Source organism: Rattus rattus, chromosome 13, assembly GCF_011064425.1.
Source record: "Rattus rattus isolate New Zealand chromosome 13, Rrattus_CSIRO_v1, whole genome shotgun sequence".
Classification (NCBI taxonomy): Eukaryota; Metazoa; Chordata; class Mammalia; order Rodentia; family Muridae; genus Rattus; species Rattus rattus.
This window is the reverse complement of record NC_046166.1, coordinates 59,219,895-59,335,662: the sequence shown is the minus strand read 5'-3', so window position 1 is coordinate 59,335,662 and position 115,768 is coordinate 59,219,895. Positions and strand designations below refer to the sequence as shown.

The 115,768-nt window shown below is 47.3% G+C and overlaps 4 protein-coding genes and 1 pseudogene across 5 annotated transcripts; 2 read left to right on the top strand and 3 right to left on the bottom strand.

Moving 5' to 3' along the window:
- Positions 1-9,375: 9,375 nt before the first annotated feature.
- Positions 9,376-14,398, bottom strand: Got1l1 (glutamic-oxaloacetic transaminase 1 like 1). Its single transcript, XM_032919461.1, has 9 exons — positions 14,284-14,398; positions 12,556-12,737; positions 12,069-12,180; positions 11,705-11,814; positions 11,353-11,457; positions 11,107-11,257; positions 10,215-10,380; positions 9,755-9,897; positions 9,376-9,518 (listed from the first exon to the last, which is right to left on the bottom strand). Exons 1-9 carry the CDS (start codon positions 14,396-14,398, stop codon positions 9,376-9,378), a joined length of 1,227 nt encoding a protein of 408 aa, XP_032775352.1.
- A 15,803-nt stretch (positions 14,399-30,201) lies between these two features.
- Adrb3 (adrenoceptor beta 3) lies at positions 30,202-32,941 on the bottom strand. Its single transcript, XM_032919211.1, has 3 exons — positions 31,559-32,941; positions 31,122-31,189; positions 30,202-30,917 (listed from the first exon to the last, which is right to left on the bottom strand). The coding sequence occupies exons 1-2, from the start codon at positions 32,782-32,784 to the stop codon at positions 31,150-31,152; spliced, it is 1,266 nt and encodes a 421-aa protein (XP_032775102.1). The 5' UTR covers positions 32,785-32,941; the 3' UTR covers positions 30,202-30,917; positions 31,122-31,149.
- A 30,534-nt stretch (positions 32,942-63,475) lies between these two features.
- Eif4ebp1 (eukaryotic translation initiation factor 4E binding protein 1) lies at positions 63,476-78,054 on the top strand. Its single transcript, XM_032918783.1, has 3 exons — positions 63,476-63,704; positions 76,012-76,191; positions 77,583-78,054. Exons 1-3 carry the CDS (start codon positions 63,563-63,565, stop codon positions 77,612-77,614), a joined length of 354 nt encoding a protein of 117 aa, XP_032774674.1. The 5' UTR covers positions 63,476-63,562; the 3' UTR covers positions 77,615-78,054.
- A 15,032-nt stretch (positions 78,055-93,086) lies between these two features.
- On the top strand, positions 93,087-97,003 carry LOC116914349 (protein Tex24-like). The gene is made up of 3 exons (XM_032918563.1): positions 93,087-93,304; positions 95,858-96,584; positions 96,722-97,003. The coding sequence occupies exons 1-3, from the start codon at positions 93,087-93,089 to the stop codon at positions 97,001-97,003; spliced, it is 1,227 nt and encodes a 408-aa protein (XP_032774454.1).
- A 7,836-nt stretch (positions 97,004-104,839) lies between these two features.
- Positions 104,840-105,488, bottom strand: LOC116914468 (annotated as a pseudogene). The gene has a single exon (XR_004389749.1). The product of XR_004389749.1 is annotated as a 60S ribosomal protein L13a-like (transcript).
- Positions 105,489-115,768: the final 10,280 nt, after the last annotated feature.

The window sequence follows — 115,768 nt, the reverse complement described above, 5'->3', positions numbered from 1 at the left end:
TAACTCCACATCCAGGAGATCTGATGTATTACTCTGAAACACACACACACACACACACACACACACACACACACACACACACACACCCCCCCCAAGAAATAAAAATGCTTTAAAAAGTGAGAAATATTTTTTTTCCTTTTTCTTTTTTTCGGAGTTGGGGACCGAACCCAGGGCCTTGCGCTCGCTAGGCAAGCGCTCTTCTGCTGAGCTAAATCCCCAACCCCGAGAAATATTTTTAACAAATATAAAACTAAGATATGTTTTACTGCAGAGTTCCAGCTCCCTCTGTTTTTGTTTTTGTTTTTGGCAGTTTTGAGGACCCAAACTAGGTCTTCCTCTGTGTAGCCTTGACTGTCCCAGAACTCTCTCTGTGGACCAGGCTGGCCTTGAACTCAGAGATCCAGCTGCCTCTGCCTCCTGAGTGCTAGGATAAAGATGAATGCCATCATCCCCCATCCCAAACTCAGCCATGAGGAGCTGGTGGGGCTACAGAAGGTGCTGTGTGCTGAGCAGAACAAGCATGGAGACGCCTCTGAATTTCTTCACCTCTCCAGAAGGACTTCAGGTGGCCTCCACCCAGGACTTTAGCAGAACTGCATTCCAGAGGCGTTTGAAACTGGAACACATACACAAACTCTCTCTCTCTCTCTCTCTCTCTCTCTCTCTCTCTCGATCTCAGATTCCAGCCACATTCCATCCTGTGATCCACTGAGGATCCTATCTATGTCCAGCCCCATATTTGGCTGTAGTCATAAAAGAAGGTGGTTAGTAGGCTATAGGTGACCAGTTCTCCAGTTTCAAGTTCAGGTTTCTTGCTAGTGTCCAAGTTTACTGAACATCGCCACCTGCTGTCTCAAAACTTGAGGACCAGAAAAAAACCTCTAAGACTCAAAAAGGGGAGGGGAGAGGGGCTCACACAGGGGAAAGGAAGACAGGACAAACCTGTGAGCCATTGTAACCCCCTCCAACAAAGCCCACCGATTTTCTATTGCTCTGTTGTTCCAGCAGCTGGACCACAGTGGACTCGCACCATCAGCTTCCTACCATGGTCAGCTCACAGACCAAAATGCTGCCACTGACTCCTGTAGTGATGGACCCTAAAAGATCTGGAGGAGCTACTGCCTAGAACCCCCTTCTTCCCCCATGTTCTCTTTGAGACCTGGCCTTCCGTAGCCTAGGCTGGCCTCAAACTTTCTGTGTAGCTAAGGGACTTTTTGATAACTTAAACTTCTGAGTGCTGGAATTATAAGGGATGGGTCCCTATGCCTGTGGTTTTTGTTGTTGCTGCTGTTTTTTTTTTTTTTTTTTTTTTGTTTTTTGGGGTAGGGATGGAACCCAGGGCTTTGTACCTGCTAGGCAAGCACTGTGCCAACTACATCCCTCTGTCCTCTGTCCTCTGAATATCCACCATAATGGGAATGTACACATAGACATCAGGAAGGAAGGAAGGAAAGGAGGGAGGGGGAGGGAGGGAGGGAGGGAGGGAGGGAGGGTATTTTTGAGACAGGGTCTCACCATGTTACCAAAGTTATGGTAAAACACAAGGCCACTCAAGGTAGCACATGACTGCTTTACAAGTCCCCTGGAGGTGCCAGCAGTAGGATCTTGAGTTTGAGGTCAGCCTGGACACAGTGACCTCCAACACACAGTAAGGCACTGTCTCAAAGGAAGTGTTTTATGTTAAGTCTCAAGCTCTGGGACATACCTATGGAGCATATCAAAGTGGACCTGACTCCCCGCTTCTCCCAGCATCCTTCAGTCCCAACCTGTTACACTGATATGGCTGGCATTCCCCGCCCTCTAACCCTGAACTCTGCAGTGCTCCTCTTCCCCCAGATGCTCTTCCCTAAATAATGCCATTTTGTCACCCCCTCCCTACCCCTCACTCCCCACCCCTCCCAGCAACCTTTTTTACCTTTTGCTCTCTTGGCTGTTGCACCTGGTTCCCCTCCCTCCTCTCTCTTCCCCTCTCCCCTCTCCTCAAATGGCTCAGGGCACGTCTACTATGGACTCTCCCAGATGTCCCTGCCTCTGGCCGTGCTCTCCTTTCTATCTACAATAAACACTCTCGTCCACTAGGAGCAGTCAGACCCTTTTCTTTTATTTCTTACTTTCCATTCATCTTGGTGATATGCACATAAAACTGTACAGCCATTCTTTGGAGTGCTTTTCCTGATAATACTAGAAATACTTCAGGGCTACCTTCCCACTGCCAGATTCCTCAGCCAGGCCCACGTTGCTGCTGGTGCTTCCTAATGGGAAGTTACTGAAACTGTGAAGCTTCTGGAAGCTCAGAACTTCCTGCTCCCCCAGCTTCTCCACTGCCTGAGGGGCTGGGTTTAAGCTGTGGCCGATTGCCTGCTGACTTTCTTCATGCAGTGGTTATTTCCTTGGTATTGGTGCTTCCTGCTCAAATGAAGGCAGAGGGGAAGGGAGTAAAGGGTTGTCCCCCTGCTGCTGTGACTCTGGGGTGACTGTTTGGGAAGGCACTGAAGACGGTATCTGTCCTGCCAGGGTCCCTCAGACTCTGAAGAAATACCAGATGGAGCTCATGGGGTCTGAGAGCTCCTGACATTGCATAGACATTTTATGTGTGTGTCAGAATATGTTTTTCTAGAGTCATAGGCTCTTACTTTAGGTCCTGGACCGGCTGGTTTCCTGTCAATTTGACAGAAGCCAGTGTCATGAGAGAAAGGAGCCTCACTTGAGGAGATGCCTCTCTGAGATCCAGCTGTAAGGCATTTTCTCAATTAGCAATCAATGGGGAAGGGCCCAGGCCATTGTGGGTGGGGCCATCCCTGAGCTGGGGTCCTGAGTTCTATAAGAAAGCAGGCTGAGCAAGCCATAGGAAGCCAGTCAGTAAGCAGCACCCCTCCATGGCCTCTGCATCAGCTCCTGTCTCCAGGTTCCTGACCTCAGGTCCTTCAATGTTGTGATGATGTTCCTTCAGTGTTATGGAAGTGTAAGCCAATTAAACCTTTTCTTTTCTAACTTGTTTTTTTGTTTTGGGAAGTGCAGGGCCATGGCGTTTTGTCTCAGCGATGGTACCCTAGCTAAGGCAGGCCAGACAGACTAAGAGCCATCAGCCCTCCTTGGAGATCTGGGGTTTTTCTTTCTCTCACGTATCTTTCTGGACAAATCCAGGGCTTTGAGTGACATGGTGTCCCATAGAAACACTGCTTTGTGTGTATCATGGCTGTGACCTGAATGAGGAAACCCAAGAGTATGAAGGACATCACAAAGATGAGACTTGACCCAAGAGTTAGGAAGAAGGAAATGGTTTTAAAAAAGAACTAAAATCTGCAACCATCCCAAGAAGAATGGTGGCCCAAACCCAGAGTTTTAGCACCTGGCGGGCTGAGGGAGGAAGATTGTGAGTTCAAAGCTAGCCTGACTTATGTAGCAAGGCCCTATTTCACAAAACAAAGACAAAAACAAAAATTGCAGACATTCGTTGGAAGTTGGAGAAATGAGAAGGCTACTCAGATGTCTTCTAGAATTCATCCTGGCCCCAGTGGCTTCTTAACATTCCTTCCTGGAGACTAACGATGTTGGAACTTTCTAGAAGACTCCTGCTAACTCATCAAGTACTTAGTACGAATCAGACTCTCTATGTAAGTGGATCTAGTGAGTTTACCCACCCCACCCAAACATATAAAAGAGTATTTTGTCCTAATTTTACAAAGGAAAAATCAGTCATGTAGTAGAGGCAACGTCTCTAGTGTCCCATAGAACGAGACAGAACCGGATTTGAACCGAGGCGTCTCACTCCTAAGCACACTTTCCAAATCACTAGGCTTCCCTTTTAAAAAAAAAATTGTAAGGAACTGTAGTAAGGCTAATTTAATTATATAATCCTCTAGCTAGAACACTCATTTTCACTGGAGGAAAACAAGCTGTTGCTGGGTCCAGATGCCTTACAACCATTGTGGCAACACGCACACAGGCATGCATGTAGGCATGCACCCAGGCTTACACAGGCTGTCTTATCTCTGACTAGCCTCCAACCTTTCCCGCATGCAGCTACTGCATCCTTACGCTGCTCTACCAGCTGAATTATATCTCCCACCTTTTCAAACTGCCTCCTAGAAGGATTGTATTGAGTGAAGAGCAGGAACTTAAGAGTCTGACCACACTGCCTGCATTAGTCAAGGTTCTCTGGAGGAAAAGAACGAATAGAATGAATATATGTTTCAAAGGGGATTTATTAGAATTTTTAACATGATGTTGGCTACGGAATCTATCACTGTGCCTACTGTGCTTAAGCCCCTTGCCCCAGGACTTCCTGAGATGCTAGAGGCTATTGTTCATGGGAGATAAGAAGCCACAAGCTTTTCCTCCCCTAAATAAGTTTGTTTGACCTGACCGTACTATGCCTGGTCAGGTGTAGGCAGAAGGTATGTAGGTAGAAACTACATCAGGATGTACACTTGGCCTGATCGGATGTAGGTGGGAGGTACACAGGTAGGAAGGACATCAGGATATTTGCTTTGCCCTGATGGAAAATACAGTGGCCTTATGGTTTTACCCTTTTAAGACTCTGAAACATGACATTTGTCTTCATTTCTTAGGAATATTCTTTGGACTATTAGTTAGGATTTTACTGCTGTGAACAGATACCATGACCAAGACAACTCTTATAAAGACAGCATCTAATTGGGCCTGGCTTACAGGTTCAGGGGTTCAGACCATTATCATCAAGGCAAGAACATGGCAACATCCAGGCAGGCATGGTTCAGGAGGAGCTGAGAGTTCTACATCTTCATCTGAAGGCTGCTGGCAGAATACTGGCTTCCAGGCAGCTAGGTCTTAAATCCTACACTCACAGTGACACACCTATTCCAACCAGGCCACACCTACTCCAACAAGGCCACACCTTCAAATAGTGCTACTCCCTAGGCCAAGCATATTCAAACTATCAGATTCCACTGGTCCTCATAGGCTTGTTCAAACACACAAGTCTATGGAAGCCATACCCAGCCATATCAAAGTCTATAACAGTCTCGGCAACATTAAAAATCCAAAGTTCCAAGTCTCTTCTGAGATTCATTTAATCACTTAACTATAATCATCAAAACAAGACAGGAAACCAGCTGGGCAAACTTCAAAGTCTGCATCTCCATGGTTGATATCAAAGCGGCCTTCAGATCTCCACTCCTTTTTCATCTTTGTTGACTGCAACAGACTTCTTGCCCTTGGGCTGGTTCCACTCCCTGTCAGTGACTATCCTCAGCAGATAGACCACAGCTCTGGCATCTCAAACTTCCATGTTATAGGTTATTGTTTCAATGTCTGGATCCATACAAGATTTTCTGGGCTCCTCCAAAGGGCTGGAGTATCTTCTTCAGCTCTGCCCTCTGTAGTTCTCTAAGCTCAGGTTGATCCACTCCATTGTCGCTGCTGCTCCTGGTGATCGTCCCCTGGTACTGGCATCTCCAATATGATGGGGTCTTCTGCTGCAACTGGGCTTCACCAATAGCCTCTCATAGGCTCTCTTCACGGTGCCAAGCTTCAAATCCTTTGCATGACCCCTTCAGTTCTGGGCGGTCAACTACAACTGAGGCTGCACCTTCACCAATGGCCTTCCATGGCCTCTCACAGTGCCCAGCCTCAGCTGCTCTCCATGACCCCTTCATGCCTTCAAAACCAGTACCATCTGGGTGACCCTTACACATTACCAAGTCCAGCTGCAGCAGAGGTACGACCTTGGCTATCTCTGGAACACAGCTTCTTTGTGCTCTCGGAAAATACTTCCCAGAAGATTTCACCTCAGTGATGCTGGTCTCTTCTTTATCACTGCTAATTTCTTAGCTCCAGTTAACCAGCATCAATTGTCCCAGTAGCCTCTTCTATTTTTCTCTCTAAATCCAGAGCTACATGGCCAAAGCTGCCGAGTTCTGCTGCTTGCAGGAGCTGGAACATAGTCCCCTTGTTCAATTACATTATCACCAGCTTTCTGGTTTCCAACACCTTCATTGCCTAAGTTTGGCTGTCTTGGAATTTGCTCTGTAGACTGACTTTGAACGCAGAGATCTGCAGGTTTGTCTCCTAAGCACTGGGTCTACCAAGCCTGGATTTAAACTTTTCTTCACCTAGAACTTGCTCTCTGAGACAAAGTCCGGAAGTATGTAGTCTCATGGGTTTTGTTGCCTTTATAAGCCTCTGCCTAATGTAATTTGATGACATTCTCTGGGAATCCTGGGTATGAACCTGGCCGGGACCCATCAATCTGGCCATTATTTAAAAAGCTGCCTTACACATGGCTCAAAAATTGTGGCAGTCACCCCGTGGGATTAGCAGTAGCTCACTTAGGATTTGAAGGGACTGGTGAGAGACTGTAGACTGGACAAAGGCAGCCTAGGAGTTCTGAGGAAGGTTCACCTGCAAGATGACAGGCTCTGCAGGTCACCTAGATGCCCATCCCCACCCATCTCAGCATGACCCTAGGGTGACAGCCTCAGGACAGCTAGGTCCTTTCAGATGAAGACCTACATCTAGCTGGCCATGGTGGCAACACACACCTGCAGTCCGAGGGCTTTAGAGGCTGAGGTGAGATGATCAGGATGCCAGCCTGGGTTACAAGATGAGACGGTGGAATGAGGAGGAGGGGGAGGGGAAAGGGAGGGGAAGAGGGAGGAGAGAAGGAGGGGGAGGGAAAGGGGGAGGGGACAAGGAGGAGGGAGGGGGGAGGGGAGGGGGAGAAGGGGAGGAGGAGGAAGAAGGGGGAGGGGGAGGGGCTGGCATAGAGGCATCACTGCATCTTTGACTACTTTCTCAGTGGCCCACTTACCCTTACCCTAAGGCCATCCTGGAGAACATAGGCATCCCCCAACACCCCCTGGGAATATGGTTGTCACCAGTAAAGCCAAATTGAAACCACCTCCTGCGCGGGCCATCGATTTGACATTCCTGTAACCACTGGGTATGACTGTTCCTTAAGTTCAGGTGGCCGGCCAGTTGTTCTGCACAGTTTCTTGGTTCTGTGGAATGTCGTGGAGTCCATTCCCATTCCACCATGTTCAAATTCTGTAAGCCTGATGGGTAGGATGCAGCTCATCGCCAGTTGGGTGTCCCTGCGGCAGCAGGTATAGTTGGCTTAGAGCATGGAACCCCTGAGAGCCCTGGAGTGCCTGCCTGGACCCCGCAAGAACCCAGAGGTTGAATATGTGGGATAACGATGTGGTGATGATGTGGGAAGTAACTGAGTAAGGTTCTCTAAAGGAATGGGGAAAGATATATATCATGTATTTAATATATTAAATAATACATATATTTTATATCAATATATTATATTATATATAATATATTAAATATTAGTTAAATAGAAATTATATGTAATTTATAATATATACATATATAATATAAATAACAATGAATGTATAATAAATAATAAATATGTAATAATACATAATAGAAATAATAATAGAAATAAAATAAAAATATATACTATATAAATAAAAAATATATATAATTTCTGTTCCTTAGACTGAGTGGCTCTGGTGCAGCAGGATGTTAAAATGACAATAACAACAGTAAGAATTCATCTCAGTGAGTTATTAGAGCATTAAGTGAAATGGGCCTCTTAGAACACTACCTTCTACGGCACGGTCACTGCTAGTGACTGCTATTTCCTTCTGGGATTTATTCGCAATCTCCGGAACTTTAGGCTGCCTATCTCTAGTTCCTTGTGCTGGGCTGCTACACAGACTGACAATTATTCTCAGAAGTGAAAACTGTTTCCTTTCCCATTTTATCTCCACTCACAGTGCAGCAACGGAAAGAACAGCATGGCTCTCCCCCAGTCATTTCTAACACATCGCTTGCTTTCAGTCCTTTCGTGTTATCTGGGGCTTACCTCCGTGCATACTTACATCACAGTTATTCTTTATAATTTTTGAGACAGGGCATGGTGGTTAATCTCAAATGTCAACTTGGCGAGATCTACAATTACTTGGGAAACAGGCCTCTGAGGATGCCTATGAGAGAGATTATCTTGATTAGGTCACCTGAATTAGGAAGATTCACAGACTCTGGGAGGTTCCAATTCCAGGGGCTGGGATTCTGTACAACAAAAGGAGAAAATGATCTAAGAGTTGCTACTACTGTTTATTCCTTGGCTGGGTAAATAATGTGTCCAGCAGAAAATCGCTTTCTTCTAAAACATGCAGCTACAGCAGGACCCGTGATTAAGGAGTGAACCAATAGCCCCACCTTAGCGAATTGGGTTGGGGATTTAGCTCAGTGGTAGAGCGCTTGCCAAGGAAGCGCAAGGCCCTGGGTTCGGCCCCCAGCACCGAAAAAAAAAACCAAAAAAAAAAAAAGAAGAAAAAAAAAAAGTCGATTATCCATAAGTAGACATGATTATTTGGGGACATTGTCCTGTTTCGTTGGTCTACATGTTTTTAGGCCAGAAGATCTTGATTATTGTAACTTACAGCGCTTGAAATTAGGGAGGATTAGCCATTGGGATTTGAATCGTGAATCTGAACCTGAATGAGAATGGCCCCCATAAGCTAATAATTTGAATGCTTAGTTCTCACTCGGTGGAACGTTTAGGAACATTAGGTGGATCAGGACCTATGGTCTTGTCGGAGGTGTCAGTGGGAGTGGATTTTGAGGTTTCAAAAGTCCATGCCAGCCCGTTTCTCTCTGTCTTTTTCTCCTGTGTGTGGATCAGAGTGTGAGCTCTCAGCGACTGCTCCAGCCCCATGCCTGCCTGCTGCCGTGCTCCCTGCCGTGATTGTCAGGAGCTCACCCTCTAAAACTGTAAGCAAGCCCCCCAATTAAATGCTTTCTTTTATACGTCGTTGCCTTGGTCCTGGTGTCTCTGCACAGCACTGGCAGTAACCAAGACAACCATTTAACTTTGACCTCTTCCAAATTTATGCTGGCAAAGTAACTTTAGGTGTTTACACATGAATTTTAGGCCAGCCTTTTGATTTCTCAAGCATGATTGACATATTAGGGAACGACTTGAGCACAACTTTGCTTGCATTTCTGGAAGAAACAGCAGATGAATGTTTCAACAGCACACACACACACACACACACACACACACACACACACACACACACACACACCCCACTAAATATCTACTGACTTCTGTTTGCTCAGTTACTAGCCACATGGCTAACCATGTCCTATGAGAGTAGTTGTTCTTGCGCTCCCCCTGCCCTACCCCGATCTCCTAGGGTTGGAATCTAGGGCTCCATAAATGCTCAGCATGTGTTGTACTGAAGTCCCCCCACGTACTGAGGCCAGCGCATTACACAGAAAAGGAGAGCATAGCAACGGACAGTTCCCTCAGGACTTTTATTCTCAAAGACGACGCAAAGCTTTCATTCCAATCAGGGCCAGTTTTGAGAAGACACCCTCTCAGCCCTCGGTGAGCACCACGGCCTCATGGATGCTTTGAGTGATGTAGTCTATATTGCTGCTGTTAATGCAGGTGAAGTTGATCCGGCTGGTCTTGGGCAAGTAGATATGCTTCTTCTTGACCAGGAACTCCACCTGTTGATCTGTGACAGTCACAGAACTCAGAATTCCTCTCAAACCCAGGGGGAAGAGGTACATAGGATAAGAAGTGTCAGCATCTGTGGGGGTCCTATATAGGTCTCTAAAGCAGCTGCCCTTCTCCAAGGACGTGAGGGAAACCTGACACAGAGCTGGGGACTGCTCAACTAGTCCATGCAGCTCAGTGTTAAAACACAGATCTGAGGTCGGGAATGGGTAGTCTCTGTGTCCTGGAACTTACAGTTGAGTCCCAGATAACCATGGGTCCCGCTCTGTCGGGTGATGTGATTCCACGACCCAGGGGTCCCCAGGAGTCGGAGTTTCTCCTTCACCTTCTCCTTGATCAGCATGATGTTCTCCACAACACTTTTTAGACTCTGCTTCCTGCCAAGGAAAGGGCGAGACATTGGACTGCAAAGGCCTACGTGCCTTCCAGCTCGTCTTCTCTCTTCCCACCTTTCTACAGCAGGACCCATGTCCGGAAGCACAGGTGTGGAGCCTGGCTTCTGCGGTACCTATGGTGGGAAGGAGGTTTGATTCTGCTGTCCTTTGGGTCTTAGACATCTCTCAAAGGCCTGTGTGGTAAAGGCTGCATCACTATTGATTGTCTGAGAGAGTTAGGTCATCGGGGACTATGAGGAGTCTTGTTCCTAATAATTACATGGCCTAGCCACCCACTCCTGCCCTCCTCCCACCTTTACCATTCTCCAAACAGAGCAGGGTTACAGAGGATGGAGGTGATTATTCGAGCACCCGTGGCAGGAGGGTTTCCCCACAGGGCCTGGACATAATCCATCAGCTGGGAGATGACACACAGCAGGTGCTGGTTGCTGAGGGCTGCCACGACTAGGATCCCTACTCCTTCATCTGCAGCATCAAGAAGACAGCCTCACCCTCAGGATCCTTCAGTTCAGAATCTCACTTACGCACTCCCCTCCAACCTCGCAGGAGACAGGGTTAAGATGTGGAGCCTCCAGCTCAGTCCAGACAAGGTGGTATTTGGCCCCCGAAGTTGACCGAGGCTCCTCTTGTAGAAAGAGTATCCATAGGCAAGGGTATGCAAGAAGGAGAGAGCTTTAAAGATTGTCAAGTACCTCCTCCCCATCTTCCAGCCACGTGGGCTGGAGAGGGTGACATTTTAACTAGGACGGACGTGGCTAACTAGCCGGGTTACCAACTAGCTAGACCAAGTCCTAGCTCACTGTTGTTCTTTACTGCCGCCACTGTGATTTCTCTGGAGTACTAGGATCCTTACAGGGGATAAGTGATGTCAAAAATATTTATCCTTTGGAGGAGGGATATGGGAAGGCATTGGGGGAAAATATGAGGAAGTACAGTGTGTGGGGGAGGGGGGGAGGAGGGGAGGGGGAGAGGGAAGAAGAGAGGAGGGGGAGGAAAAGGGGAGAAGGAGAGGGAGGGGGAGAAACAGAGGAGGAGGGGGAGGGGAGGGGGAAAGGGGGAGAGGGAGAGAACATTATGAGAAACCCATTATTTTGTAAGCTTAAAACTAAAACCAAACCAAACCTTGCTCGTCTGATGGGCATGGCATTGATTCTGTTTCCCATTTCTCTTATCCTTCTGCCCACGACATACCATAAATGCCAAAATTCTTGGACAGAGATTGGCTGCAAAAGAATTCGAAGCCTAGAGACACAAAGTGCTGTAAGAATTTCCTATCTTCTTCAAGGTCCCCAGTGGATAAACCTTGGCAGGGAATGTCAAAGAATGGGAATATCTGCTTGCTCTGCAAGAGAAGGAAGGGTGGAAAAGCGTGAGGCCCATGGGGCGGGGCGAAGCAGACTGGGACAGCGGGGACCTGTGGCAGGCAGCCGCGTTCACCTTAATGATGGACATCAACTTTGTCCACTGATTCTTTGTGAACCGGCAGTCAGAGATGTTCCCAATCACAAGGATGCTGCCAGCGGGATATGCTGCAGGAAGACACTTGTCTTAGCAAAAGGTACCACGTCTACGTGCAGAGGCGGACGCCAGGCATTTGGAGAGAGAGACAACCTCTTGGGTTTGTTCTCACCAAAAAAAAAAAAAAAAAAAAAAAAAAAAAAAAAAAAAGGCCTGGCAAATCTAAACCCAGCAGGGGTCCTGAGGGGCGTGGAGAGAAGGCCATAAATCATCTGGGAGGAGATTCTGAGTGTATGTGGGGGGCGGGGGTGGGGGGGGTGGGAGGCTCTACCTGTAGAACTTCGACAAACATGCTGGGGTCTGAGCACAGATCAGTGGAGTTCCAGACCGAGTACTCATAAACTGTAAAGCCCATGTCCCGGAAGATGAGTCCACACTGTTCTGTGGGAACACAGACCCCCCCATCAGCTGGGGTCGGTGAAAATGGAGAAACGGAGGCAGGGATACCGGAGAGTGGGGATGAGGATTAATGACTGACAGCAGGACAATAACAAGAAAGGGTTGGACCTAGCTTGGCATAGCCGCCATTTTTCTCCTGATAGAAAATGAGGATTAAGAGCAGAGATTACACGTAGGGCAGGAATTAGGAACAGGGTGTAGGGTCTTGTGCTGGTCTTGACCCGGGTAACACTCACCGTTTTGACATGACACGATACAAACGGTTTTCAAGTTCTTTCGCCATGCCTTGAGGAACTGAGCCCCAAGCTGGAAGGCTCCACTCTCACCAACGATGTGAACGCCCCCTACCTGTCAGCAGGCAGTACGGCAGAGAGAACGTTTGAAAGAAGCAGTGGTTAGGCCAGCACACCCCAGACCAGAATTTTGTCTTATTTTTGGTGCTGGGGTTGAACTGAGGACCTTATACATTTGGAACATTCCAGCCCTCTTCCTTTCTTTTTTCCTTCATATTGAAATGATCTATTTTTAGTTTCCAAATCAGCATCGTCAGTGGGTGCCACTCAGTGACTGAACGAGGACTTGGGTTTGGATCCCAGCTCTGCCCCTCGGCACAAACGCCTATGGACTTTCAGAGTCTTGGGAATTGCCTCGGTCAAGGTGGAGGCCTGCATGGTCCCTTGTGGGCTTTAAGGTCACGAAATCCTGTATCTCTCCGTGTCTCACCCTTTTCTCCACAATGGCTTGGCTGTGCTTTCCAAAGAGAAGTTCCAGAGAGGCTTGGATGAAGGATTTCAGGCCCGCGAGGGGCAAGTACTCATAGTTCAGAGAGGGATCTTCTGCAATCTGCAGGCGGGTCTTGCGCACCACAAGAGAAACCCAGGGATGGCCTCCTTCGGTCATGCAGACTGTGGAGAAACTTCAAAGGAAGCTCTGGATACTCCGCCTTGGGGCAGCCCACAATCCACAAGTCTGGCCTGTGTTTTTTGGTGCTTTTCTAAAGTAGCCCTTGAAAGCTTACTCTTTTTTTCTCCCTTTCCCCTCTTTCTTGATTCATTCTTTTCAGAAAACAGTGAGCTGTTAGTGACTTGTGTTTCAAAACAAAACAACATAACCACCAACAAAATCCATGGCTAAGTCCAGGCCCTTGCTTGTCACACAGCACTGAAGAGGGGAAGGCAGGAGGATCATTTTTGGGCAAGCTTGGTACACAGTGAGTTTTCAGGCTAGCCTGAGATGTAAGCAAGATAATACCTCAAAACAAAACAAAACAAAACAAACAAACAACCTCCCCCATAACCCCAAAACAACAACAAAGCCAGCTAAAACTGTTTTGTGTTTTAAAGGTTAAAACTTACAACATGAATTAGGCATTTCATAATGGCAAGGTCTGATTCCATATTAGAAGGTCTCTCTGTCTCTCTGTCTCTCTCCGCATGTCTCTGTCTTTGTCATCTTCTCTTGCCCTCTAGTATCAAGCAGCCCAGGCTGGCCTTGAACTTGCTATGTTGCTCCAAGTGCCCTTGAACATCTGACCACTTACCTCAGGGGCTGAGATTACAGGCTTGTGCCATGCGCCTGGTTTGTTTGTTTGATAGGGGAGAATATCAATTGAAGGCAGGGGCTTCAGGAATGCTATGCAAGCCCTCTACCAAGTCAGCCACGTACCCTCAGAAAGCTTACTTTCTTGATTTTAGAATGAGAGCAACTTCAGGGGATACGGTCCAATGGTTAAGGGCACCCACTTGCTCTTGGAGAGAATTCAAATTCAGTTCCCAGCACTTTCGTCAGGCAGCTCGTGTAACCACGTGTAAATTCAGCTGGCGCCTGGGTGGGTTTGGGGGGGGATCACTGCCTCTTGGCTACCTCCTCAAACACTTGCATGGATGTATACACACATACTCTCTCTCAAACATGCACATACAATTTTTTAAAAATCTCAACAAAACAAACACACAGAAAACAATGAAAGAACGAGAGAGAGAGAGAGAGAGAGAGAGAGAGAGAGAGAGAGAATGAGAATGAGAGAGGTAAGGTGTGGTGGTGCCTCCAGTCCTTGGGTGGTGGCGGCAGGACCAGAATCTGCTCAAGATCATTTTCAGCTAGATCGTGAGTTCAAGGCCAGCCTGCTTTATATGGGACTGTAAACGAAACAAGATTACAGACAACTGGGAGGAGCAAGAGAGGTTGCAGTAGCAGATAAAAGAAAATTTAAAAAAAGAAAAAAGGAGGGGGTGAGAGGAGGAAGAAAACGTGGCTCCTCCCAAACTCCCAGAAGTCCCCAGGAAGGGGCACAGGGTATGGGTAATGTGGGATCTCACTGCTCTGCTCTGGGCAGTTCCGTGAATAAACTAAAGCCTTTCCAACAGCAGAGGCACTCTGCTGGGGACAGTGCCCATGCAGTCAGTTGAAACATGTAGAAAAATCTTAAACCCTGAAATGACCGGCTCCTACCTTTGTAGGCCAGGAACAGCTTGGCAGAAGAGTCGTCTTGCCTATAGATCTTTAGTAAGCTGCCTTCTAGCTTCTGGGCTATGGGTACATCCCTGAACACAGAAAGGCTGGTCATAGTTGAGCATATATAATACCAATAACTTCAGGCCTCTTTCTTCCAGAACTGTGGTAGCTCTGATGCAAGAGGCTATGGGCAATGAATTGTTAGAGCAACAGAACCTCAGGACTTCCAGTCTCCAGGGTAGCAATGTTTAGGGGGTCACAGGAACATTCCATGGCCCTGGAGGAGAGCCCCCTCCCCCGACAGTAGGCAGCAGGGAAGAGTGAAAAAGGATGTGGGATTCCACTGCTGTTTATAGCTCCAAGCCATTCCATTCAAGGAACAAGTCGTCTCTGGAAAGCAAGACCAAGCCATCAGCTTGTGAGCTAGGTAGGGGGTCCCCCAACCGAAGCAGACACACGGCAGTGTCAATCCAAGATTATTTTCTGCTTCCGTTTTGCAAGGGGGTTAGGCAAGAGCTCAAGTCACACTCTGATGCGAGTGCTCTCTCTTCTTCCACACAATTTCATCCTTTCCTTTTTAATTTTTTTAAGGAAGCAAACTCAGAGTTTATCAGGAAACGATTTTTATATACATTTAAGGTGGGTAGGAAGGGAGGGCAGCCGTCAGGGACTGCAGAGATGTGATTAGTCAATGTATTGGGATGGGGGTGACTGTTGGCTATTCAGATATAAATGGGACCTTTGTGTCATTCACTTTGTATCAGGGAACATCATAGAAATTAGGGAAAGAATATAAGAGCTGGAGGAAGGGACAGGGAAGGTTGAGATGACCTACCCCAGGCACGACCTGCCCACTGCACTCTTAAACTCCCAACAACCGTAATGATCTGCACAGGGTAGGACAGGTTAGTTTTTTTTTGTCAAGTTGATACAAATCCTCCAGGAAGAGGGAAATGCTTGAGAAAATGCCTTCATGAGGTTGGTCGGTAATTAGGGGAGTAAGCAGGTCTGTGTGGCATTTTCTTGATAATGATTGATGTGGGAGGGGCCAACCCACGTTTGGAGGTGCCATTACTCCAAATCCAGAAGTGCTCCTGGATTGTACAAGAAAGCAGAATTCCTCTGTGGCTTTATTTCCCCCCTTCAGTTCCTGCCTTCAAAGTTTCTGCCTTGCTTGAGCTTCAGTGATGGATTGTGATCAGGGTATGTGAGTCAAAAACAAAACAAAACAAAACAAACAAACAAAAAAAAACCCCTTTTCCTCCCTAGGTTGCTTTTTTTTTTAATTATTTTTATTTATCTAATGTATATTACAGATGGTTGTGAGCCACCATGTGGTTGCTGGGATTTGAACTCAGAACCTCTGGAAGAGCAATCAGTGCTCTTAACCACTGAGCCATCTCTCCAGCCCCCCTAGGTTGCTTTTGTTCATGGTCTTTGTCACAACAATAGGAACTAAACTACCAGCCATGTGGTGGCAGCGTCCGCCTTGTATCCCAGCACACATGTGAATCGCACAATGTTTTCTTCACTTACCATTTTAGCTGTGAGACCCTGAAAAGGCTCGACAATAAAATATGCAAGTAACAGGGACTAGAGAGATGGTTTAGCAGCGTTAAGCACTTGTTGCTCTTCCAGAGGACCCAGGTTCGATTCCCCAGCCCCCATGGTGTGGTCTACAATCATCCATAACTCCAGGTCCAGATGATTTAACACCTTTATTCTTACTTCCATGCATGCATGTAAGTGCATAAACATAGGAGCAGGCAAAACATGACAGACATAAAACTAGATTTTTTTTTTTTTAAATCTTGCATGAACTTGAGGGGATGACTGAGAGGGAAAGGAAACAGAACTGTTCCCCAACAGGCAGGCCAGGGTGTGTCTAACTGTACCTGCTGTTTTTACTGGGTCCCTGCTTTATTTTCTGTGGTTCTCTCTGGTGTGCAATCCTGGGAGAATGAGCGCCTCCCAGCTAGTGCCGGGAATGAGAGCAGAACCAAGCACAGAGAGTATGTGTCCAAAGATACACGCTTTTGGGATCTACTCTGCAGCTTCATTTGCAACACCAAGATAAAACTAAATGCCAGGGACAGCAACACGCTTATAGGACTAGCAAGTAGCTATACAATGGAATTCTATGCCAGCCGATATGGAGCAGACCTAAATGTACTGAGGTGGGAAAACCCCATGACATATTAAGTAAAAGCCAGGGAAATCCTGATTGCAGAGAAAAGTAAGGGGACCTTTTGGGACGGGAGAGGGAAGATATATCTGCATACATGTGTACGTGTGGATTTGCTTGAAGGATACGCGAGGAGCATAGAGAGTAGAAGTGGATGTTTGGTGGGAAGAGCACGAAGGCTGACTTCCTTTTAACTATGTTCTTGTTTGCTCTTCTCCTCACAGTCCTGGGTCACAGCCCTTGATGGCTGAGCTACATCTCCTGCACTTTTTATTCTGAGGAGGCCAGGCTGGTCTCATGACAGGCTTCAAATTGGCAGTTTAGGTGACAAGGCCTAAGAACTGGGCAAGTCCAGGCAAGCCCAGGCAAGTCAGTTACTAGAAAAAAATAAAATAAAATAAAAGTAAAGCAATCCAAAACAAAACAAGGGGTTGGGGATTTAGCTCAGTGGAAGAGCGTTTGCCTAGCAAGCGAAAGGCCCTGGGTTCGGCCCCCAGCTCCGAAAAAAAAAAAGAAAAAAGAAAAAAAAAAAAAAAAGCAAAACAAAACAAAACCCAGGCTTCAGGTAGGTAGTCAGAGACTGCCCTGCCACCAAAAGCTGCCCCGCTACCTGGCTGAGGCAAGGACAAGGGGCCAGCAGCAGTTTCCAGACCTCCCCAGCAACAGTTTCCAGCCCCCATGCCCTGGTAATGAAATGTCCTTAGAGGGAGTTTGATAAAGGTCACCTACCCCAAGTCCCCTAATGTGCTTTAAATCAGGCCTTCGAGCTCGCTTGGTTGTCTCTCTATCTTGGTAGTGGGAGACCCCAGCATGCTGGACTTACTCTTTGCGTTTACATACTGTTTGAGTCCAGGCTATCATTCTTCGGTGAATCATGGATCCTTTCGATTCTCTTTTGAGACAGGGGTCTTGCTAAGTTACCCAAGCTGATCTCAAACTTTCATCCTCCTGCCTCAGTTTTTGGATAGGTGGGGTTACAGACGTTTACCACCATGGCCAGCTCCACCTTCATCTTAAATTTCTTTTTAAAAATTGTATGTATGTTGGTGTTTCACTTGTATGTATGTCTTGCACTCTACATGTGTGTATTGTTCATGGAGACCAGAAGAGGGCATTGTGTCCCCTGGAACTGGAGTTATAGAAGGTTGTAGGGCTGCCATGTGAGTGTTGGGATTCAAACCAGGGTCCTCTGGAGAAACAGCCAGTGTTCTTAACCAGGGAAACATATCTGGGTCTCCAGCTCCACCTTTTAAATATTAAATTATGCATGTAGATTTTGCATCCAAAGATCTTATCTAAATGTTGAAGAAGGTTGAGTCGTGAGAATTGTAAAGAAAAACAAGTGAATTTTTGGCAGAGGAGCTCACAACATTTGAGCATTGACCATGAAGTGCTGACTTACCTGTTCAAGATATAGGAAGGTACCTGCACAGGACCTAGGATCCTCCAAAGTCATGTGAGAAATTCTGTTCTATTACATTTGGGTTTCCTCTGGGAAGACACACAGGTGGAGTAGTGTGGCCTGACTGTTGAAATAAACCATGAACAAACTCTTCCAGACCCTGACCTGTGAGTTTTCCACTCCCCTAAGGTTTGCTGAAATCCTCTGTCCCTATGTTGAAACTCCAGCCCCTACCCTTCACTGCCATTGCCAGACGCAGGTACCCTCTATCACCTGCATCCTGATATTGGGCAGGACAGTTTCTAAAGATAAAACAGCTTTGTTTGGACAAATACCTGCAGAGGGAGAAACTGAAGGTAGGCACATAGCCCGAGCAATTTGCAGTTAACTCTCCTCGCCTCCCATATGAGCTCCAAGTATCTCCTTCCTGCAGAAGGGTGCCTGTCCCTTGCTATTTTGAAATAAACAGTCCTACCTGCTCAGGTCAGACTGGTCTCCTTTGAATAAATGCTAGAGTGAAGCCTTCTTCCCATGACCTTGGCAGGTCTACCTGGCCCAGTAAATACCAATTCTGGAACACCACTGTTACAATTATCTTAATTGGTCATCTTAACCTTTGAAATATTTACAAGAATTCAGGAAACAAAGCCTTGCTTTCTCAGTGGTAAGGACAAAGGGTAAGCTTCAAAAAAAAAAAAATTCTTTCCCATTCTTCCTTTCTTTTTGCACTTTAAGGCCAGATATTGCCATGTGCTTCGCAATTGCCATGTGTAACTGTCAGTTCTGCCTTCACCTCTCCAGTGCTGGTATGTATCGCCACGTCTGCTCTGGAGGGGAATTTTTTTCCTAAATCAGAGCTTTTTAAAAGATAATTTTTTATTAATGCTCAAATGGCCTCTTATTTACCACATTGTGTATTTGGAACCCGTGTGACTATTAAAGGATAAAAAGAGGATTCTGGTGCCATAACCATAGTACAGCAAAACAAAACGAAAAGCCTGTGTCGTTTCATATCAGAAGTCTGAGCATGCTAATACCAATATATTAAAACTGTGGGTTGGGTGTGGTGACATCAGCCTGTGACTGGGTTGGAAGAGAATTTGTCTCAAGAGAAACAAACTAGAAATATAGGCCTGGTAAGTAGCTTAGTGATGGAGTGCTTACTTAGCCCTCATGGAGTCCAGATCCTGAGTACTGCAGAAACCAGGCAGGATGGCAAATGCCTGTTATTCTTGCTCTCTGGAGGTGGAGGTGGAAGAATTTTTAAAGATTCCGGTCGTTCTCTGATACATAGACCTAGACGCTATTTTAATAATACAAGCAACAGCTCTTGTTCCTTGAAATGCAAAAACAAAACAAAACAAACCCCCAAAACCAAAACCAACCAAACAAAACACAACAATAACGAGAATTTCATATATTACAATGTGAAGAAAAGACATCGAGACCCCTTCGGTGAGGTGCAAGAGGCTGCATATCCAAAAAGTCCTTCGTGCTCCGACTTAACTTTTTTCTTTTTTTACTCCCTCCCTCGTTCCTTCCTAAACCAGGGTCTCAGTAGGTGGCTGGGCTGGCTTGGAACTTGATCTGCAGACCAGGCTGGCCTCAAACTCACAGAACTACTGTCTCTGCCTCCCCAGTGCTTTGTGGGGTCCTTCCCCTTCTCTCCCTCCCCTCCCCTCTTTTCTCTTGTCTTCTTCCTCCCTCCCTCCCTGTTCTTGGACGTTTTTTAACTGTATTTATTTGTGAACCTCATGCCTAGAGCCCGGGGCAGCCAGAAAAGGAGGTGAATAGTTGGGAGTTGCCAGGGGAATTCTGGAAATCTGGAACCCAGGACCTCTGGAAGAGGAGCTTCACTCATCTCTCGACCCCCCACTACTCCCTACCCCTTCCCCTTGATCCTTTCCCCGTCACCCCCTTTCCGCCATAACCTTTTATATACTGTACACAAAGACCAAAGGGAGATCCACTGAGTAGGGGGCTGGCCGTTCACTCCCTCTACAAATGTCCGCTGAAGCCAGGGCAAGCTCAGGTCCTTGTTGGTGAGGAGGGGAACCCATGGTTACCCAAAGCTCCGGTACCCAGCCACAGGCACTTGCCGGCTCGCAGCCTGGGGCGGCTGTGAGCTTAGCAGCCCTTAGCGGGCTAGAGGCTTCTGAGGGAGCTGGGAACACAGGTGACCTTGGTGGACCCGAGCAGAGGCGGCGCGGGGCTGCCACTCTTGGAAGCAACTGGCGGCGGAGGTCGTAGGGATGCTAGGGAGAGCCCACCTTCCTCAATCCACTACACTGTCCTTTCTGCGCCGCCCCTTCCTCCCTCTTGAGTTTGAATTTAGGGAGGGGAAGGGGTGGAAGAAAGGGAAACTTGTGGATGGCAGCGTCTTGCAAATAGTGCAATGTTGTAGGTGGGGGACCGATTCCAGGCTTGGAGTGGCCGTGCATATCCTCTGCAAAATCTGTTTTAAACTTTTAAAAACGCATTCAGAAGATCAGACTGTATCTTGGTGGCTATTTAGGCACAAGACACAAGAGGGCGCCAGAGAGCCGACAAGAAGATGCGTCAGCTCTAGGGGGGCGTTGGGTAGTTTCTAATAGGGCGTTTCCGGAGCTGGAGCTGCGGCAGCGACAGTTAGCAATTTCTTTTAATTCATCCTCACGACCCCAGCAGTCACTCCGAGGACTTTGCACATTTCTCCAACACTTTTACACCCTGAGACCCCCTTAAGACCACGTGACCCTTGGAACCCGCAAAGAGCATAGATGGAGAAACCAGAAAAGTTACTTCTTCAGATAGCTTCAGAGTTTGGTTCCAGTGCCTGGGAGGAGTGGACATCAGAATTCTGGGTGAGACTCAGGCGGCCACATTTATGATGGGAGAGTAATCGGAACATCCAAGGAGCCCCGGAGTGGGGACAAGGGCTGCACTGAGAGAACTCTTGCCTTACCAGACAGCTACTAGCACCTCGCTTCTCTCTGTGCCCCAAATGTTAAAATTAAAGGATGAGGAAATTTGTTTTTACAGTCGGATCGGGTGGGTGATTCCGGCAGAGATCGCGGGAGACCTTGCCTCGAAAGACCCCCAAACAGTAGAATACACACAACAAACCTTACTATCGTAACATGTTATTAGCATATAGTTGTCCAAAGTAATGAGTTACATGTGACTTTTCATACACGTACCACGGGTCATATCTACTCTGTTAAATTTCATGTCCTCCCTACCAAAGGCCACCTTCCTTTTTCCCCATTGTCCCTTTCTCTTTTAATGTCTGAATTAAAATTTAATTGTTTATGGGTATGGGTGTTTTGCCTGCATGTATGGCTGTGCACCTGCACGCATGCCTGGTGCAGAAAAAGGCTAGAAGAGGGACTTGGATCCCCAAAACTGGAGTTAAAGAGAGCTGTGAGCTGCTATGTGGGTGCTGGAAATCAAACCAGGGTCCCCTGGAAGAGCAGCCAGTGCTCTTAACCACCGAGCCATCTCTCCAGCCTGTCTTTAAAATTTTAACCTAGAACCTAGATTCCAAATATGGAAGAGAGTATGCAAGTTTTGTGTTTCCGTGTTTAGAATGGACTCTCCACTTCTACCTACTTCTCTACTCCTTTATGGCTGAATAGAACTCCATTGTGTGTATTTAAAAAACCGCGTATGCGGGGTTGGGGATTTAGCTCAGTGGTAGAGCGCTTGCCTAGGAAGCGCAAGGCCCTGGGTTCGGTTCCCAGCTCCGGAAAAAAAAAAAAAAAAAAAGAACCAAAAAACCGCGTATGCATATATCTATGGGGTGGGCATGGTATTGCTCTGTAGTCCAAAATAGCCTGAAACTCACCGTGTAGCTCAGGCTTAAACTTCTGGGAACCCTTCCTCTGCCTACCAAATAGAGCCAGCACATCTGGCTTATATTCATGATACGCACACACGCACGCATACACGGACGTATGCACGCACGCACGTACGCACGCACGCATGCACGCATGCGCATCCTAACTGGTGAAAACCATTCTGTCCATGTGCTGGAGACAGAACCCGGGGATCCGCACATGCTAAGTATGTGTTCTACCACTGGGTCATGTCAACAAAAACTATTTGTACTGGTTGATTATGTGTGTCAACGTGATACAAGCTAGAATTATCAGAGAGAAAGGCACTTCAGTTGAGGGAATGCCTCCTTCAGGGCCAGCCTTAAGGCATTTTCTCAATCAGTGATCAGTCGGGGAGGGCCCAGCCCATGGTGGGTGGGGCCATCCCTGGGCTGGTGGTCCTGTCCTGGGTTCTATAAGAAAGCAGGCTGAGCAAGCAATACGAAGCAAGCCAGCAAGCAGCAGCCCTCCATGGCTTCTACATCAGCTCCTGCCTCCAGGTTCCAGCCCTGTTTGAGTTCCTGTCCTGACTCACTCCAGCGAGACTATGATCTAGAAGCCCGAGCTAAATAAATTCTTTCCTCTCCAACTGGCTTTCTGACCATGGTGTATCTCGTTGAAGCAATTAGAAATCCTAACAGCTGTTGTTGTGATTTTGTAGTGATGCTTTTGCCTTGTACATCAAGCAGCAATAGAAAGCAGGGGTTTCTCTGGACTACCTCAGGCTACAGAGCGTCCAGGAGGTGGCTGGGGAGTGGTACTGAGGACACACACACACACACACACACACACATACACACACACACACACACACACACACACACACACACACACACACGGGGGGAGGGAGCGCGGACAAAACAAACAAAAACCACATCTCTTTACTTCAAAGGAATAAGAAATAATTTATTTTGGAGCCAAATGTGACTGACCGACCACTGGGAACCGTGAGGCTAGATTATTAGCCCAGGTTCCATGGTCCCACGTGGAAATAGTTCATGAAGTTTTATAGGAACAGAACAAATGATGCCATCATCCAAGCAACTAAAAAGGTGCCTTTTGGGGCACATAGAGACACGGTTATTGACGGGTGGGGGAGTTCTCTGGGCCACAGAGGCTATCTGATATTTTTAGCCTTTGGAAGCTAATGGCAGGCTGAGTTAATAGATTCTAAAACATCTTCATCTATTAGTCACAGAATGTTAGTTCCAGTCCAGAGGTAGGCAAAGAGCGACTAATTAGGGGCTAAAACTAGTCCAAGGAAAGGTAATTAAGCTTTGGACCTGCAACATTCCAACCTCTTTACACAGCTGCAGTGTTACTCAGTAGGCCAATCTTGCAGACAAAGATGTTCCCCAGGAGTTCTCATCCACAGAGGGGAAGCCGGTTTGTGTCAGAGACTGTAGTTGGTACTCAGTTGACCGGTTATCATGTCCGGTGCGCTTGGAACTGTCTTTTCTTTCTGTTGGCTGTGACAAAAACACCATGACCAAGGCAACTTACTTCCGGTGGATCAGCGGCAAAGCCCAATACTGAGGAAGGCAGTGATAGGGCAAAAGTTGCTTACTTTCGGTAATATTTACTATTTACCTTTCTTAACTCTTGGCTACGTTGTAGCCCAAAAGTCACAGACTTCTGGTGATTAACACCTGCCGTTAGCAGCAGGGGATTAAGAAAAGGAGTTAATTACTCCGGGGCGTCTCACTGTGCTGATCAGTTAAAAAGGCGCAGAGCTTGTTAACCCTTTGTGAGCCAGAGGAAAAAGGAAAAGGCAGTCAGGCAGGCAGGAAAAAAAACTCACTCTGGATGAAGTAGAAAATAAGGCTTGACCCCACCTTTATTTCTGTTCTCAGTATTTACACTTTCTCTAAAAAATTACCTCATACAACTCTCAGGTAGAACTGTTACAACAGGATAATTGGTTACATGATTTTCCAAATACTTTTACATTCCCAAATGTTCATAGTAAGCTTAAGGCAATAATTCCTGTCATAGATTGATAAGGTTTAAAGAGTTACAACAGAATTGTTTACATGTCTTTCCATTAAGACCAGTGTCTCACTAAACATTATCTGTTGCCAGCCCTCATAAGTTTATTATAAGTTTAAAGCAGTATTTTTATTTCACAAGTTAGCATGGCTTTGTCAAGACACAATCATTTGCCTTGTGTCTTATTATTTTAAAGTTTTGTATAGATAAAGTAGTCAATATTTTATTTTCTGTCATTGCACCTACAATAAATTGTACACTCCCAGTTCTTTAGTTACCAGATAATGGGTTCACATCTAACCTAAGAGGGATGTTTTCCTTGATGGTAAATTTGTTCCAAGCCTGCTTTCTTTTTCTAGTTTAACTAGCCCGGGACACATGAAGGTTTGCAGAACTCTATTGTGGTCATTATTGTATAAAGGGCTGGAAATTATTTGTAGAAGCTTAGGAATTCTAAAAAATCATTATGAGGAATTGTGAAATCCTCAGTTTGTCTCCACAGCATTACTACATGAGTACATCTTCCTGTTGATCTGCAGAAAATCATTAGGATAAGTAACAGTGACAGGAAAGGCATGGCAGCAGCAAGCAGGCATCCTGGGATGAAGCCTCCTGGGACTTCGCCTCTTAGAACTCATCCATTGCAGTTATGCAAAATGGTGAGCCATCTCTAGGAAACTCATTTGAATGCCTTAGTCTTCCCTGGATGGCTTCTGACAATGGTAAAGAAGACATGTTGGCAGGAACGGTCGAGAGCTCACATCTTGATCCACGAGCCCAAGACAGAGAGAGAGAGAGCTAACAGAGAATGTCAGGGGCTTTTGAAACCTCAAAGGCTACCTTCAGTGACACATTTACTCCAACAATGCCGCACCTCTTAATTCTTCCCAAACCATTCCACCAATTAGGAATGGCATTCAAACTTATGAGCTTATGGGAGACCATTCCCATTCAAACCTTGACAGAGCCCTAAGTTCCATCTCTGGCAAACAGAATACAAATGTGGCTAATTATGGAGAATAATCTGTTTTTAATAGTTCAGGGCTGTTGGTTCCTGTTAGTCTTCTACAGCTGTGTATTGGTCATGGTTCTCTGGAGTCACAGAACTAAAGAATGAATGGATTCCCCCCTCTCTCGTCTCTCTCTCTCTGTCTCTCTCTCTGTGTCTCTGTGTCTCTCTGTGTCTCTCTCATACATATGTATATCCTCTCTCTCATATATATATATATATATATATGTGTGTGTGTGTGTGTGTGTGTGTGTGTGTGTGTGTGTGTACCATACCCCAGAGAGGTGTGGTCCAGATTAAAGGTGTGTCTTCCTGTCTTAATATTTGGATTAAAGAGGTTACCTTCCCTTCCTCAAGATCAAGATCAGAAGCCTGTGTCTTCCTGCTTCAGTCTTCCTACCTCAAAAGGTCCAGACTAGATGTAGATTTACCCACTTTCAAACCAAGGCAAATATCTCTCACATGCGTGCCCTCCCTGCCTGGACTGTAGTGCACTCCAGATATAGTCTAATTGACAGGCAAGAACAGCCATCATGGATTGTGTGGGGGCTTTCTCCATGCATTGTCCTAGCATGGCCTTGGGAATGACACTGCCATCCCTTCCTGTCCCTCTCATTGATGTTTCTCAGAAAGTCATCTGAGTTCAGTATTTTTCTCGCTGTTGCATGTACTGCCAGTTAGGTTGGTAACTGTGTGATTCTCGTGGCTGACAAGAGTCCATTTCCTGAAGCCCCCAGAAGCGCCACGTTTGTCTATGAGCTGCCAGCACATGCTTTCCTTCTGCTGCTTCTGGGCCGTGTGGTGGAAGAGCTGGAGGGGAGCCAGAGTCCGGCGAGCAGGGTGAGTGGAGCCTGGGTTAATTCAGTTAAGAAGTGAGGAAAGCCTGAGTTAAGGCTGTGGCTGATGGATAGAATTGCCAGATGCCCTCCATAAAAATACCAGGCTCCAGGCCAAGCTGGGGGAAGGGTGTTAGTAGGAAATAGGGGTATTGAAAATATTTCCTTAACTCAAACAATATCTTATATGCCAATGTAATCTATTCATTATGTTCAACAGTGATACTTCTTTTTTTACATTTTTTCCTTTTTATTGAAAATAGATCATTTTCCTCATACAAGTATATCCCCATTACACACAATCACATATACACATATGCACATACACACATACACATATGCACATATGCACATATGCACATACACACATGCACATACACACACATATACACACATACACACATATACACATATACACATATGCACATATGCACATGTATACATATGCACATGTGCACATACATATACACATACACACATATACACATATACATACACATATGCACATAGGTATGCAGTAACAATGAAAAAAGAGGCCACCAATTTGAAGGAGAGTTGGGAGGAGTAGATGGAAGGATTTGGAGGGAGGAAAGGGAAGGAAAAATGTTGTAAATAAATTATATCAAAATTGACCACAAATGAAAAGGATCGAATCATGGCAGGAGGAGGGGCCCACGAGGTTCTACCCTCTCTGAAGAATGATTGGCAGTTAATGTTCCAGGGGGAGTGATATAGCTGCTGCTGATTGCCCATGTAAATATCCTCCTGCCCATGATCATTCAAGGAACTCATTTAAATTCAGTGAGTCACAAATCACCCCACATCCAGCAAAGACACAAATAACAAAAGAACTGAAAGTAAAGGGGAGAATGGCTGGATGAGAGAGGGCACTGAGAGGTGAAAGGGGACAAAGTGCATCAGATACATGGACGGCATTTTCAAAGAGTGAGCAAACATTCTAACCTCCAGACACATAACAAGAAGAATGGCTGATTTAATGGGGGACGGGGGAGCGGACTCAATGTAGGATCAGTCCCAACCACTATTTGATTCCTGTGGGGCTGTATTTTTGTTTTTAATTTTCTGTCACTCGATAGAATAGCATGGGAAGTGTATCTTTACGACGTTTTTTTCTGGCTCTGAAACTTTTGTGTGACTGAAGAAAATTGGCTACCCAACTCATTCTTCTAGAATATATATGATAGTTATAATATATAAAATGTCATATGTACTGTATACTGTACACTATATAATATATAAATAAATAGATTCTATTATATAATAATATTATACTATTTGTAACAAATATAATATATATAGTGGGGTATGGTATATAGTATACTACTATATGATATATAATGTATTTAATTATATATTATATAACAGTATATAGTATATGCTATATAACTGTACTATAAATTATATAATATGTAATATGTGTGTGTGTGTGTGTGTGTGTGTGTGTGTGTGTGTGTGTGTGTCTCCAAAGATCACTTTGAACTTCTGATCTTTCCCCAGTGCTAGAATAGAACTCGGGTTCTTTATGTATTTTTATCAAAGGATTGAACTAAACTATTTCTCTTCTTTTTTTTTTCAGGTGATTTCTGGCTTCAACAAACGCTGGGCTGGAACTTGAACCCTTCGAGGTGCTGAGATTACAGGACACTACATCTAGTTGGACTGTTATTTATTCAGAATGGAGTCTCTCAGCTACTGAAACCATTAACTGGACAGCTCAGCATTCCACTCCTGTTGTATCTCATATTGCCACCAGGAGGCGCCGAACACTTCTAAGGTCCTTCAACAAGACTAAGGCTTGGAATATGGTCCTAACACAGGGCACGGTGGAGCACAGCCGTAGGCCCTGGGATAAGGTGACTAGGACGGGGAAGATGAGTTCCAGAGCAGCCTGGTGGGCTACAGAGCTAGGCCTTCAAAAAAAAAAGGGGGGGGATTCTAGACAGCACCACTTCCCCTCAAAGGTGTTTACTTTCTTAGGCTGGGGTGGATGGTTGGTGGCTTGGGAAATGTCTTAGGGTTTCCATCGCTGTGAAAAGATACCATGATCAAGGCAACTCATACTGAGAAGGCTATGCTGATTCCATCACAGGCTTCAAACTGGCAGTTCAGGAGACAAGGCCTAAATCTCTGTTTCTAAGAACTGGGCAAGTCCAGGCAAGTCAGACCTCAGAAGCTGCCCCACCACCTGGCCTGAGGCAAGGACAATGGGTCAGGAGCTGTTTCTAGACTTCCTCAGTTACTTCCTCAGTAATAGTTTCCAGACCTCTCCAGGAAGTTTCCAACCCCCACACCCCAGTCACAGAATGTCTGCAGAGATGGACCGGACAGACTAACATAGAGGTCACCGATCCTGGGATTCCCTAATGCGCTTTAAATCAGGCCTGCAGGCTCACTTGGTTGTCTCTCTGTCTTGGTAATGAGAGACCCCAGCGTGCTGGACTTATGCAGAATAAAAACACTCTTTGCATTTACATACTATTTGAGACCAGGGTATCATTCTTCAGTGAATCACGAATCCTTACGTTATAAAAGACAACAGTTAATTGGGGCTGGCTTGCAGGCTCAGAGTTTCGGTCCATTCTCATCAAGGGAAGCATGGCAGTGTCTAGGCAGTCATGGGGCTGGAAAAGGAACTGAGAGTTCCACATCTTGATTCGAAGGGAACTAAATGACGGGCATCCTCAGGCAGCTAGGAGTAAGCTCTCAGAGCCCACCCCCAAAGTGATGCACTTCCTCCAACAAGGCCACACCTCCTAATAGTGCCACTCTCTGGACCAAGCATCTTCAAACCAACACAGGGGAGTTGTCTGTTTAACAGGTTTGAGGAATGAAGTCAGTATGGAATTAGTGCCTACGAGGCCCGTAGCCTACTCTTAACCCATCACAGCTTGAAGAGTCTATCGTGGGATGAGCTCGAGAAGAGCTTGTTCCCAACATCCTCTTTTCTCTAATTCAGCTTGTTCCTTTGTAGTCTCACCCACAAGGTCACCTGTCCAACTCAACCCTGCCTTCCCCGTCATTTCTGCCCCACATTCTCTCTTACTCCCAGACTCTTGAGAGACAGGGCTTCTAGAACACCCCTGTCCTCGCTGGCCTGTCAGTCTTCACATTTTTAGTTTCGTAGCATGGCTGTTCAGTCTTCCCCCATCCCAGGGTTCAGGCTTCACGCTGGCAAAAGCAGTTTGCCTCGCATTCGAGGATGTAAATCTCCTTCAGTTTGACACCCAGCTGGAGAAAGGACTAGAAAGGCTGTCTCTTCCGCTGTCAGGTTCACGGGTGACAATCTGCAGATGGAATCCACAGCCCTGTTCAAGTCTAAACACTTCAAAGGAGGTTGACAGTCGGCACATGGGTATGTGTACTGCAAAACCCGGGCAGTATGAGTGCCTGGACACTCTTCAAGGACAATTCTATAAACCAAAAGCCCCTCCCCCTCAAACCATCCTCTCCTCTCTCTGGGCAACTCCCCTCAGAGAGGCTAGGAAAATATCCAGAGGTGGTGAGAGGATGCCCTCTTATCCCCAGGCTCAACCAAAACTTCCTTCTTTACCGAGGCCCATAGTTCGAAAGCAGTCTCTCTGCCAAGAAACCGTCTACAATTGGACACCAGAGATCGCACGCTGCATTGGGTTGGAAAGGAGAAAGTCATCTTTGGTATGCAAACATCCTGAGAAATAAAACCTGAGCTCCAGGAGCAGAGGGAGCTTCGTAAGCTAAGTCCAGTGCACAGGGAACGCCCATATGTGGAAATTCCTGTAGCTTGTCCTGTGGGCAATGTGAGGTTTTGTATCTCTTGGGCCCCCGAGCCCAGTCAATGCACTGCATGCTAAGTCACAGGCATGCTGAACTTTCGATGGTTAACTGGTGGTGCTGGAAATCAGCCTGATGATGGTCTCTGCTCTTGGAGTTAAAAAAAGAGCCGGCGTAATACTCTAGTCACTTCCATAGAACTCTCCCCCTCCGTCCCCCAAGAGAAACATGTCAGACAAGAATGGTTAAAAACTGAAGTGAGGAACAAAGTAACATCAAGAGACAGTTGTGACTCCAGTTTTGCTTCCAGAGGCAAATGAAGATTTCTGCAACCCAGGGAGGAAATGGGAAGATAGGGGGTTATAGAAACACATATGTGCGTATTGTATGCACACATCTATCAGTGTAACACAAGACATCTTGCCCCTTCCCAAACCAGTGCCCTGCACCTTTAGAAACACAGGCACATGAAGCGGAGAAGCAAAGCATTTGCTGATGTCAACGAGACCTTATTAAGTCATGCTAGTTTGTGGTATGAGAGATTGCTGGTCCAGGACACAGCAAGCCCCATCCTCCTGTAAGACACATAAGTAATGAAGGAGTGTGCTCCTTGCAACTAGATCCCAGAAGATTCTGGAAGGGCAGGGAGGAGGGAGAAGCAAAGACTTGACTTTTTTTCTTTTCTTTTCTTTTCTTTTTTTTTACACAGCCAAGCCTTTTGGTTTTGTCTGATGAGGATTAGGAAGAGAGAGGCAAGGATTATTCCTAATTTACTGCCCCTGTCAAAACACAGCTCCAGGCAAGGAAGCCAGCAAGTGGATCATGAAAGGCAAACAAACCCAGAGAAAAGAGAGCAGGGGACAAACCACATTCAATAATATTTATTAATTTGATTTTAAGTGGAAAAGGGACCCATCCCAATGGTTTGACTTCTTCCCGGGAACCCTGGAATTTCTCCCAAACCTTGAAGTCCTAAGAGTGAGGTAGATTAGAGCTGTTTGGTGCCTATTGTGAGAGATGGTCCAAGATGATGTTTAGAGAGCCCTAATGAGGAGCCAGGGACAAAACCTCAAACTTGGTCGTTCCCCCCCTCCCCCGCCTCCCCCGCCGGGTTTCCTGCTTTCCAACTAACCAGAGACGCAGAGACTGGGAACACAGAACCTGGAGACAGAGGGATTTGTGGAGACAAAAGTCATTCATGGGGTCAGGAAAGCAGTAGGAAGGGAGGTAGGTAAGGGTGCTTTCTTAGCCCTAAGCATCCAGCACAAACATAATAAGCAGGGTGGTGGTGGGAACGCAGCTCCTCCCAGGGCAGTCAAGCACGGGTGGCCTGATATCCCGGCTGCTGAGGTAGTAGCGAAGTTCAACGTGGATCCTAGACAACGTCTCTCAGAAAGAGAGAGAAGATGGCAAAACCCATTTGGTCAGATTTCCCCTTTACATTCTGTGGTCTAGTCATTGGTTCTGGAGAGTTGTGGTTCCTGGGAACTCACTCTGAGCAGAAATCAAGGGCTGTATAAAAAGTTTGCATCCATGGACGTTGCTTGTCTTTCTGTCTTAAAAAAAAAATTCTCCAGAAGTTCTGCAAAACGGAAACAATATTTCTTGGGGTAACCAGTCAAGGAGGTGTGGATCAAGCACTGGAGGTAAGAGGGGAGTGACTCAGGAACCCTGAACAGCATATTTACTTTTCAAAGATATAGGGATCATCCTGCACCCTCCCCCATCCCACCCTACACCTCTAATCCAGTCCCTGAGGGAGAAAAGCAGCTCAAATTCAACTCACAGGCTCCTTGCTAGATCTCCATGGTCCTTCACGTGGGAAATGGACGCTCACCTTCATAGCCATCAAACCTTTGAAAGAAACATGTCCATTGCTGTCTATGGATGTCCCAGACAAGTTGGTGACGCCTGGGCGCCTGGAGAATGGAACTAAAAAGATCCAAACTAGAGGCAACCAGAGAGGTCAGAAACCTGCTGGCAGAAACCTGTGGGGCTCACCTGGTCCCAAGGTGAACAATTTTCCCTTTCCTCCTTTGCCTCAGACCCAGGGATTGGATCCAATAAAAGGAAGGGCCCTAGATCCCGATTCTGTTCTTACTCCTTTTCTGTCCTCTCAGACAAAAGCCCTGTCTACACCTTCCCCTCCCCCAACCCTCAAACTCAAAACTAGAGACAGAGGCGTCCCCACCCAGACTCCGGTCCTCTGCCTGCGTCGCCTACCTGTTGAGCGGTGAGTTCTGCCTGGACGCAACAGGGCTAGCTGGGAAGGTGACCACGCGTGGCTCTTCCGGTCCACGGCCACCGTAGCTGCACAGAAGACGACGGAAGGCGTCGCGAAAGTCCGGGCTGCGGCAGTAGATGAGCGGGTTGAAGGCAGAGTTGGCATAGCCCAGCCAGTTCAGGGCGATGAAAACTCCGCCGGGAACTAGGGAGGGCCCCACGAGTGCGCGCAGCACGTTGGCCAGAAAGAAGGGCAGCCAGCACAGAGAGAAGATGCCCATAATGAGACCCAAGGTGCGCAGGGCGCGGTGTTCCCGGAGCGGTAGGAGGCGCGCAGGCCGCCGGCCGCAGGAGGGCCCTCCATCCGATGCCGTGGGTGTCCCGACTGTGGCAGGGGACGGAGAGCGCGACGGAGACCGCGGAGACTCCTCGGGCGGAAAGCGGCCCAGCTCCCGGCGCAGCAAACGCCGCTGGCGCTTAGCTACGACGAACACTCGAGCGTAGACGAAGAGCATCACAAGGAGGGGAAGGTAGAAGGAGACGGAGGAGGAGAGCAGCGCGTAGGGCATATTGGAGGCAAAGGAACAGCAGCGCGGATTGGAGTGACACTCCTGCGCCTCAGCGTCTGCCCCTACACGCCACCACTGGCTCATGATGGGCGCAAAGGACACGGTGGCGGACACGATCCACACCAGGACTACTGCCGCCCGGGCGCGGCGCTTGGTAACCAGCGTGCCGTAACGCAGAGGGTTGGTGACGGCTAGGTAGCGGTCTACAGCCAGGGCGCACAGGGTCTCGATGCTGGCAGTTACACAGAGCACGTCCACTGACGTCCACAGCTCGCAGCCCGTTGCGCCCAAGGGCCAGTGGCCAGTCAGCGCCAATGTGGCCCCTGGTGGCATTACGAGGAGTCCCACTACCAAGTCAGCTGTGGCCAGCGAAGTCACGAACACGTTGGTTATGGTCTGTAGTCTCGGCGTGCGGGCGATAGCTGTGATTACCAGCAGGTTGCCTCCCACCGTGGCCAGCGCCAGCAATGCTCCAGCCAATGCCGCTGCCCATGGCACCCCTGGCAACCCACTGGTGTTGGCTGCACTGGGGTCCAAGGTGGGGGCGTCTGACCAGAAAGCCAGAGAGCCGTTTTTGTGAGGCCACGGAGCCATCTCGTGTCGCATCTGGGATGGGAAGTTTTCCCCCCAGACCCGCTGGCTTAGGGAAGGGGACATTAGGGCTTGGGAGCGACTTTTCCAGCCTGGTCCATCTTCCCTAATTGTTGAGGTAAGTCTGTCAGCTTCCCTCCATCTCAGCCCCCACCCCCACACCCTAGAAGCCGGGAGGAGTGGCTGCTTTTAAAGGAGCAGCGTCCAATAGTCACCAGAGAGGCCTCTGGTGGGAATTGGAGGGTGGAGAGGGACGTCCTGCCTTGACACTCCCTTAGCACCGGTTTCCTGGAGCGCAGCAGCTCCTTCCTGGCAGAACCTGAGGCAACCCTGCAAAGAAGAGAAAACCTCCCACCCTACCCTTTACCCAACAAGGAAGGTGACCCTCCTGAAACAAACAAAAACATAAACGAGCAACCCAAAACATCCAAGACAGACCCTCTTCTGCTGGGATGCTCTCCCTAAAGTATCTTATTGTTCGAGATGGTCTTTCTATATGTTGCTCAGAATGGTCCGGACCTCCAGATCCTTCTGCTTCAGCCCCCTTAGAGCTGGGATTACAGGTCTGTGTGCCACCACAGGTGTTCGCTCACCCTCCGTTCCTGTCTACCGTTCTCGTTCTTTTTCTTCTTTTCAGATCCTGGAGACACCAGCTTGTTTCAGGAGTCACTCTAGTTCGTCCAACATGGCATCGCGTAGCTTGGGAGGGCTTCCTCCTGCACTGCCCCATCCTCACACATTTCTCCTGGGGAAAATTTCCTAGAAAAGTCCCTTCACATTCTGAAGTAATAAAGACGCATTAAAAAGGAAGAATGGAGCCTGGGAGGGGGGTGGTTATCTCGGTGGTAGAGTGCACGCTTAGCAGGCCTGGGGTCCAGCATTGAGATCAAGTTAGGAAGGAAGGAAGGAAGGAAGGAAGGAAGGAAGGAAGGATAGAAAGATGGGTGGATGGATTTGAGGGTAAAGTTTGCCTAGCACAGTGGTTCTTAACCTGAGGCTTGCAATCCCCTGTGGGCACATATCAGATATCCTGTGTATCAGATATTTACATCACAATTAGAAATAATAGCAACATTATAATTATGGAGCATCAACCAAAATAATGTTGGGGTTGGGGTCACCACAACACGAGGAGCTGTATTAAAGGGTCGGGCGCAGCATTAATAAGGTTGAGGACCACAGATCTATCGCCACCCTCAACTCTCCAAAAATAATGTTTGTCACCTTCTCCATGGTAAAGGGATCTCATCCACTTCTTTCAGATTTGTTCCTAAGAAACTAGAGTTGAGGGACTCATTTGTGTGCGTGTGAATGCGTGTGTGCGTCAGGTGTCTCTCTCTGCCATTTTTTCCAGTCTATTGCCTTGAGACAGCATCTCCCGCATGGCCAGAAAGCTCTTGCTTTGGCTAGGATGGGGGATCCTGGGCTTTTGAGATTCACCTGCCTATGCTTCCCAAGGCTGGGGTCATGGGCATGTGCGGCCACACCCAACTCTTCACTTGGGTGCTGGGGACTTGAACTCAGTTTGGCATGCTTGCAGAACAAACACTCTTACCTACTGAGGCATCTCCCAGGGCCCTGACATTGCATTTCTGAAGTGTGGAGAAGGATAAGCCTGGTATTGTAATGCCTCTGAAGTTTTTTTATACAGTAAGACCAGTGCCTCTGAGCTCCCTCCCCTTACCCAGACTTAGAGGGCCTAACCCTGCCATCTAGTCTCCCAGTAAACGGTTTTTTCCAAGTTGGGGGTGGGGATGAAAGGCTTCGAAATGAGCCTCTGGGGGTTAGGGAGATGGCTAAACCAGTGAAGTGCTTGCCTGGCAAGCAGAAGGACCCAAGTTCGATGATCCCCGGGATGTGAATAAAGAAGCCGGGAGTGAAGACCTGCAAATGTAAATCCCAGGGTTGGGGATTGTCTGTCAAGATTGACCCTTGAGCTGTCTCATTACCTCCCCTGAAACACTGGGGCAAAAGAAAAAACAGTGTAGTGGAAAATGGCTCCAGGGCAACCCCTTGGCATGTTCTTTTGAATAGTTCTATATTTCAAAAAGTGCACTATACAGTCGCTAGACTAGGCAATCCCTGTGGGAGGTTGAACCAGGGGTTGGGAGTCAGAAAGGCTGGAGGGGGAAGAGAGAACCTAAAATTATCCCTGAGGAGAAAGGGCCAGCTGGGCTCCCAGGGACTCGGCAACTCACTCACCCATGAGCAGGACTGTCAGGGGCTCTCAAGCAAATGCTTTCCCTGTCGCATGGATTCAGCCTTCAGAGCTCCCTTCTGCTGCCCCTGCCCCTGTCCCAGGCATGCCAGGGTGGCGCAGGCTGCATTTGGCTGTTGTTTCTTGCTGGTCATCAGGGCGATTGCACCCAAGTCTTGTTTTGCAACACGCCAGAGCGCTGCCAGTTATCGCAAAGGGGTGTCATAAGATCCTCAACAATCTCTAAAGCAAATACACGCCACTTGGCACTTTTTCCCCTTACCAGGACAGCTGAGTTGGTTGGGGAAAGATATTTTTCTCCAAGACATACTCGAGGGCTGTCACTGCTTGAGTCGATGACTGACCTTGTTTCTTTGAAGAAAATGTGCAGAAGTGTTTATGTTTTTGGAAAAGGCCAAGAGTCCCCAGTTGTAAGAACATACCCATGTGTGGCAAACAGTGAGTCCTGTAACCAAATATTGTGAGAATGAGTGTGCCGGACCCTTGTTCCCTTAGGCCTGCGAGGCAGCAGAGGCATGCCCAAGTACTGTGCCTCCTTCCTCGCCAGCGTTTTCTCCCCACCTTGTGCTGCTCCCATTATTTTGCTGTTTTGGTTTTTGAGATTATTCTCCCCCCCTTTTTTTTTGTAATTTTATTGTAAGTTTTTAACGGACAGGGCGTTCACATTGTTCAACCATCACCTCATAGGAAAGGTAAACAGAAAGTGGCTTCCACCTCATGCTTCAACTCCTGGACAAGTAGCTACTATTAGATCGTACTAATCTTTCCGATAACATTTTATGTAGAGATAACTCAGGATGTAAAAACATACTCTTTTTTTCCCATTGTTTTCCACACAAATATGTCTCAGCTTGTACTTTTGAATTTTAACAAAACCATATGGAACTAACTTATGACCCTTCTAGATGAACACACAAAAAGATGCCCATCTGTAGTATGAACGGACATAAGACTAGTTGCCTACTAGTGGACACCTGACTTAGCTCCTGTCTTTATCAACGGATGATGTTGCAATGTATAATTAATGCCCTAGTCCTTGCATACCTGTGGAAACGTATTTGTTTCTACGAACAGAAGTGTTATAAATAAATCGTATACTTGTAAGTCATTGCTACATTTTTCTCCCCAGACAATGTGTCTGTTTCCAACCTCACTGTCACTTTTGGTGGCCAGCTGGGGGTTGCAGGCCAGTGGCCTGATGCTCTGGGAAGCCATCCTAATGGCTGGGCCTCTGGGAATTAGCATTGCCTATTCTGTAAAGGTCGTCCAACTCTGGATAGACACATACATTGCCCAGAGAGAGCATTGCTCGGGCCCAATCCCCCATGACCTTTGTTTTATGCCCTTGGAAGCATTCAGTGAGAGTGGGCCCCTAAGATGCTGATGGTGGCCTCCCAGGCTATGTGTTAGAAGCTCCAAGGATGTATGGAAGAATGGCATTTGTGGTGAGTACAGCCTCCAGAGGCAGCGGTCACTTGATGGACAGTTCTAATAGTAGGAAGTTTTGTCCTGGAGAGTAAGCAGAAGCTGCATGGACATTGACACAGGGTGCTCAAACATGTGTTTAAATGACACGGCAGCAAGAAACCCAGGAGGGCTTATGGCCTGGTACTTTGTCTGAGACCACACGTGTTAGAGGTATGTGTATATAGTACATACATGTGTGTTTTCTGTCTCTGGTGCTTGGGATCGAACCTAAGATCTCTCTCCACTAAGCATACCCTTTAAGATATGTTTCCAGCCACACAGAAGTGGCTACACCCTACCAGTCACGACCCACCCTTTGGCTTTAAGGTTCTTGGGAAGTAGATGGCTATGGGTTTGTAATTCTTGCACTTGGGAGGCAAAATCAAGGGGAACCTAAGGTGTAGGCTAGCCTTGGCTACATGGTGATACCCTGAAAGTTCCTGGAATGGAGCAAGATGGAGAGGACGTTGCCTCCTCCTTTTTAGACCCCTCTGTCTTCTCCATCGGGCCGCGGCTTCTCACCCACAGTGTTTTGATGAATATCCAGGTGGCTTCCCAACAGTGGGTTTCACGTTTGCGTTTTTCCCTTCTGTAACAGGGAGTCAAGGGCTTAGGACTGAAGTGGCTTCTTATGAACAGCAGCTACCGTGCTTGTCCCAAGGCTCTGGGTTTCATTGAGCATTACATAAGCCCGACAGGGTAGCACATGCCTGAGGTCCCAGCAACCGAGAGCTAAAGGTAGCAGGTCTGAAGCTTAGGATATTCTTGACAAGACACCATGTTTGATGCTGGTCTGGGATACTTGAGGCTCAGTATTTAAAAGGGAGGGGGCAGGAGGGATTCTCTAAACAGGTCTCCCTTCTCTCTCTCTCTCTCTTTTTTTTTTTTAACAGTCCTGGGGACTTACACATGTTAGACAAGGCTTCTACCTCTAGGTTATCCCCAGCTCTTGTTTTGCTCTTCTGTTTTACACAGGTCTCACTAAGTGACAAAGCTTTGTCCTTGAAATCACTTTGTAGTCTAGGCAGGGCTTGAGTTTATAATCTTACTGATGAGATCTCATTAGTAGCTGAGATTACTTGCCTCTAAAACGGGCATTAAAGATCAAATCCAATATCAACACCTTATGGAGTTATTTACTGACGCCCAGAGAAGAAAGCCAGGTATATTCATAAGCACATGCAAAAGCTAATTCCTAACAGGTACACAGGCAGAGAAGGCATGGGCTCTTTTGCCAGCATAACTCGTCCTCAATCCCAGCCGGACTGGGCCAATACCTCTGTTCTGTTCTGTATGGGACAACAATGGACCACCGTCTCCCTGGAGTCGGGGAGGTCAACCAAAGCCCTAATGGAAGACATTTTGTTTCCTTTAACCCATGGCAAAGCTGACTCTACACACACCTGCATGAAGGAGAGGCAGAGAAAAATGGTTCCAATCCCAGGGAACATAAGATTCACGCCTAAGGCATGGGCTGAGACAAGGGCTTTCTACTACAGATGGGTTGGCAGAGTATGCTCCCAGGGCCTCAGGTTTTACTTTTAAGTTGACTTAATTTTGCACGCTGGAGTTGGAACCCAGGGACCTGTGAGCACGCTAAGTAGGAGGACGATTACCCAGCTACACCTCAGCCCTGGTTCTTCCTTTTCAGTTCTTGTTTATCGGGAAGAAGGGACCAAGACTTGGTCTTCTAGGGCTGGAGAGAGAGCTCAGGGGTTCCAAGGGACATGAGTTCAGGTCCCAGCACCTATACTTAGCTCACAGCTGCAAATAATCTCATTGTCAGGGGACCCAACACTCTCATATGGCCTCCATGCACACACACACCTACACATACGTATAGGTATATGTATATACACATATGTGTAGGTAATATACACATGTATGTATATGTAATATATATATATATATATGAATAATCAAATAAAAATGAGCTCAGCCTTCAATTCCCGAGTGGGGAGACAAATCCTCGTCTCTAAAGAATCACTAATCCTATGGCTGTCAGAGAAACTCCCTCTAAGGCCAGGGCGAAGGTCACAACCATAGCTAAAGCCCAGACAGGAGTCTTCAGGTCTCTGTCCAATAAGCAACCTCTCCTCAAAGGCAGGAGGGAAGCAAGCCAGTGTGGAAAAGAGTGCATAGAGGGGTTTCTGTTTTCAACAGAGAAATGTTTGATCACCTTCCAGCTGTGCCTTGGCTTGTGAGAAGGGGAGACAGCAGGGGACAGGGCACATCAGTCATGCTGTTTGGGTTTGTCCAGTCTCTCCCTCTTCTTTAGGAGGGAAAACTCAAGCAAGGCCAGAACCTCTCTGGGAAAACAAGGCTGGAATCGCAGAAGGAAGCAGCTTGACTATACTGCTCCGATTAGACTGCATTTCTCTCCTTGCCCATGGAGCCTGTGTTAGGGAAGGTGGTGTGCTGAGGTCGGAGGGGCAGAGGGCAAAATAATGAGGAAGGTCTGTCCTCCAGAGTAGGTGAACCTTCCTGGGTAACAAAGCTCATGAGGAAAGATGCTTGACATCCAGAGTGCCAAAGAGAGAGAGAGAGAGAGAGAGAGAGAGAGAGAGAGAGAGAGAGAGAGAGACAGAGAGAGAGAGAGAGAGAGAGAGAGAGAGAGACAGAGACAGACAGAGAGAGAGACAGAGACACGGAGACAGAGAGAGACAGAGACAGAGACAGAGAGACAGAGGCAGAGAGGCAGAGAGATAGAGACAGAGAGACAGAGACAGACAGAGGCAGACAGAGAGAGAGTGAGAGAGAGAGAGAGAGAGAGAGAGAGAGAGAGACAGAGAGACAGACAGAGAGAGAGAGAGAGAGAGAGAGAGAGAGAGAGAGAGAGAGAGAGAGAGATGTTTCCTGGTTTCAAAGAAGCCGTAGATAGGGAGAAAAAGAAGACACCTTTTTTCCCTCAAGAGGAGACAAGCCAACCTGCTTTCTAGTTGGGAGGGAACACACGTCTCTTCTGGAAATAAACAGAAAATGGAAGGAAGAGGGATTTCCTTGACATCTAGTATAAATCATTATAAAAAGGCCGTGTGTGTATGTGTGTGTGTGTGTGTGTGTGTGTGTGTGTGTGTGTGTGTGTGTGTGTGTGTATGTGCATCCATCTGGATTTCCGGCTTCCTGTCACCATTCACACATGTTCCCACACGCCTGCCTGTCTTGTGTGGTCTTGTTATGCATCCTGATAAAGAAGTAACTGGGATCTAGCCCCTGCCCTGGGTAGGGAGACTCTGCAGCCACACGGAGGAGTTGGGGCTTTCTTTGTTCTGCCAAAGGAGTCCCACTCATCTTGGTAGGCTTCTTTGGGGAGGTTGGCTTTGTCTTGTGATGGAGAAGGGAAAGGAAATATTCACAGGAGTCACCAAGCAGACAGGTTTGAAGAGGTCTGCTATACCTCAACACAGCTTTCCACGAACAAAATAGGCTTTCCCACTTCTAGAATGACGGTCCATTTAACCTCTGTCTTCCCAGCTGTGAGCATCAAGCAGAAAAGAGACGGCACTAACAAGGGTCACATATCCTGCCTCTCTTCCACTCAAGCCTTTCCCCACTGTCTCTATGAAACATTGCTTCATGGCCGTGCTGCAAACTATTGGCAGAAGGGATGTGTGTGTGTGTGTGTGTGTGTGTGTGTGTGTGTGTGTGTTCCTTGTATAAACAATGCAGTTCACATTTACTGAGGGGACTTGTGTGGTGTCAGAGAGAAGAATGGGGTGACAACTGGGAAGAAAAGCCAATTCTCCCAGGTCTGAACTGAGAAGATCTCTCTTCTTACTCTATGGACAGGGGCTTGGGAATGTGTAGAGAATTAGGTGGATAGAGGCAGAAGGCAGGATACACAGAGGAAGTCATCAACCTTAGCCTGGGCTTCCTGGGGTTTGGTTGCTTTCTGGTTCTCTGAAGGAGAGAAACGGGCAGATCCAGTAGTGAACCAGGGCTGTAGCACAGGGGTAGGGCTTTAGCCCACGGTTTACAAAGTCCAGACTCAAGCCTCCAGCACCCCAAGACAAAAGAAAACAGTAGAACCAAACCAAACACAAAGACTGGGAGAACGAAGAATAACATTCTGAGTTGTGGCGAATCAGAGACTGGGCTTCCCCAGAGCGTCAAGTGTGGTCTTACTTATACCGGCAGTCTATCTGCTAGACCGAATGGGTGGTCCTGGAAGGGGTAGGGAGCAGGGAGACAAAGAGGAAGAGAATGTAAACCATTCTGGGAATGTCAATTCTGTACTGAGACATGGGGCAGTGAGAGGGAACTCCAGCTTTTTGCTAGCTAGACCTTATAATAGTTTCCAAATGATGTCATTGGCACAGAAGACCAAGGTCTCCTGTGGCTCCCGGGAGCCTGATTGATACAACAGAGTATCAAGATGAAATGGTATCAAGGAGGAGAAAAGTCCTGGCTAGGGCTAGGGGGATCACTCCATTCTCTCAACCTCTCACAGGAAGAAGGAAGAGATAACAAGCCATTGGAATCTGTTTCAGGTGGTGGCAAAGCTAGGGTTTGGGGACAAGACGAAGCCATTGTTCTAAGGCACCAAAAAGGGCTGATGATATTCTTTGGATGGCCTTACCTTTAGCAGAGGAAGGTACCCAGTGAAGCAGAAGCATCCATGAGAATGCTCCCCCATTCAAGCACACACAGCGCACAACTCATGTGCCTAGAGCACAAACACGGCCCATATAGGTATCCTACCAGGGGCACACACACTCAAGGACATATGTGCACACTCTTGGAAACTTAGATGTGTGTTCTTACAGACTCACTGTTACCATAGTCACAATTACAGCCACATACACCCGAAACAATCACAGGTGTGAGCCCACACCCCATCGCAAAAGGCCAGAGACTGCGCCCTACATGGGCATGCCTTATCCACTGAGCTGGGAACAAAATACCAAAGCTGAGAGCTGCAAAAATCTCCAACCCTGTATAGAAGCAGGAGGAGGTCAGGGGCCGGCACACTTGGCTGCGTCTCTCACCGCTCATCTCTCGGTAACTGTGCTGACTACACAGGACTTTAGGTCTTGAGTCTGTCATGGGAAAGTCCTTTTAAAGCATAAAAAGCAGAGCCTAAATTAAACCCAGGACAGGCACTGCTTGCTCAAAGGGAACAAGTCACTGCCTGGCTCTACTGTGTTGCCATTCATCCCAGGGAAACTCTGCAAGCAAATTTCTTTTTTCTCTTTTCTCTTTTCTCTTTTCTCTTCTCTCTTTTCTCTTTTCTCCTTTCCTTTCCTCTCCTCTCCTCTCCTCTCCTCCCCTCTCCTCTCCTACTCTCTCCTCTCCTTTCTTTTTCTTTTGCTCCTCTCTTCTTCTCCTCCTCTTCCCCCCCACCGCCACCTCCCACCCCAAGTATGACCGAGAGCTGGACAGTGGGCAGTGGGTGCATGCCTTTAGTCCCAGCACTCAGGAGACAGAGGCAGGCAGATCTCCGAGTCTGAGGCCAGCCTGGTCTGCAGAGCAAGTTCCAGGACAGCCAGGACTACAGAAAAACCATGTCTATAACTACCCCTATGGAAGGCAACCATGGGCTGGGCATCCGGGTGGATGCTTGAGATGCTGAGAGGTACCAAACTGCAGAAGATGAAGGAAGCTAGTTCCTATGTAGCCAGGGCAGAGAAGAGAGTGAGGACCCATCGACCGATTTCCAGTGAAGGAGAAATCACTGACTCAACAAATGTCACAAAGAAGAGACTGGCCGATGAAGGTTAGTAAGTGATACGAGTTGAAAGGGCACAGGAAAGAGAAATGGCGTTCAAGATGAGAGTGGCACAAGCAGACGTGTGTAAGGTCACAGGTTGCTGAGGATTCTGTAAGCTGCCCCATGCACTACTGGCATCTGGGGCAGGACGCTCACTGATACTGAGCACTCCCAGTGATGCAGGCCTTGCCTCCCCTCGCTTAGTCTTCTTTATGTTCAAAGGCAGATGTAAGGCTCCTGTTTTGGTACGTCTCCTGTTGCATCTAACAAAAGTGATGGCTTGAGGGCTGGGGATGGTCCAGATGGATAAGGTGCTTGTCATGAAAGAACGAAGACCAGAATTTGAATCCTTAGCACCCATGCAAACACAAGGGTGGCAGCTCTCTTGTCATCCCAGTGCTGGGAGATGGGGACAGGGGATTCGAAGAGCAAGATGGCTGACTAGATTAGTGAAATTTTTGAGCTCTGAATTCAAGTGAGAGACCCTGCCTGGATAATACATATACAACACACAAAGCCATTCTGGAAGACATCTGACATCAATCTCTGGTCTCCACATTCATGTATACCTATGTGTAGCTACATAGATTGAACATATATACAGCTCTACATGCCATGCATGCACACAAACATGGAAAAGTGATGTCTTTCCTCAGATTTTTCTTTCCCTCTGTCTTTATGTCTGTCTGTCTCTCTCTCCAAATGTTCTTTGGTCTGGCCTGGAAGTTTGATGTGATCCTCCTTCTTTCTTCTGAGTGCTGGAGTCATCATTGGATTATATTCCTTCCTTCTTGAAGAGTAGTGCAAGACCATGCCACCCTTCCTTTGCTTCTTGGTCATGAGGCAGGCATGATGTGTTACCTCACTAAGTAATTAATAAATTATAGGTTGAAATCTCCTATAGTAAGCCTAAACAAACCTTTTCTATTTATAAGTAGATTGTCTTGGGTATCTACTACACTACAGAAACTGAACACAGTAGGTGTCTTAGTTAGGGTTTTACTGCTGTGAAGAGACACCATGACTAAGGCAACTCTTCAAGAGAAAAACATTTAATTGGGGCTGGCTTATAGTTTCAGAGGTTCAGTCCATTATCATCATGGCAGGAAGTATGGTGGCATTCAGGCCAACATGGTGCTAGAGGAGTTGAGAGTTCTATATCTTGGTCTAAAGGTAGCAGTAGGAGACTGTTTTCCACAGGCAGTCAGGAGGAGGCTCTGATTCCACACTGGGCAAAGCCTGAGCATAGGAGGCTCAAAGCCCGCCCACACAACGACACACTTCCTCTAAGAAGGCTACACTTCCTCCAAGAAGGCCACACCTCCTAATGGTGCCACTTCCCATGGGCCACGCATATTCAAATCACCACCATAGGTTACATTTTTGGATAAAAGATTTATTTTTCCAGATGGATTTTCTCTATGCAAACCTGGCTGTTTTAGAACTCACTTTGTAGACCAGGAGGCTTCATACTCAGAGAGTTGCCTGTTTTTCTGCCTCCCAAGTGCTGGGATTAAAAATGTATGTCACCACTGCCCAGCTAGAGAAAAGATTTTACAAAATCCCTTCCTGAGAAGTGCTTTCCTAGGAGAATAACTCATGAGGATCTTGGATACTTGGAAAGGACAGTAGGGGGAAAGTTTTTATACAGCCAAGTATGTGATGTATCCGGAGCAGTAGTCCCCTGATAAAGGAAGCCTGTCTGAGTTGATGTACTGTGTGGTAAGCATAAGTGAGGTATAATTCATTTGCCCAGGTCCCTGCATGAAACTTTGAAACAAGGACTATTTTTGGTAAATGGAGGGAATGCACTTAAAGCCGAGAGTCCTGAAAGCTAGCTGATCAGTTACAGGTGTGATTTCAGTTTAGGTTGAAATGATAGACTTCTGAAGAGTGGTATGGAGTTCAAGTAGGGGTGTGTGTGTGTGTGTGTGTGTGTGTGTGTGTGTGTGTGTGTGTGTAAAGAGAGAGGGAGAGGGAGGGGGAGGAGGAGAAGAGAAGGAGAGGGAGGGGGAGGAGGAGGGAGAGGAGGAAGGGGGGGAGGAAGAGAGAGATATTCTTTGTGTGGCCCTAGATGTCCTAGAACCCCCTTTGTAGACCAAGCTGGCCATGAACTCGGAGATCCACCTGCTTCTGCCTCCCAGGTGCTGGCATTAAAGGCATGTACCACCACATCTGATTATAGTAGACATATTAGTAAGGGTTCTTCAGACAAATCGAAACAGTAGAACTCATAGTAATATATTGATAATATGGTAACAAAAAGAATGTATAAACTATGATATATAGAGAGCTTGGTGGATATATGAAGGAAGGGAGAGAGACACATACATAGAAATTCCTAATAAGAATTAGTTGATATAATTATGGAGGCCAAAAAGTCTCATCACCTCCTGTCTTAAAGCTGGTATGGTATAGTTTAGACTGATTCTGAAGAACCTCAGAACCAGGAGCTCCAATATTTGAGGTCAGAAGAAAGTGATGTCCCTGCTTAGAAGAGATAAAATTTGATTCTTCTGTGTCTTTTTGGTTTATTGTGGTTCTCAGTAGATTGGATGATGCCCCTTCCACTACATTGATGAGGGAAGATTTTCCTCACTTAATCTACTTATCCGATGCTAATAATACCTTTCAGAAACTGCTTCCCTATTCAGATAAAACGTTTTACCAGATATCTTGGGCCCTTGTTACTTTTCTATTTCTGTGACAAAACACGTCCGAGACAATTTGTGGGCTCATGGTTTCAGTGCATGAGCATTATGGTGGGGAACATGGCATCTGGAAGGCAGACCTGGCAGGCACGGTACTGGATCAGTAGCTGAGAGCTTACATCTGATTTACATGGAGAGGAGGAGGAGGAGGAGGAGGAGGAGGAGGAGGAGGAGGAGGAGGAGGAGGAGGAGGAGGAAGAGAGAGAGGAGAGAGAGAAAGAGAGGGAGGGAGGGGAGAGAGAGAGAGAGAGAGAGAGAGAGAGAGAGAGAACAGTAACCTCTAAGTTCACTCTCAAATGACACACCTCTTTCAACAAGGCCACACCTCCTAATCCTTCCTAAATAGCACCACCAAGTAGGGACCAAGTATTTAAATATATGAGCCTATGGGAGCCATTCTCATTCAAAGTACCACATTTGGGCATCCCTTAGCCAAGTTACGTAATAGTGACACATTAAATTAGTCATCACAATAAGCAGTCTTTTATAGCACCTGCTTTTGTGTGTTGAGGTTTAGAGGGGCTACTGACCAGTCATAAACCTTATGGCACATACTGACCTCCCAGTCTTGGCTTTTAGTTGGGTTTCTTCCCACTGCACTGAGCTTTAGAACCAGAAAAGTAGACTTTAAAATTGCATCATGGAAAACACTTGTAATCGGTGGAATCTTTTTAAAATCACCAGTATCCTTCCTTTAAATAATGGACTAGGGAATGATCGTCGGGGACAAGGACTTGAATAGGAGCCTATCCAAAAATGTATAAATGACCAACACTGGTGTGAAGAATGCTCAGTATCACGGGTTATCAGGGAAAGGGAAATCAAACACAGACTGAGGTGTGATTTTACGCTTACTGGGATGATTAAAATTAAAAATGGATAGGACAAATATTGGAAAAGGCCATCGAGGGAAGGGGACCCTCCTGCAATTACTGGCAGGGCTGTAACTGAAAGATGCTTTGTTTCACAAGAAGTTAAGGACTGACCTCACGATACCACTTCAAGCTGTCAACCATGAGAAGTAGAAAGAGGGACCCAAGCAGAAACCTATACAAGGTGTTGATTGCAGTCAAAATAGCACAAACCTTGGTGGATGTGTACAAAGGGGTTTTCAGCCCTAAAATGGATGGGCCTCTGATACATCACCATGACACGAACGGTGAATTAAGCTAGGCAAAATAAGTCAGACATGAGTAGACAAATACTGGGTGAGTACACTTACATGAAGTATTTAGAGTAGGCAAACTCACAGAGACAGAAAGTAGGTAAGAGTTAACCAGGGGCTGACGGGAGGGAGGGGAGGGAAGTATTGCTTAACCCTAATGGGAGCAGAATTTCTATTTGGGGTCATGAAAAACATTTAAAAATAAATAGTAACAATGATTACACAATATTGTGTTTGTAATTAATGCCCCTGAGTTGTGCATTTAAAAATTGTTGAAACAGCCACTGTGGCAGCCGATGCCTGCAATTCTGTCTAGGGAGGTTGAGGTGGAAGGTCCATGAGTTTCTGATTAGCCTGGGGTACATAGTAAAACTCTGTCTCAAAAGTTATTTAAAATAAAAATGTAAACACATAAGAAATGCATAGAAAAACTGGCTAAGATGAATTTATGTTTGCCACAATTAAAGAATCTTTAATGCAAGTGGGATAAAAGGAAAAGGAGAATTAATGGGATGAGAAGGGTTAAGTGTGGAGAGAAATGGGAGGGCAGGGTAGAGGAGTGAATGTGGGGGAGTACAGGGAGCAGTGTGGGGGAGAACTGTGGGGAGGAGTGTGGGGGAAAACTGTGGGGAGGAGTGTGGGAGGAGTGTGGGGGGAGGGGAGGGGGGAGAACTGTGGGGGGGGGTGTGGGGGAGGGGGGTGTGGGGAGGGGTGGGGAGGAGTGTGGGGAGGGTGTGAGGGGGAGAACTGTGGGGAGGAGTGTGGGGAGGGTGGGGGGGGGGAACTGGGGGGGAGAACTTTGGGGAGGAGGGGGGGGGGGGGGTGGGGAGGAGGGGGGGGGAGAACTGTGGGGAGGAGTGTGGGGAGGAGGGTGTGGGAGGGTGTGGGGAGGTGTGGGGAGAACTGTGGGGAGGGTGTGGGGAGGGGTGTGGGGAGGGGTGTGGGAGGGTGTGGGGGGAGAACTGTGGGGAGGGGTGGGGGAGGGGGTGGGGAGGGGTGGGGGGGGGTGGGGAGGGTGTGGGGGGAGAACTGTGGGGAGGGGTGGGGGGTGTGAGGGAGGTGGGGGAGAACTGTGGGGGGAGGTGTGGGGGAGGGTGTGGGGAGGTGTGGGGAGGGGTGTGGGGGAGGTGTGGGGAGGGTGTGGGGAGGTGTGGGAGGTGGGGAGGGTGTGGGGGGGGGAACTGTGGGGAGGGGTGGGGAGGGTGGGGAGGGGTGGGGAGGGTGGGGGAGCGTGGGAGGGTGTGGGAGGGTGTGGGGGGAGAACTGTGGGGGGGGTGTGGGGGGGGGTGTGGGAGGGGTGGGAGGGTGTGGGAGGGTGGGGGAGGGCGTGGGGGGAGAACTGTGGGAGGGTGTGGGGAGGGTGTGGGGAGGAGTGTGGGGAGGGGTGTGGGGGAGGGTGGGGGGGAGGTGGGGAGGGTGTGGGGAGGTGTGGGGGGGTGGGGAGGTGTGGGGAGGGTGTGGGGGAGAACTGGGGGGAGGGTGTGGGGAGGGTGTGGGGAGGAGGCATGGGAGGTGTGGGAGGGCGTGGGAGGGTGTGGGGAGGGTGTGGGGGAGAACTGTGGGGGAGGGTGTGGGGGGGTGTGGGAGGGGTGGGAGGGGGGGGAGGGTGTGGGAGGGTGTGGGGGAGCGTGGGGGGAGAACTGTGGGAGGGGTGGGGGGGAGGGTGTGGGGAGGGTGTGGGGGGGAGAACTGTGGGGGGGTGTGGGGGGGGGTGGGAGGGGGGGGAGGGTGTGGGGAGAACTGTGGGGAGGGGTGGGGAGGGTGTGGGGAGGGTGTGGGAGGGGTGTGGGGAGGGGTGGGAGGGTGGGGAGGGTGGGGGGAGGGTGTGGGGGAGAACTGTGGGAAGGGGTGGGGGGAGGGTGTGGGGGAGAACTGTGGGGAAGAACTTTGGGGAGGGGTGGGGAGGGTGTGGGGAGGGTGTGGGGGAGAACTGTGGGGAGGGTGTGGGGAGGGTGTGGGGGGAGGAGGTGGGGAGGTGTGGGGAGGGGTGGGGGAGGGGTGGGGGGGTGGGGGAGGGTGTGGGGGAGGGTGTGGGGGAGAACTGTGGGGGGGGGGGGGAGGTGTGGGAGGGGTGGGGAGGTGGGGGGAGGGGTGTGGGGGAGAACTGTGGGGAAGGGTGTGGGGGAGAACTGTGGGAAGGGTGTGGGGGAGAACTGTGGGGGAAGAACTTTGGGGAGGAGTGTGGGGAGGGTGTGGGAGGAGTGTGGGGAGGAGTGTGGGGGAGAACTGTGGGGGAGTGTGGGGAGGAGTGTGGGGGAGAACTGTGGGGAGAACTTTGTGGGAGGAGTGTGGGAGGAGTGTGGGGAGGAGTGTGGGGGAGAACTGTGGGGGAGGAGTGTGGGGGAGAACTGTGGGGAGGAGTGTGGGGAAGAGTGTGGGGGAAAAGCATTGGGGAGGATTGTGGGAGGAGCATGGGGAGGACTGTAGGGAAGTAAAGCTAACTGACATGGAGGCCATGGCACCTCTTATAAAAGAAAACATTTCATTGGGATTGACTTACAGTTCAGATGTTTAGATCACCGTCATCATGGTAGGAAACACGATGGCATGCAGGCAGATGTGCTGCCGGAGGGGTAGCTGAGGGTTCGACATCTGGATTGGCAGGCAGCCGGAAGAGAGAGTGACACTGGGGCGAGCTTGGGCATTTGAAAACTTAGAGCCCACCCCAAGAGACACACTTCCTCCAGCAAAGCCACACCTACTCCAACAGGCCATTCTTCCTAGTAGTACCACTCTCTGTGAGCCCGTGGGGAGCTATTTTCATTCAAACCACTCCCAGAATCCTTCAGGAACACAATAGATTAGCTTGCCAGTGATGGTGACTGTAAGCAGGCCTAAACCAGTTTCCTTTTTCCACAATGTTTTACGTGGGCTGTCAATAGAAGGTGTGGCCCACGTTTAGAAAGGGTCTTCCTGTTTGTGGTGTTTGTGTGAGAATGGCCCCTCTAGGCACGTATATTGGGTGCTGAGTCACCAGAGAGTGGAATTGTTTGAGAAAAATGAAGGATTAGGAGGTATAGCCTTGATGTAGGAAGTGGGTTACTGGGCCTGGGTTCTGAGGTTCAAAAGCCCATGACAGACCCAGTGTCTCTTTCTCTGCCTGCTTCCTGGGGATCAGGATACAAAGCTTTAAGCTACTGCTCCACCATCATGCCTGTCTGCTTTCTACCAAGATGATCATGGGTTAGCCCTCTAAGACGGTAAGCAAGCCCTCAATTAAATGCTTCCTTCTACAAGTTTCCTTGGACATGGTGTCTACTTGGCAATGGAACAGTCACTAAGACATTGTTTTGGTTTTGTTGTTTTTTGTTTCATTTTGTTTTCCCGAGACAGGGTTTCTCTGTGTCGCCTTGACTGTCCTGGAAATAACTCATTCTGTAGACAAGACTGACCTTGAACTCACAGAGATCCACCTACCTCTGCCTCCCAAGGGCTAACTTTAAAGGCATGAGCCACCACGGTCGGGCTAATACTGCTTAAAGCAATCTCTTCAGGGACGTTCCTCTCCAGGGGCTGATGTTTTCATAGACTCCAGATGGTCAAACTGACCGCCAAGATTAACTACCACAAATCCCACACTTTCTGCTTGAATTTAAGGCCTGCTCTGCAAGGTGGAACTCAAGTCTGGCTCTGCTACGAGGAAGGAAACCCTGTGCATCATAGGGGTCATGGGCCCTTGGAAGGAACTGATTGCTATAATTTTACTTGACAGATATGGTATTAAACCAACTTCTAATGGTTTATCCTCATAGATTAGTACAGCTCTCAGCCCTCATCAGAGAAGTTTCTTTTGCCGTAGATGGTGATTACCATAGACCCACAATGAGCCTAGGTGCAGAGAATAAAAGGCTATGGAAATCTCAGCTCTAAATGGGACATCCGCATTAAATGGCCTTCTCTCCAAACTCAGGGATCAGTACAGAAGCGGGGACAACCATATTATATGAGCCAGAGGTGATGGACGACTACTAGGGAACAGTGTTTCCTGGACAGTCCCATATATGCACTCCCAGTACGCACAAGATCTACATAATACCGCCTGACAAAAATCCCAGCAGGGGGTGGGAAGGGATTCATGAGGCCTCACCCCTAGCCAAGGAAAATAATTGGCAATGGTGAGACTAGAGAAACACCCTACAAAGCTATTACAAGGCAAGCCAGGAGCACTGATTTACATTGAGATGGTTTAAAGAGGTAGCAGTGGGCTAGAGTGGTCTCAATGGTTAGGAATACTAGCTGCACTTTCAAAGGTTCATTTCCCAGCATCCTTATGGTAGCTTACAGGGGAGCTAATGCTCTCCTCTGAGCTGTAGCTGCACTAGGGACACTATGATATACAGAAGTAGACAAAAGTAAAATACCCGAACAAAAATAAAATAAAATTACATTTCTTTTTTCTTTTTTTTTTTTTTTTGGTATTGGACACTCAACCCAAGCTCTTTCATACAGTAAGCATGCAGCACCACTGAGACAAATCTCTGCCCTGGACCGATTTATCAGGAGTGATGTTATTGAGTTTGTGTTTCTAATGATCAACTTTAAATTTTTTTATGTTTTTTATTGGATTTTTTATTTGTTTACATTTTAAATGTTATCCCCTTTCCCAGTTTCCCATCCACAGAGAGACAGAGATGCAGAGAGAGACACAGAGATATATATAGAGAGAAGGAGACAGAGAGACAGAGGAGACAGAGAGATAGAGACAGAGAGACAGAGACAGAGAGACAGACACATACACACAGAGAGAAGCAGACGACAGAGAGAGACAGACAGAGAGACAGAGACAGAAAGACAGAGAAAGACAGACAGACAGGTAAAGACAGACAGATAAAGACAGACAGACAGACAGACAGACAGACAAAGAATCTTCCCCCACTGCCTGTCCCACCCTTTCCCCATATTTCACACTAGCAGACTACTGTGTCCGTTCCTCTACTGGAAGAGATATTCCCCAGGGGCCACTGTCTTCTGCTCTCAGCCCTGGGCATGGAAAGGTTGTGGTTAACCAGAGCCTGGCATGTGGGCGAGGTCAGCCGGAGGATGCAAACGTTAGATGTTAGTGTTAGCAACTGCTTCAGTGTTTGTCAGGAGCCTTTTCCAGTCTGTCCAAGAAGGGGGGGTGTATATAGGTTCTGTAGAGTGATAGCTTGGGGATCTTGCAGAGCAATGGGGAGTATTCACAAAACACACGAACAAAGGAAAGACCCGTGATGACCCGTGCTGTGCTGGGTCAAGGCAGCCACTATTTCTGTGGGAGTTTTCATGACCAATCACTGATCGTTTAGGGCTGTTTGGCTTGGTTTGGTTTGCTTCCCTTTCTGCTAGTAAACATTAACCTCTAGATTGGAAACCAGTGCCAGTGCAGTGACGCCTCTGCAGACCAGGGTAGCGTCTTGTAGTGTGCAGCTTGGTTACTCTGCTTTATGCTCCGGGTGGGTTGTGTTCCTCCAGCCACCCGCCCAGCAGCATACTGGATCTGCAAATGAAATACACACGCACACACTCACACAGACACACACAGAGACACACACACAGACACACACACACACAGACACACACAGACACAGACACACACAGACACAGACACACACTCACACAGACACACACACACAGAGACACACAGAGAGACACTCACAGATACACACACAGAGACACACAGAGAGACACACAGAGAGACACACACAGAGACACACACACAGAGACACACAGAGAGACACACAGACACAGACACATACACAGAGACACAGACACACACACACAGACACACATATAGACACACAGACACAGACACATACACAGAGACACACACAGACACGCACACACAGACACACACACAGACACACAGACACACACACACAGACACACACAGAGACACACACACACACACACACACACAGACACACACACAGACACACACACAGACACACACACACACACACACACACACACACACACAAGTTTATTTTTAACATGCTGTCTAGCTCAATGACCGGGCAGTTCTAATCCTCTGCCTGTTACCCCAGGCCCAGTTGGGGAGGTGGCCAGTGGACACTTACCCAAATTCTTGCATGGCTTGTTGGCTTTTTCTTCTGCAGCTCTAAATCTGATGTCCTGTCTCTTTTTTTCCAGTTCCTAGCCTGCTCAAATCTAAAGGTCCCACCCCATCTCCCTTTGCCCAGCCATTGGCCACTGGCGTCTTTACTGATTGATCAAACACCAAGTGGGGGCAAGGACCTTCAGCATTTGGACCTGCAGATTCTTGATTAAATCAAAGCATTAGAATCAATCCCCAAACACCTCGCCTTCTCTGTCCAAATAAAAAAACCGTTCTTCTCTCAGGCATACATTGAGCATAACCATAACGATTATGTAAATTGCAGAGTATGACATTAACATTCAGTCCATAATATTTATCAATAAGATAAAGTACTCTACCTGCATATCCTAACTGAAGAGCTTAAAATTCTATACCCGAGTTATGCTTTGATTTTAGCCCATATCACCACCTGAAAACCATGCTTTCAACTCTGTATCATTTCTCTCAATGCTAGACAACTGACGTTTGCTTATGAGACTATAAACTAGTCCTCAACCCAATCAGAAATCCAATAATGAGTTACATATTACCCAAATATATAGGAAGCATAAAAACATAGCTATCAAAACTGAAACAAATTGTAGAGACAGCTGACTGCCTAGACAGTCCCCTAATTTCTTATAACATTGGAGCATCTGTCTTCAGCCTTTTGGCCCAGAACCATCTGGCAGACCCAGAAATGAAGTAGTCAAAATTTCTAATAATAGTGAAATGATTAAACATCAGATTCTGTGGACTGCGTAGAGGGGTAAGCTTTTATAGGGTCTTTGGAGCATGTGCAGTGAGCTACTGGAAGAATACAGAATGGTGGTTAACAATGACTCATGGGGGTAGGGATTTCCAAGTCTTGGGTTCTGGAGCAGACCAAGAACAGGGTGATTTTATATTAACTTGTTACCTTACATTGACAATGAAATACTTGTCTGCAAACCAGGAACACTCACCAGTTCATGGAAGTGATGTGGTATAGTGTGCTGCGCTTCAAGTGGGCATGTAGGAGGTGGGCAAAAGACAGACACTAATCCCAGAAAACTTTGGGGTGGTAGCTTTGAATTTTGAATGGTTTCTTGATGGGTAAGTGGGGGAGTGGAGGTGCACAGACATGAAGTTTATGTCTAGACTAGGTCACATCCCTGAAGACAGAAAGCCCATTAGCCAGCATCTATCTCTAAGAAAAAAATGCCCGTGATAGCCTACTTAGAAAGAGAGAAGTCTTGTTTTAGTGTGGGGAGTGTTAGGCCATGATCAATCATGGCAGGCACTGTGGCAGTGGATGCTGTTTGTGCCGTGGTGTGATGGGATAATCTTATTTTGTGCACCGTGTCAAGGTTGTCTTGTATTATTCAAATGCTGATTTCCGTATTGGCTACGAGTTGAATACAAGCTGGATCTTGGTATTGTTATTTTGTATTGCCTAAGTATTTTGCAAACATCTTCTCTATCGCCCTCTGATTGGTTACATAAAGAGCTGATGACGTGTTGCAGGACAGGAGAGGAAAGGCAGGGCATCTGGGCAGAGATATGAATTATGGGAAGAAACGAGAGGTGGGAATTTGACAGCCAGACATACAGGGGACTGATTGAGAGGTAATGGACCATGTGGCAAAGGTGGACTAGTATAAATGGGTTATTAAGTTATATGAGCTAGTTGGGAACAAGCCTAAGCTTTCATAAATACCAAAAGGTCTCTGTGCCATTACTGGGAGGTGGTGGGTCAAGACAGTCTGACGATAATGATGGAGACAGACTGGTGCAGAAGAGTGCTGGCTATTTAATTAATTAATTAATTAATTAATTTTTGTCAACTTGACATAATCTAGACCAGTGTTTCTCAACCCATGGGTCTTGACCACTGGAAAATACATATTTCCTATGGTCTTAGGAAATAAGCCATTGCTCAATAGCAAAATAACAGTTATGAATTAGCAATGAAAATAAATTTATGGTTGGGGTGTTTCCAAGATCATCAGAAATAATTATTTTCCAATGGTCGCTGCCCACAGGTTGGGAACTGCTGATGTAGGCTCTGCGGGAAGAGGGAACTTCAACTGAAGCCTTGCCTCCATCAGACTGGCCTGTGGGCGTGTCTGTGAGGGGGACTTTCCTGATTGGTGATTAATATGGGAAGTTTCAAGGAATTGTGGGTGGTACACCCCTGGACACGGGGTCTTAGGATGTATATGGAAGGTAGCTGAACGTGATCTGGAGAGCAAGCCAGAAAGCATTCTATAGCCTCTGCTTCGGTTCCTGCTGTCAGGGTTCCAAGTGGAGCTCCTTCTCTGTCTTCCTTTATGATGAACTCTTAACTTGTAAGAGATGAAGAACCCTTTCTTCCCCAAGTTGCTTTTTTGTCAGAGTGTTTAGTCACAGCAACAGAATCTGAGACAGGGAGTAAAGAAGAGAAGGAGGAAAAGGCTAGACTCTAGTGTCCCTTTCAAGGGCACGTGCCATTAGACCCCACCTCTTTAAGGTTTCACAACTTCCCAATAATGCCACAGGCTGGGCACCAAGTCTTTAACATGTAGGCCTTTGGGGACCCGCTAGGATCCAGACTACAGCCAGATGATATCTGAGGAAGAAGAAAAATGCGAGTGAAAATGTTTCTACCATTTGCAATAGTCCCACTACCCCCGCAAGCTTGAAGCAATGGCGACGAATCACAGTCAGCGTGTCATTGCGAGAGAACGTTTTAGTTGTTAAAAGCCCACTTCTGCCACAGTGAGTGTTTAAAAATTCTCATTCCGATAAATGAGTTCTGCAATGTTTACCCCAGGACATATTATAAGTATCTTGAACATTATATGAGATAAATTCCTTAGACTAGAGGAGGTTCCTACCCATGTGGTGTTGGCTGTTGGGAACAGGTTCCCTGACCCTACAAATACATGGAAACATGGGCTAATGCTCAACATAATCTGACCCTTATTTCTGTTTCTTGGTTTTGATGTGTGTGTGTGTGTGTGTGTGTGTGTGTTTCATGCACAAATCCAAGGGTGGGGGCTGCTACTGTGATCCGCCCAGAGCTCAAGTAGTGTAGTAGTAACTAATTACACACTACAACCTATTCAGTTAAGTCTTTCTCTGATTTGTCACTTCACCTGCCACTCAATTAGATGTCACTTTTTAAACACGGGTGCTTCCTTCTACAAACTAACTTTGCCTTCATTGTTTGGGATTAAAGGTACATGTTAAGGGCATGTCTGGATTCCAGCCACACTGGATTAAAGATGTGTGCTAAAGGCTGAACCACACCACAACTAGAAACAGTGTTTTGCTTTTTTCCCCCAGTAAACAACACAACCTCAGGGGGTCACAGTGTGATCAAATATCCTACAGTAGGAACTTGTTTCCATAGCAGTAAGTTTGGGACGAAGAAAACTTTTCAAGATGGCACTTGTTACCGAGCCAGGCATTAACTCAGGATTCCCCAGAGTGTCCTCAGACCAGCTAAGCTCTGTCTGCCTTTTTGCTCTGTGGGTTTTCTCCACTGAGTCTCTGCTTTTGTGTTCTGTGGCTCCTCCCCTCTGCTATGCCGCAGGGGCTCAGTGCCGGGTTTCTCCAGATCTCAGGGCAATGCCTCAGTCTCCCTCCTCGCCAAGGAGCAGTTTCCTAGTTGCTTTGATTCCTAGCCAAAGTGAAGCTTTGTTCTAAGTGAAGTGAAGCTTGTTTTAAAGATGGCACCGGGCTTCTCCTCAAGGGGGGACTTCTAATTTGTGGATATTTAATTGGGTGTTTTACATGTGAGTTCAAGAGAGCTATTAGCTGATAGTTTTACTTCTAGTGCCCTCTCAGTCTTGTTTGGTATGACAATGATAGCTTGGTAGAATGAACTGGAAGATATTCCTGGGCTCTGGAGTAGCTGTACAGCATTGATGTCGGTATTGATAGAGTTCTCCAGGGCAAAGCCAGGTCTGGTGGCTCACGCCTGTAATCCCAGTACTTGGGAACAGAGCGAGGGGAAGAAGGAGGAGGAAGAGGAGGAAGAAGAGGAAGGGGAGAAGAAGGAGGAGGGAGGAAGAGGAGGAGGGGGAGGATGAGGAGGAAAAGGAGGATTATTGCAAGTGTGAGCTCAGCTTGGTCCACATAGTGGGTTTCAGGCCAGCCAGGCATACAGAGTGAGACCCTGTCCTGTTTCAAAACGGAACAAACAGAATTTTCCAGTGGAATCATCAGGGCCCCATCTTTTCTTTTGGGGACAGGGAGAGTATCTATTTTATAACAGCCACCTTGCCCACCAACTCTCACAAAGGGCAGTGGCTGAGTCACCGGCTTTGCACTTCGATAGACCCAGGATAGATAGATTCCATATCGCTCTCCATATGTGCAATCTTGAGGCCTGTGCTTGGGGTCTGAGGTCACAGGCTCTTTAGCTGGCGAGATGGGAGGAGCCTATCACCAGGGATGCTTCTCTAGTGGTTTAGGGGAAGTGGTTTCAGCTTGTCAGACATTTATCCTTGAACCCCACTCCCCCATCAGAAATAAGATGCTTGCCCTTGTACAACGCCTACCCAGGAAGAGTTCTTGAAGTCTTTTCTAGCCCAAGGTGAGAAGCAGAAAGGGCAAAGGCAGAGCCGCTCACCCTGAACCATGAGGCAGGAGGGCACAGCTTTGGTGATCAGATCTGCCAAGGAAGAGGTAGCCTTGAAGCTGATTAGCTGAACCACTTCCCTCGGTTGGGCTGCTGGGAGCTGGGATGAGAAACTAGGTGAAAGGAAAGCAGAGAAATTAGGTGCCTTTCCTACTGGTCAATTTATGAAATGGCTCTATTTTATTATTAACTGTTCCACTTTTACGTGTATGTGTGCTTTGCCTGCATATATGCCTGGTGTGCCTGGTGCCCTTGGAGGCCAGAAAAGAGTGTTGGATTCCCTGGAACTGGAGATGAGGATGGTTGTGAACCACCATGTGGATCCTGGGAACAAAACCCAGATCCTCTATTGAGAATATCAAATGATGCTAGACACCAACAGAGCCGTCTTCCAGCCCTTGAATTGATTTTATTAAAAAAGGAAATTTCTTTTGGCTTAGAGTGGTGGTGCATGCTTGCAATCCCAACTCTTAAGGGAAGATCAGGAGTCCCAGGTTTAATGCCAGCCTAGGCAGAGGTTAAACAAAGCAAATGTTAACAAAGCAAATATGAAACAAAAGCAACATGAGGAGAAACAGGAAGGCGCTAGAGGGCGCCCTGGCCCAGTAGCTGCAGGACTTCGAAGGAACCCTGGGGTGTCTCTCTTTTGATGATGGCCTCTTGCACTTCCCACGCTCCACTGTGGCTTCAAACCCACAATTTCCAGTCAAGCCCCGTCCCACCACACTCCCAGGCCTTTCTTTTTTCCTTATTCAGAAGCTTTCTCCTGTGTACATGCTAACCTCTAGGGTCAGACTATCTTCTAGAAGTGCAAAGCCCCCAGCACACTGACACACATGCTGTCTCCTTTTGCCTTATTTTATACCTCAGATAATGGGCGTGTCTTGGGCAGCTGTGCAGGCTGAGAACCCTGAAGGCAGGCTTTTCCGCAGAGCTTTTTAGAGTCCCTCTAAGTCCCCCATGGCCCCAGGAAGGCTACTGTTTTAAATAGGCAACTCTACTCACCTTTCTCCCCAAGTGATTTGTGAAAGTTCCCAGAAATAGAAAGTGAACTGGTACCCAGGACCTTTCTGTCTATGTCCTTACGGACTGGACGCTTTATCAACAGCTTGGGAATCTACGTCATTATCAACGGTGTTGGCCGTGCTAACTGATGTGAAGCCAGAAGGGTGAATGGTGGGGTCCAGTGTGAGTCGGTAGAAGGGAAGGCAAAGGCAGTCACACCAGAGCCTTAGCAGGGCCCTGGGAAGAGGACCGATGTCATTACCCAGAGAAGGAACCCATTCCAGTCTCCTGTGTGGAGTTGAATATTCATTCCATGAGATAATATTGAAAGGCAGGACCTTTGGAGAGTAATTAGATCATCAGGTTGCCCTACAGTGGGATTGGTGTCTTTTTTTTTTTTTTTTTAAAGATTTATTTATTTATCATTATATATAAGTACACTGTAGCTGTCTTCAGACACACCAGAAGAGGGCATCGGATCCCATTACAGATGGTTGTGAGCCACCATGTGGTTGCTGGGAATTGAACTCATGACCTCTGGAAGAACAGTCGGGTGCTCTTAACCGCTGAGCCATCTCTCCAGCCCCGATTGGTGTCTTTTTATAAGAGAATGAAGAGACATCAGAGCATGCTGAGGGAGGAGGCAGGAATAGTCAGCAAGAGAGGCTTCCGTGGGAACCAAATCGGCTGGGGCCTTCTGCGACCTTCTACTCTCCAGTCTCCAACCAATGTGGGTTGCTCAGGCTCGAGTGTGGCAGTTCATCCTCGTGTCACAGCTCCCTAACCCTGTTCTTCCCCCAACCGCTCTTTGCTTTTCTCTGGGGGTTGCTTTAGCTCCACATGAAAACCTGCTGGGTTACCTGTTGTGGTGATTCATGTCTGTAACCCCATTGCTCAGGCGGAAGATCAGGAGCTCAAGGTCAGCTTGGGTAACGCTGGAATGTTCAAGGCCAGTCTGGGCTCTATGAGATCCTATCTCTAGAAACCAGACCAACAAAAGCCATTCCCTGGTAGAGCTGTCATCCATTTCACGGGCTCCATGGCTATTATTGAACTTACCTTAGTTTGGAGCTCACTGGAGTGGTGGTGAAGCCTATTCTTCATGTTAAGTAGGGAATAAAGATATTTGAACTTGGGTTTTGGGCATAGGGAGGCTAACCCACACCCCAAACGTATCTCTCATTTTCCTTATCGTGAAGCAAAGGTAATGTTAACTTAAATGGTTGTGAAGCTGCTATAAAGGTTCCATCAGAGTGGGTGGTGGGTAAGAGGTCAGCAAAAACTGCCCCTCCCTTTTTTATGTTATTGTTGGCTTGATCGAGGCCCGGTCCATAAATGGAATTCCAGACTGGTACTGTAACTGGGACCAGAACCTTTGGCTGGGTAGGTGATGGGCCCTAGGAGAAACCCTATCATTACTATTCTGTTGAATGTATATGGTATCAAACTGCCCCTAAATACACACCTTTATTCCACAGATTAGGACATTTCTAAATCCTTATCAGAGAAGCTTCTTTTCGCACTAGATCATGACTGACATTGAGATGTACAACTGGTCAGGGTGCAGGGAATAAGAGATTGTGGTCCAGGCGTGGTGGCACATGCTTTGATTCTCCGTACTCTGGGGCAGAGGCAAGCAGATCTCCATGAGTTCAAGACCAACCTGGTCCATATAGTGAGTTCTAAGCCAGCCAAGGCTACACGAGGAGAATTTATCTCAACAACAACAACAACAACAACAACAACAGCAACAACAACAGGTTAGACAGACAGATCATAGAGGTGACAGAGTGTTCAGCCCTAAATGGGAATTGCTATTACATCTGCCTCCCTCAGGCTCAGGATCATCTTGGAGAGAGCGGAAAGACAGAAAGAGTAGGAGACAACTACTGTTCAAACAGCATTTTCTGGGCACAGCATGGCCACAGCTCACAGGAGTACACAGTCTGCAGTCACAACATGTTCACAAGATCAAGACAGCCAGAGGCCCAGCATGGACAAGGGGTTAGAAAATCTACCCCTAGCCGAGGAACTACCAGCAGTGGATGGATTCAGGGAAGGAGTATGGCAATTTTCTTCAGGGATGTGACTGCTGATGGGCTACACATCTTCCAGTGGATAGCCTATGCACATGGCAACAGTACTCTGTGGGTTTAAAAAAGCATACAGAGATTTGCAGGGAAGGTGGTCGCGGTGACATGGGAGGATTTGGAGGGGAGGGGCCACCTTTGTCTTGTAACTTTCTTAACTTAGTGTTTTGAAACTTCCCTGAACTTCCGGAGTCAGGTAAGTTTATTTTCTGAGTTTTCCCTGCCTCCTTTCTCCCTCCCGCAGGGAATGCTTTAACTGGGGGCAGAGTGTTATACAACACCAGAAAGGTAGAGAGATTTCTTCCATGCTTGGCCCTGTGCATCTTCCAGTCCAGCTGTTCTTTGCAGACTGTGTAACTTTCTTTATAAGAAACTAGGGGTTGTGATGAAGGCTCTCCCCTGAGTTCGAGGAACTGCTATGGCAGATTATTCAAGCCGGGAGAAGCAGTGTTGTGGGAATTCAACTGACAGCAAGCATTTCAAAACGCACAGGGCACGGTCTCCACTTGTAACTGAAATCTGAACCCTTCTGTGACTACAACCCCAATTTGGTGGGTCTGATACTGCCTGTAGCCAGGCAGTGTCAGAACTGGTCCTGTAGAGCCCTTGCAGTAGGATTACTTAGCTCCTGTGAGGAATCTCCACTTCCACATCTGAGGTGAGAAGTACGTGTAATCTTGTCTGTGAGGGGCTCTTTTCCCCTCCACTTCCCTTTCAGACAGGGTCGTGTGCTTCAGACTGCACTTGAAGTGTGTTTCATAGCCCAGGATGACCTTAAACTCTTGATCTTCCTGATTCCATCTCCCAAGTACTGGGAGGACCAATGTCAGCCTAGCTTCTTATATCCATTAAAATTTTTACACTTATTTGTTTTGTGCAAGTGCATAGGGTGCATGTAAAAATATGTTATGGTGTTCATGTAGAGGGAAGAGGTCATTTTGTGGGAATCTGTTCTCGCTCTCTCACAGGGATGGAACTCAGGTTAGAGTTGGCATGAAGTACCTTTATCTGCTTGGCCATCTCAACCCCCTATATCCTTTTATATTCAATTAGAAGACTTGATATGAATGAATTCCTGCCCGAAAGAGGCAGGAATCACCATGGGCAAAATGGTTGTGCGAGAGACAGAATTGAGCAGAGAATTTGTAAGAAAATTCTTAAAATGGCCATGCTCAGAGTCCTTGTAGTTCATTAGAGGAGAGCTACTTAGTGGAAGGCAGGGAAATGGCGCTTACCCTTAGGCTCAGGTCCCTCCTAGCTGTGGTGGTAGACTTGTTGGCAATCACCTGAATCTACCTGAGTGCCTTAGGGGTAGCTGTCTTAGTCAGTGTTCTCTTGCTGTGACGAGCCACCGTGACCACTGCAACTCTTATAAAAGAACACATTTAATGGAGGCTTCTTACAGTTTTAGGGGTATAATCTTTTATCACCATGGTGGGGAGCATGGTGGCACCCAGGCAGACATGGTGCTGGAGAGGTAGATGAGACTTCCCTATTTGGATCTGTAGGCAGCAGTAAGAGAGAGAGAGCCATCGGGCCTGGCTTGGACATTTGAAACCTCAAAGCCCACCCTCATTGACACATTTCCTTTAACAAGGCCGACGTGTTTATAAAAAGATAAAGAGAGGGGGGATATGTTCTGTGGATGTGTGGTGAGGTGTGGGGGAAGGGGGTGCCTCTGTGAGAAGGGGGAAGGCATCCCTTCTCCCTGAGAGACTAGCAGCATGCTGGTATAGTATAGAATAGAGTTTATTCAGGGCATGGGGAGGGGTTAAGAGGGTAGTAAGAGAGGGAGAGAGAGGAGAGAGAGAGAGAGAGAGAGAGAGAGAGGAGAGACATAGAGGATGGCCGTGAGCATGTGGAGAGAGGAGGATGGGGATTGGGAAGAGAGTGGGGGCAGGAAGGCAAGAGGAAGAGAGGAGCAAGAGAGCAAGAGGGGGGCAAGCAGCCCCCTTTTTACTGAGTCAGGCATACCTGGGTGTTGCCAGGCAACTGTGGGGTGAAGCTTAGACAGAATGCTAATAAAGGCCACACCTCCTAATCCTTCTCAAGTAGTGCCACTCTCTGATGACCAAAAATTCAAATGTATGGGGGCCATTCTTATTCAAACCACCACACCAGCTCTATCTTTGTACAAGGGACTACGGGGTTTCCGAACCAAGAGATTCCAAGCTTAGATATCTCCAGTCTTTTAGTGCCTTCGTAGCTATTAAGACTCCCTTCACCCCACTACTTTTAAAAATTGAGACAGGTTGCCTATAGATATATAGCTGAGGATGGACTTGAACTTCTGATCACCCAACCTTTACTTCCTGAGTTCTGGGATTACAAGTTTACAAAGTGCCACCATATTCAGTTTTTATGTTGGTGCTTGGGATTTAACCATGAATCTAGTGTGTACTAGGTAAACTGTCTACCAAGTATGCTGCATTCCAAGCTTCCCCTGGTCCCGTTTTTCTCTCTCTTTCACGGTTTAAGACAAGGTCTTACATGTCTGGCTCAGGCTGTGACTCAAACTCACCATAACTCTGGCCTCAACTTTGTGGTAATCCTGCTTCAGTTTCTCCAGTATGAGGAGTATGTGAACTGGCTTGCCCAGTTCCAGCTTTCTCTTTTGTCAGAGTCAGGGTTTGGCTATGTAGCACAGGCTAGACTTCTGCTTCCGTCTCGTAATTGCTGGGACAAGTGTGTAGCACTTGAATTTTGAGCTTGAATGTTGGCCTTCGTAAGCAGGCCCTTCCCTGAAATCTTAGTTCCAGGAAATCTGGGGCCTCTAGAACAACCAAACAAAGCAAAAGGCAAAACTCCTTTCAAAACGCTTCTCCCAAAGGGAGGAAGGTGGCCTACTGTGTTCTCTCAGGCTAGCCTGAACAACAATGACAACTGGGTTCTGGCCCTACCTCGGCCTCAGATGTGTATTCAACAGCTGTGAGATCTTGTGTAAAACCCCGCCCGTTTCTGAACTTGGGTTTTCTGCTGTTCGTGGTTGTTATTGTTTACATGCTATGTTTTGTTGAGATGGAGTCTCATTAAGTAGTCTGGCTGTCAACTCGGGATCCTCCTAGGGCTTCAGCTTCCACAGTGCGGGGATTATAGGCATATCCTCCCACTTGGAGGCTGCCACAGACTCTCCGAAATCGATTGGACATGTATTTTCCTTTCCTTCCCTAGCGACTACCAGACAAAGTGCTGGAGTAGAACCCAATCCAGGTACTATTGGGTTCTTGAATCAACTCTAATCCTTCCCAGCCCACCGTCCCTACCCATTCCTTATCAGTTTTATATTCGGTTCCCAGCTGGCTGGCTAGTTTCCTCTTACTCTTCCACCACTCCTTTCAAGTCCAGGAATGTGCGTTGTGCAGCCACTGCTCTGACTCCTACTGTACCGGGGAAAGCTGAAGAAACGTTAAGAAGGGCGAGGGATCAGCCCACCCTTTCTTCTCTTTGGAACGGCCCGGGATCGATAGGTCACATCCTAATATAGAAAACAGGCGGTCTGGTACGCTGAGACGCTGCCACTAAATCGGAGAACTCCGCCACCGGTCGCCTCTACATAGTTCTTCCCAGAGTCTTGGGGAGGAACCCGGGAACACAAGGGGCCAGCTTTGGGGTTCCTGCCTAGGTCAGCAGCTGGGAACCACTTGCAGGCAGCGGGCTGGAGCTGGGTGGGGCCGGGCGGACCGCAAGTCTCTGGGGGCGTGGAGCCCAGGCGGAAGGGGCGGGACGGGCACGAGAAGGGCTGGGCCGAGGTGCCGCGGGGTTGCTGGAGGGTCGTGGGCGGCGTGCAGGAGACATGTCGGCGGGCAGCAGTTGCAGCCAGACTCCCAGCCGGGCCATCCCCACTCGCCGCGTAGCCCTCGGCGACGGCGTGCAGCTCCCGCCCGGGGACTACAGCACCACCCCCGGCGGCACGCTCTTCAGCACCACCCCGGGAGGTAGGTGCGGGCCGGGGTCCCGGGCAACCTCGGGGGGGCTGGAGGCTACGCCGGGATCCGGAGTCTCTCTTGCGACGGGGAGGGCGGCATACGGGGGTTCGGTAGCTGGACAGAAAGGACAAGGGGCGTCGGGAAAGCAGAAGGGTCGCCGTCTCGGTTGCCCGCCTTCTGGGTGTGGTGGAGCGTGGTCAGGAGACCAGGCTGCAAACTGCCTACCTTAGAATTTTCCTGGGAGACACCGCAGAGTGCCCTGAGCATACAGATAGGCACTCTGCCAGGACCACCATGTGCTTAAGGGCGGCCTCTGTGGGTGTCAGGGTAGTTCTAGGGTAGGACAGGATCAGGGAAAGTGGGTGGCCTGGAGATTAAGTTTAGTTCATCTCTCTTGGGATAAATGACGCCTGCACACTTTTTAACCTTTTCGGGGAGCAACCCACATTTTTGCGTTGGGCACTCGCTCATTAATGGAGGCTGGGTGCTGGAGGTGCTCCCTGCCTCAGAAGAACGTCTTGGCCACCTGTGGCATCGAGCCTGTTAGGAGAGAGAGAGAGAGGTCCCTGCAGGGGCCGCATCTGGTGTAGTGCAGAACAACACGTTCCTCGGGCCTGGGGGCAGGGCGCAGCGCTGAATTCGCCCAAGTGGCGGAGGATGAGGAAGAGGAAGCTGAGTTGGCGCGGGTGGGGGCCGGCCTCCGGGAACCAGGCATTCCCAGCCCCAGTATAGGCGCTGATGAAACCTACCCGCCCGTTTGCGTGATGAAATCCTCGTGGCTCCCTACTTCCCTCCCAATCCTCGCGCTGCTCCCACCCACTTTTGCGCTTCTCCCCTCCCCCGGTCTCCTCCCCCAACTACTCCTCTTACAACTCAAAAACAAGAGAAACCCTGGCGCGGTGGTGAACCTTGGGCCACTGCCGGCGCAGCCAGGCCACATGCCTATTTTCTCGGGCAGCTGTCCCTACACCAGGGAGCACAGCCAGATCCCAGAACCAAGCTACCGATGAAGGGATCTTGGAGATCAGTGTCCAGTGAGTGCTGTGATCTTCAGAACACAGTACCAAGGCCTCGCTGCTTGAGCACGTGTCTGTACGCATTGCGGTTCCCTAGACACAGCAAGAAGTAGCAAGCAGGTAGGGGGAGAAAGCGTTCTCCCTCTCATTAGAAATGGCCAAGGAAAAGTTCTCTGCAGGCTTCTGGCCCTCCTGGCCTCTTTTTAGTCCAAGCTGTTGGCACCTTTTGTCTTTTCACAGAACTTTGTGTGGGGCACAGAGTTCCACAGACAGTTGGGTCCTTTTAGGTGAGGTGTGAATCTGGGTGGGGTTGTTTTGTTTTGTTTTAAATAAGGCACGGAGATGGGAAACTTTTTTCTCTCTTTCTGGATGGACAGGTTAGCTGAGTAGCCGCAGCCAGTACTGTTTGTAATGAACTCTGAGCCACTTCTCACTGTGGCCTGGGAAGTGTTCTCTTTGGCCAACCGGGCAGTTCCTATTGTCTTTGAAGAGGAAGAAGCATTTGCTTCTTAACTGGGAGAAAGCTATCAGGTCCCCAAAGCCAGCTGGCCCTTGTCAGTTCTGTTTGTTTGTGGTTGTTATTGTGTATGTGTGTGTGTGTGTGTGTGTGTGTGTGTGTGTGTGTTGCATGGTCCACAACTGAGGAAAGTCTTGCTTGTTCCTGCCGAAGTCAGCAAGCCTATTCTTTAGTTTAGGAGTGGGATCTTGTCCCAAAGGCCATTCATTCCAGGTCACCTCTGCCAACCTGCAGAAGCTTGACCCATTTGCTCCGGAGTGTTTCTCATCCCTTAGAACCCCGATTAAATACAGAATCGGAGGGCAGAGGTCTACAGAGTGAGACCTGTTACAGGACAGCCAGGGCTACACAGAGATCCAGCGGCCTCAGCCTCCTGAGTGCTGGGAGTTACGGTGTGCACCGCCACATCTGGCCATTCAGGTTTTCTTTATTGTCTTGGCCGTTGAATACCTTTTGGGCTATTTCTGTTTGCTCTCCCTTATTCTTCCCTGAAAATCCATCTAGCTTTTGAATTTTCGTACATGTATCAGGGGCCGACTGGGACACATTTACTATGTCCTCCGGGATCTATAGGTGTATAAAGCCTGTGAGCTTGAAGCTGGGCTGAGCCATTTGTCTAACCATTATATGTTTGAGCGGCCACATTCCATTTTGAGAACTCAGGAATTCCAGGTGAAAGGGACAAGCAGCAACAAAACCCATGAATGTATGTATATGTGTATGTATGTGTGTGCATGTGTGTATATGTGTGTATGTTTGTATGTATGTATGCGTGTATGTATGCATGTGTATATACATATATATGATCTCCCCTCCTTTCAGATCTTTATGAGTCTGGCAAAATAGATTCATTCCATCCAGGCATAAAGTCAGGCCGACGTTTTTTTTTTTTTTTTTTTTTTTCCTTTCCAACCCAGGGCCTTTGCTTCCTAGGCAAGCGCTCTACCGCTGAACTAAATCCCCAACCCCCAGGCTGACATTTCTTGAACTTAGGCTTTCTACACACCTTGGCGTGTGGCTTGACCTGTAGGGGCTGTAAGCACCTCTTGAAGAAATACTGCAGGAAGCCACTGCAGCTGAGGATGGCTTTGAAGCAGCTGCCTCTGGTGGCAAGGACACAGCAGGTGGCCCGAATATCCATTCCTGGGACCCATTCCTGAGACTCTGGTCAGTGGTCACTAACTCTTCGGTAACCTAGGACATTTCTGAAGGGAGTGTTTGAAGACAAGAATATTTGAAGCTCGGAGTCTCTAAGATTGCCAGCAATGTCGTAAACAGGATCTTCTAGTGAACGCCCAGGATGGATGTTTGACCTCGAAACCTACAAAAGTTGTTTGGGTGGTCGTACCTAATAGTACCTGGGTGAGGTTCATCAGACAAGCAGGTAGGGTGGGAGGTGTTAATGACGTTGCTTTGTTTAGTGGTGAAGGTGAATGTCATGGGGCAGAGACAGGAAGATCTTTGTGAGGTTGAAGCTAGCCTGGTCACAGTGTGCATAGTAAGTTCCAGGTCAGCCAGACCTTCATAGCCAGACCCTATCAGAGAAAAAAGCCTCGGTCTAGGAAGCCAACCTTGAGGTGGCTGCCAAGTGTTTAGCTCTGGCAGTGCCGGGAAGAGGGGAGCGGGCTGGGTGCTGCTGCTGGTGACTTAATGTCCTTGGATGTCCTTCCTCTCCCTAGATCTTACTCACATAGAGGGGAGAAGTTACAGCTGAGGATATTATTATGGGCCAAATGAGAGAGCTTGGATATCGAACCAGCAAGGAGATAGAATGGTCCCCATCTCTCTCTCACGCACCCGAGCTTCCTTTTATAGTGTTCGAAACAATATACGTTAGGTTCTGGAACATAAATACTGAATTGGAAGGAGTTGGGTAGAGCGCTCTAAACTTCCCGTTGAGGCCTCTTGGTTTTTAAGGCATGCCCTGCATCCTGACTAGGAAGGTAGTCTGACACGGAGGGTTGGGATTCAGGTGAAGATACAGCTGAGATGCGGTACAAGCATGGGCCGGAAGAGATGGCTCGGGTCAAAAAGTGCGTGCTGCTCTCGGAAAGGTCTGTCCTTTAGCACCTACAGGATGCCCCTGGACCTCTGCCCGCTATGATTCTAGCTGGAGGGGTTGCCTCTTCTGGCTTCCACAGGAACTTCTCCCCAAAATTAAAATAAAAACACAGAGGATCGGGAGGATGGGAGGGAAACTCAGTGACAACCAGCTCTGCAAGAGGATCTGACATAAAGGGAGGGCGCGGAGGAGGGCCGGAGGCTGGAGCATGAATATCAAGTGTATGAGAGAACGGCTGTGTTGGGAGTTAGGGGACTAGATGTTTGGCACAGACTTTCAGTTATGAGAGGGATAAATTGCAGGGGTGTACTCACCCGTGGCTATAATTAACCCTGCGGTGTTTACTAGAAATCAGCTAAGAGCAACCTTAGCCATATCCTTCCTTACACAAACAGACATCGGAGACATATGCTGATTGCTTTAATTGTGGGATTTATTTTGCATTTCCTAGTGTGACAGTAGGTCATCATTCTGTGTACTTGTACTAGTAGTTCTGCCTCCTTCTCTCTATTTCTCTCTCTCCTCTCTCCTTTTTCTTTCTTCCTACTCTTCTTTAAGGTAGGATCTTACCAACTAGCCTAGGTTGGCCTCAACACGGGTGATCCTCCTGCCTGTCTCTCCGAGGGCTAGGAAGATAGGCATGTGGCCTCCAGTGTAAGTATATAAAATTTTTATTTGCCAGTTGTACTTAATAGTTCAGTAAATTGGAAGGGAGACATGATTCTAAGAATCAAAGGCATATCTTCAGATTGAAGGGGTTCCATAGACATCCTCTGTCCTTTGGGTCTATAACCCATGGTGATTTTTCTTTTTCTTTTTTCTTTTTTTTTGGAGCTGGGGACCGAACCCAGGGCCTTGCAATTGCTAGGCAAGCGCTCTACCACTGAGCTAAATCCCCAACCCCGATATTTTAAAAAAAAAAAAGATTTATTTTATGTGTATGTGTACACTGAAGCTGTCTTCAGACACACTCGAAGAGAGCATTGGATCCCATTACAGACAGTTGTGAGCCATCATGTGGATGCTGGGTATTGAACTCAGGACCTCAGGAAGAGCAGCCAGTGCTCTTAACCTCTGAGCCATCTCTCCAGCCCCACTCACAGTGATTTTGCTTTGTGGTTTTGTACATGGACCCCAGGGCCGCAGAAGATGTCTGATAATCCAACAGAGCTTGTCTCCGTGCTACATGGCGGTCTAAGGAGGCAAGCCTCTAGGTTTTAGTGACCTTCAGAGGTTGCCTTTTTCTTTTCAATATCCTCCCAAAGCGACAGGTATTCATTATTTGCAAGGTGAGTTTGATTCTCCCCAACCATAACAGTAAAAGTCATTACCGACTTAGGCGGAGAGAGGCAGATAGAATGGTGCTAAACATTGAATCATTTTTTTTCCAAATTGAGCCTTCATTTGATGCTCAGGAAAATGAGTTAGAAGGGAATAGCAATATTGAAAATGAAGATTGCTTAAAGTGACCTTTTTTCCCCCCCTCCTTAGCATTCATTTGTGCATATGAATCCCCATATACTCAGGCAAATAAACAAAAACATCCGTTACTTTCTGGTCTGATTCTTACGTCAGCTATCTTTCTCCGTGGTGAATCACGGCCATGAGTCTGTTGACATGCTAGTTTCTCGGGTTAGACAGGATGTTCTTCCAAAGCAGTCGTCGTGTCCCCGGGACCTAATGCCAGGTCTGGTGTTCAGAAGGTGACGAGTTGTGCCGGGTGTGGCTTCGTGGCACAGTGCCCCTCCTAGCATGTGTGATGCCCTGGGCTGATCTTTAGGGGAAAGATGAAGATATAGGGGGCTAAAGGGAGCCCAGAATGAAGCATTCCCTGAGGATGTCTATGTTCTTTCCTGATGCCTGGGTCTCCGCTGGGAACTCCAGGGTGGAGATGGCTATACTAGGTTGTCACTAATCTTTTAACAAACGGACCCCAAACTCGGTAACATAAACAGTGGTTTATTGCTCATGTCTGTCCTTTGCTGGTTTTGGCAGAGTTGACTAAAGCTGCAGCTGGATTGCCCTGGGCTGCAAGGTCCAAAGTGGCCTTATCCACATGTGAGTCCATTGCTTGCTGGGGGTTTGTCCAGTGCCTCCTTGGGGCTCAAAGGAGCTTGAACTTATGAACAAGCACCAGATAACCCAGGGCAGAGGCATGGGCGCCTTGCCACATCACTTTAAAAGCATTTTGTTCTTGGGGGCACTCCAGCTTCAAGCGGGGGTGGTAGGAAGATGGGGTGGCCGCCTTTTTTTTTTTTTTTTTTTTTTTTTGAGACAGGATCTTCTGTAGTCCAGTCAGGATGACCTCACATTTGAGGATGACCTTAAAATCCTCATCGTTCTACTGATACTTCTCAGGCGTGTGAACTACTTGTTTTTGCTGTTGTTTGTTGTATTTTTTTTTGTTTTGTTTGCTTTTTTCCTGCTTCTTCTGAATGCCAGGCTTCAGGACCATTGCATTGCAGGGCTTATGTCCAACCCACCACTCTCATTTTACCTGGAAAGGCCTGGGTTTTCTGGGCACTAGCAATTGGCTTGAGTAGAGGAGGTGCAGTCCGTTTAGAGCATTGGTTGGCAGCATGCAGTGTGAAGGTTGCAAAGCAGGTTTCTCAGCTGGCTGCAACGGCACATGTTTGAGACCAGTACTCTGGAGAGGAAGACAGGAGGATCAGATGTTCAGGGCCAGCGTGGGTGTTTTGAATGAGAATGGCTCCTAGAGGTGTATATATCTGAATGCTGTTCCCTAGTGGGTGGAACTGTTTGGGAAGGATTAGGAGGTGTGGCCTTGTTGGAGGAGGTGTGTCACTGGAAGCTTTCAGCTCTTAGCTCCATCCAGCACCATGCCTGCCTGGCTGCCTGCCTGCTACCATGCTTCCTGCCATGATGATCTATATGGGAACTAATCTATATGGGGATCTAATATGGGGACTCTAAGCCCCATATTAAATGCTTTATTTTGTAAGTTGTCTTAGTGGTGGCGTCTTATTATAGCAATAGAGAAGTAACTGAGATAGCCTCAGCTATGTATTGCATTCGAAGGTGGACTGGGCTACACGAGACCCTGTCACAAAACACTCAGAGAGATGATTAGAGCAGTCGTCTTGAATAGAACGTGTGTTTGGACTGGAGTTGTAGCTCAGTGGAAGAACAAGCGTGTATGGGACCTGGGTTTAATCCCAAGCACCGGAAAAGGGAAATCCCAGCCAGTCGATCACAGCTCGCTACAGCTGCTATATGAAAATACTACCAGTGAGATAGCTTAAACTGCGAAACTTCTCTTACGGTTGGTAACTGGAGGTCTAAGACCAGGGTGAGGTTGGTTCCTTCTGAGGCCTCTCCTCCCAGCTTGCAGATGGCTACCTTCTCTCCTGTCAGCTTATGGTCTTCTGTCTGTGGGTCTGGGCATACATCATTTCCTCTTCTGAGGATACTCGGTGACACCAGATCAGGATCCACTCTAAAGGGTTCACATTGCCTTCCCTATAAAGACCTCTCCAAGTGCCATGTTCTGAGGCACTGGGGTTCAGGCTTCAACACGTGAGTTTGGAGGAACACAGTACAGTTCATAACAGCTCCCACCCACTCCCAGTGAAGCAGCACTTGCTGTGTTTCGGGAGACGCCTGGAGAGCAGGGCACCCCTTCTTGGTAAGGGCTTGTGGCACCCACACTCTGCACTGGTGCATTTTGAGTCACGTGGGGAGAGGTCAGCAAAGGGGAAGGTGCTTGACCAGCCTTAGAATAATTTCAGCCATTTTGTTCTAAAAGTCTCTGTAAAAGCCTTGTTCTTGTCAGAGCCTCTGAGGAGGAAAGGTGACTTGGTGCTCCTCATGGATTGGCCACATTTGGTATCTGGTAGCTTCATAAGCCCCCCCCGTCCCGAGATAATATTATTTGTTCGATTTATTTTATTTTTTTTTTTTTAGCCCAAGCTGGCCATAAAAACTCACTGTGTAGGGAAGAACGACGTTACCTTGTTGATCCTCCTCCCTCTGCCTCCCAAGTGCTTGTAGTGTAGTTGTGCAGCACCGTGCCTCACTTCCTGTTCCTTCATAAACATTTTCTTTCTGATAAGTTTACTCTGCTTGCTTGAGACTGGCCATCCATCCATCCATCCATCCATCCATCCATCCATCCATCCATCTCTATGTCTGTCTGCCTGCTTATGAAATGGTCTTTACATTGTCCTGGCTGTCTTGGAATTCTGTAGACTGGCCTCGAACTTCCAGAGATCCAATTGCCTCTGTCTCCTGAGCGCTTGTATTGGAGAGGCACATACCACCGTGCATGGCTGTCTTATTTTTATTTAGTGTTTGATCCCCCAAGGCCTTGTGCATGTAAGGCAGATGTTCTCATGGGATGGTAACTCTAGCTCTCGGGATATTGGTATGTCTTATTCAGTCTTGATGATAACTCCTTTGGGGTGTGAGTGTTTTTCTTATCTTCTTTGTGTGGCCCAGAAAGAACTGGGGCCCAGAAATTGAGGTTTTTTAGGTAGGTGATTTCTCGTTTTGAGTCCAGGGCTTGTGCCTCCAAGTTCCATGCGGTTTGCACATTAAGGGATCCTAAAAATAGATGGTGATGGCTAGTGCTTTAAATATAGTCTCAGCGAGCCCAGGATAACACCCCTGGTTGACAGGTGAGAAAATTAGATCCCTGGGAATGTGTCCCCACTCGTGCGCCCAGGAAAAGTGGCATCAGTGTTGAACTATGCCTTGGGAGTAAACACTTAATCTATACTTCATGCATTTCAGGAATTAAAAGTCCCGAAGGCTACCAGCCATACCTAAATTCATGATGATTTCCATATTCTGTGTGTCTGAGAGAGATGGAGGATGCCCCTTCTTGCCCTCACACTACCCCCAAGTCTCTCTCTGGGTTGCTTACCTTCCTTCTGAAGCATCCCCACTTTGGCCTTGGAACTGGGCCCTGCTGTGGGTGGGACAGATCAACTGTTGGCAGCTTGTCAACTTAAACCTTTACTGGACAGAATAATTGTTAGCGTTTGTGCAGGGGTCTCATGGGAAGGCCACTGTTCTAACGCACACCGTTTGATGAAGTTGCCGTGATGACCGCCTGGCCCATTTTGAGGTCTTGGAGAGACCGTTGAGGCACAGGTAGAGAAAGTGGTATCTTGTCCACAGAGTAGAGCTAGCTAGCAAACGGGACAGTTGTATGTCAAGACTCAGCAAGAAAGAACGTTAGTCCACAGGAAGTTCAAAGGTGAACTTTGAACTTTCACCCCAGCACCTAGTAGGCTCTGGATTCAAGCTCCACAACTGACCTGTGGCTCGCTGTGTGTGTGCACTGCCTACCTCAACATTATTTATATATACTTACTTATTTTGCACCTTCTTACTTTTCTCCTCACTGTGACCAGATCCCTGACAGGAAAACTTAAAGCCGGATATTTATTTTGGCTCCTGACTTCTCAGTTCAGTCCACAGTCAGTTGACTCCTTGCCCTTGGGCAGAACATGATGGCTGCAGGAGTTTGTGGTAGAGGCGGGTCTTTAGGGTGGGCAGGAAGCAGAGAGAAGGGCGATCCTGGTGCCTTGCTGGCTTCTAAACCATGAGAGATGGTCTATCCTCAGCTAATCCTCCCTGCAAATGTCCTCAGGCACTCCCACAGCTGCATCTCCTCAGGGTTCTGCATAGTTTTTGGAAATAGGGTCTCTCTCTTTAGCCCTGTCTATCCTAGAAATTGCCATGTAGACCAGGCTGGCCTCGAACTCGGAGATCTTCCTGCCTCAGCCTCCTGAGTGCTGGGAGTGGCACCACACCTGGCAATCAGGATCTCTTAAACCTTCTTTGCTTGACCTCTTCTATCTAGCATGAGTTTTTATATAATCCAAGGTATGTAGTATATGAAATAGGTATACATTATCAAACATTCACTGATAAAATCATAAATTTGTTTAAAGACAATTTTGGGGGGCGTACATATAATTTGACCGTCTATTAAAGACAAATTTGCATACCGAGATGACCTTGTTTATGAAGAATGATATCCTGGCTGAATGTCTCACGCTGTAGGACACAGCGTGTTCGCTTTTTTCAGTTGGTCGGTTTTTTTTTTTTTTTTTTATAATAATCTGAGATGTGCGTTATATTGGTAAATTGTTCTGTGCTGCTTTGGGATGACTGATAAGCCGGCTGTACATGCAGGGTTACCACCTCCACTTGAGACCCAAGTGTGTTTATCTCAGTGTCTGGTCCCCGTGTAACCGGAGGGAAGAGAGCGGGCATCCCAGCCGGAGGGTAAAAAATGCCCTTGAGAACAACTAGAGGGGGACCCACTGACAACCAGGGTCACTGTCGTTTGCATCACGCTATGAAAGGGTCTGCAGTGGCTCTACATAGCAAGCTCTGTGACAACCAGGGCTGTATAGAAAGACCCTGTCTCCAAATAATATGCAGGACCCTGAGGAGGTGCAGCTGTGGGGGTGCCTGAGGACATTTGCAGGGTGGATTAACTGAGGATAGACCCTTGCTCAATGTGGGTAGCACCGTCTCATGGTTTGGAAGCTCATCTGTGGAGAGAAGGCTCAATCCGAGGCTCCAGCTGCCTACCTCAGCTTCCCTACTCCCTCTGCTGGGTGTTGGGAACACACAGTTTGATGGCGTCTCCTCTGTCCGCTGTTTGTTAGGCTCACCTGTTAAAGCCTTGCCTTGAGGGGACGGACCATCTGCTTTGGCTTGCGACTCTACTGGGAACTCCAGCTGGCTGCCTTGGAGTAGACTGCTGCTGGGACCATCTGCTTTGGCTTGCGACTCTACTGGGAACTCCAGCTGGCTGCCTTGGAGTAGACTGCTGCTGGATGTTTGACTGATTCAATACTGTCTGTCTTGTCTGTCTACCCATCTCTCACTAGCTATCTGTTCTTTTAACTCGGTTTACTGTGCACTTACTCATTTAAACCCGGAAGTTTTCGTAGACCGTTCTCCAGGTAGTACAAAGCCCGTCATCAATGTCAGGAAAGCCATTCATTTAAACAAACCGGAGAAGATGGTAGGAGTGTGCTTAAGGGCATTTCAGAAGCTGTCAGAGATTCTGTCCCAATCCCAGGCCAAGACTCATTGATTTGTTTTTAAAACATTTATTTTTGTACTTATTGAGAGGGAGGGAGAGGGGGAACGAAAGGAGGTGTGTGTGTGTGTGTGTGAGAGAGAGAGAGAGAGAGAGAGAGAGAGAGAGAGAGAGAGAAAGAGAGAGAGGGAGAGGGAGAAAGAGGAGAGAGAGAGAGAGAGGAGAGGAGAGACAGAGAGAGAGAGAGAGAGAGGGAGAGAGAGAGAGAGAGAGAGAGGGAGAGAGAGACAGAGAGAGAGAGAGAGAGAAAAGAGAGAGGGGGGGGGAGAAGAGAAGGAGGAAAGAAAAAGTGGAAGAGGGAAGAGGAGGAGAGAGAGGGTGAGAGAGAGAGGAAGAGAGAGAGGAAGAGAATATGAATAAGAATGGGTATAGGCTATGAATAAGAATGGGTATAGGCGTGGGTGCCTGCATACCGCCACACCATGCGTACGGAGGTCAGATGACATCTTGTGAGAATTGATTCTCTCCTGCGTGCAGGTTTCTGGTTTTGGGCTCAGGACACCAGGTTTGGTGACAGGTAGGTGCCTTTGCCAGCTGAGCCACCTAGCCAGCCCTTAATTTATTTTCATTACGCCTGGTATATAACATTATATAATATGTAACTAATGGTGTATAGTCCCTATAAAGAAGGAAGCTGGCTACCGCCATTGCGTGCGAGGAAGCAGACTTACTTGTCATCGGCCGAGGGTAAACTAACTATAAATAGAAAGGCAAAGACAGTTTTTAAATTCCAGCTGGATACCATTGTCTGCTGGAGATGTGCTGGGAAGAAAGCGATCAGGAAGTCGAGGGGTTAAAAATAGACCACCAGTGCTGCCGTGTTAGAGGCCCCGGGAGGCTGTGGATAAGTTCATCCACTCACCGTCACCTCAGTGATCGTGCTCCCTCACCTTCGGAAACGTTCCTTTATATGGTGGTGTTCAGGCGGCTGCCTGGGCGGAGGATCCTGAGTGTGGTTTACCGCTAGAGAACAGTGCACTGAGACTGACCCCCGCCACCCCGGGGAATGAGACTAACTTGTGATAGGAGGTCGGGTAGAATGGGACTGGCGTCCCTGCCTGCCCTTCAAGAGTGATGCAGGCAGGTCGATGTAGTGAGGTTCGGAGAAGGGCTCAGCCTAAGTCCTTTCTGGATCGGATAGAGCGTTTCCTCTTTCTGCAAAGACCTGGCAGGGAAAAGTCTCTGCAGGGAGGGACCCATTGTCTTTCTGTGGTAAATGATCGACCTACTGGAGTCCTGTGGGATGGAATGGTGCGGTGACAGGGGTGGGACCACCTTTTCTGTGTGCTGTGCTTGTCATGTGTAACTGACAGGGAGGGTTGAGGGGTGGGAGGTCGAGAGACTATATAGCATAGGGTGTTCAGAGCTCTGAGAAAACAAAGATGCATCTTGGTGGCCAGCAAGCACTCTATGGGGGAGAGGCTCCCCAAATGGTGTTGGAGGGTAGGCAGTGGAGCAGAGACGTGGTCAGGTTGGCAGGACCCTTGATCAGCCTGACTCCCCTTTTGGTCCAGATTGTATGAAGGAAACTGCTGCCTCTGCTGTGACTGGTCCTTCACAGGAAGCGGGAAAAGCAACAGGCAAAGGGGTTCCAGGAGTCCTTACCAACTCCCTTATCACACCTTCCTCACCAGGAACCAGAATCATCTATGACCGGAAATTCCTGATGGAGTGTCGGAACTCGCCTGTGGCCAAAACACCCCCAAAGGACCTGCCAACCATTCCAGGGGTCACTAGCCCTACCAGCGATGAGCCTCCCATGCAGGCCAGCCAGAGCCATCTGCACAGCAGCCCGGAAGATAAGCGGGCAGGTGGTGAGTCCTGTCCAGGCCCTGAACTGGGAGGGGGATTGTCTGTTCTTAGGAATTCCACGTTTCAGGGCGAGGGTGATGGTGACCATCCACCTTTTGAGGGGCAGCTGTGATGAGACCAGAGGGTGGGGGATGAATGGGAACTGGAACTCTTATTGGTGCCAGCTTGCCCCCTACAAAGCTCCAAAGCCCTCAAGGATCTTCCGCATCAGGTCATTAAGGAGCTGATTTAAGTGACATAGGCTTTACCCAGCGCCTTTCATCATCCCGCCTCTCTATATTAGTGGAACACAGCAGTGATACTCTTGATGCAAGGAGACAGCTTATCAAAGACACGGCGTACTTTCCCTCTAGGAAATTACACGTCTACAAGATAAAAAGTAAACCCAGGTACCTCCTGGCAGGGTTACTGGTCATTAAGTGGATTATTGATGAGGACAGGCAGACAATGCCTCCTATTGTCACGGAAGCGCTGACATTTATATCTAGGTCCTTCCTGGTGCCCCCCTCCTCCCGAAAACAATCAAAGCGGCCACCCTGGCAGTCAGCGTGAACTCTCCGGTGTGGGACCGTGTTTCGCAAGCATGTCCAGATCCCCGCAGTCACGGGACCACTTCTGACTCCCTACCCTAAAGGCAGAGCAGCAGGCTCAGACAGGGAGCTGCTGACACCCCATGGCTCTGTAGGATAGGATTCCTATTTACCCTGGCAGCCCAGCAGCCCAGGACAGGCAACATTTAGACTGAGATGGACTGGGGCGGGGTGGGGGTGGAGGGAAGTAGATAGCAGTAGGAAGGTGGATTTGACTGCCTGCGGAGAGCAGTGTGACAAGTGGTTACCAGGCTACACCTGTGGGTCCCTGCCACATGTTCAAGGGTGGAGGGATTTCCCAGTCATTGCACAGAACCTCTCACCTTTACCTTCTCACCCCAAGCCAACGATGACAGAGGATGAAGTTAGGCGACACCTGAAATTGTCACTGTTAACTGAAGACTGCCATTTACTCTTGCACCTGCCACTCCTAGTTTCTGATGGTGTATTACCTCTCAACCCTGAACAATGGCTTGGTTGCCCCGTATAGAGTTAGGCGGTGGTAGTGGTGGTGGTGTAGGTGTACTTTTAAATTTCCTTAACTGGACACAGGACACAAAGCTCCACCCCTTAGGCCACGTACTAAAAATCGGATTTACAGAAAATTCAGCACTGTCACCGCCGCGCTTATGAGGAAGCTCCTCTCCTAGCCTCGTCAACTTCTCTTGTTTCTCTTTGGCAGCAGCTCTCGCTTCCACCTGACCTATGAGAATAACAAAGACGATGTCTTCTCTCTGGCCTCTAAGCCTGGAGTGCTTCCGTTTGCTACTTGTTTATTGGCTGTCTGTCTCCTCTCTCTGCAGGTGAAGAGTCACAGTTTGAGATGGACATTTAAGGGACCAGCCATAGAACGCAGTGATGCTTCTGGGCCCCTGGGGCCCTTGGGAGGAGAGCCACAGCAGTCAGGCCTTGTACCCGGCAGACACTGGGTGTGGATCGGCCACCCAGTCCTGCTCCTCACTCAGGGCACCTGCTCTGCCTTCCATTTTGTGAATACCAGCACATACCTCCTTGTGCCTCTGTTGATACTGAGCTGCTACTCCAGGGGAATGACTCTCACCTACACCCTCCCTGCATCAAGCGCCAGCGAGTGGACACAGAGGAGTCTGTCGGAATGATCTGGCAATTCTAGCCCCAACCTCTGGAGCACACCCACCTTACCTTAGGTTGGGGTACCTGGGAAAGCCACCCTTTACTTCTTTCCCTGAGAGGAAATAAAAGCCACATTTACCCTAGGCCCACAGCCGGGCCCTGTCTGAACTGTTTCCAAGTTGATATGATGACACCGTTTACTCTCTGTTCAGTGCTTATGGTGTATTTTTCCTTTACATTGTCTTATGCAATTGTTATACCAGCCCTCTGGGTCAGCAGAGCACGCCTTACTGTCATTTTACGGCTGAGGTCTGCTGCTCTGTTACTATTTTTAGTAGCAAGTATTACCTTTGTCCAGCGAGGTGGTCACTTTTCCCCTGAGCCTGCGCCAGTGTAGAGCCTTTGGTCCACGTGCGCGCATGCGGTCTTTGTCGTCATCTCTGTGTGTGCTGCCATGGTGGGTGCAGAGGAGATAATAGTAAGGATTTTACTGAGGTGTATCATGTACCCATTAAAAAAGGTAGCATGAGGTAGATTGTATAGGACTGGTTATCAGTGGTCCATGTTAGATGAGTTGGGGGGGGGGGCTGGGGGTGGAGCTTGGAGGACGTGGTGTAGCTGGGAATGAGAGGAGGCAGACACCCAGTGTTACAAACGTCAGATGGTCTTGGGGAGCCGGGATGAGGAAGGGTGGGATGTCACGAGTTCCTTTATGGACACAGCAGGTACTTCTGTGTGTGAATGTGACTTAGCAATTGGTAAAGAAAGCCATTTTTCTGAGTCTTGACTGCTAGACTCAGACTGGTGTGGCAGGTGTCTCAGGACAGGACCTGTTGAGGGTTGGGTCCCCGGGATCCAGAGACAGTGGCTGATCAGTAGGACGTGCTCTTTGTAGGTTCTGGGTCATGGTGTTTCATTAACTTGCCGTCAGGGAACCGCAGACCTCAGAGGCCGGATCTTTCGCTTGCCTTCTCTACAGCTGATTTACAGCCCCTTCCAAAGGAAGCTGGAATCCACGTGGTCCTATAAGAAAGGACACAGCGCTTTGCTGTGTTGACTGCACAGGGACAGCATAGGCTCCTCCGAGTGTGGGCTTAGGGGGCTGTTGAGGCCTGCCACCACAAGATTTCGTCTAGGTCAAATGAGAGATTAGGTCAGCATTTCCTATCTGTCAGCCTCTCAATGAAAGCGTCTCTCATTGCCCTGTCATCTCACTAGAGGTCTTGGTCACCAAGGTATGTAATCTTGGGGCAGTTCCCATTTTCTCAGGGTCAGCATGCATTCCCCCTGGTAGACCGGGAGCCATAAAACTGAAGAAGTTAGCATCTTTCCTCACGGAGACGTAGCCTTCAGAGGAAGGCCCAGTCTCTACAGCAATAATTTTTGCTGGTTGCTGTGTGGTAACAAGGCTCTGCGACCCAGCCCTTGTTCTCCAGGAAGAAAAGTTGAGCCTGTTTTGTTTGTCTTGACATCCCCGTGTGCTGGAATCCAAATGGTTTGCAGAGGTGCTCTCCCTTAAACCCTTCCGTTTGGCATGCTTGCTCTGCTGTGACCCAAACCGCACCAGTTTGGCATTCCTGCTCTGCTGTGACCAAAACCACTGTTTGCATTTGAAGAGCTAGCTGGGCCACCGTAGACGGGTGCCAAGAACCAGAAACACAAACTTTAAGGTACACCGTGTGTTCCCAAGTTACGAGGCCTAGCGGAGAAGAAGTGTCAACAAACATTTGTGATTACCCACTGCTCGGAGGCTGTACCTGCTCTCCGAACGAATGGGAACAGGCCCAAGAATCTTTTTTTTTTAAAAAGATGTATTCATTTATTATATATAAGTACACTGTCGCTGTCTTCAGACACACCAGAAGAGGGGATCAGATCCCATTACAGATGGTTGTGAGCCACCATGTGGTTGCTGGGAATTGAACTCAGGACCTCTGTAAGAGCAGTCGGTGCTCTTAACCGCTGAGCCATCTCTCCAGCCCCTGGGCCTAAGAATCTTAGTAGCTGGTCCTTGCAGTGGGTTTGATTCCAGGTCCTTCCTGGATCACAAGTGGCCCATGCTTTAAGGTCCCCGAGAAGAAGTTGGCTGGAGTAAATATTGGAGGTGACAAGCTTTACTCGCTTCAATGAAGGGGCCCAACCTGGTGGTTGGTGGAGAACGGGCTGTGTTGATGTAAATGCCAGAGGCAAAATGTGGAGGTTTTGAGGCTGGGGTGATAGCTTTGGCTATTCGAGCATGAGTCACCGGTTCATGGTGCACTGATCTCAGCACCTGGGTGACAGAGAAGAGCCTGCTGACTGCTTACCTCAGTTGGCATGCTTCAGGTTCAGTGAATGATTCTGTCTGTCCAGTCCACCTCAGTTGGCATGCTTCAGGTTCCAGGATCAGTGAATGATTCTGTCTTAAAAAAAAAAAAAAAGTGGAGAGTGATTGCATAGGAGTGATACAAGACATCCAGACATCTATTTTTGGCTGCCACATGCCACATACTCATATACAGATGTGCCCATGTGAATGCACAGGAGGGTACATGCTGTGATAGAATGAAATAAAATGCTGTCTTTTATCCCACACAAGATCTGGCACTGTAGTGCCCCAAGATATCTGGTAGATATCCTCATTTCAGTCAGCAAAGCGTGTCTCACCCGCTTTGTTCCATCCCATACCACACTGCCGATGGCTTCTCTGTGAGCCTGGCAGCAATCTCTCTATCCGTCTAGTTCTCAAGGCAGGTTGCCACCATGCCAGACATACACATCCCAATTCTGTGGCGGCCTAGTGTCTCCAGCCACCACATACTCTCTTGAACTCAATTAAACTGCCCCATGAAAGAACACACAACACAATAACCTCTCATCCAATTGATACGATATAATTGCCCACCTAAACATACAAATCCCTGTACACATCCATCCCTTAAGGATATTCATAACAACCTGTAAATGTGCAGAGAGGAATCTTAACATCTGCTTCCGTGTTCTCTTGGCTGCCTCCTCCCTTGCTCCAGCCTCCTCTCTCAAACTTTTCTCGTGCCTATCCTTCCTTCTCGTCCAGTGACAGGCCTTGTTCTGTCTTGTACCTGCCTTCACCTGCATAATACATCATCTTACAGGCACACTGTCAGAAATTGCACAGCAAGGAGGGCAAAAGTAGTCTTGGGGAACGTGCCTAGTTAGCATGAGTGCAGTGTAGGGAACGGAACTAGTAACTGTCCAACTACTAGGGAGTTATTGGCTCCTTCGTCTCCCAAGTTGCTAGACATCCCAGCTGGTACCTCCTCCCTTCTGGTATCTTTTAGTGTGACGTTTAGGTAACTGGAGGAAAGGCCAGAGACAAGACCAACAAACAAGTCTGTTTTGCCACTCACACAGAGTCCCAGGCAGGGTGAGATTCAGTAAGTGGACTGCAGAAGACTCCAGCCTCTATTAAGAAATGTGTGCCGAGTCTTCCCTACATCCAATATCTTCATCCTTGAGAACCTGAACAAACACCTGAGGAAATGTTAATCCAAGGAAACCTGACCAAGTGTATACACAGAAACAGGACAAGGTAAATGGAGGAGGGGCAGGTGGAAGGATGTGGAGGCTGGAGAAGAGTGTGCTCATGTCTTAGTCACTGTGCTATTGCTGTGAGGGGGCACCGTGAGCATGGCAACTCTATATAGGAGAGCATTTAGTCGGAGTTTGCTTACAGTTTCAGAAGCTTGGTCTATTAAGGCAGCCATCATGGGAGGCATGGTGCTTCAGCCGGGAAGAGCTATGTCCTGATCTGCAGGAAGAGACTGTCTCTTCCTGCAGAAGGGAGGGGGGGTGAGGGATCACACGCTTAGGCCCATCATAGGCTTTTGAAATCTCAAAGTCCACCCTCAGTGACGCACTCCCACCGACAAAGCCACGCCCACCCTATGAGGCCACACCTCCCAATCCTTCTCAAGTAGTGCCATTCCCTGATGACTAAGCATTCAAATATATGAGTCTATGGGGGCCATTCACATCCAAACCAACATAATCAGCGAAGAAAGTATACCCGGGAGGAAGCTAGTGGGCCTGTGGACTTAAAGTGTGCTAGGTGGTGTGTTGGGTATTGTGCAAATCTAGACGACAATGGAATTCAATTGCTGGAACAGCAGAAGAGATAGAACAATGATTTGTATATACCTGAAACTTCGAGCACCTGGCAGGTAGCAATTTTATTGTTTTATCTATGGCCGTGGCTAATGAGTATGGGAATTAGGATTCCAGTTCCTGTTGGCTCAGCCTCAAAGCTCAGGCCCACATAGGTGCCACGCTGACCGGAAATGAAGACTGAGCCGTTCAGGCTCTGAACTCGTAGCATACAACTGTTGGTTAGCGTTATCACAAGAAGGTTGAGACTGGTGTGGAGGGACCTAGAGTTATCCAGGTGTTTAGTGGTCCCTTGGGTTTGGGTTTGAACTGGGGATTGCAGGGACTGAAGGCTGCTGAGTATTGAGTGCCTACTGGATACGGAGCACTTTGTAGGTTCAGAGTACCATTAGGGGTTTACTGTGTGATTTCTTATATGGAGGCCAGTATTCCCTAAGGACACACACTCTTTTATTATAGGACAGTTAAACCTAGGAAGAGCTAGCACCTCGTGAAGGCAGTAGAGATCTCTGTTCTAGATACTCTCTCTTCCTCAAACTCCAGAGCAGATTTTGATGTCGTCTCGGTACTTAGGTAAGTGCTGCCCCCTGCTGGAGGAGGTTATCAAAATAAGGAATACATGGGTTGAATTTCAGATAAGGCTTTGATTTATAGTCCATTCAGGACAAAGTGGAGGTGCTGTATGTATTGAAGATCTAAGGATTCTGTAGCCTCTCTGTTAATATGCCACTGGACCCTCACTTCCCGCGAGAAGGGGAGGGGCTTCAGAATGTGGCCTTGCTACCCCCTAATCCCCACCTTGGCTTGAGACAAGCTTGACAAGATCTTGTTTACTCATTGGACTAAACTGGACTGGCCTGTGGCCAGACTGCCTTCTGATTGGCCCACCACTCAGGCCTTCAGTAGCCAACTGATTCCTTCCATGGCAACTAGAACAAGGTTTACCTGTGGCCCTTCCCAACGGGAGTATTTAACATTTTCCTAGGCATTTCATGCTCAAACTAGAGAAGAAAGACTGCGTTTTGGAGTGAATCAGGATCCCAATGGTAAAAAACACTTTGCTTTATAGGATGGTTCAGATTTGCACTGGAATTGTGAATATAATCTATCTTTCTTTGTCTCTGTCTCTGACTCTGTCTCTCTGTCTCTCTGTCTCTGTCTCTCTCTCTCCTTTCTTTCAATCGGGTCCCATATAGTTCAGGGTAGCCTTGAACTCCTGATTTTGCTGTCTCCATTTCCCAATTGCTGGGATTGTCTAGCCCAGTTTCACTTTCTGAGCCTCTAAAGAACAAACCCGGATCCCCATTCAGGTCTTTTTTTCTGTCTTTCAGCTGAACCCCTTGATTCCCCGTGACATTTCCAGCATACCAGAAAGCTCAGGTGTCCTACCAACATCAATACCCAAACATTTAAAAAGGTTTTAAGCCAACATATTGTATGCATTTGTGGGGCACCGTCTTAGGGTTTCTATTGCTGTGATAAAACAACATGACCAAAAGTGATTTGAGGAAGAAAGAGTTTATTTCATCTTATAGCTTTTAAGTTCATCATCAGGGCAGGAACTAGAGCAGAGGCCGGGGAGGGGTGCCGCTTACTGGCTTGGTCCCCATAGCTTGCTCAGCCTGCTTTTTTTTTTGTGGAATCTAGGACCATCAGTTCAGGATTGCAATGGCCACAGTGAGCTAGCACCTTCCCTCCCTTCCCCGCCCCCACCAATCATCAATCAAGAAAATATATCACAGGCTTGTCCCACAGTCCAACCTGATGCCAGCATTTCCTCAGTCGAGGTTCCCTCCGGCAAAATGACTTTAGCTTGTGGAGTTGATATAAACGCTAGACAGCACAGATACAGTGTGATATGATGCTTTGAGTTACATGTACAAGGTGCAACAATTAAAATCATCCTTTTGTCATAAGAACATATGAGGTGTTAGGGAATGTGGGACCTTGTTGTGAGACCGGCATAAGAATGCTAAGGTTCAATGAGCTCAGAACCCTTGAATCTCAGAACCGAGAGTGGCAGGAGTGGAACCATTCCCCACCTGTCTCTTCCTGCTCCAGAACACATAACCGTGACACCCCACCAAGAGGACCATGGCAAATCAATCACAAAGCATAAACACCTGGAGCTCTCTGAGCTAGTGAGGTATCTAGATAGAGCCCAAGCATTCAACCAATGAACTTCCCTTCCTGGGCATCCCTTCCTACAAAAGGTATTCAATCCCTGGGTCACCCTGAATAGAGCATATGCATGTACATCCATCATCAAATAAACCCAGGATATGAATCAGCAAGGATCCTCTCTTTATTAAGGAATTAAGGATCGCCACTGGGTGATCTAAAATGCTTAAATCTCCTGGGGAAGGCCTTCTCCAACAGTCCCTCTGTACTTTTGGATCACACTCGGGGGATCAGACTGGTTCAGCCTTTCCCTTCCTGGGTTCTCCCTTCCCTTCCTACCCCAGCACGTGGACTCTGTGAGGGGAAGTGTGAACTGAGACCCTCCTTCCCAACTCCCAGCTGTATGCTGACACTGGCCCCTGAGGACACAGGAGCACAGAAACTACGACATTTGTCCCAGGTTTCAATGTTTCTCATTCTGGTCTGGTGAACAAAAACAGACTGGACCACTGTAATGGACTTCATTTGGTCTCCCCTGAGCAGCGTCCAGGCGGTGCTCTGGAAACCCCAGTGGCGAGGCAGGACACAATGAAGTTTATTCTCAGCTGAGATATACAATAAATGCCTTTGCTTTTCAGTGCTGGAGAATCCAGGACCTTGTGCTTATAGGGAACCCCTCAGTCACTAAGCTGGAGCCCAGCCCCAGCATTCAAATATTCTTTAAGTTTGATTAATTCTGGCTCATTCATAGTTTATACTACATCGTGTGAGTGGTACTAGTCTGACTGGCTTAGCAGTAATATGACTTTATCCTTCAATAGATAGGACTAAATCACATTCGCCCTCAGCAATCCTGCTGTCAGGTGCCTCCAGACTGACTTTAGTCAGGAAGTTAGGAAGTTTAGTTAGGAAGATTTTAAAGCCCAAAGAGCAAGACGGTGTTAACCTTTCTCTTCTCTAGAAGAAATGGAAATATTTAGAAATTCCATTTGGTCATAAGCGGATCCGTTTGTTCACAGGATGGCCCTGGTACCACTTACCTCTTAGTTAAGGTTTCTATGGTTGTGATAAAACACTGTGACCAAAAGAAACTTGGGTGGAAAGGGTTTATGTCAGTGTAGGTGTCCAGATCACAGTCCCTTATTAAGGGAAGTCAGAGTGGGAACTCAAGGAAGGAACTTGGAAGCAACTGAAAATGCAACCACAGAGGAATGTTGCTCCCCTCCTCGCTTCCCATGGCTTGCTCAGCCTGCTGTCTTGTAGGGCGCCCTCCAGTGGTGAACAACGGTACTGCGCATGCACAGTTTTTGCACTTGGCGTCATTGGCCGGTAATATGCTAATGAGGGGCGGTACCATGCTAGTGAGGTGATTCATTCTCCGCCAATCCCTGGAGGACAAGTAGTGGGGTGATAGTGGGGTGACCCGTGCCCCGCCAATCCCTGAAGGATTATTAGCATACTGTTGTGTATATAAGGCGAGCGCTTTTGCCGCTCGCGGTCCCCGTATCAGCAATGAAGGTGTCCTGCAATAAAGGCTGTTGACAAGATCTGACGGTGTTGCGTCTTCCTTGCCGGATGAGGTGGGCGCGACACTGTCTTATACAGCTTAGGACCACCCGCCCAGGCTGGCACTGCCTACAGAAGGCTGGGCCTTCCAAATCAGTTATCACTCGAGAAAATGTTCCACAGGCTTGTCCACAAGCCAATCTCATGAAGGCATTTTCTCAGTTGAGAGTCTCCCTTCTCAGATGACTTCATCTTGTTGACAAACAAAACAAAACAAAACAACCCAAAACCTAAGAACAAACAAAACAAAACAAACCATCTAACCAGGACAACTTGGAACCAAACCCTTCATTTGCTGTCTCTTTGCTCTTGGGGATCCTGCTTCTCTCCCTGCTACTCACCTTGGATGTGGCAGCTTCCTCCATGTTCCTCTGGGGCTGGGGGTGACACTATCAGCTGGCCAGAGGGGTGGTGATCTTGGCTTGTCAGCCGGCTACTAGCTGTCCTCAGGTTGGCTTGTAAGTAACTGCTCACTTCTGCAGTCTACCCAGATTTCTGGATCCACTGTGGGGGCAACTGAGAGGGTACTTGGTCTTGGGCCTAAATCACAAAAAGCTTAAGTTGTGGCTCGTAACTAATACAGTTTATGCTGTAACTGGAACCTTTGTTTGGAAGGAGAGATCGTGTGTTTTCCAAACAGTCCCTCAGCGCCTCAGTGAAGCAAGTGCTTGGACATTTCCTTACTTCCAGTCTCTGCTAACTCGTGTGGCTTGCTCCAGGGTTTTCGTTTGCTTCTAGTACTACAGGGCTCCAGTAAACTGTAAGCCCCATCATCGTGTTTCATAGCTGTTAAAACATTACTATAACAGGTACCCGGGTAAGTTAACTTACCAAGAGTAAAGGTTTAACTTGGCTGTCGGTTTTAGAGACCATGCTGTTTCGATCCTCTGGTGAAATGTGGTGGCAGCACGTGACTAAGCAAAATCTCTTACTTCGAGCATGAGAAGTTAGGATAGTAAGTTTTCATTATAAGCTCGACTGGATTGGGAGTCATCCAGGTGACACCTCCGGGTGTGTCTTTGAGGAGTTTCTAGAGAGCTTTCACTGAAGAGGGAAAGATCCACCCTGCATGTGGGCAGCACCATGCTAGGGTGCAGCAACACGCTGCCCCCATGGGCTGGGGTCCTGGACTGCATAGAAAAAGAAGAAGGAAGCCAGTTGAGCACCATTGTTCACCCTTGTTTTCTGAGCACTCGCAGTGGGACCAGCACGGCACACTTCTCCCATAAACCTCCCCTATCCTGATGAACTGTTCTAGTTTGCTCTCTGTTGCTACAATAAACACTGATTAGGAGAAACAGGTTTATTCCGCTTATTCTTCCTGACAGAGCTCATCATTGAGGAAAAGTCAGGGCAGGAACTCAATCAGGAGCAGAAGCAGGCGCCATGGAGAAAGGAGGCTGTCTGGCTTCCTCAGCCAGGTTTCTAATACAGCTCAGGTCCGCTAACACAGGGATGGCATAGCCCACATGGGCGGGGCTCGTCTACACCAATGAACAATTAAGGAAAATGATTATAGACACGCTCATAGACCAATCTAGTCGAGGCAATCCCCAATTGAGACTTCTTCAGATAACCAGGCTGTGTCAAGTTGACAGCTGATACTAACTTGGTCAGGAATGTTGTCACAATAAAAGTAATAAAGAGGACCAAGAGAGGAAGAGGAAGAAGGCAGGGAAAGACTTATGACCTATGAGGAAGCATCACGTACAGTTTCCACAACCTTCTAACATGGCCATATGCAGGTGACCAAGTCTATAGCACATGGGCCCAGGGAGGATGGAGGATTCCAGATCCAAACAGTGGCATTCACCCTACCTCATCCTCTGCAGTTTTCACAGAACCACCTGCAACATCCAGTCAGAAACCAGGGATCATAGGGAGTTAGGCTCACTCTGACCCCTTTCTGGGGTCTAATGTTCTTCAGAGCCTCTAATGGATCTCGTGTGGCTTAACCCATGCACCCCAGTCTTCACGAGCTTCCTAAAGAACAGGTAGGGAATAGGAGGCATCTTCTTGCTCTTCAGACCCCATTGGCCCTCACCATGGACCCTGAGGTGTCCGCTTACCTTCTATCTTGCTCACTTCACAGTCACCTTTCCTATTGCTTAAGTGGGTCTTACGTAAGCTGTAGTATGCATCAGGATGAGTTGGAAAACTTGTTAATGAGCATTGCTGGAATAAACACCAGAGGTTTCTGATTCAGTGGTTCAGGGTGGGGACTCAGAGAACTGCTAAAAGCACATAACTTCAGGAGGCCGGCTCTTCCAGGATAGAGATCCTACAAGCCTTTCTCCAGGACCAGCCCCCAGTGCCTTTCTGTGTTTGGGTAAACCAAAGTAAGTTGCTACCTGTGACTCAGCAAAGGGCTACTTCTGGGCTACTTTCTTTAGCAGGGGAGTTTGCATCCTTGGCCTTTGTGTGGTACAAGCCTAATTCACAGGCAAATAGGGTTCTTCAGGTTCGGTTTTTAGCTTTTTGAGGTAGGAACTCACGGCAGTAATCAGCACTTGTCGACCTGAAACTCATTATGTAGACCAAGTTGGCCTGCTACTTGTGCAAACCTTCTACCCCTCCATGCCTCCTGAACGCTGAGATTAAAGGTGTTGGCCGCTGTATCCAACTTGAGAAATGCAGCATCATTTACTCAGAAAATATTTACAGTGAAGCACTGTTCTAGAAGTCTGGAATAACACACTGAATGAAATAGACAAATGCCTTTTCATATAATGCTTATCACATGCACTCACAGATACACACACTTACACACACATACACTTACACACACATACACACTCATAGACACAAACTTACAGATGCACACACTCACAGACACACTCTCAGAAACACAGACATACACATTCACAGACAAACAGACAGACAGACACACCATGAAAGTAGGAGTTGGGGATAAGAGAGAATAATTGGGGGGCATATTTAGAATATATTGCATACAAGTTATAAAAATTATCAAAAAAAAACAGCAATTAACAAATGTCACTTTCAGTGGGGAAGGGGTGTGGTTCAGTAGTACAGCATGTCAGGCCCTGGGATTGGGTCCCACACCCAGACCTTGGCTTGCTTGTGTTCTACTGTTTACTAGGCCAGCTCACATAGTCAAGGACAGACAGGAGTGTCACAGGATTTGTGGCTGTTCATGCTCATGTTCATGGTATATATACACATACACATATATACACTACATACAAATACACACATACATACACATACACACATGTACATACACATACACACATACATACAAGTACACACAAATACATACACACACACATATATAAATACACATACACACATACACATATACATACACAAATGCATATACATATATACCCTAGTTGGGTTAAAAAAAAAAAAGACAAATTAGGCCATAACAAATTGAGAAACTTCTGCACAGAAAAGTAGCCTGAGCAGAATAGGAGAGGAAAAAAAGCTTCTAACTGTTCCTCTAACAGAAAGTTAATTTCAGGACTTTACAAAGGCAAAGAATGGTTGGGGAGCTGGTTTAGTTGGTATAGTCAGTTGCCACCGAGGCTGATGGCCCACACACAAGTTATTCTCAGACAACACATGTGCCATGGTGTGCACCATATATCTCAAGAAGAGTATACAAGAAACAACAATAATAGCACACCACTATCTAAGAAGCTTCTCTTGCAGCAGAGGTCATTACAGAAAACCACAACTGGTCAAAATGCAGAGGGCAATGGGCTGGGAGGTGCCCAGCTCCAGTCTATACATTTACAACACCACGCCTACACCCAAGGCCCAGAGAAACATTGTAGAAAGGGGGGGCTGGAAGACTGTGAGATCCAAGGATCTGGGCAGCACAGAGGGTCTGCTTTGAGATAGTGTCTTATACGTACGTCGGGGACGCAGACCCAGGAAATCTCAGCAATGTGGTTGCCCAGACAAGACATCACTGGATATGCCAAAGTGTGTGTGTGTGTGTGTGTGTGTGTGTGTGTGTGTGTGTGTGTGTGAATCTCACAGGGCTTTACCGTTGGAAGAAGAGCTACAGGCAATTCGTGGCTGCTGAAAGAGGGAAAAGTATTTTTCCACCATGAACAGCACCGCTGACAGGTTAGCCAATCCCAAGAGGTCAGCCATATATGCACATGTAACAATTATTATTATTTTTTTATTAACTTGAGTATTTCTTATATACATTTCGAGTGTTATTCCCTTTCCCGGTTTCCGGGCAAACATCCCCCTCCCCACATGTAACAATTATAATTGAAGAGAAAGATGTGGTGTATTTGAAGAGTGGGAAGAATTAGGGGAGAAGGGGGATGAGGTAAATACAATCCTTACATGTGAAATCCTAAAAAATAATAATGATTAAAAAATATAAGATACAAAATCAGCCCAACAGAAATGGTTAGGAAAAAAACCATGATAATATGAATGGGCAGTTTTTTTATTTTTTTACCTTGTTTTTGCTCTGAGCAACACACAGGCATTGGTGAAAGCTGAAGAGTCGTTATCCATTACAGGGAAAAAGCAGAAGGCGAATCATACCACGACTGGTAAAATGCTTACTTGGGACAGACACCGAGAATCAATATGCTAAAGATATACCATTTTCAGAGAGGGGCTATGTTACTTCGATAATAATTTCTCCTGGATTTCTTTAGTGCAGTTGCTAAGTAGGTTGTAGCCATAGACAGGACATAACCTACCCGGTCTGCAAGGTGAGTTAGAATCCGAGAAAAAAGGAGTCATCAAAACTTCCTGTCCTGACCATCGGAAGAACACTTACCATGGCGGCGTTTCTTTCTGATGGAGCCATTTCCCTACTCTGCCTCTCTCAATACTCAGTTTTTACCTTTTATTCTCCTTTCAATGGTTTGAAGAGTTAATTCTCGGGAGAGTGAGGACAGCCTCTGGAGATGGGGGTGGGGTGTGGGGAGGAGGAGGTATGGGATGTGGAACGGTCAGAGGGTGGACTGGGAGGGGGATAAAAATCTGGACTGTAAAAAAAAGATTAAATAAAATAAAAAAGTTAATTCTACTTGTCCCTTTTTATAATAAGCTGGCCCAATCCTTTTTGAAAGTGGAAGGGTTGAAGACAGATGACGATAAAGATTACAAAAGAGTAAGAAGCAAAAAGGGTTTGGCCCTCAGCAGCCTGAGGGAAGGAAGATTTCTACCTCTAGGCCAGCCTAGGATAAGTATTTTCAACCCATGCCCATCCTCCCTAACCAATCCAACAAACAAAATGCTTTCAATATAAGAATGACACAAGAATTTCAATTTCAGTAATGTCATCGAGATGAAACACAGTAGCTTTTCTTCTAAAGGGAAAAGATGCTGACATCATGTGATATTCTGATGAAGACTTCATGCTGGTTCTAGATGGATCTCAACTGAAAGAGCGATACAGATCTATTGATGTGATTCTGAAATCGCTGCAGAAGGCAGCACCCCCGGACCCTAAAACAACAGAGGAAATCCCTTGCCTTTCTTGTCTAACACATTATTCAGAAAACTAAACTAAAAGGTAAAATCTTGACACAGCGCTCAAAGGAGGATATGGGAATTTCTTTGATAAGTTTCAACAATACAGCATTCCTGGGTTCATAGTCTTGGTCCTGTAGCTGATGTACTAAGAGGAGGTCTCCACATGGATGACATTTATAGTTTAAATGACAAGCAAGTATTCAACTTTATAGACTTGACAAAAACAGATCGATAGGCAGTTGGCTTAACAGACGGTAGACTTACATATTTAACAAACATGATGACATTTGAGGAATACAGAAGATTTCTTTGTATTAAAATATATTAGTTGAGTTGGGCAGGGTGGCACTTGCCTTTAATCCCAGCACTTGGGATGGAGAGGCGGATGGGTCTCCATGAGTTTGAGGCCAGCCTGGTCTACAGAGCAAATTCCAGGACAGACAGGGCTACACAGAGGAAACCTGTATCAAAAAAAAAAAATCTATAATCTGTCTGTCTGTCTGTATGTCTGTCTGTCTATCAAAATAATGGTTTCTTCATGACATTTTGATGTGTGCATGTCACTCACTGTCATCAAGGCCACCAGTTTTCTGACACATGTCCTAGGAAAGAGGATGTAAAATTAGAAACAGCAAGCCACACAGCAGGACATTAACAGTGTCCATTTCTAGTGTTTGCTGCTTTTTAGTTATTTAGTTAGCTCAGGCCAGACCGTGGAGCAGTGTATTTGTAGCTCAGGCCAGACCATGGAGCAGTGTTCGAACGCCACATACTTTAAGGATGGAACCTCAACGCTGTATTAACCGTATTAACTTTTAAACCATCAGTTCTGGGACTCATGACAAGCAGCAGGAACCCTTAGCTGGGAAATGAATTATGTTGCTCACTTTCTTGCCTCCTGGTCTCACCTGGTGGGAAGGGAAGCCACCATCTTTCAGTGTCAATCACACCCAGAGATAGCCATTTGTAGTGGTCTGTCCCTTGGTTATCATTCCCAGACAGCATCTTGGTGGACCTCAAGAACATCTTGAGCGGGTGCTCTGTTCATCTCAGCAGCTCTCCAGCCTCCTGGGGAGAGGCTAAGCTGAGCTGTAGCCGTGTGCTATGTAGGCTGCATCTGTGCTTTCTGTGAACGAGCCAGTTCTTTTCTCTGGGGGCAGCAGTCCCTTACGGTGTACACGATCCCACTGCTGCTAATCTCTGGAACGCCAATGTAGAGATGACAGAAACCTAACTACACACTAAGTAGCCAGGAAGACACTCAGGGAAAGGCAAGGAACGTCCTCATTTCTATATAGCGAAGCAACTGTATCACCTTTCTTCAAGGTACTTACCCTGCTGCCGGTGCTGCGGGTCATGCTGATCGGGAGTCTTATGGGATATCTCTCGTTACACGTGTGCAATTAATTCATCAGAAAGGATTAAAACAGAACTAGAGGAAAGGGCTCGGAAAAGGAGGTGCTCATGTAACCAGAAGCAAAAGAAGTGGGAATCTGTGTGCATGTCGATGGAAGAGGAAACTGTGGGGATTAGCCATGTGACAGATTTAGAGATCACTTCCAATTTACTAGGTCCGGCTCTTGGCTTATAACCGTGGCAATGAAAAGATGAGCTCTGGGCAGGGAATCTGCCCCGGTGGCAGGACATAGACATTTCCTACAGCTTATCACGTGAACAATAAAACAGCAAGGCACCTTGCCGATGAAAATACAAGAAGGACTGGGATAGAAGTGAGATGGCCCCAATGACCACGAACGTTGAAGTCCCACATTCGTGAGCTTCTGGTTTCAGTGTGTATGAATCGCTTGAGAAGTTTTCTTGAATCTGTTGCAGGGAGCACATCATCCCGTAAACTCCTGGCTTGTCTGGTCTGAGGACCATTTACTGAGAAGGAAGGGCCAGCCTGTTTAGCATCATAACCTATGGCTGGTTTTGAGCAAAAGGCAACCAAAGGAAAGGTCAAAGCTGTGTCCCGAGATGCATCGTTCATGAGGTCGCCAACTGTCACGAGCAGGCGTGGTCCTCAGTCAGCCTTGGCTTCCCAAGTCAACTTAAACTTCAGTGTAAACGATGGAGAGATGAGTAGTCTTGGTTGCCAAGTGGATTGGATCTGGAATCAAGCAGGAGAGAGGCCTGTGGGGTAAGGATGCTTTAGGTAGTTTCTGGAGGAGTTGAGTGAAAGGGAAGACCTCTCACAGAGGCACTGTGTGGAGGTACCTGGTTATAAGGAAGCTGGAGGGGAAAACTTTTACCTTGTCCCATCTGACTCCACCTCTTGGAGAGCGAGTCTACTCTGTTGGTGCCACTGTTTTCTGCTGAGCTTGGGCCCAAGATTCCTGGTCTTTCAATGTGGACTGAAGACCAGTGACTTTCCAGGGATTCTCTAGCCCTAAAGGACCAGATTGAAACTCCCAAGGAACCCCACTCCATGAACTGAGCAACTACTGGGTTCTTAGCCTCTCCAATGTTCAGACAGCCATTGTTGGACTGTCTGCTCTAAGCCAAGCTAAGAAGTACCCTTTGTAACATAAATCAATCTATCCGTTCTGTTCCTCTGGAGAATCCTGATGAATACGTTTGAAAGTGTTGCCTGGGGAAGAGGGATTAGCCTCCCTGCCACCCCCGCCACCAATGGTGTGATCTTCTTCTTCCTCTCTCCACCCAGGTCTGCTACAGTGAACTGGCAGTTCTTAAATACTGGTCCCCAAGAATATGCCTCCCTGGTATATGTCATGTTCTTTCTCACCAGCTTACTTGATGGTGATGGAAGAAACCCTCTACTCGAGGGCTGTTCACTGAGTTTACATATATGTATCTGAGTCTTTCTCCTTCTTCCTCCACTAATACAACACCTCCATGAAAGTTGGCGTGACCGAATGCATTTCTGCTGTGCTTAGCATGGTAACGCCTGGGTGACTCATCACCTCCTCCTTGTGTTTGCACTGTATCGAGCTTCACAGCGACCCAATCCTTCAAGAAGCCGGGAATTCCATCATCAAGACAGTTTTAGCCTAGTATGGTCAGGTATACTGGGTGTGTCCTGAGGCGGTGCACACAGTACAGTCTTCACTAAACTCAGCGTAGGGACTGCAGTGCGACCGAAAGCTCTGGAAGAAAGCTAGCTCACACAGGACCTTCTACACAGGTTGATTAATTCTTTAGCAGCGGGGAGGTTGGAGAGCGTTGCAGGGTGTAGTGTGTAGCCTTTGCTACCCCGCTTTCATGCTCTGAGAACGGGGCCACGCAACCAGCCCCTGCTCAGAGAACATTGGATCTGCGATGAAAGAAACGCACACATGTTGGTCGGTTTCAACCTGACTCATTGGCCCAATTGCTAGGCACCTCCAATGCCTTTCCCAAATACTCTAAGCTCATCACTTCTCAACCTACCCTAGCTTCAGTTACCTTTAGTCCCAGCTCCACGTCCCAACCTCCCTCCCGGGGAAGTGGCCTGTAGCCCCTCCCTCTGAGATCTCATGTGGCTGGTTCCTTTTCTACCTCTGAGCAGTGAAAACCTCCTTTCCTCTCTCCCTATGTCTGCTAGCTCCTCTGTGGGGATCTGGAAGTCCTGCCTCTGCCTTCTGCCCAGTAATTAGCCTGGAGCACTTTTACTGGTAGATCAAGACCCAATTGGGGAACAGGACCTTAGCATCCGAACCATCCCTACAGCAGATCCAGAGCCTAATTACAGCTTATTTTGGGTGCTATCTTTAGCCTCTCATTAACCATTCCTTGCCCAGCTATGTGTCTGAACAAACATTCTTGTGACTATCAAGTGAATGTTCCTAGCGATTAACTTAGCAGGTAACTGGTCTCGAACCCTGAAACTAATGTCAAGAGACAGCATCCGGAGGCCTAGGGCAGAGATTCTCCTCTGCTTTGCTGTAGTCTGCCTGCCTGCTTTTCCCATCAATGTGTTTGAAGGGCGTCTTGACTTCTGGTCAGTTTTGTTCTGTTTCCATAAAAACATCACGAAAGGGCTACTCCATTGGAGTATGATGTTTGGGGAAACCAAAATTGATGTTTCTGGACCATGGTCCTTTGTATTTGATTCTAGAATAAGCCAGGGCTTTTTTTTTTTTTTAAAGATTTATTTATTTACTTATTTTATATATAAGTACACTGTAGCTGTCTTCAGGCACACCAGAAGAGGGCATCGGATCTCATTACAGATGGTTGTGAACCACCATGTGGTTGCTGGGATTTGAACTCAGGACCTCTGGAAGAGCAGTCAGTGCTCTTGACCACTGAGCCATCTCTCCAGCCCCAAGCCAGGGCTTTTGATTCTCTGATGTGAGTGTTGTTTTATTCCTTAATATGGAGCTCTGAAGTTGGATGATAAGGGGCGGTTGCTGGATAGCAAGTCCCAGGAAGTCAGTCCATGGGCTCTCTAACCCTCTAGAGACCTCTCCTCCTAGTCCCTGACTGTCTTTCACAGACCACATCTCACCCATTCCTAATATGCCTGGGTCCTTCCATCTGTGGATGTTTTTCCTAGATGCTGCCATTCTTAACATCTGGATTGACAGAAGCCACAGAATAGAATACTCAGGGCCCAACCTGAGTTACAGCTACGTCCCCTCTAGACACGCCCACTGCATCATAAAGGGACAGGTAGCTAGAGGGATCCACTCCAACATTCTGAACCGTGATACACGGAGGGCACATCCGTTCTCGAACCCTGGGGAAACAGGACAATCTGTGTGCCAGTGCTGGATTTCCCCTTTCTGAAGAGTAGGAGACTAGAATATGTGCAGAGCAATGAAAGATCACTGGGACAAGCCTCTAGGTTGGCCATTAGGTCTAATTCGGTAACCCAGGGGTTTAAAGACCTCAGGGCTGCCCCAGGAAGTAGACAGGGTCTGGGTGATCAGCCCCACAGCCTGCCTAACACTTCTCATGGCAAGAAGAAACCAGATCGTCTTCCATACATTACGAGCTATGCTAGCAAGAACCATGCCCCTGACCCTACGTTTAGCTTGTCTATAGTCTCCAAAAGGGTCTTTCAGTGTGATTCTGTCAAAGGCCCAGAGCACAGGCGCACATTTGTTGGACACGCTGGCTTGCAGAAGAATAGCCCCGAAGCAACAGCAGGGGAGGCCCAGGGGAAAAAGAGGATAAAGGCGTTGCTTAGCAAGGCTAGAAAGCAGACGGAAAAAGCCTCAAACCAAGTAGACACCAGGCAGTTCCAGAAGCAAGAGGTGGTTATGAACACCAAATGCCCAAGCAAGAAACATCAGCAACAGCAACAAGAGAGCCCGGAGGGTCTGAAGAGTGGCCGTCTGGGAGGAGGAGACAACACAGGGCTCAGACAGTCCCGAGGGCCTTTCAGGTACTACGGATGTCTTGCTCCTCCACGAGGAAACACCTTTTTGCAGAGCAAGAAGATCAAGCCCTATTCTAGAGAGTCAGTCTGGATAGTGTGCCCCTTATTGGAGAGCAAGGGTCTGGAGAGGAGCGGAAGCCAGTGCCTTCAGGCCAAGACAAGCTGGAAGCCATGAAAGTCTCCAGAGGAAGGAAAGCCCAGACTCCATTCTTGGAAAATACTTCCCTGCAGGGAAAAGCAAAGGGTTTGGGCCAAGATCTGTTGGCCAAAGCCAAGCCCTGGCTCCTAAAGAGGAAGAAGATGCAAGCCATGGAGATGTTGACCAAACCCCATCACCATAGAGGACTCTGCCTAGAAAACAGCAGAAAGGAAGTAAAACGGTTTTCTCAGGACATCCCACAGGGCGCTTTGGAAAGGAACATCGCGAGGCCTAAGTGGTTGCCAAGGGAGGAAGGCTGGGACCACATGGTCCAGGGAACCCCCGTTGTTTTTGCAGTTCGGGACTGTACTTAATCTCTCACAGGGATCAAAAGACCAGAGTGCTCCGAAGTCCAGGCTGAGTTTATCCATTAGCAAATCAAGTATTACCTACTCATAAGTGCTATCAACCTATGATGTCTTATGTGTGGGTAGATGTGAATGCTTATGAGATGAGAAGGCGGGGCTAAAGGCCAGGCCAGCCCTCGACCGCAAGTTGAGCTTGGGAGGATAGCAGGCACAGCAGCTGCTTGCCGGACATCTCAGAAGGATACAGCCTGCCCATGGACACCAAGCTTTAGGATGCTACAAGCAATAGCAGGCATCCCTGCCTTGAAGGTACTCATTTCTTCTAAGTGTGATGACATCATAGAGACCATCCAGCTTCTGGGAAGGAATGGCGCACAGCCCCAACCCTTCGCCCCATCCCCCACCAGTTTGTAAAGGCTTTGCTTTTCTCTAAAGGCTCTCTGTAGGCTGAGAACCAATGGGGCTGAGAGTCTGGACTGAAATATTTCATTCCGGAGACGAGCGATACATCGTGGATAAAGGAGGACCCGAGAGAGAACAGTCACTTTCTCTGCATCCTGCTGTGCGAGCATCTCTGCTCCGTGAGTATCTCTGCTCCATCGCACCACTCCTACCAAGACGGAGTGAAAACTGAGGCAGATGAATGTTTCTTACTTTCATTCCCCCCCCCCACGTATCTGTGACCCGGAAGTACTACTAACATGGTTTCATTTCCGCATCTTGTACCCATGCAGCGAGTCCCGAGTCAGCTTTCGTCCCCACCCTTGCTCAGGCCCCATAACATATTTCCTTCACTCTCAAAGCTTCTTCAAAACACACATTAGTGTTTCAGCCTCTTGAAGAAGCTTGTTTGTCGTTTGTGATTTTCTTCCCCCGGCCCTTGCATCCCACGTCTGCTACATGTCCTCCCACGCAAACCCCTTCGGTTTTCTAACACACAGGCAGCTCGCTCTTCTTTGTTATAGCTTCCAATAACAACGGCCATGTTTAAGAAAAAGTATTTATTTCATAAAAAAATGTTCAAGCTGAGAGCTGAAAGCATACTGAAGTAGACTCTTATTTTATTTTTAATTCTAATGTCGGTTTGCCCTTCCGACCTGATCCATGTTACAAGGGTGACCAAAAATGTCCCACATTGATCCCTCATTACACCATATTGAAAAGCGTGTCAGCCTTAGTGGAGATTTCAGTCAGGCACAAAAGCTGCGAAGGGGACTTAAAAGATTATGGCATTATCCTATGCCTAGCTGGGTCTGACTTTTAATAGGTGACCCAGGAGGGGCTTTCCATGTGGCTCTTCTCACTTAAGACCCCAGGGAGCTTTCTGTGGGAAGACACGTATGCTTGAGAGCTGGGTGTGTTCACTGCTGGGTCCTGCCAAATCTTCATAGTAGGTCCACAAAGACTGTCTGCAAGTGAGGTCATCTGACTGGGAGATGGGTCGGCCATTGTCAGTGGTCTCCTGGGTGGCAATTTTGTTCTGCTCCCTTATTTTAGCAGCTTCTAAGAGGTTTTGCTAATGCTCTATGCTACACTGCGTATTCAATGTCTTGCAGGAAGCTGTTGCAGTTTTTATTTTTCTCCCAAGTCAACACCAGTTTATTGTGGCTAAGCGAGTTTCCTCACAACTTGGCCGGGGGAGCCATGTATGGGCTGATTGTTCGATGCTGCTCTCGTTTTGGGTTTGTACGTCCTTGTGGCCAAAAGCATCACATCAGACACATAAACCAAGGAAGAAAGATAGATGCAGGGCTCGTCTGTAGGTCATCACGTGTTAGATGGTTATCTGAAGGGAAGTAACCAAAAGACAGGGGAGCCAGAAATACAGGTGCGTGTAAAGTCCTAACTGAAGGACCTGGGGGTGGTGAGTGTCTATGTAACACATGGGGGGAAAATAGAGGGTGACCAGCAGTCTTATTTAGAGGTGAGGTCAACATGTCTCTCTCTCTCTCTCTCTCTCTCTCTCTCTCTCTCTGTGTGTGTGTGTGTGTGTGTGTGTGTGTGTGTGTGTGGTGTGAGACAGTTTCTCTTTCTCTGTGAGCTCCTGGCTGTCCTAGAACTTGCTCTGTAGACCAGGCTGGCCTTGAACTCACAGAGATCCACCTGCCTCTGCCTCCTGAGTGCTGGGGTTAAAAGCATGTACCACCATCAATAGGCAAATCTGAATCCTTTTAACCACCATTAGGCTGGTCTTGACTAATATTGCTTGGTCTTCCTTCCTTCCCTTTCCTTCCTTCTCTCCCCTCTCTTCTTTCCTCCCTCTCTCTCTTTCCTTCCCTCCCTTTCTTTTTTAAAGATTTGTTTATTTTTATGTATATAAGTACAGTGTCACTGTCTTCAGACACACGAGAAGAGGGCATCGGATCCCATTACAGATGGTTGTGAGCCACCATGTGGTTGCTGGGATTTGAACTCAGGACCCCTGGAAGAGCAGTCAGTGCTCTTAACCGCTGAGCCATCTCTCCAGCCCCCCTTCCTTCCTTCCTTTTGAGGAGCCTCTACACTGGTTTACCCAGTGGCTGCACCGATCTTCTCTCCCACCAGGAGCACAGAGAAGTCTTGACATTCCCCAGCACCCGTGCCAGCCCTGTTCATTGTTTTCTTTTGTTCTTAGCTATCCTGACTGGGATAAGATGAACGCTTAGAGAAGTTTTAATTTGCATCTCACGGGATGGCTAAGGATATTTAACGATAAAATAAAAATGTTTCTTAGCCATTTGTCTTTCACCTTTTGAGAACTTAACGTGTAAGTCCATGCCCCATGTTTTTGGTTGGTGCTTGATATCTAGAGCTTGGCGTTCCTTATATATGATAGATATTGGATCTCTGTTACGTGCATAGCTGGTAGAGAATTTTTTTTCTGTTCTGTGAGCTGCCTCTGCACTGAATGATGGTATCCTTTGCTGCATGGAAGCCTTTTAGTTTCATTAATTTATTGTTGGTCTTTGGGAATGCAGTCAGGATTCTGTTCAGAAAGCCCTTTACTGTGCTAGTGAGTTCAAGGGTTTTCCCTGCTTTCTCCTTTATCAGATTCAGGGTATCAGGTTTCACATTCAGGTTCTTGATCTACTCGAGTTGAGCTTCATGTATGCTGAGAGGTAAAGACCAAGGTCCGTCCTTCTGGGCGTAGCTGTCCAATTCAGACATCCTGTGTTGAGGATGCTGTCTCTTTAACATGCATTGTTGGCAGGTGGTGAAAATCCATGGCTATAAGAGCATGGGCTTATATCTGAATCCTCTTTTCATTTTTAAAGTATGACTTTAGTTTATGGCTTTATGGCTGAGTCCTCCGTTCTGTTCTAGTGAGCTGCTGCCTGTCTCTGTGCCAGTGCCACGCCGTTTTGGTCACTGTGGCTCTGTAGTGTGCCACAGTTATGATGATAACTGCAGCACTCACTATTCTTTTGGCCCAGGATTTATTTGGTATGTGCGATATTTTGTGTCTACACATGAATTTTTAGATTTTTCTGCTTCCGTGAAGACCAGCATTGCAGTTTTGAGATTGCACTGAATCTGTGTATTTTATTTGGTAGGACGGCCATTATTCACAGCGTTTTGTCGATTCACGAACATGGGAGGTCTTTCTATGTTCTATTATTTTTCTCCATTTCTTCAGTGTTTTAAGGTTTTCATTGTACAGATAGATCTTTTATTACCTTTGTTGGGTTTATTCCATGTTATGTTTTTTTTTTTTTTTTTTAAGCGACTGAAAATGGGGTCGTTTCTGTCATTTCACTTTCAGAATGCTTGCCCTCGGTCTACAGGAAGGCTGCTGATTGCTCTGTTAATAATATGCCTTGTTGCTATGTTGAAAATGTTTTTTCAATGGGATGAGTTCTCTGCTGGAGTCAGGGTCTTTAGTGTATAGAATCATATCATTTGCAAATAAGTGTACTCGAATTTATTTTTCTATTCATGACTTTTTTCTCTTGTATTATTTAGGTAAGCAAAAATATTGGAAAGGAGTAGAGAGAGTTGAGTATTTTTATTTTGCTCCTGATTTTAGTAGAACTGCATCATAGTCTCCCCCCCCCCCAATTTGGCATGGTGTTGGTCATAGACTTGTCGTACATCACTTTAGTATGCTAATGTATGTTTGCTATATCCTTAGACTTTCTAAGGCTTTTATCATGAGAAGGGAAGGTTGGATTTTTGAAAAAAGTGGTTTTGCAAGTATTTAAATCAGTGTGCTTTCTGCCTTTAGGTACCTTTATAATTACTAATGTGTACATGTTAAACAACTCTTGCGTCTCTGTCCTGAAACTGACTTGATTTTAGACTATAGTCGAACGGTCTTTTTGGTGTGTCCTTGAAGTTTACAAGTGTTTTATTGAATTTTTGTATCTGTATTCACCAGGGAGATTTATCTATAATTTCCTTTGTGGTTTTGTGTGTGTGATGCTGGCTTTGCGAATACTTTATAGAGTAGTTCGAGAAACATTGGTTGTAGCTCTTTTATTAAAGTCTGATAAAATTTTATGAGTCCCTTGGGACCTGGGCCTTTTAATTAATTAATTAATTAATTCTTCTTATTATTATTTTTTGGTTAGGAGATTTTAAGATTGCTGCCGCAATCTCATTGCTTATCTGTTTAAAAAATTTTAAATGTCGTCTTAGTTTAACCTTAGGAGGTTATGTGTATTTAGGAATTATGTGGTTCTTTTAGTTTTTCTAATTTGGTGGAATAGAGGTTGCTGAAGTAGGTACTTGCAGTCTTCTGGATTTCACTGGCATCTGTGGTGCTCTGATCTTACTGATTTTTTTGTTTTTGTTTTTTCATTGATTATTTTCAGACGAGACAGAAAATGTTTACTATTTCTTGGTCTTGGAAGCCATAGCTCTTTCATTTGGTGTTGAACCTTCTGGGGGAGTGAGGCCTGTCTTCACGAAGCACAACCCTGCCATTTCCAGCAGACACAGACCTCCATCGCCGTCTCCGACAACCAGCTGCACGTGCACGTTCGGGTGTATGAAGGGGAAAGAGGCGTGGCCAAGGGTAGGAACCCGCTGGGGACAATCGAACCCACAGGTAGGTCTGAGACCCAGTGTGTCTCTCTGACACTGATGTGGTACCCTCGATGCTTCTTTTGCAGAGCACAATAAAGGAACGGGGACCAGAGCACTTTCACCAATGACAAAGTCCTCTTTGGTGCGGGTGACAGTGAGCTCGATGGGCCAGGGAACTGAGGCATACAGGGCTCCAGATGAGAATCAGACAAAGTTCCAAGAGTTGGCTGGGATCCCATGTATTCCGTGTGATAGTAAGAGTTGGAGACAAGAAAACTTCAGGGCAACATTGCTGCTGAGGACAACAGAAGATTCCTCTTGCCAAGTGTGTGGAGATCACCAGTTGATTGGATGGAAATCTGACTGCAGAGGAGAGGGAACATGACTAACAGCAGCAGCAACTTGGGGGCAACAACCCGCCAGGCCATGCTCGAGTGTTGGTGACATACAAGGCAGAATGGCTGAGGCCCTGGGCTTCCTTCCCTATTGGGGGAGCTCTCCTATGGTGGTGCTTTAGTGCACACTGTGGAACAGGGTGTTTAAGTCAATCCAAGTAGAGATATAGCATTCTTTCATTTGGTGGACCTCGGTTCAGCAAGTTCTGGGCAATTGAACTACTACAGTAATTTCCTGGGCACTCCTGGTACTCGAATACTGACCACATGTATAGGGAAAAGAAATAAGGCTGTGTTCTGTAAGCATTGAATCATGAATAGAAAATGTAATGTCTTAAATAAAATTGTTTAAATTCTGCATCAAAAATGTGGCTATTTTAAGTGCATTCCTCTGCTGATACAATATTATGAAAATCTCTTTTACATTTGAAGAGACTGGAACTTTTGCTGGACCTTATAGACATGAGTTAATAATAAACTTTGAGGTCCCCCTTTATACTTAAACCTCTATCCTACTGTGTACTCCGACTTTGTTTAATTTGCCTTTAAGAGAACAAGGTAACACTTGGGTACAAGGTGTGGTACATGACTTTAATCCCAGCACTCTAGAGTCAAAGGCAGGCAGATCTCTGTAAGTTTGAGTTTGAGGCCAATCTGGTCTACAGAGTGAGTTTCAGGACAGCCAGAGCTACACAGAGAAACCCTTTCTCAACACAACACAACACAACACAACACAACACAACACAACACACATAGACACAAGAACAATGTAGCAACCTACTTTACTTGATTCAGGTTTCCCATGTAATCAGCTTTTATAACCCAAGCTAATGTAATCTTAAGTCACGTACTCAGTCATGCCCTTGATCTGGAGTAATGGATGTATATATATATGCTATGCTTTCAAATATAGGTTGAAAGAAGTCTTATAAGTTTAATATCATCATAAGTGTTGAAGACAACTTATGGGTTTTGCTTATAAATAATGTTTGCGTACTGTTGGGGTTAGTGGGGTCAGTGACGTAATCTTTTGTAAAACTGTTGATGATTTCAGTGTAGTACCTCTCATTCCTTCCCCCATGGGATGCGTTCTGTGCTGCTCAATAAAAGAGAGAGCAAAGCCCTCAGTTAGGGGCACACACACACACACACACACACACACACACACACACACACACGCACACAGAGGAGAGAGAGAGAGAGAGAGAGAGAGAGAGAGAGAGAGAGAGAGAGAGACACCAGGCAAGAGACCAGGTGCTCAGATTCAAACCTCATACAGCAGACAGACAGAAAGTGACAGGAGACATGGGGGGGGGGAGAATTACTCGTCTGGCTCACTCATGGTTAGATTACATGGGTAGAACATTTAATTTCTTTCCTTAGTGAGACACAGATACACTACCGGTGACTGAGTTTATCATCAATGCACTCAGACCTGTATGCCTCATGTGTTAAGTCTATAAACATTCTCGTTTGATTATCTTTTACTTTCCTGTCTTATAGGTGCCATGCTAGGCTTTTTCAGGGTTTTAACACTATTTTCATAAGCTAATGTAAATGCCTTTTCGGTACACAGAAAGATGGATCTCAAATGAGTACCAAAATAGCCCACACAGTAGATTCCTATCAAACCAAATAACATGTTAGCCTAACAGGTCACTGTAAACACGGACATGGGTAGACAGGCAGAGAAAGTTCACAGGAAGCAGCTGTCTCCAGAAAGTTTTTCTTCCTTGCAGCCAGGAACATTGAACATCTTAGACCTATGTCAGCCACTGTCTGCTAGAATGACTGAAAATGTAATAACCTGTCAGTTAATAAAATACCCTGCTTAGTTCCTGTCTTAGTTAGGGTTTTACTGGTATGAACAGACACCATGTCCAAGGCAAGTCTTATAAGAGACAACATTTAATTGGGGCTGGCTTACAGGTTCAGAGGTTCAGTCTATTATCAAGGTGGGAGCATGGCGGCATCCAGGCAGGCATGGTGCAGGAAGAATTTTACTTCTTCATCTGAAAGCTGCCAGTTGAAGACTCACTTCTAGGCAGCTAGGACTAGGGTGTTAAAGCCCACACCCACAGTGACACACCTACTCCAACAAGGCTACTCATCCTGACAGTGCCACTCCCTGGACCATGATTCAAATCATGACAGTTCCTTAGAGATGGACCTGGGTCTCAGGGTGGGTCCCTTTTAACAATAAAGCTCCAGGATTCCTTTTTCACAGTTTTCAAGTCGCAACATTCTTTCGTCTCTGATCCAGGGATCTATTGGAAGTCGTGGGTGAGGCTGGGCTACAAGATGACACGCTGTCTGCGGGAAAGAGGTAGTGCTAGTGGCTTGGGTGTTTACCGATGGTCGTCTATCCTCCCTGAGTACTTAGCTCTTCACTGGACTCCAAGACCCCTTGTCCTCTCCAATTAAGTGCTTCCCCAGATTCTTTTTTTTTTTTTTTTTTTGAGGCACAAACAGTCTTTATTGGGTTCACACCAAGAGTCCATTGGTCTTGAGGACCTCTGTGAACTTGCAGATTTTCTTCTCCACATTCTTTTCTGCCTGTTTCCTTAGCCTCAAGAACTGCTTCTTCTTCCGGTAGTGGATCTTTGCCTTTTCCTTCCGTTTCTCCTCCAGAGTAGCTGTCAGTGCCTGGTACTTCCACCCGACCTCATGAGCCAGACCCCCCAGGTAAGCAAACTTTCTGGTAGGCTTTAGCCTTGAGGGCGGCAGGGACCACCATCTGCTTTTCCTTGTCATGGGGTGGAGGGATCCCATCCAACACCTTGAGGCGTTCCAGGGCAGCCTGGCCTCTCTTGGTCTCGTGGGGCAGCATGCCTCGCACAGTGCGTCAAAAAATGCGGCTCGGGGCTCGGAAGTGGTAGGGGCCTCGAGACGGGTTGGTGTTCATACGCTTTCGGAGAAAGGCCAGATACTTTAACTTGTTTCTGTAGAAATTTCCAGAAATGCTGATGCCCTCACAGCGTATAACCACTACCTTCCGGCCCAGCCGTACCTGCTTGGCCACAATGGCTGCCAGGCGGCCCCAGAAGATGGCCCTGGCCATCCAATACTAGAACCTGCCCCTCCGCCATCTTCAGCAGCCGCCTAGGACGCTTCCCCAGATGCTTATTCTTGGCAATTTAAGTAAATTGTAGCTAAGAAAGTGCTGGCTATGGTGACCTATGAATGTTATCACAGCCACACACCTGTTTTTTGTTTTTTCTTTTCTTTTGTGTATCCATCCATTTTGTCATAGGTAACCTCAAAGCTACTCTTGGATTTCGTGTTAACTGAGTCTTTTTTTTTTTGGAGTTGGGGACCGAACCAAGTCTAAAGATTTCTTAAACCACTTTTCTCACATTGTTAGAGTCTAGAATTTTATTTTATGATTTACCCCAAATTGCATGCCTCCATTTTTCCCACGAGGGTCTTTATTGACACAGACAAGCACCACACTGAAGGATGACCAACTTGTATGTGTGCATCTCAATGGCAGCTTGGCTGATTTCTCTGGGACATGGTGACTTTCCTCCCATCTTGTTGGTTATGGCTAAAGTTAACCTTGAAGAGCGGAAGATCTGTTCTATTCTATGTTTGTCTGGGGTAACTTGGTAGAGCATGCATTAGCTGGCTAGTGAGACTCAACTTTTATACTAGTGTTTAATGAAGAGTTCAGATGCACATGGCTTCAGTAGAATGCTGGCCCACCATTGCGTGTTTCAAACGATTTGACTGTGAGTTTTGGTATAAGGTGCTTAGGCCTTGGGATGGACTCAGGACCATGTAATGTTATAACACCAGCTAATAGGAAACCACTGGAGAGTTACTTTATTTTTCCTTTTCCCCACTCTTTTCTCTCCCCTTTCTCCTCCCTTCATACTCTCTCCTTTCTTTGCCTATTTTAAAGGGTGGTTCTTTCTGTATTACTCAGATGGCCCAGAGCCTGTGAGACTCTTACCTCAACAGTCTAAGTCTTGGGATTACAGACACCTGCGACCATGCCTGACTCAGTTTAGTTTCTACTTAGCCCTTAGGTGGAGGATAAGCTGCTCTTGGTGTGTCGGGGAACACTTATTTAAAAAAAGAAAAGATATACGCATCCTTAGGCACTTAAAAAGATGGATGGACTGGTAAGTGGAGTCGAGCTGAGCACAGATCTGCCTTCAGATCTCCTCAGACTCATACAGAAAGCACGGTGAACTCTTCCTTTGTGTTTGATAGACATACCCAAAGAGGAATTACAATGGTGTTCTGTGACCACTGGAAGTCTGTGGGTGAGGACAGAGTGAATTACAGCAGAGACCCAGAACATTGCCACATGATGAGCTTAGACCAGGGCCTCGAGCAGAATGAATTGGAGGGCAGACTCCTACAGGAGCAGATTTTAAAGTCCTATTGTTTACAGGACCATGCTAAGGATGGGCTGGGCCCTGCACTCTCCAAAGCTTAGTTTACGATGCTCTCAGAGTCTCTGTTAATTTAAGTAATAACAGGCACACTAGAGGGTCTCTGCTAGGAGCAAACAAACTCAAGAACAAAGGAAAAAGTTGACCAGAAGTACATTCAAGCATGACTACTCAGGAAAGAAAAAGTATTCAGGGAATCCTTTCCCAGCTGTGAGGAAGAGCTGGAATTCTACTTGGAATTCTACTACTGAGCTCGATGGCTCCTGGGACCAAAGTGTATCTGCTTTAACCTTCAGAACAAAGATGGTTATGGCCATCGCTTTGAACGGCCATGGCTTAAGATCTGATGCCATATTTAAGTTGATCCTGAATGCTTAGTTCGCCTTGCCTAGGGTGGGAAGAGATTATCGTGTGGGTAAGGTGAGTACTTTAGCAGAGGGGCAGTGACTATGGGCAAGTGACGAAGGCACAGGGCTGATAGACGCAGAACAGTAGAAAGGACGCATGTAGAACGGAGTCACATGAGGTAGAGGAGTCTTACCAATGTCTTAGACGACTTCTTTACATAAGTGCATCTGCCATCATCCCTCGTCAAATTCCTGCTTTAAGACATACAGATTGCCTTCATCATAACTCAGTGAACCCATCCAACCACCGACCCATCAACCCACTGACCCACTGACCACCAACTCACTGACCCGCTGACCCACTGAGAAGAGTTAGGCTTTTGTCACCACAGCAGGAAGCTGACTGACATACAACCCAGAAGGCAATCTTGAAAGCTCTACAGCAGCAGTTCTCAGCCTGTGGGCCGTAACCCCTTTAGCAAACCTCTATCTCCAAAAATATCTACAATTCATAACTGGCAAAATTATAGTCATAAAGTAGCAATGAAAATAATTTCAGGGCTGGTGTCTTCCCTACACGAGGAGCTGTGTTAAAAGGGTTGAAGTGTTAGGAAGGTTGAGAACCAGGGCTCTAAAGTCTGACACTCAAGACCGTAGGTAATAGAGGGGTGGTTCACAGGGCTGCATTTTAAATTTCAGGGTATATGCTGAATATGGAGAGAATGTGACTTGGTCCCAAGTGGTCGTGGCACATGCTTTCAAGAATTGATAGGTAGAGATCACGCAGACACCTGAGTGGATAGATGCGTTTAAAACTGTGTGCACCTGGAAGAAGTCGAGGAGGAGGGCCACCCTCTAGGAAAACTCATCTCAACTAACCTGGACCTTCAAGATCTTTCAGACGCTGAGCCACCAACCAGGTAGCATACATGAGCTGATCCGAGGCCCCCAATAACATATATAGCAGAGGACTGTCTGGTCTGGCTTCAGTGAGAGAGGATTCACCTAACCCTCGAGAGACTTGAGGCTCCAGGGAGTGGGGAGGCCTGGGAGGGTGGGGTTGGGTGTGTGTGTGGGGTGGGGACATCCTCTTGGAGATGGGGCAGAGGTAGGAGGAATGGGATGAGAAATTGTGGGAGGGCAAAGCGGGAAGGGGATAACCACTGGACCATAAAAAATGACTAAAAAAATGTGTGCACCACACACACGTCACTCAATCCGCGAGTCAGCAGTTGCACATTTTCAGGGCGTCAGATTGAAGAACAGAAAAGATGGGGATGGTCTATATAGCCTTTGAGAATCCAGTGTGAGGGAGGTATGAATCATGTATGTAAAGGGCAGGCAAACCTCGGGGTCAGTGTTGGAGACGTCTGACGTCCGCCTCGTGGGATCTCACTCAAAACCCTCAGTGAGTTTACATTTCAGAGTCTGCTCATGCCTTTTCCGTCTTTCTGTACTAATGTCGGTGGAACGGATGTACCGCGTGGCTGAGAATGAGCAATTCCTGGACAGAGGGCAGTCCTGGGCACAGCAGGGAAGCGAGTCACCCAGTCTTAACAAAGATGCGGAGAATTCACACCCCCAGAGGGAGCTTAGAGCCCACTGAGCCGTCCATTGTGGCAGGGGCTGCAGATTAGCTTGGCCAGGACCACAAACCTTTTAAACCTCCAATCTCCCAGCCTCACACGGAGCCAATTAAGTCAACGAATGTCTTGGAGCAAGACCCCAATGCTCCGCGCATTTGATTTACTTTAAAGCGGTAATGTTTTTATATCCGTGCAGTATAAGTTCAATAGTGACACGGATGTACATTTCTAAGAAGCTCAAAATGTATATCAGACGAATATTAATTTCTTACGTGGCAGAATTTCCAAAGGCTACAAAGCATTTAGAAACATCGAACAACAACAGGCAATGATTCGACGGACCCGTATGACGTCACATGCAAATTAGGTGAGTGTCTATGAATGATCTTAGTTAATGTGAGACTGGAGAAAAGCCCTCTGAACCCCACGTTTGGGTTGTCCCACCCACAGAGACACAGAGACGGACATTGATGCAATAAGCAAGAGGTTTAATAATCCAGTACACTGGGACAGAGTAATCCGGACAGAGGCGACCCCGAAGAACAAAGGCCGACACCCTTTATACTTCAGGATTAGGCTTTAGGTTACAGCATGAGTTGGTTATTTCTCATTGGTGGGGCTTATCACCTGTTGAATTCATTGGAGGCCCCTGGTGGGGAAATATCTTTGGCACCTCCTAAGGGAGGTTAGCTCATTTCCTGGAACAGGGTGTTATCTTAAATTCCAGCTGGTGCTTGCCTAAGGCAGCCTTTGTCCTTAAGTTTGAACTTTACATTAATATTTAGAAAAACAGAATACATTTGTCCAATAAATTAAAATATCAGTCTACCCTTACAATCTCCAATTCTTCCAATACATATAACTTTTAAAAAAAATTTAATATATATGGTAAAACAGTCTGACATTAACAGTAGTCGAGAAGTATATGAAATAGGAAGTCACGAAAATTTATTAACAATTTACCAATTACCACTTATAGCTAGTTCTCATGATCTTTAGCTAAGAAAAGCAATGCACTCTTATTAACACCTGAGATGATACTGAACAATATAATTAATCAGAATGACATTTTGACGAATGATAAATAATTTATAGGAAATCCATTCACCTGTTGAATGTTTCATTATGAAGTTAATTGAGCAATATTAAACAATTTTAAGCTCCATTATTCTGACATTTCTAGAAGTGTTATTTGTGATGCCACTTAAGCTAAAAAGCAAATGATACATTATGGTTTTTACTTAAGATTTATTTTGTTTTATTTTTATGCATGAATATTTGCACCATCTCCCTTCCACACCCCCACCCCAGTGTCTGTTGTGTACCACATGCATGCAGTACCTGTAGAGCCCAGAAGAGGGCACCAGATACCCAGGAACTGGTGTTTGAGCAGCTTATGAACTTGCACGTTCTTGCTGGGAACTGAACTGCATGTATGTGTATCGCATGGTGCTTGGGGAGGACATTGCATCTGCTGGAACTGGAGTTCTGGATAGTTATAATCTGTATTGTTTAAAGCTCTTGAAGGACCCTCCCAAGCATCTGGGATTGACACTTCATCTAATCCATCTTGACGAGGAGGAAATCTGAAGCCACAACAGTTATTTGTACAAAATTCCATAGTTATTATGGGACCAAAATCAAGTTTCCTGACTCTTGGTCCAGTGCCCTTTATTTTAACCACCCCTGTCAGTTATAACTGCAGGTCAACCCACCATGTAAAGTATTACCTGTAACTTCTGGTGCCAGTTATAATTACGCCATCACCTATAACTGCCTCTGCCTACTAGGGGTCTTAGCAGAAGGTGTCTAGTCTGTCGGTCACAGACAAGGCTTCCTTAACTTTGTTAAGAACTCAAACTTCAGATCTTACTAAGCTGCCTGACTAGTAGTGGAATGACAGAATGGTACAGGAGTGGAGGAATATGTGCTTTCACACAAGAGGAACGAAACCTCAGGGCAGTGGTCTTCAGCCCCTAATGCTGTGACCCCTTAATACAGCTCCTTACGTTGTGGTGACCCCAATCATAATTTAGTTTGGTTACTACTTCATAACTGTATTTCTGATGTTATGAATCGTAATGCAAACATCGGACAGGCAGGGTGTCTAATGTACGATCCCCATAAAAAGGGTGTTTGACTACCAAAGGGGGTTTCGACCCACAGGTTGAGAACCTATGCCATAGGGAGGAGCGAAAAGTAAAGGGGGCGGGGCATGGAGTGCGGGTGAAGGGTGAGAGCAGGAGACACATCTACACATCCAGGCATCCGCATTCCTGGACCTCTTGCAAGGTTACACTCATTTTCTTTTCCAACGACCTTCATTTCAGGGCCTTTGCAGCCCACACAGCACAAGGTCTCTCCCGGACCCTCTATCATCGTGACCCTATGTCGCTGTGGTTTGGTTTCACTGTCGTTAGCTGTTTGTGCCTCGCCCCTGGAGTAGTTTAACTCGGAAGCAGATGTCAGTCAGCGGACTGTGGCCTGCAACGCGTCCTCTCTTCAGAAGCCCATGGTCCAGGGTCAGTTGGCACTGCTTCAGTCTCCAGAGGACAGTCACAAACTTTGATCTGGCTAGGAAGTTAGGGGTAGGTCAGGGAAACACTGCCGCATGTAATTAATGTGAGAGGCATTCACGTAAGTCCCGGATGGATGCCAGCTCTGTACAGAGCATCGACAAATTCACCTGGAGAGTCGCTCTAGATCTCCTGCTTGGGAGCTGTCTGTAGAAGGGCGGAGCTGCTGAATGATAACCACCTCCCGCTGGCGAAGAGTTTGGAATATATGCTGAATTTACTATTTTAATTTAAATGTAAGGAAAATTCATATCTAAAGTTCACGCCCCTTTACAAGAATCATTCTCACAGACCTGCAGTGTAACGTATTATCCACTAGAGGGCGCCCAAGTCTCGCACCCAACCTTGACTGTTCTTAACTTTGTAGGCGTGGTTAACTGAATGGCTCATTACGTGCTTAGCGCTGTGGCCAGGCCTAGAGAGTAAGCCGTGCTTCTAAAGATTGTCCTTTTTTATTTTAACCTGGTGTCATGGCATATGCTTTTACTCATAGCATTCTGGAGGCAGGCTCAGGCAAATGTCTGTGAGTATGAGGCAACCCTGACCGATACAGAAAGTTCCAGGCCAGCCAGGGCTACATAGTTGAGACTCTGACTAAAATAAAAAAACAAAACAAAACAAAATATAACATAACAAAACACAACAAAACAAAACGAAGTATACCGTTTTTGGTTCTGGCTCCTCGCAGGAAACACCATTGCGAGTGATCTGTCCTCCATCCCCGTAGTAAACCAGGTCCATCCAGGAGAAAGTTGTCATATTCCCAGCCCTTGCTCCGTCCCTATTTTGAGCTCTTACGCAGATGTACAGAACACTGAGGCAGATTGAGAGGGAATGTCTCTCTCTCCAGTTTGGGCTAACATTGTAACTATATTTTGCCGATATTTATTGTATAATATACATGCATATTACACCCCACCGTAGTTTCCCCTCCCAGTTTCCCCAAGCCACTTACTCGCCTTCCCTCATCCACTCCTCCTCCATTTCTCTTCAGAAAATAGCAGACCTTCCATGGATATCAACCAGTCCTGGCATATCAAGTTGCAGTAGAACTAGGCACACCCTCTTCTATTGAGGCTGGACAAGGCAGCCAAGTAGGGGGAAAAGGCTCTCTAAAGGCAGGCGACACAGTCGGAGACAGCCCCTGCTCCTGCTGTTAGGAGTCCCACAAGCAGACCAAGGTACACAACTGTACATGCAGATGGCCTAGTTAGTCCCCTGAAGGCTTCCTGGTTTGCGGTTCAGTCTCTGAGAGCCCCTATGGGCCCAGGTTAGTTGATTCTGTGGGTTTTCTTGTGATGTCATTGTCACCTCTGGCTTCTTCCTATCTTTCACAGGATTCCCTGAGCTCCACCTAATGTTTGGCTGTGGGTCTCTGCATCTCATCAGTTGCTGGGTGAAGCCTCTGATGTTAATTGGGTGAGACATCCATCTGTGAGTACGGCAGGATAGCAGGAATCATTTCATTGACCGTTTTGTTTTGTTTTTTTGTTTTTTGTTTTTTTTTTCCTTTAGCCATTTGTGTTTGGTTCTAACCTAGGTCTCTGGGCTATTCAGACCCTAGTTCCTGGTCCTCCTGGCAATGTCAGGGGTGGGCTCCTTCTCATGAAATAGGTCTAAAGTTGGACCAGTCATTGGTTGGCCACTCCCACAATATCTGAGCAGGACAATTTGTAGGTCAAAGGTTTTGTGGTTGGGTTGGTGTCCCAATCCTTCCACAGAAAGTCTTGCCTGGTTACGGGAGATGGCCAGTGCAGCCTCTGTATCCCCCGTTGCTAGGTGAGTTCTTAGATCCAGAGCTGGTCCTTATGGCTCAGGGCTCTGGAAACAGTACAAAGATATGAAGTGCTGGACTTAAAGGAGTGTCTTAGGGTTTTACTGCTGTGGACAGACACCATGACCAGGACAACTCTTATAAGGACAACATTTAAGTGGGGCTGGATTACAGGTTCAGAGGTTCAATCCATTATCATCAAGATGGGACCATGGCAGCATTTGGGTAGACAGGGTGCAGGAGGAGCTGAGAATTCTGCATCTCCATCTGAAGGCAGCTCGCAGAAAGAAGACTGGCTTTGAGGCAGCTAGGAGGAGTCTTAAACCCATGGCCACAGTGACGCACCTACTCCAACTAGGCCACTCCTCCTCATAGTGCCGCTCCCTGGGCCAAGCATATGCAAACCATCAAAGGAGAATCAGCTTGCCCTGAGATTCTCTATAATGACTCTACCATCCTGCCGTCCTGGGCTTCGGTTTTGTTGCTCGTAGAATGATGGTGGTGAGGGGCTTAGCTGTCACGTGTAAGCTTTATGTAGGAAAGACACAGCTCCTTCAGATTCTGTTCCTCTACTTCAGCTCCTGGCTCTCGATAGTTCCTAATACTTCCCTTTCTAGACTCTTAGTCTCTTGACTTCCCTGGGTAAATGTTTTCTTACACCACATTTCACCACAAACAAACAAAACAACAACAACAACAACAACAACAACAACAACAACAACAACAATACAACAGAAACCGTGGATGTGGCAGATGACTCTAATGAGGTCAAGCTGCCCCAGGCCAGTCTGAGGGATTCTCAGTGTCACGCAGTCACTCTCTGCAGTCAAAGACATACATTCAATGGAGTGCTCAAGGGAGGCTTAGTTTGTACAGCTTTGCCAAAGTTGATGAAAGGGGGCCAGCGAGCTGGCCCAGTGGGTGAAGGCACTTGCTGCTAGACCCGAGACCTGAGTTCAGTACCCTGGATCCTGTGGTGGCTGGGGACAACTGGCTCCTACGAGTTGTCCTTAACCTCTCTGCGTGTGCTGTATCTCACAGGTGCCAGCAAGCACACGTTCACTAATAGATACAAGGAGTAATTTTAGTGCATGGTTTAAAGAAAGCCATACAGCAGAAAACCATATTTAGGATCTTAAGTCACACAAGTTTGGACGCCGATTAAGCTAACACCTCTAGTTAGTATGGGCCACGCGTCCCAGCCTTCTGAGGCTGCTGTCTGAGGTGGATAATAAAGTTGTGGGGTTGGATTTGGTTCAGCCATCACTCGGTACTGACGTTTATGTAGTTTTCTGACACAAGCAGTGGTTCTCCAACCTTCCTGAGGCTGCAACCCTTGATTACAGTTCCTTATGTAGTGGTGACCGCCCCCCTCCCCCCACCCTAAAATCATTCTCACTGCTACTTCATAACTGCCGTTTTGCTGCTGTTATGAATCGTGAACACCTGTGTTTTCTGATGATCTTTTGGGGGTCGTGACCCACCAGGTGAAGACCACTGCTTTAAGGTGTCAAATGTGACAGAACTACGTGTCTGATCACCAGAGACCTTCCCCCTGGTTGAGATGCTTTAGCCAATCATTGCCTTCATCACGCCCACTCATTTAGCTCTGGATCTACTCACTTATGCTTTGGAACCCCCACGATCCCCCCTTCCTCCTCACACCTTCCTTTTTTGTTCTTTTTAAATAGCATCAGATTAAATAGCTTCAGAACATAAGCTAGCTAATTCTTTATGTGTGCAAGCATTGAAGCTTGTTCACGAGCACTAGAAGGGAGGAACCAGAATCTCCATGGTGATTGGATCAGGAAAGTTGATTAAGAGTTCTTTTTGTTGTGGTTATTGTTTTTGTGCTTAGTGATTTTTTTTTATAGTTTTATGTGTGTTAGTGTTTTGCGTGCACGTATGTCTGTGTGCGAGTGTCGGATCTTGGAGTTACAGACCGTTGAGAGCTACCACATGGGTGCTGGGATTTGAACCTGGGTCCTCTGGAAGAATAGTCAGTGCTCTTAACCACTGAGCCATCTGTCCAGCCCTGATAAGTGTTCTCATTAGCATCAGAACAAACCTATGCTCGCTCGCGGTTTAAAACCTACTCTCCATGACTTACTTTCCTAATGGGAACTTTGCCTGCTTTGTCACACTTCATTTTCCTTTCATCCCTGTTGGGGGTCCACCTTTTATGGAGACAGTCCCGGAGAGCCTCCGAGCCCCAGGAGCCAGGCAGGAGCCAGGCAGGAGCCTCTTCTATCAGCAGACAACATTGGGTCAGTCCATGGTTTTGCCCTAGACTACAGCTTGCTCTCCAATGACAGTGGAGAACGCCTGGCTATTTTTGCTCGTGTGGCCACACCTAGCATTTCCCCTGGCTGAGTGCTTTACTGCTGTAGAGCTTAGGGAGAGCATTCATACCTGGCTCAGAAGGGCACTTCGAGAGCTAAGCTGGGCTTTGTTCATGATGTGGTCTTTATCCCCATCCATTCTTCAGTAAGGAAGGCAGGCATTTGTGTTTGCAGAGACCTCAAAGCAGAAGCAGTACATAGATGACTTACCTTCCAGCACCAGATACCCGCTTCTCTCTAAAGCCTATGCTCTCTGGGAAGACTGCTGAGGTGTTACAGTGGACGGAGAGAGAGCCTCTCTAAAACAGAAGGCAGAAGAGGGCTTCTTAAGACTCACGAGC

Excerpts from the sequence above, each read along its gene's own strand:
- Got1l1 (XM_032919461.1), bottom strand. The coding sequence starts at position 14,398 with ATGACCAGCCTTTCTGTGTTCAGGGATGTACCCATAGCCCAGAAGCTA. Across the intron at positions 12,181-12,555 it reads AAGCCATTGTGGAGAAAAGG|GTAGGGGGCGTTCACATCGT; the intron begins GTGAGACACGGA and ends GCCTGCTGACAG. Across the intron at positions 9,519-9,754 it reads TGGTTATCTGGGACTCAACT|ATCAACAGGTGGAGTTCCTG; the intron begins GTAAGTTCCAGG and ends TGACTGTCACAG.
- Adrb3 (XM_032919211.1), bottom strand. The coding sequence starts at position 32,784 with ATGTCCCCTTCCCTAAGCCAGCGGGTCTGGGGGGAAAACTTCCCATCC. Across the intron at positions 31,190-31,558 it reads CAGAACTCACCGCTCAACAG|GTTTGATGGCTATGAAGGTG; the intron begins GTAGGCGACGCA and ends TTTCTTTCAAAG.
- Eif4ebp1 (XM_032918783.1), top strand. The coding sequence starts at position 63,563 with ATGTCGGCGGGCAGCAGTTGCAGCCAGACTCCCAGCCGGGCCATCCCC. Across the intron at positions 63,705-76,011 it reads CTTCAGCACCACCCCGGGAG|GAACCAGAATCATCTATGAC; the intron begins GTAGGTGCGGGC and ends CTTCCTCACCAG. Across the intron at positions 76,192-77,582 it reads GGAAGATAAGCGGGCAGGTG|GTGAAGAGTCACAGTTTGAG; the intron begins GTGAGTCCTGTC and ends CTCTCTCTGCAG.
- LOC116914349 (XM_032918563.1), top strand. The coding sequence starts at position 93,087 with ATGGCTGGTTTTGAGCAAAAGGCAACCAAAGGAAAGGTCAAAGCTGTG. Across the intron at positions 93,305-95,857 it reads GCAGGAGAGAGGCCTGTGGG|GACAATCTGTGTGCCAGTGC; the intron begins GTAAGGATGCTT and ends CTGGGGAAACAG. Across the intron at positions 96,585-96,721 it reads CTAGAGAGTCAGTCTGGATA|GGAAAAGCAAAGGGTTTGGG; the intron begins GTGTGCCCCTTA and ends ACTTCCCTGCAG.